Genomic DNA, 109,823 nt, shown 5'->3' on the forward strand with positions numbered 1-109,823 from the left:
GTGTCAGTCAACACAAATCAACTATGTGGCAGCAAAAGTAGATTCTACTTTTTCCTTGTTCAGAACCTGACAGACTTTACGGAAATATGTATCGGTCGAAGGTTTTAAAAACCTTTCTTGTGTACTGTGCTGAGACAACTGTCAAACAAATAACAACAGCTCTGTTGTAAACCCAGAGGGGAAGGAAAGCTTGTGTGACTAATATTGAGTCTATAGGGTATTGGGCTGTCTGAGTTGGACTACCAACAAAGTTAGTTGCTGCACGATAGTTTCTCCTGTGTCATTATTTCCTTGGACCAGTGGAAGTAGATGTGAACTTATTTGCTCCAAGATTGTAGAACCTCTGAGATGTTCCGGTTGGGAGGAACTGTCCACTTCATTTACTCCTTCCATTTGTTAAGTCATTTGTGAAAGTCACGCACCATCTGCATGGTGAGCAGAGAAACTTCTCTCAGGAGTGTGTTCGCCTCTGCAAAATGCTCACTGCCTAAGTTATTTAAATTAGTTTGGTGGTTTTGAGCTGTTTCCCTGACCTATGTTGGTTTGTACCTTGGTGGCTAAAGTTAAGTTATGTTCTGGGTCAAATCGAAATGCATGCAATAGTGACATTGGTATGTTGACATTCTATGCATTGTTTTTCTCAAAATTGCAATCACATACGTGATTCACTCCTGAAGTTTCTATTTGTATTTACAGAAAATATCTTTATTGTTCTGTTGTTTTTTGCTATTCTCCATTCATTGTGGACAGCCCTACCAAAACCGTATCCCTAAACTTAATCATGACCAAATCATACCTAACCCTAACCTTAACCTTACCACACTTCACATCTGACCTCTAACCTTATTCAGGACCTCAGAAATTATGTTCAGCCACATTAGGACTGAGCTTTGGTCCCAATGAGGTCGACTGGTCCTGACAAAGTCAGTGGTTATGCTGAAAAAGAGGTTATAAAAATGAGTACACGTACACGTGCACGCACACACACACACACATTCACACAGTCAAGTTTCCATGTGTTTAGAGGTCATTACATTCAATAGATTCAATGCCTTGAGGCTAACACCATTTTCAGACATGAACAACACAGCAGGAGATTCTCCTCTCAGGCGATAGAAATCTCCAGAGTGTTCAGCCGAGGAGAAGTGCAGCAGGCAGAGGCGGACGTAAACTATTTATTCCACTGCGATGATCACGTGTCTTTATGTACAGCACATTGACACATTGTCCCCAAAAACTCTCTTGACATCTTTGTCTGTGTCTTTTACGTGTATGACACCCAGGGGAGGATCTTTCATTGTACTGTTGGGGGGGGCACGATAAATAGACACATTTCTCAAGAGCAATTCCAGGAGGGTACACTAAAGTGGACCACTGAACCTACTGTCATACAGCCCCTCCAGGATCCCAGACACTGTTGTGCCAATAAGGAGGCTGAAAACATCTGAGCCACTTTCCTGCTTTTAAACATTCCCTCAATGAAACTGATCTCTGCCAGATAATGAACTTATAGAGGGACCGACTTTAAACATATGCAACATGGGAAAGGGAAATGTATTATATCCAGTTTATATCATTTATATTACATGTACTCAACACAATCAGGAATTACACAGTATTTGGACAGCTGACTTTTAACAGGGTAAAAAGAACACTGGGTCATCTGGGTGCTGAGCAGTGGGAAGTTCTGTCAGCATCTTGGACTACAACTCAGTGGAACCAGTGCAACAGTATGAAATGACTAACCTAGAAGTATCAGCAGTAAAAGTACTTAATGTAGTTACAGTTCCACAGTAACAGTACTTTTTAGTGCAGTAAAGTGCCTCCTGTGACTGATCTCTAAACAAATCAGTGATCCTGAGTCATCAATGCTTCAGCAGCATTTTACTGTTGTAGCTACTTTTCACTACTTCACATACACTTAGATAGTTCAGTCCACCGGTTCCCAACATATCAGTTTTAATCACCATCATAATAAAACGGTGAAAATGCATATCACGTGACCACTCACATACACTGAGCATGGCCGTGCCGGTGTAAACAGGGAGCATTTGGTTGTCAGTTTCTGAAAGAGCGAGGATAAAAAGGAGAAGCAGAAATTGGGCAAATCAAGAGGAGTTGTATCTTTATATAATGCAGAATATAACCGTTCAACAGCTGTTGCAAAGACGACAGGGTCCTCAAAGCTCTGTTTCCAAACATCTTTTTTTCCGCCGTCCAGATTAAAATGCTGCCCCATATTTTTCAAATTAAAATGTGTCCATCAGTGTTTCCGAACTCCTTTGTATTAGCGGATCTAAATCTGTAGACTACTGTGGACAGCAGACATATCGGTTGCAGAGTTGATTCGTTTTCGAATGAAATCGTAATGGTATGGATGTGGCCTTAGTCAACTTAACCTAAACCTAAAACAAAATAGGTTGGTGCTCAGTCACAGACATCAATTTAGTCTGATTATCTGTCCTGTTCAATGATGAGTGTGCTTTAACTCAACCAAACCTCTTGTGTAACTTTTATTGTGTAATTGTTTGTTGAGGCATCTCCAAAGACAAAAACATTTTTTACAAAGGGAATGTGGGTAAAAGACAAACATGAGTCTGAGTGTTTTCCCTGATTAGATTTGACCGTCCACACGTCTTTTACTGTGTCATTATCTTCATCTTACTTTTTCTCTGCTGTTATCAGACTTATGTATGATGAGCGCAGGTGAAAGCTGCTACTTTGTTCATAGGTGCGAAGCAGCAGGGGCTGCTGGAAAAAATCCTAGAGGAAAAACCGAAAAACAATAAAATAAGTACTTTTAGCTCCCGGGTGTAATTAAACCCCTGAATGCAGACATTTCAGGGAATGCCATTTTCATACAGTAGATGCTGAGGGGCCAAGGCGGTCGGGGCCTTGATACTATGGCACTGGGACAAAGAAAAATATTGTATTAACAGCTCACATAGGGACTGATCTCACAAACAAAGGATCCAAACAGTGAACTATACAAAGCCTACCAGCTACAGCTTTGAGATTGAATGCATCAAAATATTCAAGGGAAGCTTTTGCCATAAGTGAACAATGAAGATTGGTGTTCTTTCGTGCTGAGCAGTTAAATGGTTACTCCCCCCTGGCACTGAAATTGGTGCTTCAATCAAAAACCTTATATTTCTTTTACTTGTGTTTAAAAAAGAGGGAATGTAGCAGTGATGGGAATCACGGCTCTTTGAAGGGAGCTGGATCTTCTTTTCAACAGCTCATCGTTCTTTTCTTCCTTTTTTTTAAGGAGACAGGGATACTAGGTTTATCTGCAGATTAACCACTAGGATAATGATGGTATAATAGATTTGGATCAGATTCAAACTCTGCCATTTAAACAGTTTAAGGTCATTTAAAAGTTTCCTTACAGCAACTAGGCAGGCTCTCAGAAAAGAACGGCTCTCAGACAAGTACGACTCGGCTTCCTTCGTTCATACCAAAGAGCCGTTGAAAAGAATCCGATCGTTCGCCAACACTCAACTGGATCAGCACAAAATGACCCATTACTCTCAACCTGTGTGGTAATTTTGCACCATGTCGGTTACCATGCCCCATCATTTGTATTGTCCAAACAGTAATGGCCAACCAAGCAGAGGAGAGAAATCATCCTTAAATACTCGAGCTTAGGGAATGGAGGAGACCACTGAGCAGCAAAGCGGCCATGCTGCGAATTAAAAAGCTGCTCCCCTCGCTCATTAAAGCCTTCAGTCCTCCCGGCCTCAGAGAAACGCTATGTTCCTGGACTGAGCAGGCCATAGTCAGAGGTTAGGTCTAGGACAAACCAAGGCTGCTTTGTGGGGGATGACATCCAAACCCAAATTAAGTTAATTTGATACTCTGCAGCGGGTGTATCAAGTCCTCACAGCGTCAGGACTGAGGCAGAAGAAGAGCTAATAGGCAGCAGAGCTCTGTGGATGAAACAGTGGGAGCTGCAGTCAGTGTCTTTTCCTCTCTTCTTCTTTACTGAGCCTGAACATCCCTGACATTTTTGGGAAGGAAATGTAAGTGCATCTGGATTGCATGAAGATTTCTGTAACAACATTTGTGAAATTGTGGGGATATATATACGTCATTATCTTTATCACTATGGTATATTCTCATTAGGAAAATACATTGATCCATTGAATTTCAGTTAGGCAATTGCCATATCAAGAAAAACTGTTAGAGATCAACAGGGCATTTTTTGATTTATATTCAAATGAGCTGCATCATCACCCGAAGCATTTTTATGTAAATATTACAACACTTGGAAATAAAGGTGATTCCTATTTTTGCAACTTCATCTGATAAACGATCAACACTGGCTTATATTTAGAAATTAACATAACAATCCATGTGGAAGCCCACCTTTGCTTTTTATTCATGGTTTTCTAAACCACCTGGCCCTTATTAACTTTACACATGAAAGACACTTTTTATGTATTTGTTATTACTTTTTGGAGGGTCAAACAAATCTGCAGTTCAAAAAACACATTTCCCAACACATCTTAGAGAGAGAATCTAAAGCTTTAAATGATGAAAAATGTATTTCCCATTATAAGATGTTCATCACAGATGTTAGTGATGAATTCAAAAAGAAGTCAGGAAATAACGTCATGAATAAAATACCTTTTTCGAGCTATCTCTGCATCCTATTGGAGCAAAGACATGATATAAAGCTTACATCGATGGCAAAATCTTTTATGATCATATGGTAGAAAAATGACATGATATAGTAATGCTCTACCTTTTTCTAACCAATAACATTAGAGAGGCAGTTTGAAGATTATTTGGATTAACTGGTCATCATATTTTATACGGGATGTCATGACATCATAATAATATTGTATTACGATATACAGTTAAAATTCCCTGATGTGTATACATGTGTCGCCCCTGTGATGCCTTAAACCAAACAGTTTTAAACATGAAACTTCAAAGCAGTATAGGTGGATGAGCGATGCTTCACAGAGCAAAACCTCTAGTAGAGATGTACATTAATGAGCTATGACTTGAGTTATGAGCGTGATGGATATCTAACTGGACACATTGGTGGCCACAGAGTTTCCACAGTTATTCATTCAAATAGCAACATAAGAGTCTAATGTAATTAAGATTTATCCCCAGAAACTCCAGCTGAGACGCTGTAGTCATTTTATACCGTGTCCCCATAATGAATTCTTCTAAAGCTGAACTATTGTTGGAACTCTCTGGAACAGCCTTCAGGAGCCCCAGAGGTCTTTAGAGCCCAGTCAGGAAACAAGTATTTTCTGCTATTCTAATGTAAAACTATACAAGTTGGATGAGCATAACAGTAATGTGTCAGGTGTCCCTGTACAAGATACAACTCCTGGATCAGTGGATTGTACACTGTGTAGCCTTAGATGATTTTATATGGAGTAACAACACCATCTAAATGCAAGCAGATAAAAAGTTTGTATTTTCCTGCCATCTTTTGGACCAACATACTTTATATACCTACAACTCCAATATACACTATACTATCTATACAGTGTGATGTTGACACACCTTTCTTTTCTGGATTGTTATGAAATTCAGCTTGGACAAACGGAGTAAATACAACATAATGCTGAATAGGGTTATGTTAAAAAGTGTTAGTTTTAGTTATAAATGCATGATCGAGGTTTTCTGACAACTGGATCAGAACCCCGGAAGGGTTAACTCTGGCTCACTCAGCTGTTGTAAGAAGTCATGAGAAATGGAATAAACTTGCTGAGTAGCATCTAGAATGGAGTAAGCATCACGATTTATGATTTCAGTGAAGCAGCATTCAAGGATGATATTTTTTCCTTTTTTGGCAAAAATATGTCATCAGGCCTTTCTTCCATTCAGCTGCTCGCTATTTTCTATCCTTTGTGCACATGCTATACAAATCGAGTGTTGGCAAACGCTTGTGCGAACCTTCCCTCCATCATCTCCATGTTCAGTCCTCAAGGTGAAAAGACACCTGAGTGGCTCGTCCATGGACGTAATACAGATGTGAGGCTATGATGAGAAATCTCAATGACAACATGAAATGGTAATTTTTAATTGAATGGTGACCTCAGCTGTTCTTTAGGAAGTAAAACACACATATTTCTATGCAAATGAGAAGACAAACACAAACAAATATGCTAGTCTCATGGATCACCACATATCACACAGGACCAGGTGCCCACACTATGCTACAGACTGAACAAATATGTATCATCTCTTCTTTATTCATTGCTTTTGTGTTTAGTGTGTTGCCTTGTTTGTTTGTGCAGAGTATTATTCTGCTCCAACAGTTATCCCGCCCATTGTCAGACAGCGGACAGTTCAATGCTCACACAGCGGTGGAGACTAATGTGTTTTAATTCAAAAACAATGAGGCTAATGTGCAATAAATCTAAAACCACAAAGAAAACTAAACAGATCTATTCAGCACAAAAATGTGCTTTAGAAGGGAAGATTAGCTTGACTGGTGCAATGACACACCGTTTACCATCAGGGGATCAGTGTTGATACATCTCGTTGACGATTAGCCATGATTAGCTGATGACTGATAAGCAAAGGCTTATTTGTTATTGCATTTGTTGATTAGAACAGTTCAGAACTTTGAGTTGTATTATTATTATTATTATTATAATTATCAAAACATTCTAAGACACTATTTTAGCCCTCAGCAATTCTACGTGTGTATACGGTATATTTCTTGGTCTGGTCTATACAGTCACAGATACACATCTCCCGTTTAACACACTGTCAGCAGCACATCAGTACTTTTCTGCAGCTGTCAGACTTTCAGCTGCAGACAGAACATTGAATAAATTACTTTTTCTGTGTTTTCTACCGTTTGCCTGGGCAGGAAACCTTTCACTTGTATAACCACAAACCAGACCGAACTATGCAAGCCAACTTAATGGATTCCAAAAGGGATGCTGAGGAATGAAGTGTTTAAATGTTGCAAGTCATCACTGGTGAGCACCAAGGCCTTGTTATGTTTATGCTATTTGGAAAAAGTATAAATTGATATAGCTCAGATTCATTTTTCTGCCGCCTCTCTTACGCACCCCCTCTCTCTCTCTAAAGACAAGTGTTCAAGGTATCAGAGACCTACCTGATAAGAGGCCATGGAATCTTTACGGTCCCAGAACACGAATATTACAATTTCAATTAATTATAAGTCTGATTTAGTGTGAGAAAAATCAATCGACGACTTCTGGTTTTCAAAATAAAAATGTTAACAGGGTAAAGACAAAATACATAATATGAAAACAAGATTGGATTATATTCACATGACATGTGGAAAATGTTACCAGTGTCTCAAATAAAAAAGATCGAACTAAACTTGAACAGTTTATCAATTTAGAGAAATATCAACTTGAAGAGATTTAGGAATTCTTGTATTATACTCTGATGCTACCTGTTCTTCAATAGGCTTGATTTTTGCAGCGACTTGTACAAATAATATGAAGTATTTTTACTGTGTAGTTTTGGACCAGTATCTACTCAACAACTATTTTCAGCATATTTGTCTAATTTTGATGTGGCATTAATACAATTCCATAAGTAGTTTATGGGCATTATATCTTTTCAGTTAGTGCTTCTTATCCTACTCATATATACAAAATGCTAATACTATCTTTATTTACATTTTTTTGTTTAAAGAGGCTATTTAATTTATATAATATTTCATTTACATGGTGACATATTATGCAGCAGTAAAAGGAAAAGGACATCAGTGTGTTCTAGGGAAGTTCTTGTCATAACTCACATGTGATTTTGACCTACAATTGAACATTTTGTACTAGATAATATCGATAAATCTTGTATTGCCACTCAGCCAAAATGACTGAGTTATGATTTCTGGCGCAAAGGCCCAGCCCTTAGTAGAGATCAGCCAAACTAGTCCGATTCCATGTTACATTTGTCGGATACCATGACATTTACCTTTTTTATTTCACGGTAGGTTACCAGACGGTTGTGGGAGGTCGAAGAGGACTTGTTACGTATCAACGACCATCCTGTGATTTATGTGAAGATAAATATGCATGACTATGAAGTCCTGCCTTACTTCAGTGGACAAAATATTACAATGACCACAATACACAACGAAATGCTTAAAACAAAACAAATATTGGTTAAATTGTTTTTGAGTACAGTATTGTATTGTTTTTTTGTTTTTCTATCAGCAGATGGTGTGCCGACTAATTTACTCTGATCCACACTGTCCTTCTACAGTCAAAAAAATAACATGACAAGTAATGAGTTGTCATCTGTGATGATAAATCTAATTTCAGGATTTACACAATCCATATAAAACAATTAGAGACACACCATACATTTTGACTGACCCTTGGTTAAACAGTGAAGAAAATCTAGCGATGACCTCCTCGTTGTCGGGACACTCATACGCAGTGAGGTCCTCAACACTGCATCTATGTGTACAGGGCCAGGTACCATTCTCCTGAACGCCATATCTCAATTTCTTCAGACTCGGTGTGTGTATGAATCTGGAAAAAAAAACTGATGTAGAAATATGTACATGGAAACTGCACTAGGTGGCCGAGGCAAACAACCGCAGAGCGGTAATTCTAGTTCATGTTATGATTGTGATGTTGTGAATTAATCAGTCATACATTGTCAGGAACAATCCGTGTGCAATGATCCGGTACCTTTATATTCTAAATTATATATATATATATATATATATATATATATATATATATATATATATATATATACATATTCCATCTACATCATGTATATAAAGTATCCTGTGACAATCTTTCCCATATTTATTCTAGCATCTCTGCACTCTGCATCATTGCACTATTTCTCCATTTCATTGTCATTGTTGTTGTGTTTTATGTTTATATATATACAGTACATACTGTACTTTTGCATATATATTTATATTCATACTTGTACATACTAGTTAAATGTTTGCTTCACCTTGTTCTGCTTTGCTGTCCTTGTTCTTTTTGTTTATTTGTCTCTTTCTGTACGTTGAGAGCAATGGAAAAACCGGAGTCAAATTCCTTGTATGTGTACGCATACATGGCCAATAAAGCTGATTCTGATTCTTATTGAATTTCATTAAATAACAGCAAATTCTTAGAACGCTGATGTTTGCCTGGCCATAACCTTGCATTTAGCTGCTGGAATCACATCTCTTGTATGTGACTGCATGGTCAGTGATGAGAAAACTACACCGGGTATATAACGAGTACATTCTTCCTTCCTGGTACTCATTGGCAGACAACAGAGGATTATAGCCGTACGCGGCACCTCTCTGTAGTGAATTTTGTGTAAAGGCAGAGCTTGCGGAGCTGAAAAAAACAACAGCGTGCAGCACACTGAGAAAACGTCCCTGGATAAATAGACGTTCTGAAATGTGTGAGAAAGGTCACTGGCTTCTCAAGGGTAGAGCAAAGGAGTGTTTTATTCATATTTTCTGTGTTCTCTGAGGGTCGCGGACACATGCACATAGTGGCAGGTTTAAGCTGAACCTTGTATAATTGGCTAGTGTAGGAAGGTGCAAAGCATGACGCCATAATGTTGATGCTGCTTTAGCAAAGATAATTAAATTGCTATGAGCTTCAGTTATGGCCAGTTCTCTGTAAGTGAAGCTTTAGCAAAGATAATTAAATTGCTATGAGCTTCAGTTATGGCCAGTTCTCTGTAAGTGAAGCTTTAGCAAAGATAATTAAATTGCTATGAGCTTCAGTTATGGCCAGTTCTCTGTAAGTGTATTCCTACTGTTTGATGGCTTTCAATGAACAATTAAGAAAGGCACTTTTTTGTGCAGAGAACTGTCATATCTTCCTTATCTCTTGTTTGCCTTTGCAGCATTGACAGATCTGTTAACTCAAGCTGGTTTCCCCAAGAAATGGAAGAAAAAAGAAACTCGTGCTTTAGCTGTTACTGAGCAATGAATGCAGGTGGACAAGGTCATAATGGTAGTTTTTGTAGGCACCAGATCTAGTTGCTGCTTCTTTGACAGTGCCGTTATTTAAAATGCTCAAATCCATTTAAGAGAAACACATAAAAGTAAAGTTTGACGCTTACAGTGAGCGACAGTTTTACTTAAGACTGAAGAGATGACCCCATTCATCTGCGTTTAACTTGCATGCATATTTTACTTCCTTGTAAATCATTAGCTCAGCCAGTGGCCTTTATTTATGGCAGCAGAAGCCTCTGTGTAATGACAGCAAATGTTCTTAAATAGGATGAACTGTAAAAAAGAATGATAGCTGACATGTCTGTGCATAATGCTTAAGCCTCCTCGCGCAGCAGAAACACTACATCGTGTACAGGGCAGAGAGTTGTTCTCGTGTATTTATAAATGTTGTCAATATAAGTATTACAAGTGAATTCAGATAAGCGGATAGATCTCAAAGTGGACTTAATTCTTGCTCATTTATTTCTCACTGCCACACTAAAGCTCAAGTTACACATTCCAAAATGTATGATCACTTAGACTAAATGGTAAATGGTCTGTATTTACACGGCACATTTCTAGTGATGACCACTCAAAGTGCTTTACTGTACCACTACTGTGCCCATTCACACACAGTTATACAGTGCATAGATGTGCAGCACTTTCTCTATCACACGTCACTCATGCACTGCAGGCACTGCATCCGTCAGGGGCCAATTGTTGTTCAGTGTCTTGCCCGAGAAATCTGTGGCACACGGAAAGGAGAAGCCGGGGATCGAACAACTGACCATCTGGTTATTGGACGACCGTCTGCACACACAATGGAGTTGTTGTTGTTTGTCTTCGTACAGCAGAGTAGGTTTTTGTTATTTTCTGCAGTTGTCTGAGAAACGTCAGAGTAAAGTACTGAGGTATTAAAGAAAGATACATAAAACACAGAATAGACGATGATGGAGAGCTGAAAATAACAAGGGAAGAGAGAAAAGAGAGAATTTTTCTCAGGTGACTGAATGAAAATTACCTGAAAACGCCACGTTTTAATTTATCTGCTTATTGTGGACGTGGGCAAGATAACTGCAGCCCAACCTTTGTTTCATTTCCCCTGCAGTTATCATTGCACAGCGAAAGCCTCTGACTTCAAGCTGTGCACACATATCAGTATGTAATGGAAGCAAGGTCCTGAGATAATTAAATCTGTTATCACTTGTAGAAACACAAAAAGGGGGTTGGGGGTTAGGTTGGTATGAGGGTGAGCTGGTGGTTTGAATGGGGGCCAGTGAACTGTTGGGTCAGAGATCTTTATCCTCATAAAGCAATAAGAAGGGGCGACTGCAGACCTGCATGCAAGTTTTCCTGGAGGAGGCAGAAGTGGAGAGCAATGAAGATCGAGGTGAGGAGAGAAAGAGGTTAGAGAGAACAACATGATATCGCCCACAGGTGCTTAGTTTTGTCAGCGGGGTTTGACGTCAGTGGCTGATGGGGAAAGGAAATAGGATTCAGGAGCGATCTGGACGGAGTGTGCATCCTAATGAAGGACAGAGCGACAGAGTCCATGACCACTTTTGATGTCTCTCATCTCAACTGGAGGACTTATTCTGCCATCTAGTGGGACACTGAAGGAAATGCATATAAATGCAATTTTCATAACCAATAGCACATCACTTTTAAAAACCATGTGTCTATCATTTTGATGGTCTGGTCATATTTCTTTCCCCTTTGTTCGTTTTACTGCTACCATTCACAAGACTCAGCTCACATCATAACTTCCACTGAATAATAATATGGCCGTTTTATTTGAGATGCAATTTCTTTAAGGTGAAAAATAAATCCTCTGTGGTATTTTCCTCATTTTAATTTTCTCCAGAGTCCTAAACTGGCACTGGTAAACTACAGATTCTTCCGGACTTCAGTGATTAGATTCAATTCCACAATAGCAATCCCTCATTCACTTAGTGTGTGTGTCTGGACCTTTTCCAGCATTTAAACACTGACCTTGTCAGGACTAGTTGACCTTATGGTGACCAATGATCGATCCTGCTGGAGCAAAACATCCTTTCTGAGGTGCTGGTTAAGGTTGGGGGTAGGATGTGAATTGTGGTTAAGTTTAGTAGTGCTGTTCATCTAGTTTTTTCTTTCACTTGTACAACCTATCTAGTCGGCCTGTTTGTTTGCACTGTCAAAGGTCATCTCTCAAGGGTTCTTTCAATCAAACATGACAGCAGCTCAGCTCATCTCACCTTAAGACAGGGGGAGACTAATCACTGAAATTGGCTGCTGTACTGTTGGTTTGGAGAGAGAACCTGCAAACATCCTTGGGAGGTTAGAGCTGTCCAGTGTGATGTTTCAGGGTTAAATATAGAGTATTGTGTTTAGATGTTTCCAGAAAACCACTTTATTTCTCATTTCTTGTCCTGTTGTGAGTTGGTGTTTTCTTAGCAGCAGTGGTAAAGGAGAGGTGGGGAGGTGGAGGGTTGATTAACTGAAAGTGCCACAGGGAGTCTTGGGTTGTCCAGGGTGATGGAGGTCCCCAATTATTTCCCCAGCTACATTGAGACGAGGAGGTGATGACCCCACGCCCCACGTCCTCAGCACACAGAGGGATGAGTGGCAGTTTGCCCTCAGCCTGGGCTGATGCTGCTCCAAACCTGCCAGTTGTAGATGAAGTGAAAGTGAAGTACGTTTTAACTGTTCAGGAGTGGACTGTGATTGACAATGGACAGTAGAGTTTGGTCAGCAGCTGCGATACATCAGCACAGGGTGGATGAACTCAGAGGGTTATGGATTCAAGCTCCCCAAAAAACTATAAATATAAAAAAACATTCCAAAGTCTCACTAAACGATCTGGTAACCTGAACCCTGAAATGTTAAGCATCTACTTAATACTTTTCTGACAATTATCAATCCCTCAGAATTAACATACATACATACATACATACATACATACATACATACATACATACATACATACATACATACATACATACATACATAATCAGGAACCTTTCATAAAGAGTTTGTTGAAAATCTACAACTTTTTAAAAACTCGTTATTTTGAAATCTACCTGCTTAAACCAAATTGAAAAAGCAATTCATTCCAGTGTAACATTTGAATTAGTAGTTCAACCTCACATTGGAAATAGAGACCTTACCTTGAGAACAGCATTTTTCCTATTGTGTTGGCGATCAAAATAACAGTTTTAGCTTTTCATTACAACATATGTAAACGCAACATATAGCCTGGCCTGTCATGTTAAACATGTAAGGTTGAACATCTAAGTAACCATCCAGGACACCACAAGGCATTCAGAAAGGGTCTTTCTCAATTGTTTGAGGTACTCCACATGAAAGATGTGAAAGAATAAAAAGGCAGCAGCCAGGTCAAGGGAGATGTCCACGCTGCCATCATCAAGAAGCATCTAAACGCCATCCATCTTCACAGTGATGGGCTGCTCCGCTGGAGGGAATTGGTTCATGCAGTCACTCAGAACACATGTTGGTGTCAGATATACTGGATCCTGTAAAATACAATAATAATAAAAAGTCTGACACACTCAGTGTTTCCCCTAGGTTTACAGCTTTGGGGGACACGGACACAAAAACTTAAAGGAATCATGATGTTCATGCTCACCTGTGTGTGCGCGCACGTGTCAGTGGGTGCCGTTGGGGGGGCAGGGCACCCCCCTAATATAATGGTAGGGGAAACACTGCACACTGCATTGTCTGAAAATGCGATGGGTTGTTAAAATGAAAATGCACTCATCATCTACTCACCACTATGCTGATGGGGGTGAAGTGTTTGAGTCCACAAAACACTTCTGGAGTCTCAGGGGTAAACACTGTAGCGGCCAAATCCGATATAATTGAAGTCAATGGCGACTTACACTTTAGTAATAAAACAACAGAAAAAACCTAACAAGCCTCCATACTGCTCGTGTGGTGTCACCCAGGTGTCCGCAAGCCCCGACATTCATTTTCAACTCGAAACGAGGTAATTTACACTGTATTTTAAGCCTAAATGTCCACTGGAAGTGGCTCAACTAGTGGACGTAGTGTGTCCAAGGGTCCGTAAGTGCATATATATAAATAAATGATAAGATAAGATACAACTTTATTGATCCACACACCGGGGGAAATTCAGTTGTTACAGCAGCAGGCAATTCAGAATGAGGTAGACAAGAGAATTGAAGAAATATAAAAAGACAATAGAATAAAATAAAAAATGTTATAAAAAAATGTATGTATGACTCGGGCCCCTCTAGTACAGGACGTCTGAATTTGTTGACCAGTTCAGTTTGTTGTTGAGGTGAACACCCAAGTATCTGTAGTCCCCCACGATCTCAATGTCCACATCCTGGATGTTCTGGGGTGACTTCCTATGAAGGTCTATCACTATCTCCTTTGATGTGAGACAGAAAACATTGGTAAAAGTGTGTGAAATGCAATCATGGTTAACTAAGACTCCACCACAGATAAATAATTTCATCACATTGTTTGACTGAATTTACCATGAATGTACTTTTCCAGCGCCAGACCAGAGGGCGGCAACATACGTGTTGACGAAATGAGCCTCTTCTTCTTTGAGATTTTATATCACCTGGCGTCCATGGAGTTGCATTTCTGCCACCTAATATAATTATTTACATCTTCTTTTAAAAAACACATGTTTTTCCATTATTATTTTAGAGGCTTTGTCCCACATGTGCAGTTACTGGTTGAGAATTATTGTATCCGTGATCTCTCTCTTTTCACTGTTGTCCCCTCCCTTAGTTCAACACACACACTTTTTTCATTTCGTTCATTCCTTGAGAAAAAAATATTAAAATAACATGCAGTGTTTTAAATTACAATCACAATAATTTCTCTTAGGCTGACTTAAGGAATCCTTTTGAATTCACAAGTCTAAGGAGTTGTCAACAAAAAAAGATGATTTAACATGAAAATGTTCTTCAAAGCACCAAAAGTGCTGTACAGTGTGTTTTGAAGAACTCTTCTTTTGAATCCAGTTCCCCAAAGCACCATAAACAGCAAGAAAAAAGGTTCTTTAGCAAGAAAAGGTTCCCCAGAGCCCTTGTGGAGAACCAGTTTTTCTTAGAGTGTAGGGATTGTTGGACTTTTTTAATGTTAACTCATTTAAATATGTTTCTATTTATTTAATTATAAAAATGATGATTTTATAATACATCAAATGTAAGTAAGATGTCCAAATATTTCTGAGGCTGTATAAAAAAAAATCATGGTGGTTTTATTGGCAGCTCAATCAAGGAGGCTGGTTAGCACTGTTGCCTCGTTCAAATCCCACTTCTGTGTGGAGTTTGCATGTTCTCCTCGTGTCTTTGTGGGTTTTCTCTGGGTACTCCAGGTACCCACCAATGTCCAAAACATGCAGATTGGGGTTGGGTTAGTTGGTGACTGTAAATTGACGGCAAGTGTGAATGTTATTGTGAATTGTTGGTTGTCTTTGTATGTCGGCCCTTCGATTCGCTGGTGACCTGGACGTACCCTGCCTCCCTCCCAAGGTCAGCTCGGATTGGCTCCAGCTACCCCTGTGGCCCTAAAAAGGGTAAGCTGTATAGATAATGGATGGATGGGTTCAAACTCTAATTCTAAATCAAATTTTTGCCTTGTTTAGATACTCACATACTTTTTTAATCGTACATAAATATGCACTCACAGAGTACTTTATTAGGTTCAACTGCAAACCTGCGAATTTCAAGTCAGTCATATGGAAGCAGTATTACAGATACAATCCTGCAGATATAGATCAGGATCAGGAGATAAAAAAATAGGATCTCTAGGACTTTGACTGTGTTTTTCTGAAATCTCCTGGGTTTTTAACACTCAACTGTCTCTAGTGAGGCAAAAAACAGAAAACTAAGGTTAGAGCTGCCGATGGAAATGCCTGGTTGAAGAGAGGGGGCAGAGCAGAGTGGCCAGACTGATTGGGGCTGTCAGAAAACTCACGTAATCACACTAAAACTGTTCAAAGCGATTGAGAATTCTCAGCTTGAGGTGGATGGTCTGCAACAGCAGAGACCACATCAGGTTCCACTCCTGACAGCCAAGAATAGAAATGTGAGGCTGCAGTACTTGGTCTGGCCTGATGAATGTGGATTTCTGCTGAGGCTGCTGATGGTAGAGACAGAATTTGGCCTCAGCTGCATGAACCCATAAACCCAATCTGCCTTGTGTTAAAGGTCCAGGCTGCTGGTGGTGGTGTAATGGTGTGGGGAATGTGTTCTTGTTTAAAGCCACAGTTTACCCTCTACTATAATGACTACTCCAACATGATAATGAACCATGTCACAAAGCAGAAGTTGTCTCAAGCTGGTGGAGTACAGTGAACTTCAGTGGCCTCCCCAGTCACCAGATGTGGATCTGGTAGAACACCTGAGGGGTGTGAACAGAACAGGAGATGTGTATTTGACAGATCCGCTGAGATGATGTGATGCATTGATGACAACATATGGAGCAGGATCTCAGAGGAACGTTTTTAGCATCTTGTGGAATCAATGCCACAAACAACTGGGGCTATCTTTTGAAGCAGATGGATGGATGCAGGCACGTGCACAGACATTTTGGGGGGCAGGTGCTCAAACCCCCAAAAAACGGCACCCATCGCCAAAATTATTTATGAAATTAAAAATAATAATAATAAATAAATAAAAAACACAGTAGGATATTTTCAACTTATATATTTATTTTTGTTAACAAACTAACTCAAATTATCAAATTGAATAAATAAATGAATAACAGGCAAAAACAGACAAAACAAGGCCATATTGTATTACCAAATAATATGTTAAATAATCAAAAAATATTCTAACTTAAAACTTATCAAAACTCTGCTCTGAATAAATTAAAGGATCTTCACAGGAGCATCCTCCTTGGTGCCATCTCTTGGAAGATTTTTATTACTTCACTGTGATTTATTTCAATGTCTTGCTCAATGGCAAGCAGGAGAAGGTCGGAGAGTCTTTCTTCCCCACAGAGACTCCTGAGCCTGTTCTTTATTATCTTCAGTTTTGAAAAGGATCTTTCCACTGAAGCTGTTGTCACTGGCAGTGTTGCATAGATCCTTACCATCTTCACAAATGTTGGAAAGATGAGCTGGCCAGTGTTCTCTCCACAATGGCAAGGATTTCTTGCAGGTTCTTCGAGGGAAAGCTGGAGTGGAACACCTTTAGCTCTGTCTTCAGCTGGTCCTCATTTTCCTCATAGAAGTCGCAAAGAACATGGACAGCTTCCTCTGCCTCTGGGTTTGGGGTGCTTGTCCAGTTGGCACACACTGTTAGAGAGTGGAAGGACCGTATGATTGTGCCAGTTGGACTTCCAGTGATGCTCCCCTGGAATCTCCTGTTGAGCTCCGCAGTCAAGGTATCAATAAATGTGTAGTACACATTCGACCTGTAGTATGACTCCACAGAGTCAATCTCATCACTCACTTGCGATGCAGTTGTGCTGTGTTGGAAACGCACTGGCACTTTCCGTTTCCTCTCCTGACCAGGCACAACAGTAGGTAAAGGAATGTTGAGAGCCTCTGCCTTCTCTGACGCACCTTGAAATATCTCGGCAAACTTCTCCTCAGACCTCAATGCTTGTATTGTGTGAATTACACCATCAATTAGCTTGTAGGCTGTGGAGTGGTCCAGGCTTTCTTCTTGCAGAGCGTTTGATGCAAGAGCAGTGACTTCAAATGCTGGGGTGGTGATTTCCATGCAGAGGATGAATCTGAGGTTAATCGCATTTTTGTACATTTTTGCATCCCCTAGGGCCAGGTCAGGTGGATTTCTTTCACAGATCTCATTGAAGAGCATCATTATAGCTTCCAGATTTCTCTGAAGGGCCTTCAGTGCTTGTTCCCTGCAAGCCCAACGGGTATCTGACAGCCTCTTGAGCTCCACAATGTGTCCCTCTGGATGCAGTGACTGCTGCAATCTAACTAAAGCAGCATGGCGCTTTGAGGAGCCACTGCAAAAGGCATACAGCTTCTCCACGAGGTTGAAGAAGGTCACAAAGTGCTTATTTGACTTTGAGGCTTCCACCAGGACCAAGTTCAGGCAGTGTGCTTTGCAGTGCACATAGAGGGCCTTCTCATTGAGTGTGCGTATTCTGGCTTGAAGACCTTTGTACATGCCACTCATGTTGGCTGCTCCATCGTAGCCCTGGAACATACATGTTTTTCAGCTCCAGACCATTCTTCTGTAGAAGGGAGACTACAGTATTCTCCAGCTCCTGGCCTGTTGTTGAATCAATGTTGCAAACTTCGATAAATCTCTCCTTTATTTGCTTTTGATGTAGATATCGCACTACAAATGACACCTGTTCTTTGTGGGAAACATCGGTGGTCTCATCCAAGAGAATAGAGTACATTTCAGCTTCTTGGATTTCTCTTTGGATCTCCCTCCTGATGTAAGTACCCAGTGCTGTGATCAGGTCCTTTTGGCTTCTGTTTGACAGCAGTGACACCTGGGGCCTTTTCTTGGTGACTTTCACTCTTCCAATATTTTCTGTATGCATCTTCAGCACACTGTCATAGCGGGAAAATAGATTCACGTGTTCCAGAAAGTTACCACGGTTGTTACTTGAGTTACTCTCATTATCACCTCGGAATGCTAGTCCCTGCCTTGCGAGATACACTGTGAGATCTATTAACCTGGTCAGTATCTCTCTGTTTGTCTGCCTCTCTCGCTCTCTGGCTTCCACTCCCTTTACATCTGATACATCAAATGAAGTCTGGAGTGCCTTTTTGTAATTGGTCCACCTCACCATGCTTGTCATGTGGACCTCTGTGACAGAGTGCTGCTTGATTTTTGTATTCAGGTAGAAAAAGCCGACAACTGAAACAATGCATTGAATCAGAACTTGGGGAATACTCCAGCCACACATTTCCAGAAAACCAATGCTTTTGGAATGACTGCCCTTCAGCATTTTTGGGAAAAAACATTTCTGGTTGACAGGGCCCTACACTGCAGCACATAGCAGTGTAGCTCTCATTGCACCTGATGTGAAATGCTTCAACATGGGACGGATCTGTAGGATATGGCATGGTGGCTATTTTTGAAATTGCATCCTCACTTTCATCAACAGCTCTTTCCTCCACATGCCCTTGCTGTGATGTAAAGGGAGCTGCTGTCACTTCACCCTCTTCTTGACTCATCTCCTCGGGCAACACTGTTTCTGTTGCTGCCCCTGAACATAACTCAGTCCTACACTCTGTCTGTCCTTCCTCATCTGTGATGGGCTCCTCTGGACCAGGTAGGGTTACTGTAATATGTAGGTAACCCCTACCTGAATATGAACCCAACTACAAACACTAAAGAGCACTAGGCTGCTTTTTAATCATAATCACTTGACAGTAAGACAATTGAACAATTCAAAAAAATTGGGAAATGAAATTTGATGTCTCTGTACTTACCGTGAAAACTAATTACATAGTTTTACACAGTAGACTGTGCCTCCACATCTAAATTATATTGTGTCACTTACACAGTGCCCCCATTAAATTAATTTAGAAGTTAAACAATCAAATAATATGATGCAAACAAGCTTCAAGAGCAAAATAAAAGGTCAATGAAAGACGCACAATTCTCCTTTTTCAGGAAATTTGCTAATCTTACATTTTTTGCATGAAACAACAAATATTCACAGATGTTTTTCAATGCATCCTTAATTCATTACTGTTCACACTTCTTTACTAAGCATGTGTATTTTCCTTTCGGGGTCGGGCTTTGTACTTACTAAGGATTCATTTAGATCCTGTAGCTCCATTAATCTGAGCTGATGAGCAATGTCTTCTCCTGCACTGCAGATATTAAATAGCATGTCAATCAACTAAAGGAGGCGGCCTCTTTTGTTCCACCGTGTCTCTCATTGGATGAAATGTGCCACCGGTGCTGCCTTGAAGACAGTTCTTCTTTGCGATTGGCCAGAATCGACGTGGCAACAAAGTACGTGACCAATGCAAATGGTTGACTTCTCGTCCCCCGTGAGGCAGCAGCTCTCCCTCAGCCCGCGACCGCAGACAAGCCCGGCTGCGAGGAGTGTGTTGGTGTGTGTGTGTGTGTCCGTGCGCTCAACTCTCAACTCTCAGCGTCCAGCTTCCTCACGTCCCTCACAAAACTCGCGTTCCCTCCTCAACTGTCTCATTTCTTCTTTGGAAGTCACACTAAAATACAAAACTGAAGTTGCTTTGGTAAAGGTAAGGCCGATTTTCTCCCTTGCAAAACCGCACCGGTTCATCCAAAATGGCTTCTGCTAGCTAGCAAGCAAAGATGCTAACGTCAAACAGCAGAATCTTGCTTTAGCTAACTGTAGCATATTAGCTTCTGAGCCGGGGTGTCGTGCCAAAAAAAAGACCCTCTGTCCGAAACTGATCGCGGTCCGCGGGAGCGCGCGCAGTCACAGCGGCGTAAGGTCAAGATACAGAGTTTCCCCAGCAGCTACTAACGGACTGAGCCTTCGGGGCTGACATTTACCACCAAAGAAGAGAGACACGGTCGTGGAAGATATCAGGGCATTTTGAAGCAGAATAACTTCTATAAACGAATAAACCACAGAAGAAGCAGCTGCCTTCACTTTGTCGAGAGGAAGAGGGTGTTGTTTGATTTCGACCCGTTTTCTTGGGCCCAGAACAGGTGGAAATAATGCAGTCATAAGGATGATGGCTAAAAGACTTTAATATGTAACTCATCAACAAATACTGGTAGTTGTAGTGTAGTTTCCAAATGTCGCTCGAACATGGACATCAGACGGCAAATAAATTAAAGTAAATCAAAGACAATACTTCATCACTATACTGTCATGGCCTCAACTGGGATCATTCGGTTACGATAAACATATCATGTTTAAACTTGTGTATTTGCACGTGGTAACAGTTTTCAGTCAGATAACAGCAGCTCAAAACAAACTGGGAGATACAACTTTAACGGACTGCGCGCGCGCTCCCGCGTACGGCCATCAGTTTCTGGCAGATGATCCTTTTTGGCACGACACCGGCAGATAGCCTAGCTTACGAATGGCTCAGCTGATTTACTTTGAAGAAGAAAATGGCGTCGTCGCCTAGCCCACCCTAACAAGTATTTGCAGAAAAAACTAATGTGTGTCATGTTATAGGACTAGTCATAGGCACGAGCTTCTGGCCTGGATCACTTCTAAACAGTAAATCCTGAATGTCAGGCCCATGATGGGTGGCGATACAAGCCCAGTCGAGTGGGGACGTTAGCGGCTAACCACGCTGCCCTGCCCCGTTTCTCTGCATTATGATCATGTCAGGTTTGCAGGCTCGTCCCCACCATCGATCAGAACAACAGACCAACAAAGAGCATCTCAGACCCAGACAGCAGCATTTCCCCAGTGCAACACCCACACACTCGTCCTGAGGTTAAAACACACTGCATGTCAAATCCTGCATAGACGACACGAATAACGGCACGTGTGTGTGTCAAACACATCGACGTGACGTAGCTAACTGGGGACTTAGCAGCCTAGCGGACTAATTATCAACTGTTAGCGGGTGGCGTTAGCCCGTTAGCTGCACATCTGCTTTGTTGTAGCCCAGAAGAGGCGAGCAGACATTTCGACGTGTACCCCTTGATGTTGTTGAGCAAGGACGTCGGTACTTAACTTATACATGAGCCAGATCATGTTTCTATTTTTTATAGTCAAGTATTTACTATGGTGATTTTTGTGTTTGTCCCGAGGCTTGGCCTCTAACAAAGACCTTGCTACTGAACATCAGTATCAAGCTAAGCTGGCTAACTGACATTGTCATTAGAAATAGTCTCACATCTAATAGTACTCCTTTAAATGCCTGGTAATGTTATAGTTGCTCCCCATGTCAGGTCTAGGTAATGCCTTGTTTTCCCTCATGCAGTCACTAATTGCATTCCCTCTTTTCTCTCCTCAGCACCGTTTTCCCCATCCCTTCCTATTATTCTTATTCTTTTGAGTATTCTTCATTGTCAAGCCGCCAAAGTGGAGAGTGTGATTGCAGAAGGGGGTGCTTCTCGTTTCAGGTAACACACCAGCGCTTGTGCAGGAAATATGCCATGGTTACTTCTCTGTTAGCTGTCTGCTTGCATTTTGGGCAGGAACTTCCGGCCTTTAGAACAAAGCAGGATGTGGGGAGGTTCAAAATGGCTGTCAGACTCCTCTTTGTAAAAAGAAAGGGGGATTGGATAGATATTGTGTCTTGGGAGGATGCCGGTTTCAGTGGATTGTGTTGAGGTGATGACTGCACACACCCAGTTCAGTGTACAGGGTTATTGGCAGGATGTCTCACAACCAGTACAAAGTATTAATATGTCTAAACTACTTCAAATGCTCCGCTTCTCTTTATCTCACTGTGTGTGTCGCTCTGTGAGTGGAAACACCACCTCGCTCCCAGTCTGAGGAGTCTCGGAACACACACATTTTCGCTCGCTTCCAGTATACCACGTGATGGCCTATATATTGATGATTTTCTTTTAAACGGTGTTGTAAATGTGAGCAGCGTTTCCTCTCGTGGGAGTAAACGCTGCTCACATTTGTCATTTGTAAACTGATTCGTTCAGTACAGCGCTCACAAATTTTTTTTATTTGCTCATGCACATCACTGGTTCCAGGTTAATCAATAATTTGAAAAATGAAACGGACGAAAGTAACAAAGGCAGACTTTTGCAGAGTCACGCCAAAATAAAAAAAGTAGTTAAACGGAGCCTTGTTCGAACTCAAAGTAGTTGAAAAGGAAAATTAAATCTCACCAGGAGTAATTGCAACACTGCTTATTAGCAGATGGAGCTTGCAAAACTTGTGAGATTATTGAAAACCAAATTAATGCTAAATGGATTGATAATGCGGGCAGTTACCCAGCGTAAACCACCTAAGAAGAATGCAAGGAAGGAGGTATGCCTTACCTCTGCCAAGTCTCGCCATGTAAAAGAACAAAAATTACAAACAATCTGCTTCCTGTTTACACCAGCACACGCAGGCCCCAGTGAACGGTCATGGGATTTGTGATGCAGAGCTTAAAGGCTCTCCTGGAAGGGTATTGTTTTAAACTAAAGTGTAATAATAAAAAGGACACACGCATTTCAATATACAACATGTATTGAAGACACCCATCTTAATGGCTTAATGTATTCTTGTAGATATGTTGTGGGGGTTTTCAAGAAGTTTATTTATCTCCTATCTATGTGAGGGCACTTGGTCCTCAGTGTCTTTCCAGTTTAAATGAACATTACAGATAATCCTGTTTCGTATGAGAGCGATATAAAGGAGCACTACATTTTGTGCAGTGATGCATGTACCTAATGTGTTCCAAACTTTGTGTTTGTCTCTGCAGTGCTTCTTCGGGGGGAGGAGGTGGTAGGGGTGCACCTCAGCACTATCCCAAGACTGTCGGCAACAGGTTTGTGGTTTTCTTTCTTTTTTTTTTTCTGCATATGTAATGTATTATTGATTTAATTAATGACGCCATGGCACCAGTAACTATTGTTAGCAGTTTCCTGCACTGCAGAAATACACTACACAAGTTTGAGTAAGAGGGGCTGAATTCCAGGAAACTCTGATTTGAATCTCAGATAGTTCACATACTGTATGTTTAACGACCTGGGCAGTCAGGTCATTTCACAACAAACAGCTGTAAGAAAGAATTAAAGGCTTGTACTGGCAACATAAACATGTTAATCACAATTAAGTGAAACATAGAGAATAAATATACTTTCTAGTGCTTGTGCTAAGATAATTATCTATACCTAAAACCTGGATTTTATTTTATGTAAATAAGATGATTATGGGGGGGTGTTCTTCTCTATAGACTAGGCAGTACAGACATTAAAATAAGCATTGGACGTGTAAGGTTTTATGCTTGAGCATCAGCCAGATGTCATCAGTTTGTGTGAGGCTCTTCATTCAGTTTCCTATCTTGTGCTCCTGCAGCGAGTTCCTGGGGAAAACCCCAGGGCAAAGCGTTCAGAGATGGGTTCCTTCACGAAGCACTAGACGAGATGCCAACTCCAGCAACGAAAAAGAGCGACATGATGCAATCTTCAGGAAAGTGAGGGGGTAAGGTTCAAAGCTATATGCATTTTTGAGGACTCATCTAATAAGACAAATTAGATTAATCTATCCCGAAGGACGACATTTTTTTTTTCTCTTGTGGCTCAAGGATTGTTGGTACTCAAACCATTTCAGTTGTGCAGAATCCAATTCTCACAATATGTACAAAACCTATTGCATCAACAGATTAGTATTGTTTGGTGACCACTGGTATATTCTAATCCCATCACTATCCCATCATATACATAATGCAACTCTCTGTAAAAGACGAGAGTTACGCTGGCACTCTCTCAATGCACAAACAATCTGTTGTAATGAATGACCACTTCAATGTTAAACCACGAAAAAAAATTGCATCTGTCCTATAGGGCCAGAACAGGATCAATTCACTCCAGAGCAGTAGAGAACTCTGGGAATAGTTGAGGTGTTGGCCTGATGTTTTACATTGTTCAAGAAATCTTGCGCAAAGACTATTTGTGAAAGCAGCCTGGTATAAGCGGGCCAAGTGTCAGAAGTAATTATTCTATGGAAGTAGTATAACGTGGTAAATGTAACTATCTTGATCTTCTTTGCGGCTTCTCATTTCCCTCTTGATTTTATTTCTCTAGCATACTCAACAAACTCACGCCTGAGAAGTTTGACAAGCTATGCCTTGAGCTCCTGAATGTGGGCGTAGATTCAAAACTCGTCCTTAAAGGAATCATCTTGCTGGTAAGCGTATATTTTTTTGTCAATGTCAATCTTATTTATGTAGCACATTTAAAACAACTTGGTTGTGCTTCACAAGGTCAATGGTACGCTTTTGTTCTTTGCTAAATGGATGTGAATTTATCGATGCTTGGCAGGCTACTCTGTGACTCATACCCATACACTGCTTGTTTAAATGACCTTGAGTGGTCTGTCTCTGGTCCCCTCCCTCTCTTCCTCTGTGGTTCAGATTGTAGACAAAGCCCTAGAAGAGCCAAAGTATAGCTCGCTCTATGCTCAGCTATGTCTGCGCTTGGCAGAGGACGCACCAAACTTTGATGGCCCTTCATCCGAGATCCAAACATCCCAAAAGCAGAGCACAGTAAGTGTGACTGTATCTTTCTACGGTAAAAACCCTTTAAACCTCTAGTATATTTATTTTACCTCTATAACAGGAGTCCCTGTCATGTTCTGGCTTTTGATAAAAGCTAATAAGGATTTTCCTCATGATATATTGTATTTTAAACCCATGTGTAACTAAAAAATGTAAAATACAAATGGTTTCAATGTATTCTTCGAATCCTAGCCTTTAATGTTACTTGCTGTATGGTTAACCAATGGTTGTGATGCTGCTGTTGTAGACCTTCAGAAGACTGCTGATTTCCAAGCTTCAAGATGAATTTGAAAACCGCACCAGAAATGTTGAAAGTAAGTCTCCATCTTTGTGCACTTTGTCACACAATCAGAAGCTCATCTTATCATAGCCTGTTTACTCACTGCCTCTCCTCCCCTCTTATTCCAGTCTATGACAAACATGACAACCCTCTTACTTCTGAGGAGGAAGAGCAGCGTTCCATTGCCAAGGTCAAGATGCTTGGCAACATTAAATTCATCGGGGAACTTGGCAAACTCGACCTCATCCACGAATCTATCCTTCATAGGTGCATCAAAACAGTACGTGCACACTTGTTTTTTTGTGCATGTGTTGGAAGTTCACATCTTATTTTTCCTTTTTGTAATCCATGTTTTCATTTGAAAGACTGCACAAGGCAGTACAGGTTAGAATTTAGAGAAATGCTGCATGCCATCATGAAATCAGAGTAGAGTACCTTGTGTGACCCCCTGCTTGCCTTCTCTCCTTAATCTGTTCTGAAGCTTCTGGAAAAGAAGAAGAGAGTCCAGCTCAAGGATATGGGGGAGGATCTGGAGTGCCTCTGTCAGATAATGAGAACAGTGGGGCCGAGACTCGACCATGAGAAAGCAAAGGTAACCAGCCCTTCATGGCTGCCTAAAAGAGGTGCAATTCCCATCGCTACTGCTGTTTCTCACTCCTACCCTCCTCATTTCTTTCTCCAGTCTTTAATGGATCAGTACTTTGGCCGTATGCAATCCTTAATGAACAACAAGGAGTTGCCCGCTAGGATCCGCTTCCTGTTGCAAGATAGAGTGGAACTGCGAGAAAACAACTGGGTCCCCCGCAAGGCTTTCATTGACAACGGACCAAAGATGATTAACCAGATCCGTCAAGAAGCAGTGAAAGTGAGTTTCAGTTAAATAAAGAGGCTCATTGTGTAGATCACCCACATTTTGGTATGATTAATAGTTAATGTCCTACACGAAAAGCTGAGGATACCACATGCATGGCTTAAAGGCCTCCATAAATAAGAGTATAACATTGTTGTTATCATGCCTTGCTCACAAATGTCTGCACAGCAACCAAGCATGTTGTTGTGAGGAATGACTCAGCAGCACAATGACCTGAAAATAAAATGTGCGCAGCAGGATGTAATTAGGTTTTCTGGTTTGATAACAACCATGTACTTTAGTCTTGCACACTTGAAAACTTGAGTTAATGGTAGAAATTCAAGTTGAGTCCTAGGTTTTACTTTTAATGTCAGACAATTTAATGACACTGTCTGTGTTCTGTGTGCTCCCTTAGGATTTGGGTGTTTTCATCCCAGCATCCATGTCTCAGGGGATGAGGATGGACTTCTTCCTGGAAAGCCCCTTCTTGCCCAATAGAATGAAACTGGACAGGGAGACTCTTGGGGGATTGGCCGACATGTTTGGACAGATGCCAGGTACAGACTGTCCTGTGGGACCTTTTGTAGCCACATCCCATTCTTTTAATCTTCACTTTCATCTTGTCAGTGTTAATACTTGACTCACTTTTTATACTGGATGGTGTTATAACTCTTTATAATGTTTAATTCATTTAACCCATTAATGCCAAATAAAGACACTATAAAACTTGAGCATTTTTTTAAACCAACCAACTCAAACCTGAGGGTTTTCTTAAGAGCTGACAGAATTGCCAACATTTACAAAACTTCTCAGCCTCTGAAGCAGATATAGACATGAAATAAAAATCATTTGATAGCTTAAACATTTGGCTTTCATTGTTAACCATAGCCTTTTTGTGAGAAAAAAAAAGCTGGCAAACTAGCAGAGATCCCCCTTCTTTGTCTTCCTCATTAAACATGTCTCTTACTGAATGATCCTTGGTCAACAGGAACATCTGAGGTGGTGAATCCTCATCACTGTTATTTTCATATCTGCTGTCATCTGCTTCAGTATCACTCCCGTCACTTAGATTGTCAGCCATTGTCTGAGATGCTATTTAAGTACTTAAATGCAGGCTAAGATCGCTAAGAAACAAACTATATTGCCCATAATGCACTTAACCTTTCCCGTTATGGTGACTCAAAATGTATTTGATCAATTACATGATGATGCAAACGTCTCATCCGGCTCGAAAGGGAGACGCATGCAAACGTGGCACCCAGTCTTAAAGGTATATCCATGCATATGTCACTTCAGGTCTTAATAGGTTCAGAAAAAAATATTTTAAAACCCTTTTGGTTCACATAATAATGTGGTAGGAATGAACAATACCATAAGCTTTTTACTTTTTTTTTAACTTAATTTTTTATCACTTATAGCCAACCATTTCACGTACTTGTACGTCTCTCCTGCTTGGACTCGCTCCTGGGTAAAATCTGTACTAACGTGGTCTTTGTACTTGGGTTTCTCAGGCAGTGGGATTGGAACAGGCCCTGGGGTTATTCAGGATAGGTACTCGCCCACGATGGGACGCCATCGCACCAACCCGCTCTTCAACGGCCACGGCAGCCACATCGCCCCTCCACCACAGTCACAGTTCGACACGGGGCCCAAGTCTTTTGTTAAGTCCAACCAGGTAATCTGGGGATGTAATATTATACTGCAAATAGTGAATGATATTTCTCGGCAAATCCTGAGATCAGCTTTCTAAATATAATCATTCATGACTTTTGACAGGTTCAGAACCAACATTTCCTCAACCAGAACCAGAACCACATGGCCCAGCAGCAGGTCCAGTCCAAGGACATGCCTCCACGATTCAGCAAGAAAGGACAGCTCAATGCTGATGAGGTAATGAGACATGTACAACACTGAATAATGTATAAAGTATGTAGCCTGCATGTATGTAGCCTGCATGCCCGCTGATTATGAAAAGACGCGTTATTCTGAGGAATAAAAACCTGCTACTGGTCTTCTATCTTTTTCTCTATCACCGTCTCCTTTATCTTTCCTCTCCATCCTCCTCTTCTCTTTAAACTGGTGGCTGGTCTGCTGATTGGGATTATGAGATATGAGGGCATGGATTACTAGCGCATTCGATAAAATGATTCATGATCTTTACAAAATTCATAACCTGCATATTTCTGTGTCCATTATGCCTCATGGTCCCACAGATCAGCCTCAGGCCTGCTCAGTCATTCCTCCTCAACAAGAACCAGGTACCCAAGCTCCAGCCGCAGATCCCCACCATGATGCCACCCAGCACTCAGCCCCCACGCACTCAAACTCCCCCTCTGGGTCAGGTAAGAGATAATCACTCCTCACAATTGACCACTACATTAGTTAACTTAGATTACATTTAAAACATTCATAAATGCTTAAATAAATGGTAATAAAAATAATAATGTTCCCCCGGCAGGGCTGTATGTAAGGATACAAATGTGCGAGTGACAAAGTCTGTACTTTCTACGGCCACTCCCCGAGTAAAATCTCTGGATAATGTCCCAATGAGCTTCTGTGAACACATTGCAGGAGTTTCTCTGGAGGATTCACCACGAGTCAGAGATTCATGATGTTTCTAACAAGCGACAGACGCAAACCTGAAAAAAATATATAAACAAATTCAAATATCTCAGGACCATAACATGTAAAAGACATTGACAAAGATTCAATAGAGCTGTTGGTGCTGTGCCACCCCTCACCTGAATGCTCTTCAGATTTCTTGTGAACGCATCTGAGTGGAGAATCTTATACCGAGTTGCTCATATGTGAAAGGCAAACTCCAGAGGAAGTCTGGACCCAACTGTGTGGACATTCTCCTGTTTGAACGCGGCTTATGTATTAATCCCAAACACTTTGACCTCAGCCTCCACAGCTTGGCCTGAAGACCAACCCTCCGCCCATCCAAGAGAAACCTCAGAAAACGAACAAGAAACCACCTCCTGCCAAGGAGGAACTGCTCAAGATGACGGTAAGAAAAATAATTTGGTGTGTATCCACATTTGATGACCACAGTAACTCTGTATGTTTATGACACAACATATTTCTATTGAAGCAAAAGTAATTGTGATACCAGAAAATGAAATCATAGAAATAGTGGAAAACATGGCTAAGTCCACTGTTTCCTTTGTGGCTCACCTGTTTGCCGCTTGGTAAAACTTCTAGTTACTTTTATTGCAAGCCATCAAGGTAAGCAGCGTGTTTATAGGTTTGTAGAAATGAGGCATAGTGCCAGAGCCGTTTGGGACATAAACAAATAAATCTATAAGGCTGAGGTATTAATGAGAAGAACAGTTTTCCTTTGCTCACATTGAATCTTCTCTTTAGGAGGCAATCGTGACTGAGTATTTGAACAGTAAGAACCTGGCTGAGGCTGTGAGTGGCGTCCGAGAGATGAGGGCTCCCAAGCATTTCCTGCCGGAGATGCTCAGTAAGTTCATCGTGTGCTCCCTCGACCGTCCCGATGAGGACAAGGAGCACGCCAGCACTCTGATCCACATGCTCCGCACTGAGGGCCTCATCACTGGAGAGAACTTCATGCAGGTGCGCACGTTCAGCATCAATTTAAGATAAAAAATAATTGCCAGTCAGTGGTAATGCAGTCACAGCACAGAAGTTAAAAATGAATGTGAAAAAATTGGACTGATGAGTCACTCCTAAATATTACCTGAATAAATAGCCAGCACAAAATATTTCTGGTATTTTCAGAAAAATGGATGAAACAAAACCAATTTGTTACTTGATTTTCAAAATTATAATGAATTGCCCATGTTGTTAATCATTGATTACATGTTTTACACAGATGAGCCCAGAGGGCAGCTACAACATTATTCATGCTCTGGTATTTTCCCTGTATTTCTCCTGCAGGCTTTCCTCAATGTCCTGGACCAGTGCCCTAAGATCGAGGTGGACGTGCCCCTGGTGAAATCCTACCTGGCCCAGTTTGCAGCCCGGGCTATCATCGCCGAGCTGGTGAGCGTGGCAGAGCTAGCTCACCCCCTGGAGAATGGCACCCACTTCCCCCTCTTCCTGCTCTGCCTGCAACAGACAGCCAGGCTGAAGGACAGGGAGTGGCTCACCGATCTCTTCCAGCAGAGCAAGGTCAACATGCAGAAGATGCTCCCAGGTATTTCCCTCCTTCTCACATTACCCTCCTCTTTCCTGTCGAAAATGGTCGTTGCCTTCATCACATTACCTCCCATTATCCCTTTGACTGATATCTCATCAGTTCTACTTTAGAGAACGCTTAGGGATCACATCAGAAACAAACATCCCAATAACTCCTTTCCGTATAACTGACTACTTGGCAGAAATCGATCAGAACAAGGACCGTATGCTGGAGATCCTGGAGGGGAAGGGCCTGAGCTTCCTGTTCCCGCTGCTGAAACTGGAAAAGGAGCTGCTGAAGCAGATAAAGGCAGACCCCTCTCCACAGTCCATCTACAAGTGGATTAAAGACAACATCTCGCCCAAGCTCCACATTGATAAAGGTTTTGTCAACATTCTCATGACCAGGTAATTATACCCCCGAAGGCTGAGGCTCAGTGCGCAAAACCTCCAGTATGTGTACCTCAAATATTTCATTTTAAAAGGTGACCTGACTAAATTCAAGATTATGAGTCTGTATGAGAAGGCCTGTAGTATGACTTACCAGTATCCTCATCTGTTACCAGTTTCCTCCAGTACATCTCCCAGGAGCTGTGCATGGCGGAGAGTGACGAGCAGCTAGCAGCCCCCTCCAAAGAGCAGCTGGAGCAGGAGAAACAGCTGCTGCTGGCCTTCAAGCCTGTCATGCAGAAGTTCCTGCACGACCACACCGAGCTGCAGATCAGCGCCCTCTATGCCCTGCAGGTGCACTGCAACGCCAGCGGGCTCCCTAAAGGTACAGTACCCCAATGGTCTGCTAGAGTCAGACCCATAAATCAGCCAGGCAGATATAAACCTATTCCAAGTATATTGGTTATGCTGCATGTGGTGACTGGTTAGCAACAAACCAGTCAAGGAAAGTGTTTGGAATCAGTGTTGCAGTTGCGTAGTTTGTCCACCAGAGAGCAGTGTCAAGTTTGTTTCAGCAGAAGGTTTCTGCTTTGTAACAGTTCTCGTCATGATTCTTGTTCAAATGTGTGTGTTGTTTTTTGTTTTTATTGAATAGAATCAGCCTGTGTCTGTTTGAGTAAATTTAGAGCAGCACTGACTAAAGCAATGATATGGATACACTGAATACTTGTGCTCATCAAAGACACAAATGGCACGTTCTGACTCAAGTAACTAAGGTTGACGTAGAAGTTTTTTATTTGAAACAACTCTTTTCCCTGTGCTTAAAGGCATGCTGCTGCGCTACTTTGTCAACTTCTACGACATGGAGATCATTGAGGAAGAAGCCTTCCTTGCATGGAAAGAAGACATTACCCAAGAATTCCCTGGAAAAGGAAAAGCTTTATTCCAGGTACAGTGATGTCAGCACATTGGGTTTCATTATTTTATTTATTTAATGTCTGCATTTGTTTTAATAAACATCAGAGGAAACGGGTCAATGTCAGAACCAGAGGGATTTTGTTGGGTAAAAGAATGACCAGAAGTTGCGCTTACCATGTTCATCCCTCTCCAGGTCAACCAGTGGCTCACCTGGCTGGAGACGGCTGAGGAGGAGGAGTCTGAGGACGAAGCAGATTGAGAAACCCAAGCAGAAGCATCATGGCGTCGAAGATCGACCTTTACCTTATTACTACACTCACCTTTTCCTTTATTAAACTGCATGCTTAATTGAACCACTACCGCGTGGCACTCAGCTGCTTCTGTCTTGCAACTGTTAACGAAGGCTTGTACCTGTAGGGCCTCGTGTGTTACCACCCACACTGTGACAAAAGGCTGAGACGCATCATTTGAGCTTTTGCCTGATGGTTGTTTGATTTTGGAGCTGTGTCCTGATCAGCTACATGAAATCTGGAGTGGCTGAGTCATGTTAATTTTTTTGTCTTTTTTGCTTTGACTTTATTAGGGGTGAAACCTATTTTTCACTATTAGGTGATTTTCATTTCCACTCATTTTCCTTTCAGATTTGAAACTTCCCCAATAGGAAACGTCTTTATTTAAGAATGTGAAGGATGCCCCCTTAAATAAGTCAGATTAGTGGTGATCTTCACTAATGTTAGTTACAATTAGAAGACCAGGTAAGAAAAGGTTTTGTCAGCGATCTGCTCAGTGACCTTGAGTAAAGGCCCAGCCTGGATTCCCTTTCATCACACACACGGTGATTTTAATTCACTGCACAGCCTGCAGAATCCTCAACAGTAAAATGTACGGGCCCTCTGAAGTGGTAGTGAAGCATAAGTTGGCAAAACATTTCATAAAAAATTAGTTACACGTTTGGTTAACCCTTTCTTACTCAACCTTTCTTTAATATAGAAGTGTCTTTATAGTCACTGATGAGTATCTTCCTTTTGTTTCCCCCTCATCAGGAGTTTCCCCTCTTTTTGATATCTGTCCTTCATTGTCTTTAATTTCATGAGTGGTTGCAATACTTAACCTCCAAATGTAACAATAAGTTAGAAAAACAAACTAATCATTTGTGTGCCGCCGTAAACGTTTCAGAGTTGCCTGTGTTTCTACCTCTTAGTTAGATGGGCTTCTGTTTGTTTTTTGTGCTGGAATAATGAGATCTATTAAGAACCTAGAGCCCAAGCAGAAGATGAAGTATTTGATTTAGTCCTGGCCCGATTGCACAATAAATTCATGGAAGCAATCGCTTCCCTTTGAAGCTTCACACGGTTTACAAGTGTTGATATTTAAGAATGAAAGAAAAGGCTTGTTTTTCAAGAATTAGTGTACCTGTTTTGGTTTTCACACTTAAGTCTCACCCAGAATTTGGAGTCACACTGCTTATAACGTTGAATATGGAATACGAAACCAAAGGTGAATTTATGTTTTAGTAAAATTGGCAAAGTAAAAACTGTTACATTGGTTGAAATCTCCCCATCACCTCCCCCAACAGCTACACATGAAAAATCCTGCTCACAAGCCATGTTAATGTATAAGGTAATGGATTTGGATCATATTGTAAGATATAAAAAATGTATTGTATTGCACCTCTATTGCTTTAATGCCAATAAAGTCCAGGACATGAGCACCAACAGTACTTTTCACTTTTATTTCTACAATTTCTCCTTAAATATTTGAACAGTCTGACCAGCTGCACTCAACCATCTGAACTTCTGCTGCCTTGCTTAAGAGCACATGGGAAGTGGCAGATGTGGTGTAATTCCTGATCACTCCTGGTCAGTAGGGATCCAGAAGTAGTCCACCACCTTCCTGCTCCTGCGAGCGGGTGCGGAGTCCGGTCGCTCTCCTCCGAAGGCGGGCAGCTCGTCGAAGTGGCTCGGACCCAGACCCCTTCCCGTGTGTGGGGCGGAGACCCTCAACATGGTTCTGAGAAAATAAAGTTGTATACAGAATGCGACAACTGCTCTGGAAGGAAAGAACATATATATTTGCCTTTAAATTGACCTTGATTCACTGTCACTTTTTTTTCCTTTTTTTTTTTTAAATTATGGTTTTCTTTCCTGTGGTAGCTTCCCAGTCTATTAGCAGAAGTTTAGTTCAATAAACACATTTCTGTGTCACATGAGCACAAAGCTACTACACCCAGTGTTTGTGGTGCCCACAGGACCCACAGCAGCTGCTGCTTTGACCCTTTGTTTACCTGGATGAACTCCTCTCTGGCTCCTCTGGACTGGACTCCGGAGTAGAGATGTACACGGGGTCTCCCTCCTGAACAAAACCATGTTACAAATTACATTAGACTAACTGATTTCACAATGCTACTGTCAAATTCAATGCCTGTTCCTGCTGGCACCAATTCAAGATGTGCAATTTTCTCCATATTATCATATATTGTTAGATCTACTTAAGGAAAGGAAGATGTAGAATCATCTCACTGTGAAATTTCTCGGGGAGCCATCTTGATTTTTCAGGATTCTAACCCTCTGGTCGCTCTCTGTCATGCAGAGGAAGAAGCTCTTGATGCTGGCTTGACACTGCAGAGGAAAACACATACTCAACATTTACCTTAAAATTCTATTCAACACCAGACCCAGAAATACCTTCTGAGAGTTTACAATAAAAATGTGCATTCATGCAGTGTTTTTAACGACTATAAAGCACTGAAGCAAACAGATGACGACTGTTAAAACTTGTGTTATGTGCTGATGTTTTCTCACTGCTTTGTTCTGCCTCAGAGCCTTTAGGTCCTCTTGAGCTCTGAACTGTTCGGCCAACCCCTGGTGCCTCTCCCTCCAGCTGAGGCACTCGGCCGTTCTCTCCTGCCTCTCCTTCTCGGCCAGACGCCTCTCAGCCTCGGCCTCCCGCTGAGCCTGGTCGGCCTTTTTGCTCTCCTCCTCAGAGGCAGTGGCTCTGCGCCGCGTGTTCGTCTCACTGTAAACAGAGCACTAGAAATGACGTCGCAGAATATTCCATATTTGCAACCAGGTAGCAGAGAAATATTTCAGATTCCATTTGTTTCCTTTGGTGTTGTTACTATATTCATTTTCTTTGAGTTATGTTTCACAATCAGCTTCATTTGCCATGTATGTGTACAACAAACTAGGGATTTCACTCCGGTGAAATTGTGTTCAGTGTCCCTACACAGATGGACAGACAATTAACAACTGAATACAAGAAACTAGCAAAATAAACATTTATCTACTATTAACTAATACTATTACTAATACTACTAATTGTGACCAGAGGACAACAGTGCAGTGGAGCAGAGTGCAAAGATGCTTCAACAAAGCAGGTTACTTATATAAATGAGGGTGAATCATTTGGTTCATTGTGCAAATTTGTTGGAAACTGGATATTAATGTTCAGAGTAGCAGTAAAGGATAACAAATGATTGTGGCTTGTGGTGGATGACCAATGTAGAGGTATATTGTCCTGACACTGTATGATTGGTTAGGTGTTCAACAGACTGATGGCCTGTGGGAAGAAGCTGCTTTTGAGTCTGCCTGTCTCCTGACTCTGGACGAGTATTAGTCCTTGATGGAGGGCAGGTTGCCCCCAATGAGTTCAAAGTACTCTGCCGAGGAGGTCATGTTTTCACCCCGGTCCGTTTGTTTGACAGCAACATTGTAAAAAAACAGCTGCAGATCTGGATCAGGGGGAGGATCAAGGAATCTGTTCATACTTTTTTCTTACACGTCGTGAGATAGGGTGTTTTTCAACAAATTGGTTGAATTCTCTGAGAATAATTCATGGATCTTGAGATAAATAAAATCTGACTGGGGACTGATATTTATGAATGTGTGATATTTGGTGAATGTCCGAAAAGTAAAAATCTAGATTCTAGTAAATTTAAATGTGGATTCATGAGGGCGCTGTTGGGCCTTGCTTGAATTATGCGCTCTACAGAGTACAATTATAGTTAGTCATGTTTTTGGCCAGGCAGTTTGTTTGTTTTCTCGTCAGCGGGATTAAACACCAACTACTGAACAGCTCTCCATGAAACTTGGTGGGAGAATGGGACAAAGAAGAACCCAATACATTTTGATGCAGATCACAACTAAGGGGCAATTGCAGGGATTGTTTTTTTTTGGACAATCTCAATAGTTTCTTAGGGAATTATTCATGGCCCTTGAAAATCAGACATATTTAGGAACTGATATTTATGAGTGTATGCTCTACTGATGGACATGCTAATTCTCCCTGTTTTGCAAAAAACAGGGAGATGCAAACATGCAAACATGCAAACTGAAAATCATTCCTTCAACTTTAATGCAGATACAACATTATGAGCAAGTAATCAGACCCTGTGGGGTCCCTGTGTTACCACATCCATGTGGTGTGCTTGCTTAAACCTGTTCTTACTGAGAACATCTGTTTTCGGGAATTTTACCCCACCGCTCCCCTGTGAAGAATAACCCAGCTTCACTGGCAATTGACAGGGACCACCTTTGTGGTGGGTGGGGTGGTGGGGGGGATGTGATTTATAAGGCTGGGGTGATTGTAGCTTTTATAGAAAAACCTCCAAGAGCCTTGTGAAATGTGTTTTAGTATCAAACTGTCCTTCCCTTCTCTGACTTTCATTCTTGTTTTGTCTTGTTTCTACAGTTTTTTTTCTCCGACGGCTCCTTTCAGTTCTTCTCTCTTTCATCTTCTCTGCTTTCCTTTCAGCTCTCCCATCCTTACGCAACCTGTTGGGCTCTGACTATGCTCAAAGAGCTGTTATGTGACATGTCGTAACTGTGACAATTGCCCAGTGACTGACCTCCAGGATGCCTTTAATCATTCAAGCAGCAATGTTTCTCAGTTACAGCTGATTTTAAAAAGATGTCTTAAGCACAGAATGTTTAGCACGGTCTGTCAGAAGATGGACAAAATCAGTGTGTTGAGTATTTAGCATTTTAAAGGGTTTTGAATACTCTTTTAGTTCAAACAGAAACTGCTGAATACTGTATGTTGCTGCTGCATTGCAGCAAATATTACATTTATTGTTGTTTATTTTAATGTATTATTTTTACTGACTACTCTGTTAATTTTTGTGGATTTTAACATGCATGCACATCTGACTCTGCCCTGCTGAAATGGTGTGCACACCAGGGCTCTATCCTTGGTCCTCTTTACTTTTCTTTAGCCAATACATGTTTACCCTCTACAGTGTCTAGTGGGTTAACAATTATTTCTTACCCTTGTTATCTGACCACCTGTGACCAGAAGAGGTAAAGGACTCCCTGTGACTGTGAGGCAGGTTATGTATGGCTCCAAATGAGAAACTAGCAATAAAATGAGGTAGATCTATAATATCTCGATCAGAAGGGAGGGGATTTCTCTAATCTTCTGTTGTGTTCCATACTTTACTTTGGTTTCATTGCCAGATGCCATTGAAATGCACTGACCTCTCTTTAAGCTGGACATTTTCTTGTGTGACCTGTCTCAGCTTGGTTCGGAAGTCGTCTCTCTCTCCCTCCAGGCTCTTGTTCTCCTGCAGCAGGGCCTGTTTCTCCCCAGACACCCGGTCCAACTTCAACTTGGTTTCAAAATAGGTCTTTTCTTTTTGTGCCAGTAAAAGCTGTAGATCGGTGTGCTACAAAAAAAGAGCAGATGCCAAATGAATCAATAGATTCAGTCCACTGATATTGTTATTTCCTTTGTATGTTCTCAGGAAAAAGAGAGGGTACTGTCTCTATCAGAAAACTGCACTGAAATGTCCTTTACCTCTTCTGGTTAAAAAATATGCCATCTGCTGTTCGTTGCACTGCGAGAATGTCATGTGTTTCTAAGTAGCACCATAAAGACATCACCACTCTACTGGTCTCGCTCTCTAAATCAAAATGTTACTGTTTGTTATTATAGCAACTGGTGGCCTGGAAACCTTGTACGTCTCAGGCCATTAAAATCTTCTGAAATGATCTGAGGTCTCCTGACCTTAACTGTTGAGTCAAAATACCTCAATATGAAAAATGGTAGGGATCAAGCCTTTTTCTATGGACCCTAGATTATGGAGTGCTTTCACAATTAAAACCTTGTAGGTACCTTTATGTCCCTGTCTGTGTTTTACATTAGAACTTGCTTTGAAAATTGTATAACGCTTTGATCAACTTAAGAATGGTCCGTGTTTCTCTGCATCGAGCCAATTCACGACAACTGAAGACTCTCAAGAATATGTGGATATAGGTTTAATTCCCGAATGGACTGGACACTGTAGTTTTACAAATGGAATAATTTAACTTTCATTTAATTTTATTTAATGAACTTCTGTGTGTCTCTCTATATGTGGAATGCATATCTCTAAAACCTTTCATCTTATCGGCTTCACACTTGGTATGCCTATTATTAATGGCCCAGGAAAGGGCGGTGCTGAGTTTGGTGCAATTTGGACATGCTGTTCCTTCAATATTAATAGAATTTGAAGAAACAGGCAACGAGCAGACAGCCGGTCGGGGCAGTGTGCCTTAAGTCTGTGGACCGAGTTGAACAAGTCTTCTTCTATGTCCTCAAATAAACTACAGCAGTGGTCAGCAACTGGCAGCCTACAGCCAATACTATCTATTCCGCCAGCTCATTTACATAATTTTTATTATTTTTATTTCACCATATCGGACTGACGCAGACATTCAAGAGGGTTGATGGTGCTGTTCGCCTTCATAGCAACAGCATTCAAAGCATCATTTCCTCTTTAGCAAATTGTAAAAGCACAACGTTTGTTTTGTTGCAGCGATGCTTTATACCCAGCTGAAATGCAAAGCTTTTACTTTGAAAAGTTGTGAACTTTGGTCCGAAGATTGTGCTTAACACACCTCTGAAATAGCCAACATGCTATTAATTATAGAGTATAGTAGATCTAGTTATATACTAATACTGTTATACACAGACACAGGTGCTTTGCTTACAGTCGCGTAACAGGTGCTTAACCCAACATGCTTTTCTGGTTTAAAAACACTAACTGCTGAAATTCTGGTTGAAGTTGCATTGTGTGTTACGTCCCACCCTGATGGAGTCATGATGGAGCATATAAGCAGTGTATACATTACAAGTTGCACTAGGATTACACCAACTGCTGTCTCTAGTTATCTCTGGTCTGTTGCTAACAAGTCGTTTGTGGGTGAGTGTGCAGGTCAGGTGATGATGTTTGTGTCGTGTTTGTGTGCGTACATCTTTTTTAAGCTGCCGCAGCTCCTCGCTCAGGCGGCTCCTGTCAGCCTCGGCGGCCTCTTTGTCCCGCTGACACCCGAGGGCCCGGGCCTCGGCCAGGGCCCTGCTCTTCTCTGCCTCCCCCCTGGACTCCTCCGCTTCATCTGCAGCACGGGAGCACAATGTCGCCCTCTGCTGATTCTGATACAGCTTCTGCTTCAGCTGATGGGGGTCAGAGCGAGGTAGAGAGGTGGGTGTATGTAGTGACTTGGTCAGGAAACAGTAGAAGCCGGCATTTGTTTCTAGATGTAACACAACACCAAGCGCTCAGCGGAAGAATAACACACGACTACATGACAGAAATGGATATGGGTTAATGGTACTGGATGGAACTCCTTATGAACTTTTTATGTCAAATGCAGGCTTATTCTAGCTTGAGCTACAAATGTAAATACAATTCTTGGCACCTCACACACTGTAAATCTGTTTTTGAAGGGTAAAATTTGACCTTTATTTCAGGCTGTCAATAATATGTATGACTTACAGTAAACAGCATTATATTGCAGCTGATGTGAGGACAGAGGATGTACTTTATGTTGACACTGATGTTGATACTTTCTTTTTACCAGTGCTTTGAAGTGGCCGGCCTTATTTTCTTATCTCTTGAGTGATGCGCTGCCTGAGACTTTGTTGGGTGCTTGGGTGTACCTCTTTGACTTGGGCCTGCAGCTCCTGGTTCAGGTTCCTGAGGTTTCTCATGGCCAGCTCATTCTCCGTGCGCATCATGATCCGCTCCATGTGGATCTCATTTGATAAGTACTTGTTTTCTTTCTTCAGATCCTCACATTCCTGAGGAAAGTTTACATCATCGCAGGTATATGATATGGAGAAAAAAAACAGACTCCTTAAATGATGGATTACACATAATTAGGACTAATTATGACCTTTCATCAGAAATAATGGTTCACTTCTCTGGATGTACAGTGCTTTGAACTACACCTGATTGGTTGGAGAGAAACAATCTCACCACAAGGTCTATTTGTTACTGAACCTTTTATTCTATCGAATAGATGAATTGAATTGTCATGGAACGTTCACATTTCCACTTTCCTCCTCACTTCTTGGACATACTCCAGTTGGTGATGAAGATTATGTATTTGGCAGAAAGCCCCAGAATAGATACTAGATGGAATTTGTGGTGAAAATGTGTTTGAGTGTTACTTTAAACCAGGTTTTTTTCCTTAGTTTAGCATCCTTCAGAATATTGTATTCATCATTTTCACAATAAACACCAACAAACAAGCTGATCACACAGACCCGCCCACCACACACACTAACATCAGTCCAGCTTTTAGCCAAACACAAACACAATACTATCATTAAATCATACAGTTTTTTTAATGGATCGATTTTTTTAGATTTGTAGATCAGAGTTTAAAATGGACTATGAGACTACAATAGCTTTTTGTCCTCCACACTCTTATTAAAGCAAACTCAATTTCTCATGATCTCCCTGATCCAACACACTTCCACACTCATCCCTCTTCCCCCTCACCTTCCTCTTTCTGACCAGCTCTCCCTGCAGGTGGTTGATCTGGAGGAAGGAGCCGTTGGAGTTGATGGCGCTGACGGGCCTGACCGCCCGTACAGGCCTCCTGGTTGGCCTGGGGAGATCCTTGATTTCTTCAGTTACCCCGTTCCCGAAACGACTGCCCCTGTTGAAATTGCTACTGCTCATGGAGAAGGACTTATACAAACTGCCGTCCAGCGAGGATGTCCCAGCTGTCTGCAGGTCCGTGTGAGATTTGGCTCTGAGCGACATTTTAAAGCCGGTTCGAGGTCGTGCACTTCACCGTCACTGCGATGCTGCTGAGGGAAGATGGGGCTGGTTTGTGCTCAGAACATAGGACAACAACTTGAATGAAGTTCTCAGTTTCATGTCGAGTTCATGGGGTGATCCAATCACCACCTGAGCATTATTCATTATTCATTAGGTAATGTGATAGGACAAACCTGTGTAGGATGGAGGCAAACAGTCTCTGTGTTTTGGTATGACACCTTTTGTCTTTGATGACTTTCAAGGAGGATTTTCACAGGAAATCTTCCAATAGATGAACTATAGTGATACATTCAACCCTGCAAAAAAGGTATTTGTTAAGAGGCAGGGACAAATATTTGATGGACTCCTCGGGTAGACAGAGCAGTGAGGACAAAGAGGTGCGGGGCCAGGTCAGCTGTTACTGAGACTCAATAGGAAATTACTGTAGGATGTCTTTTGTTGCACCTAAAAGACAACATCAGTATCACTGTGCATTCAAATAATCCTCTGCAGGTCGTTGTTCCGACTTTGGTGTGTTCATGTGCAAGTCGGAATGTGGAAAAAACATGGATGCTGTGAACAAGATGTTTTGTATTTAGAGCATTTGCATTGTAACAAGGAGCATAGGAAAAGGATCAGGTGTGAAACGCATATAAATCCTATGTAAATCGTATACACGTAAATCATGAAATGTCTGTATTGGCTAAACATTTTGCTTGTTGGGCACTGATGGACAAACACTTTGCAAGTTACAAGAGTGCAACATATGACAAGTTCACATGAAAAGCTTCTGTTAAGAGCTGATTGTCAAAATGTGAATTGGTTCATAATGAACAACATTTCTTTTGACCATGACCACAATCGTAGCTAAGTATCTTTGTGCTTTAGCCTAACCACATCTTTATTGTACATGGGATCATACAAATCAATTTGTAATGGTTGTTGTATGTAAGAAATGACTGATGATGTCAATAGAAGCAGCAGATTATAAAATGCAAATGCTGGGTTGTACTTCAAATGACACATACAATGCTGATTTTAAAGTTCCTTATTTTAATTCGCCCTGATGTTCAGAAAACACACCACTCTCTGTCCACTGCTGCAGCTCCTCTTTTCAGCCTTTGTCTGAAACACTTTTAGTCTCTTTAAGCCCCTCCTCCTGCACAATCCCAGTCTGCTCTGATTGGCCATCTGGACCACTCTGTTGTGATTGGTTCCAGCATTTGTAGGAAAGGTTTTTATGTGGTGCGCTAGATTAGAAAGTACTGGACAAGCCTTATGCAAAGGTAGAGCACTGTGATGCCATTAGTGATGTCACGTCATGATACCCTGGAAGTATTGGTCAGAGTAATGAGTTGTTTCCGAGGCGTCAGGTTTCAGCGTTTTCTTTGGAGCAGAGGAGCTCCCTTTATCACAGACTATGGCCTTTTTCATTTTTGCAGAGGTTCGACATACACAAAAACCTATATAACAAAACAGGAGAGAAAAACTCAAAGCATAAGTCTCCTTTAAAGAATCCAAATGATCTGCTCACATACCAGGCAAGCTGGTGCACAGAACAGCTTTTAAACCTGGAGCGAGGCATTCTGTTAAAGTATCTCTCCAGAGGTTGACAACAGTTAAGATGACATGACGTGAACAATAACAACAGTATTCTTTGTTCAGTGCATGTGTATTTCTTTAAAACATTGTTACAATAAGGAGAAACAGCGCAAACATTTGGATACAGAAAAGTCTGGAAAACAATTTCAATTACAATCTGCTTTTGTCCCCGAAGGCAACATTCTGCAATGATGCGGAAGGAAATTGCTGCACTTTCATCACTCAGTTATACGTTTCCCTCCCGTTGGGTGATGTGAGACTTGTACTCCTCTTGACCAGGGAACTCTGACCATTTAGCCTCTCCTCCATGCTCTCTCTCTCTCTCTTTAACAGCCCGACCCCAGTTATCCACGCTGGAGCCAGAAGCATGCAGGAAGCCCCATTGTTCACATGACATTTACTGAGTCAGGAAAAGAGGGATTTGTTGAACTCCCTCACCTTCTGCACCACTGTATATCAAAACATCCTCGCTGTCAGCAAGTGATGATTAAGTGAACATCAATACTTCAGAGTGACAGGGAAGAGCAGCTGTCCTGCTGACTGGCCTCTATTTTCTCCAAATGTAGGTTTTCCTAATGCTGGGTTGCAGAGATTAGAGAGGCATGCAGGCTTTTGAGAGAAAAAAGAGGCTGGTTTGAATACCTAGAATGAAAAAAATGTGAAATGTTAAGCAATTCAGTGAGCTAAGAATATTGAGGTTTGATCTTAATTTATTGCTTATTTCATCTGACGAAAACTTCAAAGTCCATGAATAAAACCATTTTAGAGCCTTTTAATTGATGGCTGGCTGTGACTTCAACTGACAGATATGGGAGTGGTATCAATCTTCTCCTCCAACCTTCGGCAGGAAAGTTACTTTAGTTTTTATGTCTACTAACAACTACTGATGTTAAACCCTTCAAAATTGAGTGGTGCATACTAACGTTTATTTAACTGAATTAGAAATGAATAAGATTCCTAAGCTGGAATGTGAAACTGTTGCCCACTTTGCCTGTTTGATGTCCCAGTTTCCTCATCCTGCCTGGTGAATGAGACTGACAGCAGAAGACAAAATACACGTGCTTTCACTTTGCCTGACTTTGCCAGCTGTTTTTACACTTTGATGTAATTCCCTCTCTCAGGTCTTTCCTCCACACACCTGGTTTATTTAAAGAGCAGACAAGACTAGTTTGGTTCATCTTAGTTTAAAGGTTATAGATACATTATTCGCTGCCACTAGGTGTCAGACTAGCACCAGCATCAAATCACCAAAACACTTGCTTCTATCGATGGCACCTTCACCCTTCAGATGTGGCTGAAATAACCATGTCTGAGGAGAGCGGTGGTCCTGAGCCGTTCTAACCGCTGGCACGGGCAGTCGTGGTCTTATCCGCTCGGAAACTCTGAAGGCAAGAAGCCCTCTACTTCACGCAGCAGTTCTGTTGCAGAAGAGTGTAAAACACACTGACAGCCGGGGCAAAGGAGGCCTGTCTGAGGACATAGGCCCTGCACACACCTGGTATTAACATGTGGTTTTGTGATCCAATCTCAGTACAGGTCTGAACGCACTCAGAGCAGATATAGATCCAACCACACAAGACAACATTTGGAAGTGTCCACATTCTCTGCCTCTCTTTTGCTTGCTCGTGCCGACACACACATACACACACAGTGACACAGTTCTCAGACTTGGTATAAACAACATAACTTGTGTTATGGAAGTTTTCTGGAAGCTGGTGAAAGGAGAACTCAGGCAGCAGCTGATGTCTTATGCAGAAGAATTTAATGTAGACTTGATGCCTAAAGGAGACCAGAAGGTGAAACAATATACAAACACTAACAGAGTAACGACTAACAAATGTCACCCACGATCAGAAGATGTACTCCCTAGCATCCCATTATATCTCCCTCTGCGCCCAGTCACCGTTCAACAGCACATCCATGACATGTCTAGAATAGCTGTCACTCTCTATGTTACATGTAGGTGTTTGCATCCTATTGGATAGTTAAGCCTAAAGTATGCATTCCTAGATCATCATTGTACTTATGTCTTGCCACTGGTGAAATTTAGTGAGTGGAAGTTGGTGTCTCTCTGTCTGGCTCACATCTGAAATAGATATGAAAGTCACTGAGTGTAGACACTACAATGTACTGTTGGTTGGTCCTTTATCTATAATCTGAACTTGGGCACTGCTTAGAGAGAGAAGGGAGTATGTGTGGAATAAGACAGGCACTCTTCTCTTAATGGTGTACAGATATAATATACACTATATACATAATATATAGTGGCATATACAGTAATGCGTGAGGATGGTCAAAAATCCATAAACAATGATCAGTGTTGATAATGTGGCGACAAACAAATCAACTTTTAAACTGTAGCGAGTCAGAGACGTCAGCAGAGAGAGAGAGAGAGAGAGAGAGAGAGAGAGAGAGAGAGAGAGGGCGTCTATGGTGCACCTTGATATCGCGGTGACGATATACGGATCATGCAGCCCTAGTAAAAATAATGATAGTGTTTCTCTGACACAACTGTGACTTATTTGTCACAATTACAACTGAGTTGCAGGATTCAAAATGGTGGAAAATGTGTTTTTCATTTCATATATAAAAATACAATCTACATACATAAAAGCCCCATGGTGGGCACGTGTGTTCACGGTGTTTTTCTGCTCTGACGTTACGTAATTACTTAATAAACAGTGGAACGACCTCATGCATGCACGAGCACACACACTTTATCTTCACATAGAAAGCAGTTGATGGCTCAGTTCGACCAAATACAAATAACATCACATTCTGGGACAGCAATACCCCACTGTACATTTCCTTTGTCTTTTTTCTTAAATAAGATGAATATCTACAGTATTTGATCATGCAGAGCACATACAACACATAGAACATAAACTATTTCCTTATTGTGTGTAACTCCAATGGCATTGTTAATGTGTTTTGTCACCTTTATCGAATGTAAAAAACTGAGTCAGGGAAAACAATATAATCATGTCAACAGTACCGCACTGGGTTTTGTGGGGCCTGTAGCAATGAATGAGTGGAAGCAATATCAACACAAGGGATTATAAGTGAATGTGCCCCACACAGTGTCAAGGTTCGAGGTCTGGTCCCCGAATGTGTCACTAACGCTGAACATGCAAACAGATCAAAGATGCTACGTCACTGACGCCATGTTGTTTCTGTTGGCTTCTTTGAGGACACGCTGTTCTGGTACAGTTTGAAGCAAAGTGAAGAGGCCTGAACTCTTTTTTTTTTTTTAAAACAAGGGGCTGCAGAAACATTATATGAAAGAAATATATTAAATTACCGCAGCGTAATAGAAGAGTTAGAAGTGATTATAGAGAAGAAGGGGGAAAGTGGTTATTTAAAAAAGAGACACTAAGAAGAAAAGACAGAAGCACAGGAACAGTGTGGCGGAAGTCCCCTTTCCGACAGGCCTGTCAGAGCAAACATCACTCAGCATGATAGATGCTGGCGAAACAGAAAACCACAGAAAACACAGAAAAAAACATCGGTTTGATAAAGACTCATGAAACGCTCTGAGCATCTCTGTTGAAGCGACACTTATTACAACGACTGTTTCCTGTCACCCTGCCTTAATATTTCCTGGAAATCCTCAATTTGTTTAAATTTTGAACTCAGTTGGTATTTAATGAGTTATAAGTATCATACCATATATCCATGATTGGATAACAGAACAACAAGGCTTGGATCAAACACAGCGAGATGAACTGTCAGGGTCTCTCCGATGTGGATGTGGGTGTTATCTCGTTACAGGGCATCAAGCAGATTTGACCTCCGCTTCCTGTTTCCGCTTCTCATCCACATCACATATGTTCAGGGGCTTTTTAACTGCATTTGAATTATTTGGCTCTTCACCTTCGCTCACTGCAGTTATACTTGTTTTTTAATACAAAACATGGCAAGACTTTGGAGTTTGACTCAGTTTTTACTTGTGTGTTTTGTAGCCTCTTTTCTTGCCTCTGAATCCAATGTAATGAGAGGTAAGTGTTTTTTTGGTTTTGACTAAACATCTTCATATTTATTTACTTGTGTATCTATTTATTTATTTGTGTATTTATTTATATTGCTGGGGTGTCACAATGAATGCATGCATGTGTCACGTTTAAACGTGTATTTTAGGACTGTGTTGTTGGATGGATATTTTCAGGACATTTTGGCTCTAAACGTCTGTGCTCTTTGTGCTTTTTCATCCATTTCATCAATCTGAGGTTAATTCTATTGTCACAGACAAATAAAAAACATCATATATGACATTTTTTTCAACCAACCGTACCAGGAATTAAGCTTTTGCACATGTTTACTTATATTTTGTTCCTATTTATTATTTATTACCCATACATATACTGTTTATATTACAGGATATAGTGATTTTACAGTGAGTTTACCACTGAAATTATAATACAAATTACAGTAGGCTACTTTTAAGAGCAGAGAAAGCAAATAACTTTGTATGTGTATGTATGTGATATTATCCAGAATTTACTCCAGAATTAAGTTTGTTCTTTGGATCAGAACATAACTGTAGAGGACATACTATATATGACATGTTAATGGTGCTGCATGCTTTTTGTGTTTGTGCATCTTCACATCATTTCAGCCGCTCCTCACAGTCCCAGAGTTGCCGGGGTCTTCATGCTCATCGAAGGAGGAAAGTACACGTTGAACTTCACGTCTGCCAGAGCTGCCTGCTTGTTACTGAACGTAACCATAGCGACCAAACACCAAATGGAGCGAGCGGTGCAGCAAGGACTGGAAATGTGCAAGTAGGCTGAAAACACATGGTGACTGCTGCGCTGATGCAGCTGTGCATACCTGCTAAGAGACTGGCTCATGTGCAGTGTTGAAGTTTTTATTGTGGTAAAATATTCCATCACTTTACCATTGTTCCGTTATTCAAAACCATATTGAAGCAAGTGCATTATGTCATAATAGCCAACAACACCAGCTGAAAAAAATACAAACACCCATTAATCCATCATCTATACCACTTATCCTGCTTGTACATTGCTGTGTAGTGCTGAATATGCCTGACTGGTTGAGTGCTCCAGTATTTTATATTAGCCGGTCAGTCTCTGCAATAATTTGTCAAATCTGTTTCCTGTAAGTCCAGCATTTTGGGTGTTTTGAATGTGCTTTGTTACGAGGGGTTGTACCTTCTTTTCCAGTGAAATCTGATAGGGTGAAGGAAAGATGTTTTTCTGGAGATGGATGATGTCTTAAGTGGAAGTATTTATGAACTGCCATCATCAAATCTGACCTGTCCTCACCTAACAAGTCTGGGTGGCCGGATACCATTAAGCCATATGTGGAATTGAACCAACAATGTCAGTCCATCCATCCATCCATTATCTATACTGCTTACTTTTAAAGGTTATTGGGGATTAGCTGGAGCCATAGGCTGGAGCCAATCCCAGCTGAGACTGGGGGAGAGGTGGGGTAGAGTCAGGTCACCAGCACAATGTATAGCCTGCTAAATTAAATACAACAAAACTAAATCAACAAAACAGATTTAAATCATAACAATATTCATAACAAACTCAAAGATCCTATTTCAAAACACAAAATCACAGCCAACAGCAGATTTTGAATTGGAATCTCCTCCATGTTTACTGTTGTTCAATTCATATGTCGTTATCGTTGTGATGGAGTCCTATTCATTGTCGCCACCTGGTGGACTGTGGGCAAAAGCAATTTGGCTGTGCTTAACAAGAATGCCCCTAGCATGCCGATCAGCTTTCAACAGTTCCATCATCATTTTGCAGTTTTCAGACCCAACCAAAGCTGCCAGTGACATCACCTGAGGCAATCCATCACATTTCACAGCTCAACCTGAAGCCACAAAAATCTTTGCTCAACTTTTTCACACATGCAGTTGTAGACTCCTGTGAGACCTTGTCTATAGACTTGGAGCTCCACCTTAAAGAATCATTCAGTCACCTTACAAGTCTATTCATTGGGTTATCAACCCTTTATTTACTGTTTTAACAGATATGGCTGGATTGCAGAACAGATTGGAGCCATCCCACGGATTATATCTGACCAGAACTGCGGAAAGGGCAAAACTGGGTTGGTGCTGTGGTGGGCAAGTCCAAATAAAACGTTTGGTGTTTTCTGCTTCAATGCCTCAGGTACGGTTTATTTTAACCTACACAATCAAAGGTTTTATTCAAGATTCATTCATTTATGAAACTTTGACGAAAGCTTCCATCTACTGTGTTATGTGAGCAAAATAGAAAACTCTGTAGCTGTGTCTATATTCAGGGGCCGCATCCTTTCGGAGGCTGCATTTAAAGACCGATTACATCACTGTCTAAAACATTTGTGTTGCGAAATAGGTGGCCCCTGAGTAGGGACACTGCCTGTTACATGATCATTCTACAGTCATAAAATAAACTCAGTTCATTATGGCTCTTACTATTTGCTTCCTTTCTAAAAAATGATAATCTATAGAAATCTACAGAAACATTAAAGTATTAATATAAACCTTTTATCCCACCACTTGCAGATTCAGAGGAAACTCTGAGTACGACAAAAGCCGTCCCCCAAACCTCCACATCTCCAACCATGCTGACTTCACTGACTCAAACCCCAACACCTACCACAACTACGGTTAAATCTACAACCAGGGCTCCATCTTCCAGAAAGCCCAAAACAACAAAATCCCCTGAGCCGACATCTGCTTCAACTCTCCTGGTCGAGACAACCCGTTCAACTAGGATTTCCTCCACCTACACTTCTCTCGATCCTTTCTCCACCCATATTCCTACATCTCTCATCTCTCACCTCATCAGCTCAAAACCAACAGTCGGCACTGTTGCCTTTTCTACTTCTGTCTCCGTCGTGCCTCAGTCTGAGAGCTCTGCAAAAACTTCTCTCGGAGGTACGGCCATGTCTTCTTTCATCTTTAGATTTTCATCTTTTGGTGCCTTTCAACAGATATACAGTGCTATTCTAAACTCGATCTTATTCCTGGGGAGAAGAAAGCCTTACAACTCTATTATATATGATGAATTACCATTTGATTATCATACAGATATGTTAAATAACACAAAAGGTTTTAGCAGTCATTGGTTCTATAGACTGTAATGGTAGGTAGTGGAACAACGGTGGTCAGCTGCAAAGTACTATGGTAACAAGCTGTACCGCGCTGTATTGTTTAAATAATGCTCATGCTCACTGACCACTCATGCCCCACATCATAGAAATCACAGAATAGAACCGAGCGGAGCAGAATTATTTCATGAACGTGTTTACATGAGCATCAGCATTCTGGTTTTGTTTTGAGCATGTAAACATTTCAGGAACCTGGATATCCCACCTGGAGTAGTCTCTGGATACCTCATCCAGGTTTTTGAAACCAAGAGAAATCAAGACCGCTGGTGGATAATCACCAACCTGGGTACTGTTACCAGAGAATATATACAAGGAAAATGAATAGCAAGTGTTATTCAAGTTCCATTGAAACACCATATATTGAATATAAACAGAGTATAAGGCTCAAAACCGTAATGCTAATGCACGTGTAAATGCATTAACTGTGGCGTGTAAACAGCAAATTCTGGAGTATGAATAAACACACATCGTGTCCCAAATGAGATCAAGGATACAACTCCTGCATGTAAACACCCTTTAATTTCTTCAGCTTGGACTTGAATCTGTGAATTTAGCTACATGATATGAATAATACAGTGTTTATGTCAGTTATTGATATTTTTCTGTTTATTTCCCAGTTGTGCGTACAGCCCTCATCATACTTGGCGTCATTCTCTTACTTCTGGCAGCAGCAGGTGCCATGTGGTACTACAAACTGTGAGTCATGTTTTCAGATGCCAGGAATCACTGTTTGAAGCATCTCTCCTTAAAACATGTGGAACAAGGATGTAGCAGACAATAAGCTTCTTTAGTTTGGGAAATAGAATAATAAATGTGGATCCAACCTGGAGAGAAAGTGTTTGAATTCACTTCTATCTTTAATTCTCATTAGGTCTGTTTTCTTTGCACACGTAAAACCAAGCGTTTATTACAAACTTTGTTGCAGGACGTAGTTCGAGGTTTCTACTGAATTTGATGTACTTTCAGTGCTCACATACAGTCTGTCATCTTTCTAATATGATTATTTATCCTCTCCTCTTTTCTCAAAGGAACCTATTTCGGTGTCTGGGGCAGCAGAAAGACGACATAGAGACAGAGATGTGGAAGCACACAGACAGTGAGATGGACCTGCACAGTCAACATGGAGCAGAGGAGGGGGATGAATGTGAAGAACCAGACAGGAAGTACTCCAGTGATATCACGCTGTGTGTGAATCCAGACATCAAAAATAACTGATCAGAGTAGCTTGACCATATTTCTGAAGGAGATTCTCTTAAGTCAAATGAATGGGCAATATGACCTAAATGTTTAAAAAAATGTTTTATACAGGCTCGAGGATGATTTCTTTCCTGAAGGGTTTGATTGGTTTCTTTGACTTTTCAATGTGATTGTAAATACTGTACATCTTATGTGAGCTTTTTCGTCTAAACTTACTTTTACTGAGATTGACGAGCTGCAGTAACTCAGTCTATCTGTCCCTAAAGAGCACGTTTATGATTTTGAAATAAATCTTTTCCATCTGAAATCGGGAGTGGCCACAGGTCAGCCATCATATTCCTAAAAAATGTGCACGTTTGGTTTGCAGGTGAAACTGCTTAGACACAATTATGGCAAGAACAAAACTATCAGTAATGAAAGACATTAAACAGGTAATTATATGTTTGAATAGGTTAATTACCCCAGAAAGAGGCATGCATATGGAATGATATAATTGGTATATAACAGATGAAATTACAAGTAATGACAGTAACGGACAAATTAATGAAAAACAAGAATAAATATTTGGAGAAACAGGATGACAGTTCCTCCAATCCGTTGGACACGAGGGCTTACTGAATGTTTTGATGATATGAAAATGATATGACTCATATGCTATGGCCTTCACAGTCACCACATCCCAACCCATGAAGAACTGAGTGATTTCCGCCCGAGGTGTTAGATATTGCCCTGCACCACCATCATCAGGAAACTAATTGAGGGAATATGTTTTTAAAAAACCTGTGTTTCATTTCTCCTGTGGAGTTCAGAGTGTTTTAGAATCGATGCCAGTTGCAGTGAAGCTGCTCTGGTAGTGTGTGGAGACTCAACACCTTACTTATACACGTTATGTAGGCTTTTCTTTCATTTGTCTCCTCTGATCCAGACGTATCGTGGAAACGTGTCCAGTGCACGTACACTCAGAAAGGATTTATCAGTGATGTATGGTATCTTAACTTTTACAGTGAACAATATTTTGTAGGGTCTGGGGTTTTTAATATTCCTTAATACCTCCACCAAAGCAGGTTATGTTTTCACCTCTTTCCATTGGTTTGTTGGGTGGTTTATAAACAGGATTACGCAAACATCTATTGGACAGATTATCCTTAAACGTGGTGGAAGGATGTGGTATGTATGGGTCAGGGAAGAACCCATTACATTTTGGTGTGGACCCAGGGATTTTTGAGATAGAACACATCTTTTAACATTTTCCTTGTGCTCTCAGAGAGTTATTAATGGATCTTGATTGATCAAATCTGTTATGATCAGAAGATTAATGTTCAAGTGTGTGTGCAAGATCCAAATAAAATCTGGATCTAGTGAATTTAAATGTGGAGGAGTAACTTATGATTTTTTTTATTATTATTAATTGATTGTTGAAACTTTTTATGTGGAAAAACATATCATAGCACAAGTTATTAGTCTAAACAGTAAAAAATGTCCATGCCTGTCCGGGGATCTTTCTCAATATGTTTGAAACTAAACACATATTTAACAGATAATCTATCAATCAATCAATTATATATATTTTATGTGTGTGTGTATTTTGTGTTAATATATAAAATATTCGAATCAGACTGAACTTGAGTCGTGAAAATGATCCCACCGCACGGTGGCGTGAACGAGTCCGTTTCACTTTTGGCAAACCGACATTAAAAAAGAAGAAGAAACGCACCACGTGACCAGATGTGGTCCATGATGCTGAAGCGTCGTTAGAAACGGATGTTTTTCTCATCGGTCCTTATCCCACTGACAGAGGGGGACACACGCACGCGCAGAAAGATGGGGCGCCTGGGCTCCGTGCAGCAGAAGATACCGTGTGTGTTCGTGACGGAGGTGAAGGAAGAACAGTCCAGGAAACGTGAGAGTCAGGTGAGTTCTGCTGGCCGCCATTTATTTACCAACACTGACACTAACCCGCCTGCAGCTGGTCACTCGACACTCAGTCTGAGGGCAGCAAGTACAGCTTCCCTCCCTCCGCCGTGAGAACAGGAAGTCAGGGGCCGACGGACCCTGCGGCTCTGCTCAGGGGCCGCGTCCTTCACAGGACCCCGACACGGCGGCTGAACCCAGATGAGAGATGAGGTGTGTCGAGATGAACCTGGCTTGACTGTGTCTGTGTTGATCCACCGACCTGACCCGCCGGCGGCTGCAGGGCTGGAGGAAGAAAAACACAGACGTCAAGTCGGACACGTTTTACTTCTCGTGTGAACATGTAATTCAACTATAGTGTAAAGTGGCCATGTGTAAATACACAGGATGTGAATTCCATCACATCCTCTTTGGAGAGAAATAAACAGAGAGAACGTTTTTCTTCTGTATAATCATCACAGTAGAAACACTAAATAAGGCACACATGAAATACCATAACAGAAACAAACGGAGACAATGCCAGTGGTTATATAGCTTCACACAAACGTATACATGTATGTTTGACTGTTAAAACCTTACATTTATGGAGACACGGAGCAGAGAACACATCTGAATTCTTAGAATAAGAATGTCCTGTGTGTCAGTGAAGCCGATCGGAGCAGAGTCCCCAAGGTGCTGCAGCTGGAACATCTGCACAGTCTGACTGCAGCTGCTTCGCTCCCGCTGTGTTTCAGGTCACGTGGCGTTTTTGCAGCGCTGGTTGAAGTCGGACTGAAATTCTAACCAGCATGCATTGTGTTAGGACCAGCATGCATCATGGGAAGTCAGCGCTTTATCCGGTCGAACGTACCTATGGTCCGGTCTTCTTATTGCGTTACCTGCTTGTCCCGCCTGTGAAGGACTACTTGACCATTCTCGCATATTACATCTGTACAGCACCATTATGAGAACAGAGCCTGTCTCATTCACATATGCTCCTTTCTCTCCAAGTCATAGAAAATGTCAGGTTATAGACAAAGGGCCAACTAGCAGTACATTGTCTACGCTCAGGGACTTTCAAATCTAATTTAGAGGCCCCCAGACAGAGAGGCACAGGGTGAGGAAGATGCACTGGGATGCTGTGGGAGACATCTTCAGACTTGGGGGTGACAATTGCTCATGCTACTCTGTTAGCGTTTGACTATTGTTTCATCTTCTGGTCTCCTTGAGGCATCAAGTCTACATTAAACTGTCTCGCATCTGCGCAAGACATCAGCTGCTGCCTGAGTTCTCCTTTCACCAGCTTCCAGAAAACTTGCATCATACTGACCTTACAACCGTCGCCTAGCAACAGAGCTTCTGGAGAAAAAAGTGATTTGGTTGATTCAAAACATTGAAAAGATGTTGTATTTCTTTTTACGTTCACCGTGAGCTGTTCGGTTGAGCACCAACATTTAAAAATCCATTTTTCTGTTTTTCTTGTCTTCATCTCTGGATAGTGGGAGGACGTGGATCAAATAAATAATTGGTTACTCTTTTATTTACAGACCAGGTTCAGATCAAAAACCTGATACTATATACAGAGTCTTCAACCTGCCGCAGGATCGGTTCCAACTTGGCCCTATGCTGCCTGTCTTCGCCGCTCACTGTCCTCATTTCACACTTAAGCTGCTTGAGTGAGGGCATCCGGATTAAAGTCAGCAGAAAGTCTGCTGAGTCCGATGTGGGAACACAGCAGGGCATCACCCGCTGGATTCACCTAACACATGACAGATGCAAAAATGAAAACAAATATCTCCTGGGGAAAAGGCGGTGTCATACACGTAGAAGACACCGACGAAGATCGGTGATTAGAGCCGACGCCGTTTTCGATGGGCTGTAAACGAAATCGTGTGATCTCCTCAGCGGAATTAATACGTTACATCCCTTGCCTGAAAAATATGGAGGATTTGTTGCTGTTGTGAACGCATCTGTGCAGAGAACCTCCTGCTGCGTTGTGCTTGTGTGAAAGGCAAATGTCTGAAAATGACTTTACTGTGTCCTACCAATAAAGGCAAAAATGCCCCCCAAAAATATCTAAAACAATAAACCACTATACTTTGACTTGTCAAACCTGGATGAAATTATCCCTGAAAGACTTAAAGGGATAGTTCACCCAGAAATGAAAATTCACTCATCTACTCACCAATATGGCGATGGAGGGGCGGGTGAAGTGTTTGAGTCCACGAAACACTCTAGGAGTTTTAGTAGTTTAACCCTCCAGAAGTGTTTTGTGGACTCAAACACTTCACCCACCCCTCCATCATAGTGGTGAGTAGATAATGTGTGAATTTTAATTTCTGGGTGAACTATCTCTTTAAGAGGATTTTAAACATTTTTAGATTTGTGAAAATGCAAAAAAAAGGGACATTACTGCTTTTTCACATCTAGACCACATTGCACCAGGTCTAGATCAAATAACACTTTACATAGACGTGTCAAATCTGGACTAAATTACCAACAAGAGGCAACAGCGTCTTTAAAACAATTTGTCAAACCGTTATTGCATATTTGTGTAAATGCAAAACAGATAACAGTTTTTTCGTACTGAGACCCCCATCAGACCAGGTCCAGATGAAAAACCACAACACTTAAGCACGTCATATCTGGACCAGATTATCCCTGAAAGGCAAAATATTCTTTAAAACAGTGTCAGATTTGTGAAAGCTAAATTCTATTTATGAAAATGCAATAAAGGGACATCTCACTTCTATATTGTTTTAACACCTAGACCACATCAGTTCAGATCAAAACCGTTATACTTTGACTTGTCAAATCTGGACCACATTATCTCGTCCCTCTTCGCTATGAGCTTCTTGTTCCTCTCCAGTTTGAAATGAGCATGTTCTGTGTCATACTTCTCTCTCCTCCATATTTGTTTGTGTTGTCCACATGCATATTACCCACTTGCATCTGTGCCATGTGGAGGAACGCAAAGCTTTGTCTTAAGTGATTTGTGACAAAATAAACGATGGAGCAAAGAAGACTCAAGTTCATACCACACAGTCCTAATGTCAAACAGAATGTTCTTCAGTCATTCTTCAACACACAGTATAACAATGGAGACGTCTGACTTTAAACATGCAGTTTGCTCCTGCAGTAAAACCACCCACAGACTAAACAAAAGCCAGAGCTCTAAACAGGTCGTTTGGGCAAATGACTAATTCTGCTCTCTGGTCTTACGAAGAATTTTCCTTCTTGGGATAATAACATTTTCACACTCATCAATTTCTGGATTCACACAGTTTTAGGCATAAGAACTTATTGATCTCCTCATTAGCTCTTAGTCCATTTTTGGCTGATTTCTGCCCCCTGTGTGTGCACACGTTTCCCTGACGACGTCATTCAGAAACCTGTCGGTCATTAGAAAGAAAATGTTATATCATAAATGTTTTGGCAAAAAGTGCATAATGATGAACGAACAATGAATGAAATTTGTTCTGGTTTTATAACATGTTAATAGGATGAGACTGGAATCAATATTCGTCCTGGCTCCGTGCAACGTGTGGATGATTCATTTAAGTACTAACTGCTCTCTTGGTTTTGTAAGTGAGGAAAGGTGTTTCGTAGAAGCTGAAACTTTGTTTTGCAGTTGTCTGTCCAACGTATCGTGGTTAAACATCGTCTCTCTTTCTGCCTGCAGCAATTTCAGGTTGTTGCTACTGAACACGTGAACCCCGTCGCTCTGGAGGCTGACATTAATTGTGCACTTGCCACAGAAAAACTGGATGGTACCTGCTGTTATGTTACACTCTACAAAGGTGAGTGTTTCTGTTTTCAATGAGAATTCTTTCATGTTGTGATTCTGTTTTAAGGTGGATACTCGTTGATGTCAACAGTAAGAGGTATACTGTACCTGTAGTAGCATTGATAGTGGTGTCATTGTTCTTCAAACCTGATCGATAAAGCTGACTTCTCCCGGTGTTCATATTTTTCTTGGAGTCTGATGGGAGGAACTAAACAGTTTTTTGTTTCCGTAGGGCAGCCTTACCTCTGGGCTCGACTGGACAGGAAACCCAACAAACAAGCAGAGAAGCAATTCAAGAAGTACCAGCACTCTCACAGGAGCTCCAAAGGTTTCTGGACGATATGTTTTCTTTTGCACATTACATGTCCCCATTTTTTGCAGGTGGGTTTAGACTGGTTCTGTCTCTTTTCAGGTTTCACGTGGAACGTAGAGGACGATTTTAAGATGGTGCCAGAGACGTGGATCCCAGCTCACCGGGTCAAACATCACAACGGCTATCCAGTGCCTGATGACCTCGGACACATTCCAGGTTATTCAAAAATTCTATTGTTAACTGTAAGGATTGTTGTTAAAAACCTAGTAGTAGTGCAAGGTAGCAAAGCTTTACAATGAATATACAGTCAAAGTATGACACTGTGACAGCTCCCTGGAGCTCAGGATGAAAGTGGATGTCTGTATGTGGCTCACATTTCTCGAGAACCGTTCATCTTATCAGCTTCACACTTGTTATGTGTATTGTTAAGGGCTCAATGAAATACAATGTTGATTGTGGTGGGATCTGGGCACATTATATGTTCAATATGAATAAACTTTGACTAAATAGGCGACCAGCGCTCTATAGCAGCAGCGGCGGCTGGGACTCGTCAATGTAAGTGACGATGTTGATCATGAGAACAACACGTTCACAACTACAACTGATTCTGCAGTTCAGGGTTCTGTGTACTGATTTGAGCTTCAGGTGAGCAGCTCAGTGCGCAGCAGCAGGGCTTCATGCTTCTGGGGACTGAGTCCTGCAGCAGGTCTTTGCGTGGCACAGCTCAACTTCAGTGTCTGAAAGAACAGGCCAAGCAAACAGCCCATTTCAAACAGGCAGGTTTACATCAGCCACTGCACTAGTGTCCAAAATGTAAAAAACTGTTACCTCTACCGGTCATTCCTGCTGATTTAGAGACCAGGTCTTAAAATTTAGGAATAATATTGCCCTGTACCTTATTTCTAAGAAACAATTTTACTGAGCAGCTGTATTCAAACCAGCCTGGTACAATTTCTCACATGGAAATGATCATCATCATGGTGTAAAGGCAACACTGATTTTGCTCTTGTGAATGTTCAGGCTGGGTTCCAGTGGAGAAGGACAACAAGCAGTACTGTTGGCACTCGTCTGTGCTGGATTACGAAGTCGGGGTGGCTCTTGTTCTCAGGCCCAAGGCTGACGATGAAGACATGTTAGAAATTGTAGCAGTTCCGCTTGCTGACCTCATGGAACAAACCCTGGAACTCATTGGAACCAACGTGAATGGGAACCCTTATGGTAATGTGATATATCCTTTCACGGGAATCTACGTCATTGTGTAGACAGCTTGTTGTTTCAAAACAGCCTGTGCTTTTTAATGTCAAATGTTTCTGCTTGCTTTAATAAGTCCGGTCACAGTTTTAATACAAAGCGACATCTTTATTTATTCAGCTCCTCATGAAATGAAAAACACATTTTTCACCATTTTAAATCCTGCAACTCTGTTTTAATTGTGACAAATAAGCCACAGTTGGGTCAGAGAAACAATATCATTATTTTTACTAGGGCTGCATGATGTATTGAAAATCTATCGTCATCGCATTATCAACGTGCACCATAGACGTATCGCAAAAGACGGCGAAAATTGCGATGAATGGTGTTTCATGCGCCACACATTCACACTTTGCATGTCAAAAATATTTGTCAGATGGAGCCCTGCTGCCCTGGATGTTAAATGAAAGACATTCAGATCATCGACGGGTTTTTCTGTCAATGAATAATTGTCGGAAGCAGAGAATAAGAAGAGTATAGAGCGAAAACAGAATTTGAAAACACATTTGACAGAGCGAGGCGGCCCCCCGTCAAATCTAGCTCTGCCTCCTCAAGACTAAATTCTACTGTGGAAACTTCTAGTGCTCACGTTTGTCCCGAGTTAAATTCATCACTGTGATTATATCAAATAATTGTGTAGCTTATATATGATCATAGAGCCTGAGGGAAGTAACAGCGCCACACTATGTCTCTCTCTCTCTCTCTCTCTCTCTCTCTCTCTCTCTCTCTCTCTCTCTCTCTCTCTGTCTCTCTGCTGACGTCTCTGACTCGCTACAGTTTAAAAGTTGATTTGTTTGTCGCCACATTATCAACACTGATCATTGTTGAGGGATTTTTGACCATCCTCACGCATTACTGTATATGCCACTATATATTATGTATATAGTGTATATTATATCTGTACACCATTAAGAGAAGAGTGCCTTCTCTTATTCCACAGATACTCCCTTCTCTCTCTAAGCAGAACCCAAGTTCAGATTATAGATAAAGGACCAACCAACAGTACATTGTAGTGTCTACACTCAGTGACTTTCATATCTAATTTAGATGTGACAGACAGAGAGGCACCAACTTCCACTCTTTTCTAAATGACACCAGTGACAAGACATAAGGACGATTTAGTTATACATACTTTAGGCTTAACTATCCAATAGGATGTGAACACCTACATGTAACATAGAGAGTGACAGCAGTTCTAACCATTCATGGATGTGCTGTTGGAACGGGTGATGCAAGTAGAGGGAGATATACTGGGATGCTGTGGGAGACATCTTGAGACCTGGGGGTGACACTTGCTCATGTTACTCTGTTAGCGTTTGTATATTGTTCCACCTTCTGGTCTCCTTGATGCATCAAGTCTACATTAAATTCTTCTGCATAAGACATCAGCTGCTGCCTGAGTTCTCCTTTCACCAGCTTCCAGAAAACGTCCATAACAATTATAACATAATGATCGATTATTTTATTAATGAGTAAAATCTTTATTCAGAGCAGCGCATTCATCAGCCGCTCGCTCGCTCGCTCCTTTCCTCTCTCTCTTACACCCCACACACTCACACACGTGATCAGACATATGTGTAAACTCAGTCCGAGTAAAAACAACAGACTTTATAACTTAGTAAATTAATGAAGAGCCGGAGGAGGTGGTGGCGCGCTTGGTTTGGTTTGACGCAGTTGGCGCAGCGGACAGCGCGAATGACTGAGAAACAACAAAGGATGTAAATTACTGACAGAGCTGCAAACAATGTAAAAAATAAATACTTTTCACGGTCAAAACATGTGAAAAATCCCAAATGAACACTATAAGTGGATTTAGTGGAGCTGTGCATGGTTCCCTGGTGTCTGCCCCAGACTTGGTGGCGCTGCGGCCGGGCTGTGGGCCTTCCCCCGACCGTGGAGCTGTCCGTGCTCTCTGCGTCAGTAGCCAGGGACGGTTTGTGTTTATTTATCACAAATCATCGCCTATCACATGTTTTCCTAATATCTTGCAGCCCTAATTTTTACATTTATATCTGACTTTCTCTTCTTGTAAAACGGTTCAACTGTTTGATGATGACTCATCCTGCACTCAGGGACGTTCTTCAGGACGCTTTTTTCATCTCCCACCCTTTGACGATAAACTCTGCCAGTTACCAACCAGCGTAGAGACCTTTACTATGTGATTCATCTGTTGTGTTCACTGGCGTAGGTCAGGGCAAGAAGTCCTCGACAATGGAGAGCAGGCTGTTGCCATGACTTTGCCTGTTGACCTACGAGTTACCGTCAACTCTGCTGCTCGGCCGTGACGCACATCCAGTGCTGTTGGCTACTGCAAGTGCCAATCAATATCTGCAACAGACCTCTCAATAGCTTTGTATTTTGACCAGGCACATGAATATACACATTTAAATGGGACTGTGACTTCTCCTAAAAGTGTTAAAATACTGACACTTGAATAATGAATAATATCTGATCATTCAGACCTCATCAAACAACATTGACAACATCACATATCACCACAAGGTCGACAGAGAGTGATGTGTGACAAAGTTCTGTGAATGGGTGAATAGCAGAAACTGTACTGGGAAGAGCTTTGAGTGGTCATCAAGACTAGAAAACCACCGACCATTTACTGTTTGGTCTCCGCAGCCACAAATGATGTATGTGACTATTGCATATTGAGTCGTGCTCACAGGAGGCACATTCAGAATTTGTGAACAAACCAACTTAGAGCTGAGCACTTATCCAGGGATGTTAATAACAGGTCTGTGACATCACAGGCAGATGTTTGCCTCTGGAACTGATGAACACGTGTATTAAATATGTTCACAAACTGGACATGGTGTATTTGATTAAACTAGAGTCTGACTTTTACCCGTCATAAGTGGAACAATTTCAATGACATCTAAACTTTTCAAAAATATATTTTAGGAAAAAAAACATTAAAAGTAGTTGGATATGAGAACGTTTACTAAATGAAATAAAGTAGAATGTTAATCTTAGGTGTGAGGATATTTGTTTGTGCTAAACTAAAGTTGAGTTTTTCTATCCTGACAGGACTGGGGAGTAAAAAGCAGCCGGTCCACTTCCTGGTGTCCCACGGGAGTGTTAAATTCAGAACGCCTCCACCGGTGGACTTCCAGCAGCTGCGCTCCTGGTTCCACGAGTGTCCAGAGAGCCGAGTCGAGGGCATCGTGTGGCACTGCAGCGACGGCACTCTCCTTAAGGTGGATGAGGCTCAGGAATTTCACTTTGAGTGTGAATAGTTTGGAGGGAAATGAAAGTGGACTTACTTATGTGATGATGCAGATGTGGAATTTTGAATGCAGTTTATTTTTAGACTTCCCACACATGAATGAACACATTAAATGTACTTAACTGGTTCTACTAGCTTTCAAGGATGTAGAGGATTATGCCTTTGCTGAAAGATGAGCGTGAAAAATTAGAATTAGATAAAATGATGAAATAAGAAATTATATATTAAGTGTACATAAGTTGTCTTCTGAAGGCAGACTGTATAATAAAATGTTGGCGTGCAGGTGTTGAGCTGTTCTTTGGTTGTTGGTAGGTTCATCGTCATCACCTGGGACTGAGGTGGCCAGACGGGGAGTCCTGCTTTGGGAACAGGTCGGTGGGGATTCACGTGGACGGGACAGTGGAGGACAACAACAGCAGAGACTTGTTCGCCTCTTTCTCTGCCCTGAATGGACGCAGCTTCAGCCGACTTCAGGACGTCCACTTTGACCCATAAACCCTCAGGCTGAGACGATGAAATATTCCCTCTCCTAAAGCTGCTGTGATCCTGTTAGGATTTACCACCTTGCTGATCGCTGGCTGATAGTTTGACCTGTCGGTAGCGATCAGTAATTTAACATGAACTATTTCAGGTTATTTTCACGTGAGACCCGTGAAGTACACCGAGGCTGAACAAGGCTTTTTTTGTGTCCCGCCACACATATGTGAATATTTCAGAGGTGAACCTTCACCTTCCGTTCACTCTGTGTGAGCGGGGGATCAAATATTAGCTGCCTGTGTCGAGGCAACAGCTACATTCCTGCACGTAGAGTTCAACATGGGTGAACTTTGACCTGCGATATTCCCTTCACATTTGCACGTGTGTGACCGGGGCCTCTATCAAAATTAGCTGAAGGTCTTAATCTGCGGTTTTCAGTGAGGCCGGGCTCACTGAAGCTGGATCAAACCTACAGCGCCAAACAGGAACAGTTGCTCTTCATGGATCACTACGTTTGAGCATTTCTGCTCAGTGCTGCAAATATGAAATGCACTTTTTTTTCAATCATCAGAGCACAGCTCGCATCAACATTCAACAGGCTTGGAACCTTTTAATCATGCATAAGCATTTTAGCGTTTTTAGTGTGAATATGCTTCCAGTATTTAAAAAAAGACTGACCAACTGGATGTTTTTAGCAAGAAGCTTGAATGTTCCATCTATATACAATAAATTCTGTGTCACAGTTATTTCAATGCTAAGTGAAGATCATCTGAGCATGTAAACAATCTGCTAAGTATCAAAACTGCTTTATTCACAAAGGACATTTACATTGAAGTTCAATATGTCAGAACTGTATAATATACAAATCTTATAAATATGCTACTACACCAGCCAGAGAACTAGTATATTAACATAGAAAGCTGCCTTATGGAAGAGGGTGGGGGAGCTGCGTCACATTAAAAGGTCAAACTTAATGATTTGGTTCCTACTCAATCATTCAAACACATTTCGCTCAGGACCATATTAAAGGGATAGTTCACAGAAAAATGAAAATTCCCTCATTATCCACTCACCACTATGCCGATGGAGGGGTGGGTGAAGTGTTTGAGTCTGTTTACCCCCCGAGACTCCTGAAGTGTTTTGTCGACTCTAACACTTCACCCATATACTTCATGGCATAGTGGTGAGTAGATAATGAGTGAATTTTCATTTTTGGGCGAACTATCCCTTTAAGGTTCAGCTGAGATCTAAACTGAAAATGAGCACTAAAGTTAAAGATAAATTCAAAGTTTAATGTTTAATTCTAACAGTGTTAAGTCCACTGAACGGCTCAGTTACCCTGTGTCAACTGATGGACACACTGGGCATGTCAGGTTTCACACCAAACCGGTCACACACTTTCCTCAGCTGCTCCTCCAGCAGAATGTTCTTCTTCACCTCCACATTGTAGTTATATTTCAAGTCCTCAATCTCCTCAAAAAATGTCGGGTCAAAGTTCTCCAGCTCTTTCTGCAGCTTGTTGACCTCAGCTTGAAGTTTGGTTTTCTCCATCTCTGCTGCCTGCAGACGACTTCTGAGCTTCCCGAGATCTACGAACACAAGACAAGAGGCAGCGGAGGTGACTGTTGTTCTTCATGACTGCTCACGTCACATACATTCAGATGTTTGAGTAGCTGATTAAACTGAGACCAGATTACTTGAACGCTCCACATGAAGCCAACATTTGCAGAAAACCAGCAGTTTATGATGATGTCGTGTTTAAGAGACCAGACATGTTTTGTGAGGCCACATTGACCTTGACCTTTGACCAGCAACATCGCATCAATTCAACTGAAGTTTGTATCAAATTTGAAAAAATTATCTCAAGGCAAGAAATATATTTTGTTCACAAGAATGGGAAAACAAAAACATCATGCCACCATCTTATTGCTATTGCTGGTGCGGAGGCATAAACACGTTTGATTGCAGCAGAGTAACTAGAAAACCCAAACACACGTCACACTGTTCCATCTCACTGCCTCCCAGCAGCAGCTGTGTGTTTGGAAGTCTCACCTGGTTTAGATGAAGTCTCACCATATCGCTGACTGTACTCACTGAGGCTGTGCTTCAGATCTCTGTTCTCCTGCTGCAGCTCAGTGTTGACCAACCTAACGACAAAACAAACATGGAGATTTTTGTAGAAATTAAACTTCCACAAGTTACTTAAACCAAACAAATATACTTGATCGGGATAGGAAAATACTGCTGTCGCTATATACTGTACATTGTGTTTGCATTCATTTGATGGTGCTTCAGACGACCTCAGCATTTTTTAGAGCCCTGACTGAGATAATTGTGTTTTTTCCACCAGTGAGTGACTTAAAAAGCCAAACTGAATGAGGCTTCAGCGCTGCTGGAACACAGACAGATGGTGTTTGTGGGTGAGATGGCAAATTGTGAGAGAAGTTACAGATGGAGGTGACGAGCCCTCACTGTCTCTGCGACACGCATCATAACATTGTGCCGGAAAAGGGCAGAAAATGTGCACGGTCACTCGGGTGTTCTGTTTACATCACTGCCCACCAGAGCTGCAGCTGATTAACACCCATGACTACTGCAGTCACTTGGTGATGAGAGTCCTGTTTCCCACTGAAGACAAACCAAATCAAAAAGCCAGATGTTAGTGGGTGTCGTTGGGTTTTGTGTCCAGTGTGAAAGAGGCTTCACGGTATTGTGATATGATCATAGTATTTTCCAGATGTTCAGTCATGGTGATTCAAACAAACTCTCTTAAAGATGTAATTATAAGTAAAGTCATTATTCACTGAAGTGTCTGTTTGCTTGAAGTTCTGCCACAACGTAACACACTCATTCAACACCAATCTGGTTATATGTCACTCTGCATATATTAGCACTATGGGGACAAATGTGATTATGATCAAAATGATATTAACTATATGGTTCATCCCTAATATTACTACATTATTACCAATACTCAACAGTGCACATAGCTTTGCATACCTCATTGCCCTGAACTCCTTGGTGAGTCCAGCATCAGTCTTTGCAGCAGTGGGGCAGTTTTTAAACATGTCAACCTGAGAAATGACGAACAAATAACAATTTAAACCTCTTTATATGACACAATGGGTCTGATCGCTCAGCTCACTCACACTGACAGACAGGGATTGAAGATGAGAGGAGAACTCTAACGTGAACCAGGCGGTTTGTCAAAATAAATGTAAGAAGAGTGGCAACACAAATAGTGAATACAGGTTTTCCACCAATTATTAAATGATCAGCACTGCTGCTTCAAGAGAGCAGAACTGGTCGGTTTGTACCGTGTGAGTGTCTCTGTCTGAGTGTCCTCCCTCCACACTCCTGCTGACCTGTGCTCACTTTACTCTTTAACAAGAAACAGCAACACTCATCACAAGTTACTAGGACCTGAACTGTACTGAAGTTTACTTTGTGTTAGTTTGATTCACTCCAGAGTTTATGAGACACACACACACACACAATCCTAGAGGAAACACTGCAATACAATTCAAAGCTAAAAGCTCATGTAAATCAAATCATTCCCATCCTGTTTACTGGGCTGTAACATATATCTGGACCCAAATGTATAATATTTATTTAAGAGCAAATTTTGTTAACAGTTAGAGAGTCCATCTTATTTATTGTTTTAGTTATGTGGTTTATTATATTAATGTTATTTATTTAGGATATTTAAATAATTTTTCAATTCTAATTTAAATGTCAGACTGAATATTCTTAAGAATTTAGTTCATTGCTCTTTTTAAAGGGGTGTACTTGCATGATTATGCTATTACATTATCAGTAGTAGTGGTATACAATGGTTTAAAATGACAATATCATTTATCACAAGGTTTTCTGGGACAATATATCGTCCAACAAAATTTGTTACCGTGACAGGCCTACTTTAATATTTTTAATAATGCACTGAGTTAAGAGGTTTCACATATCCCAGCAAAATTGGTATTGTACAATGAAATATCCTAAACTGAATCGATATTGAGCAGGTTTGTGAATAAGCATATAGTTAACCAACCAGTTAGCTTAGCTATTTCTTTACACCAGGCAGACACAGCGACAAGTGTCTATGGTCTATGAGCTGTGAGTGAGGTTTCTTATCACGTTAGGACATGTCTATGAGATGGGTCGAGCCGAGGAGACTTTGACTTTCAGGGGACTAAAAATCATGACATCTGCTTATTCAAAATGTTTTCTTGTGCAATACTTAATTGCTGGATCTCTTAAAATCACCTCTTACTGCAAAGACTAATCAAACAATTATTACCTCCACCAAGCTGGTTTTATTCTCATTTAGTAGTTATGCACCCAACTCCAACTGAAATGAGGTCTGACTGTCTGCATGGACGGGAACAACTTAATGCAGGCTGCAAATAGTGCTGCACACAGCTATACAATGCAGCAACCGAGCAATACACCGAGTTAGAGATCTCATATGTTACTATGAGAAGTGTAAAAACGTTTGGTTAATTATGAAGCTGTGACAGGACCAATTAGAATATGGAGGGCCGCCACAGTCTGGATAATTAATGACAAACGCTGCTTTAACATAGTGAGATAGGGAATTAACCTTGGCAGATGTATGCAGTCTCAGAGCACCCTTGTAGCTTAGCATGTACCTGATCTTCAAGCTGTCGGATGCTGGTCTGTGCTCTTTCCTCGCGCTCGTTCGCCTCCTTCAGCTGCTGTTTGACTTCAGACAGCCTGGAGGTCTTCTGGGAGATCTCCTTCTCCAGTTCCTTCATCTTGTTCTCAAACATTCTGCAGAGAGGAAGACAAACAACCGCTGTCTCACACTCTGCTCTCTACTGTTAACTCTTCATTAAAGCTGTGAAAGCTTTTGAATTAGACTCAAATGGACGGCACAGGGAGCAGTTTGCTGACCTTGTTACCACAGAAGCCTTCCAGGTCTTTGCGTCTGCTCCCTCTGTGACTGGTTTGGACAGAGCTGCACGAAGCCGCTGTTTGGTTTCCTCCAGCTCCGCCTCCAGCTTCTCGTTGTTTACCTCCAGACTCGTTTTGGTGACTCTCAGCCTCTCTGCGGCCTCAATTTCCTGTTAACAATACCAATCATGCACAATCAGGTGAGACAATGACGGTGGGTTTTACTACAGATGAGAAAGCCATGTTTATGCTCCACACAGCTCCTGTCCTTACATTACCAAGTGCTGTAATTGAAAACTACATTAAATATGACCAGAATTAATTACTTATTCAAACTCAGTCATAATAAGTTTCTCTCTGACTGGGACAAATATTTCCATTAGCCATTGACAGGGAGGAACACTGTTTGCTCACATTTACACGTAGTTACACAAACTAAATTGAGACCTTGAATCACTAAATAAAAACACACCCACTTTTAAAAAAGGAAAATATAATTCAACTTTCCTTCTGAAAGTACTTTTGAAGGTGTAGCATATTGTAGAAGTAAAATGTATTCACCCTCTTGATCTCCTTGCGTAGACGTTCATTTTCAATCACTATTTTCTCCAGTCCTTTGGTCCTAGATTCAAGTTTGGATCTCAGCTCAGCTTCACTTTGGCTCTTGAGCTTCTCATATTCAGCCTAAAAGAAAATAATAGATGGATGGTTTATCGATCCCGAAAGAAATGTAGGTATAAGTGTGTTTCTATCGGGGATGTGCAATATTCACTCAGTTGTAATAACTGAAAAAGAAGTTGATATACTTATAGAATAAATATGTACGACACAAAACATAAAGTGGTGAACAACCTTTAGGTTTTGGTTTTCTTGCTCCAAGGCAGAGACCTTGTCTTGACTTGCCAGTGCACTGGACTTCTTCAGCGTGTCATTCTCCCTCTGCACCCTCTCCACCACCTTCTTCATCAACCCAATGGTTTTCTCAAGTTCAGGTACTGTTTTACCACTGTGGCCAGTCTGGTGAGGAACATGTGAAAAATCATGATCATGATAAACAGGACATTGGTGAATATCTGCACACATCACACATACCAACATGACGTCCCCACCTATGGGTACTCAGTAGTAGTTGATACTAATTATTTCTAAACCTAATCTTCCTTTACACACCTGCGTTTTATGAAAACCTTGCATGTTTGTCATGCTATTGTTTTGTCTAAACCATTAAATCTAAACTGTCTGTCTGTCATAACATTATCCATGACAAATTCATACCTAACCCCAACCTAACCACAACTCAACATCTTACCCATACCCTAACCAGGACCTCATTAGTTTTGCCTCATTAGGCCTGAGCTTTGGTCCCAATGAGGACGACTATTTAGGCTGAAAAAGGTTCTTTGGAGGTAACAACAATTTTTACACACACACACACACACACAGACACACACACACACACACACACACACACACAGTTGTTACAGCTGGTAATTATGTGACTTTAACTTACTCCACTTATATGAGCCAGTGTTTTCTTCACCTCTGCCTTTTCCTTTTTCAAAGCGATGCACATCTCCTTGAGGTCTGCAACTTGGTTCTGTGAGAAAACAGAAAAAAGGTGTATAAAGTCAAATAAAACACATGTTTCCCTTCAGTTTATGTTGGGGTTGAATCGTGGGGTTCAAAACACTGGCAAAACTGAAATAAATGCTGTTGAAGATGAATTTATGATGTAATGAACAAACTCTCTATTCACTAAAGTGAGATTCAACACATTGGGTGAGAAAACACAACATTTCATTAAGACAAACATCTTCAATCATGAGAAAAAGCTGCCAGCTCTTAGTGATGTCTGTACGGTAAATATGAAGCTAGCAGCTGGTTAGAACATTTCACTGAACAGCCTGCTCTCAGTCCCTGTTCTGCGTACCTTGAGTCTCGGTAAGTCTTTGTCGCTCTGCTCCAGCTGAAAGCGCAGCTCCAGGTTCTCAGAGGCAAGCTTGAGGTTTTCTTTTTGAAGGTCTTGATCTCTCTGTGAGGGAGTGCCAGTGCCTCTACCTGAAGTCTGGAGGGAAGCAAAGATACAACCTGAGCCAGAGAAAATGATTTAAATTGTGTGGTGATTACAACTACTACGGTGGAAGAGATTGCATCCTCAAAAACAAAAGCACTAAGGGAGTGTAACAAACCAGCATCATTTTTAAATCCATGCCCTTGTTCTCGGGGTCACGAAACTGAAACACACAACCACATCCACGAAGGACAATGCAGGGGAGCCAAACACAAACAAGCCACTTCTACTGTTAGTGCCTTGACTTCTACTCTGCCACATATACTGCCATGCTACCACAGCACTATCACTTAAGCTTGGGTGACTATAGAAGCCTGGAGTACCTTTTGATATCTAAGACATCTGCTTTCTCGTTTTCGAATGCACTCATCCCTTCTTCTTCTAATGAACCCCAGGTGTTTGTTCTGTGTGGTGCTGGATTCCACATCTGGTTCTGCTGAGCATGACTGTTCTGAATTATCTTCCTCTGTTGCCTCCTTTGTAGTCTCAACTGCTTCATCTTTCAGCTCAATCTGCTTATTATCCTCTTGTGTCTTCTCTGCCCTGATTCTCACATCATCATCATCATCATCATCAGTGTCTCGATCCTCTCGTTCAGCAGCACTCTCTCTAGTCATAGTTTCACTTGTTTCATGGCCTGTTGCTGCTGCCCTTGGCTTAGAGGATGACATTACTGATCTAGGTCTTTCTAACAGATCATCAGACTTGGCCTCAGTTTCTTTTGTGATCTGTGGTTGAGAGAGCAAGGTGCTTTCTTCTTTTTCTTCAAGCACATCACGATCAGAACCAAATGGGATGTTTGTGCTTTCCACATGATCTGCTTCTGTTTGTGTCGCATCATCTTTAACATGATCAGCTTCATCATCTACTTTTGTTTTGTCAGCTGCTGTGTTTTCTTCTACATCGGGGCTCGGTTGCTCGTGGTCAAGGCCAACATCCTCTTCCCCAACCAAGCTGGTTTGAGTTTCTCGGTCTGTCTGACTCTGCTTTGGCGCCCTCTGATGGTCAGCGGGCTCTTTGACAGCTTCAGGGCTGACGGAGCAGCTGGAGGATTCAGCTAGATGGGGTGTAACATTCCTTTCGAAAGACCCATCCGCAACATCAAAAGTGACAGAACAAATCCCTCTCAAAGCCTGGGAGGAGGAGCTTTTTACCTTCAAAGGCAATGAATTAGATTGAATCCAGTGTCAATGGAGATACATGAAGAAAGAGAATAAAGAATAATGAATATTGGAATACAATGAAAGAAAAACCTCTTTTAATCCTGTGTCCTTGTGGTTGTGTTTTACAGGTGTTTAATGGAGGGTTATCAGCTATATGAGCTTTACCTGGGCCCAGCATGCTCTCCTCAGCACATCAGACGACAGCTGTGGTTTTCCTCTTTCTTTGTTTGATCTTTTCTTTTCTTACATTGGTCTTAGTAAATTATAATAATAATAACTTTAATTATATGACACTTTTCAAAACAAAGTTACAAAGTGCATAAAACAGAGCAAAACAATGAAACACAAATAAAATCTGATTGTGTGTTTTATATTTGAAATTAAGATCAGTTTTACTATTATTTGTTGTAATACTATCACATTACATCTACAATGATTGAATATAGTGAACGTTGTAAAGTTAAAATGGAGTGTATAATGCCAAACAACAGAGAAATAGCAAATTCCCCTTTAGAATGTCAAATGACGTTAATGAATGTTTAGCATCTTTGCTAACTAACTTTCTTCATGACCAATTAAATTGCGTGGTAATATTTTTGTGAGAAATTATAATAGGCCATTTTCAGACATGAACTCTGGATAATTTGCAGACATTGGGGTATGGAGTTTTCAGGAGTTGCCTTTCACATATGTGGACCGCAGCAGGAGATTTTCTAGTCAGACAGCGTTCAGGTGAAGGTTGGCTCAGCAGATAGGATGTGATATATTACTTTCGCTGCAGAGATCATCTGTTTTCGTTTATAGCACATAGACACTGGCATCAGCCCTCATCCCAAAAAGTCTCTTGACATCTTTGTTCCACGTCTCCTACCTCTTTTTCATTTTGAGATATTAGTATTGTTATTTTTTATTTGAGGTTTTGCATTGATTGCATGTTAGAAATGTCATCAACACGCCCACATGCTTGCGGTTAATCCCCCGGAGGATCTCCTGCTGTGCTCTCACATGAGCTCATTCGGACAAGCTCCAGAGTTTTTAGTAGTTGGCAGGAGAAACTCCGGAGAATGTCTTTAGCCTCTCACTTGGACATTTGTGGCACCTCTAGAGAATGTCAAGAGATTATCCTGAGTTCAGTTTATGTCTGAAAGCAGATTAATTGTTTCACCACATTAGGTTTTCAAGCACACATGTGTTTTACTGTTTTTGTGTATGTTGATGAGCACTTACAGAGGGTCTTGACGAAGGCTCTTTGGACATCTGACTCTCTAAAATGTGGATTCTGTCCTCTAGATAGTGGTTCTTCAGCATCAGACTCTCCATGGCATCATCACGAGGTAAAGCCTGTTGTTGTCTGCGCGTTCAAACAAAATATAAAGGTGGATTATATGGACCAATAATGAGCCTCAGCAACAAAAACTTTGTTTAAAAAATGTTTAATGTTTTTTAATACTCCCCTACCTCCCCCTAAAGCCCCTACCAAAAAAATCTTGATGTGGTTCTAGGCTATGATTTTTATTTTGAATCTCATGTCAGTAATATAACTAAAAGTGCTTTCAATCCTCTTAGATACATTGCTTAAGTGCAACCATTTATCTCCCAGGCAGATACTGAGAGCATCCTTTTATCACTAGCAGACTTGACTACTATAATGCTGTCTTTTCTGGTGAGTCTAAGAAAGCAATAAATGAGCTATAAATCTTAAACAGATGAACTAAGGAAGACCAAAAGCAGAACACACATTTTCGCCTGTCTTCATTGGTTGCCTGTCCATTTTATAATGTAAAATCCTTTCTAAGTGTTCAAATTCCTCAATGGACTAGCCCGTATACTTCTCAGACATGGTTTTAATCTATACTCCCCCAAGACCACTCAGGTCGTTTGACACTGGCCTTATAATTGTTCCAGTGTTGAGAACAATTTAATTCAGGGAAGTGGTATTTAGAGTATTTTGTACTTCTATGGAATATCCTTGGAGCTGTGGGAAAGACAGTGATCAGGAGATGGCATATCCCCCTCGGCAAACGCAAAATACCAAAAGGAACTTCCTGATTAACATAACTGTGAAGTTTCATGAAAAACAATCCTCTGCTTCACTGGTCTCTCTATTCTACCATGTCTCTTATTATCATTTCCTTATGTATTTTCTTATTATTGCCCTATTTATTGTACTGTAAAGCCCTATGTCTTCCACAAAGGGCACTACATAAATGAAGAATGAATTAATTTTAATCGCTTTCTCAGAATCTATTTGTAATATTTATAAAGAACCTGTTTGGCTTATCACAGACACAGTTTATGATTACTGGCATATTTGGTTGCTTAGGTGAAACAAAATTGTGGTACACACATGTTTGATAGCAGTAGTACATAAATTCAAGGGGTTACTTACAAAGACTGTTGACCTGACCATTAACCGAATTCATACATGTAAGGTAATTTACCAATCTCTCTATCCATAACATTGTATCCAACAATAATAACACAATATGATTTCAAATAATTACTTTGGAGAATTCCATGAAATTTAGATATAAGATAAAAAAATTATAGTCATTAATTTCCGCTCTCGTAGCTCAGATTGGAGTGATATCCAGTTACTTGATGGATTTTGATAGGGCCTTTAGACTCAGGGTTGCAACCAGCTTCTTGTTTAGAAACACAAGAAGCTTAATTTATATTTTGTGAAGTGCATTGTCTTGTGTATTTTTGTAAGAGATGTGTTAAATTAATCTAATTTGATAGTACTTATGCAAACTCAGCAAAGTAAAAAAGGATTCCTGTCCATCCATCCATCCGTCCATCCATCATCCACTCATCCTTTGAGGGTTGCAGGGAGAGGAGCCAATTGCAGCTAATATTGAGTGAGATGCAGGGTACAACACGGTGTATCAAACGACCATTCACGCTCACATTCGCATTTTTAGGCAATTTAGAGAGGCCAGTTAACTTAACCTGCTCGTTTTTTGGATTGTGGGAGGAAGCTGGAGTACAAGGAGGAAAACCCATATAGAGATGGGTTAGGAACCCAGAACCCATAATCCCCGTCCACTGGAAATATCTCCAGAACAACAAACTAAAATCAGGGCAATGACGAGAATTTGTAAAGACTGATAAATACTTTATGGTGAGGATCTGCGTCTCCAGGTCTACGTTCTTCTTCTTCAGCTCCTCTAGTTCCTTCTCCATTTCAGTGGCTCTCACACCCACTACCTGGTCAGCAGTCACACCTCGAGCCTTGAGCTTTTTCTGCAGTGCACCCTTCTCCTGCTCCAGTCTGACCGCACACGCACACACACACACACACACACACACACACACACACACACAGTAGAACAGAATGAAAACAGTGATGAACATTGATTGACATTTCAATCATGACCGTGGCAGTAGCTTTCATATAGTCAGACTGATATTCTCATATATCTTACATAATGTTTTCTAAATACCTTGGTCTTAAAAGTATTACACAACTAATCAATTGCTAAACATTTTCGGTTTCTAGCTTCTCAAATGTGACGCTTACCACATTTCTTTGTCTAGGATAAAAGGAACTTGAATCTTAGGGTTTTGGACTGTTAAAACAGGGAATTCAAAGACTTCTTTAGATTTGGAAAATTATAATATGTCATTTCTATGTGTTTTTTCTTTGCCTGCTAGGTTTCTCTACCCCCCTCCCAGTTGAAGTAATTCTGTCACGTACACAAAGGGTAAGATGAAGAGCTGTGGTATGATATTCACACTGACCTGGCGTAGAGGTCTTTCAGAGTGCTGAGCTGTTTGGACATGGACTCGTTCTCACGTTCCTTCTCCTTCACTGAATTCTTCACTTTTTCCATCTTGGCCTGCCATTTCTTACCCTCCTCCCACCGCACAATCTCTTCTTTAGACTGCAAGACAAGTATACACATATCGAATGACAATGCTACTATAAATACAATTCAGAACAGTTGGAATTTTTAATGTTGGTTTTTTTTCGGTCCAACCACTAAAGGAGTGACAGCTTAATTTGCAAGTTCGGTTTTGTGAAATGCCCCCCCAAGAAGTTGCCTTTACTAATCCCAGTGTCTTTTGTTTTATGATGTTGAATGGAGCTACTAGAAGTATGACAGCCACGAACGTGATAGAAAACAAGCTGAAATTGGACATGGCAGCTGATGACAACCCAGGAAGGGATGGCAACATTATCTGAATTTTTCTTTATCAGAAATCACATGTAGTGCTGAGTAATAAATTGTCTTACACAGATTTGAACTATTAGAAACTGACTAGGAAAACCTAACTTAATTTACAGATGGATACAAAAACCTGGTATTAAACAGGCTTCAGGGTAAAGACTTGCATAAGAATCCATACGTTCCACCATTGCTTTTTCTTAACCCCCTGTGGTCTGTGTGACTCACAGGTAGAAGTAGTTATGAGATATGTAGGCTATAATTTTAATGTGCAAAAAACTCAGGTGTGGACATTTCATTATACACCTCAAGGTGCCTCGGATGGATATTCCATCATATGAAGAGATAAATTATGGTCCTCTCATAACGAAATGGAATTCCATTTCTTTCTTCAGCCTCAGGGAGTTGACGATGTAAGAAATGAACATTCATCCTTGATATTTGTTATTTTAAGCACCTCCTGTAGAAATTCACCTAAAACTGTTTTCTGAATTGAACAAAATCATTTACAGATTTATTTGGCAGTGGACGAAACCTTAAAAGAATATTTAAAACAATGCAAACTCCAAAAGGATGAGGGGGGCGCTGAGTTTATCCAAAAATTAAGATTTCAATATTTTGCCCCTAGTTACTGTTTATTGTATTAATAAACTTATTGATAAAATAAACAAGCCTATTTTGAACATCCATGCATCGCAAAAGATATATGATTACTTCAGTTTATACTACATAATGTCACAAATACTTTAAATCTCAAATATTTCTTGTTTATTTCACAACATTTAAGTACTTGTACTTTAGTATTTCTTTCCACTTCTTGCGACTTCATACTTCTACTCTGATACATTTCAGAGAGAATTATTGAATTATTATTTTTCTCCGTTACAAGATTTCAAACAAAAGATAATTTAACAAGGTGTTAAAACGCATTGTTAAATACTAAACCAGTGGTTTAGAAAATCTTTTGCTTCTATAAAAGCAATTGAGTTTTTTCAAATGTCTGTGTTGTTAAAAGCTTTTTCCCTCTGAAGTTCTCAAATGGTCTAATGATCCAGTATCTCACCACAAATTAAAGAGAGAAACAAGCTCTAACTTCCGTGTAAATAAAACTGTTTAAAATGTATTTTGCTCTAGCTCCACCTGCTGCTTACACAACTGCTTCAGAAGTAATGATCTCATGATGTCATAGAGCATAATAAAATGTTAGAATAATCGGTCAAACAAGTACTTTTGATTTAAAACTTTAACTACAGTTAACTAGCCTATATCTGACGGTGTAGAGGGGGTGACATTTAAATATTTTAGCCCAGAAATGGCAGCAAAATGGAGCAAAAACGTTTTGAGATTGAACGTGCCCCCGAAAACAGAGAATAACATAATATAGACAACGCAGCAGGAGCTTCTCTGCCCAGACGCCTTCACAACAACAACAACACGCGACTCGCGCTGCTGATTCCATGTTCCCCATCCCAATGCACTGGTCACGCAGCCAGTGTGACCAGACACATTCACCGCTGGTTGAGGTTCAGTTGCTGTGACGTACCACTGAAAGTGGGGACTGAAAATGATTTAGGGCTAAAGAAAAAAGTCAGCCAATGCTAATAGTGGAAGGCAGTAGAAATTGCACTAATATAAACCATGCAATATCAGAGGCTGTCCATTGATAAAGACCTTAAAACAATGTTAAATGTTGACTAAATTAATGTTCAAACCTTTCCATGATCATCTTTGACATGTTTCATTTCTGCCCTTTTGTCCAAGTCAGACTCCAGCCTCCTGATCTTCTTCTGCAGATTCTCGACTGTCGGCCCCTTCCCATCTGGTTCTGGTTGATTCTAATCATAAATACAGAGAAGAGAATTTTCATTCATGCACCTCACAGTTCTCAGACAGGGTCGCACCACATGACATTATGTTAAAGATATAAGAGGGAGATTTAGCTCAAGTCCTGAGAAACTAAGGAGTCCAACTTTAATTGTACTGTACATGCTAGGTGACACTGATCCACAACAAATGTTAGACAAATGAGTCAATTCTTGATGCATTCCTCAATTAAAAAAAAAATGCTGTGGAAGAGCCTAGCAGGCTTTGCATGTCTTTATTATATTTTATCATATCTCAAGGTCTGAATGTCATGCCTGAGTCAGGGGATCCCGATCACTTGACAACATGATGTTATGCTGACGTCATGTGGCTGGTGAATCACAAGGGTGGTGTTGAGCATTCCACTGTATTATTACCAACAGCGACAACAATACGCTCCAGTCAAAATGAGTTGCATCTTACAAACACTAACCTGCAGAGCGCTGCTGAGCCTCTTGGTTTGTTGCTTGAGCTCCAGCATTTCCTGCTCCTTCTCTTCCCTCTCAGCCTGCAGACGTCTCTGGGTTTTATGACTCCTCTGGAGGTCCTGGTTCAAGCAGTCCACTTCCTCTTTCAGGGTGTTCTCCCGACCTCTCATTGCCTTGGCGGAGTCCTTTGCAGCTTGAAGCTCTTCAATGAGTTCTTGCACCCGCACCTTTGGAGAAGATGGATTTAAGGTATTTTCAGTACACAACTGAATACATGTCCCTAACATACAAGGGATATTCTCCATCTTGCCCTATGTTCTAAAATGGGAAAGTGTTTAATTTAAAAAGGCATAGATGTCATGATGTCTGATCTACTGGGCGGGCCACATGGCTTTCATAGTACTGCCATTCAAGCCAGTAGCCAGACAGATTTACCTTTAGCCTCAGTGTACCCTCAAGTTTAGCCTGTATCGTTGATTACAAGGCCAAAACACTTGATGACCCTAAGGTGCACAACTGAAGTTCTGTCCCCAACATCCGCTGGTGGCCGATAACACCTGCTAACATCTAACAGCAGTTGGTAACTTTTATTTTTCAGAAGATGTTCAAGGGATATTCAAAATCTCGTCATATAACTAAAACAAAAAAATTCTGCTAATCTTTTTCTTTACAACAAAGCCAATGAAAAACCCCAAACCATCCACATCAACAACATCAAGTATTATCTGTGTAACCAAAGCCTGGTGTTATCTTATTTCTGCCAAAGAGCTGTGTTATATTTGTAAAAAAAATTGTATTTTCTATTTGTGATTTGTCTTCAAAGGATTATGTCTTCAACAAAAACAGGAAATGGGCTTGATTGTGTGTCAAAAGGAAGTAGGCAAATACTGAGAGACCTGCAAACACTTTTTTTGTTAAAAATAACCAAAATAAAGAATATAACCAGATTTTAATGTTATTTGGTGGTTATGCTATCTGCTATATTTGTGTCTAGACTAATCAGTATGTGTTTTTTCAATTTAGACAAAATAAATCATGATAAAGTTTTAAATCTTTACATGTCTGACTGAACCCCAACTTTCCTATAAGATGTGATTAATGAAAAAAACTATTCATTATGTCAATAATTCTGTCTGTGCAATGAGGCTGGCCTGTGTCATGTGTTCACCAACCTAACCGGGGACATTGTGGCAGTAAATCAAAACAGACCTGTGTAAACCACCTGTAAACTTTCCATACATGTCGTCTCTGAAATGTAACACACATGAAAACCTCACCTTCAGGTCTTTGGTGTGCCTGTCAATCAGCATCTGCACATTGAGGCTCTCTTCTTTTTGTGCAGCATTAGCTATGACTTGCTGCTCAGCAGCAGACGTCATCTCTGCCCGCAGCTCCAACAGAGCTTTACTGAGAGCCTGAGAGAACAGGGAACAAAGAGATGCCCTTAATGATAAATATGATTATCTTTGAAGTGCAGTGGTAAAACTGTTGTACTGTGTGTATCATTAAAACTGATGTCCAGATCTACTTAGTTGTTACTTGTTATGAAGCTGAAAAGCCCTAAAAGCAACATTCATATGCTTCTTTCAAGTTTCCCAACAAGTAAATACTGGGTGAACAGCAAGAAAGCATCTAGACCAGGCAGCCACTCCATGACACTGACCAAACACAGACAAAAGCACTCATTTGTTGTTGTATGAAATACTTGGTGCAATGTGTCCACCTGGTATGCACATCTTTGGAAAGGGATGAAACATAAGCACTTTGGGGGAAAGACGCCAACAAAAGAAAGCATTTCCTCATTCCCAAAGATATCTGGGTACTTTTGTAAAGCAACAGGGGCAAACAATTTACCTTCATGAAACAGAAAAGTACTAGGGATGCACCGATATGGAAATTCTTGGCCGATACCGATATTTAAAACAACAATCTAGCCGATAGCCGATACCGATATTTGTTTATTACTTGAATAATATGAAAAACAGAAAAAGTGACAAGTGTAACTTTAGATGCCATGGATGGTTCACACCGGACCCGCATTTCTCCGCGCCGGTCAGCCCGCGATTCTCCGCTTGTTGTTGTATGTAACCCGTTCAATGTCGGTGTCGGGGGTAAATGACGTATTCTCCAAGCAAGCCTTTAGCCCCCCCTCTCTCTCTCTTTTTAATCTATATGACTGCTTGTGTGGCTGTAGTGGATGGGCAGAGGGGGACATTTAATTATGTGATTGGGAAAATTGGGAAAATTAAAACTCCAGGACAACAGAAGGGGAATACAAAGTATGGGATGCATATTTGATCATTTATATCATATAAAATATGTCATTTATATCATTTAAAATCATTTTTCAGTCTGTTTCCTGGCGCGATACGCTCGCTCGCACACCGAAACCATCGGTGAAGGGCGCTGGCGCGGCGCGGCGCATCGCAGCCCATGTGAACCGCACAAAGGTTTAACAGGGGGGTGGATGGGAGGCGCCTGGCTTTCCTTGGCGCTGCGCGGCGCTTCAGCGCCCGGTGTAAACCCGGCGTCAGCGTCAGTGTACCATAATCTGGATGCCAGATTGGCAGGCTGCAGAAAACATACCAATGAACATCGGCCAATGTTATCGGTGAAAGTCAAGTTTATTACCGATACACCGATGGCAGTAAACGAGGCGAATATCGGCCGCTACTGATATACGGCCAATACATCGGTGCACCACTAAAAAGTACATTAAAAAGTTATATGATCAAAGAACAACCTTGAGCTGTTTCTCTTTCTGAGTGAGCTGAGCTTTAAGTCGTTCAACCAGGTTTTTCATGGTGTTACTGGGGGAGCGGACGTTGGCCTCCTGCTGGGCCTCCAGCTCAGTTCGGAGGTAGTTCATCTCCTTCTCCTTCTGGGCCATTTGGTTTCCCTGATCCTCAGTCTCAGCAGTCAGACTCTTCACCTGGGAAGCATGATGCTCTTCCATCCTGCAACAAATCACCTCTGTTAGCTTTTTTTAACAACAGATTTATAGCATAATTACATAACTTTTAATCCCTGCAGAGGGTGTAGCCATGACTAAATAAAACACAGTTAAAATGTACATACTTACTCAAAAGATTGGCCTGCAGCAAACAGGGGGAAAATGATACAAGCCAATACAAGGCTACAAATGCACACGTACATAGATTGTATGTTTAATGTTATTAGTAAAATTTGAAACCGAGGCAAAGTATACTGGAAGTGAGGAGTTGACGGTTTTCTAAAACTCTTTACATTGTATCAAGAGCGGCTGCTTGTGTAGCAGATCACTATAAAACACAGTTCAGCTGCTGTCAGACAGAACAAATTATTTTGAGGCTAGAAGCCTTTTAGTTTGACCAATCACATTTGAGGTAAACAGTCCATGTGGAAAGCAAAACAGGGGGAATACATTGACCGAAATTAATTGGCTCGTAACTTTTTAATGGATCTGCATTTATAGGTAGCTGTTAATAGAAATGAGCCAAAATGCCATCTGGACCTACACATGTACAAAAGATATTGGTGTTTGTGTTCGACTCGTGAGTAAAGAAACTGGTCAGACTGTAAACAGTGTACAGTGAATGGAAGACTAAGTCTTGGCCTGGATATCCATTTTCGACCATGGAAGCCCCAAATATTGGCCATTGCTTCCAGAGGCTCTGAAATTGAGGCCAAGTTGACAAGTTATTTTGCAAATGCTATATTGACTATTGACAAAGACTATATTTCTACCAAGCAGGGATATATTTGGGCATGCAGGTTTATTCTGCATGGCTGGTAGATCTGCATGGCTTCTGCACCACATCTTTCTCACATGGCAAGTAAGAGTTATTATCAGTTTGTGTTGCCATAAGCAGCGTGATTTCTCTACCAGACAAACAGATTCAACCTGGTCGGCTTTAAAACCATAACATTTTGTTTGCCCCTGTCGGTGCCATGGGTTGCGTTCTCATAGAGCTGAATGGCCTTGTGTCCCAATGGTCCAAATGAACAAAGGACATCTCGAATGCTCTCTTTAATCTGCTTTGCTTTAGCTGCTTCATAATGAAACTTCTAAACCCTTAACATCAGGTGATCTTGAGTATCCCATCAATAGCTTTAAGGTTGTATAAATCCTCTTATTCCACACTGCCTGACATGATGACCTTGTTCTAAGCTGTTCTTTAGGCTGGTCAATACCCTGAGTGGAATATATGTGGAATAAATATCCATAACAAAAGCATAAAATATGGAATCTTGTAATACTAAACCTGTTCTATGTTTATTGATTTAAAAGCAATGATGTTTTCCACAGTAAAAGCCCTATTTACTATTTAATACTATATTTAAGTCCTTCGATTAACAACATTTTAGAGTGAACTTTTGTGTGTATTGATTTTACATTACTGTAGTCATTAAAACAATGAAGATAAAGGTAATATACAGGATTCCGATTCTAATATAATTTAACCTTCAGACTTGACCACTGACTCAAACTCAGAAAAAGCTTCAGGGATAATTACTTTGACATCTGATCAGCGTGTTTCTTAGCCTGTGCTTCCATGATGGTCCTCTGTCGCTGCAGCTCATCGGTGGTCAGCTTCAGCTTTTCTGTAGCAGACGAGAGTGAGAGGTCCTGCTCAGCCACGGTCTGCTCCAGCTCAGCCAGGTGCTCCAGATGCTTGGAGGTCGGCACCTTGATCGTGGGCTTCTTCATGAGCTCCTGGAAAAGGATTAAGGGAGCATTGAACAAAACACTTCCAACAGTGCTCCAAGACTCTGGGACATCTTCTGAATTACATAATTTTCCATGAAACAATGACATTATACAGACAGTATCCTTAGAAATACAATATAGGACCTGCTTGTATTCAAATGAGGCGTCTCTGGATTTATATATGAATGTGATGTCACCAACTACATGTTGTAGTGTATCAAAATTGTGACAGCTGGCGTTTCAGACCTGTTTTCTAATTTTGTTGTCTCCTGTGCATCAGAACAGATATTCATCTATTTAAAATGATCCCGCTGTCTACACAGTAAATTTCACTATGAGAGTGGATTACCTCTGCCAAGGAAGTTATGTTTTCATGGGCATTACCGCTGTTCATTTGTCTTCGTGTTAGTTAGCAGGATTACACATAAACGACTGGAAGGATTACCAAAAAACTTGGAAGAAGAAAATAATTTATGGATCTTGATGAAAAATATCCAGCATGTTCAAGGGACTTTTAAATGTGGTTTAACAAGGAGACTGTTTGGCCGGGGCTGAGGTACGCGCTCTCTGAGTGCCAGTTACTCTTAAAGTTTATTTTCTTCCATTTCCTGTGTGTAACTGCAGGGACTGTGTATTGGTCTCTGAGAGTGGCCAAAATGTGGGAGATCTACACTCAATCCTGCGTAGACTGCGTAGAGTTAATCCCGAAAATAAATAAATAAATAAATAAAACAAGAAGAGATAGAAATGCTTACCATTGCTGTCTGTTTGAAGCGGTCCAATGACGTGTCAGAGTGCAAGTCAAGCTTCTGATGCAGAATCCTGAGCTCCTCCTGATGTCTCTTTATCATCTCCTCTTGATCCTGGGATCAACAAGGTGTAGTTGGAGTGAAATATACATTTTTAAGTCTTTCCATCCATTATCTAGCCTGCTTATCTTATTTGAGGGTTGCGATTGGAGCTGGAGCCATTCCCAGCTGACATTGGGAAAAAGGCGGGGTGCACCCCCGTCAGGTCACCAGCATATCACAAGGCCAACATACAGAGACTCGCAGACAGGGGAATAATGCAGAAAGACCCTCCCGAACTGGGAATCAAACTAGGAATCAAACCAGGAACCTTCCTTCTGTGGCTAAACACCACTCTACCGTGCCACCGTCAATTTAAAGTTTTTCTTCTCCATTTATTTAAGTGACAGACTGACAGTTCACACACCACACCTACCCAGTCAAATGGTCATTAACATGGGTACTACCCCTCTCATACCTGCTGCTGGCTCCCCTCATCATCTCATTCAGACCATAATTACAGAGCACAAGCATCCTGTCCACATTATGACAGAAACGAATGCAACCTAGTGAATACTGAAAAAAATGTCGGTGCTAGTGAGCCCCGAACCAGAGCCATTAACGCTTGCACTGAGCATAAGCTAAATGTTTTAAATCAATGAATTCATTTCAACTGAAGCCTGGTTTACACTGACTACTTCAGTCCCGCTGTGAGTCTTCTCTAATTTCTCTTCTCTTAAACATAGCTTTTTTATTCCAGGGAACAAAATAAAAGTGTGTGACGTAGCCACTATTTTCTCCTGTAGTTTCATTTGCTTTTAATGTCAATGGCAGTAACATTTAATGTGGGGTTTATCTACTATTGACCAAAGGACCGTGGATTTCCTGGGATCACCACCACAGTCCTAACATGTTTGTGGAAATAGACTGCACTTGGTTATTACGTGTACTAGAGTTCTGTTTCTGATCCTCTCTGTGTCATTTTTTCAGCACTCCTGTTTGTATACCAAAGTACTGTCCAGAGACTGCTGTCGTGAAGCAGAACATAAACAATGAAGCTGTTTGCAAATTGGATGAAAACCTTTCCTCCAGCAACCACTGGTTTAATCAATTACATAGTTGATGATGTTATTGTGAAATTTAAGATCCTCATTAGATAAAGTTGCTCCTCCAAAAAAAATATCAATCACTATGGAAAACTGCTCATTCATCCTTTATTAGTCATCTAGGCGTTGTAACTCCATTTTAACTGGATTACCTGAGAAGTCTATAAGAAAACTGTCTGTAATTCCGCAGCCGGAGTCTTAACTAGAACAAAGAGAACGGATCACATTACCCTGCAGCTTAAGACACTGCAGCGGCTACCTGTACTTTTTAGAGACAATTTTTAAGTTCTTTAACTAGTCTATAAAACTTTAAATGGCCTTGCTCCTCCATACATCAGAGATTTTCTTTCATTTTATGTCCTAGCCAAATCACCAAGATCCTCCACAGCTTTCTTTTAAATGTTCCTTATGTGTCCCATAAAAGTACCGCTGAGGCTGCCTTCTGTTTTTTAGCCCTTACTCTGCGGAGCATGTTACCGCTGGTATTTCAAAAGAGAAATTAAAGACATTTTTTTCATCTGGCTTTTCATTTGGATTATTGTTAAATCTTTTGCTTTAGTTTTACTATCTACTCCTCTTCTAATACCTATCTACTACCAAAGTACTTTTGACTAAATTCTATGACTATAAAGATTAAGCTGGTGTTTCCCCTTATAAAAAAAACTGGTGTGGACATCTTTGAGGTCACTGAGTTCTGAGAATTTCTCCCTCTAAACATCTCACATGGTTTCATTTAAATCATTTTACAAGGCTTAAAGAGGTACGCCTGTGTATGGCAGGGTTGACATAAATTCACACTCACATTCACACCTACGAGAAATTAGGGGTCCCCTATTAACCTAAGCTGTATGTCTTTGGACTGTAGGAGGAAGCCGGAGTATCTTCATGCTGTGAAGTGACAGTACTAACCACTGCAACACACTGCGGACACTTTTAAACACCACACAGGAGTCACTTGAGGATTAATAGAGGGGATTTGTTGAATTAAGAATCACTGCACGCCCGGCACTTCTACTTGCATCACTGTACCTCTCTGGCTTGAGCCAACTGGTTCTGGTATTTCTTTAATACGTCCTCCTTCTTGTCAAGTCGACCCTGGAGGTCTTTAATGGCCTGCTGAGCCAGCTTGAGGGCAGGCTGACAGTCCGACTGGCCCTCCTCGTGCTTGGCGAGGTCAGCAAGGAGGCGTTCTCTGTTGGCAGCAGCCGGGAGCCGAAGACGCAGCTCATTGATGACTTTATCCCTGGACACAATGTTCTGTTCTGCCTTCCACAGTGCCTCTGCTTTCTCTTTCAACTTCTGCATGTGAAGGATAATTCAAACAATATACGATGGGCTTGACATGGAAGGAATACTTATGAGGAGGGATGGAGTACTATACCTCATCCAAACTTTTGCAGGTGGCCTGTGTGTCCAAGATGGTGCGGACATGCTCTCGGATTTTACCCAGAGCAAAGTCTAACTGATGAGCAAGAGGTAGACTGGGGTCTGGTAGGGAGCCGGTACCTTCATCAAACTGCAAACAACCAAAACAAATGTCATTACATTATTTGTAAATATAATTAATTTATCACTAGACTAAATCCAAGCTTTATGACTTATTAAAAAAACTGAGAAAGAGCTGGAAAACCAGTCCATCTCTGAATAATCATGTATTGTATTTGCCATTATTTTTTTACCTATTTCTTTGTCAACCGCCGTAAACAGTAGCTTACCTTTTTCACACTGCTCACAATTTCATCTTGGTGTTTCTCATACTGATCCACTTGGCGCTGCAGCTCCACCTCTCGCTGATCCCACATGAGCTGCTGTTCTTCTTGAAGCTTGAGATGAAAAAGAGTTTTCTACTTCACCTTGACATCAGCCTTGTATACTACATTACTGCTGATACACATATGTACTGAAAAGCTCCTTAACAAGTGTGGTTTCAATGGCGACACTTTTGCCCAATCTTTGTAATTGAGTCATGCCACATTCATCCAACTGAAAAAACCTGATTATAACTCATTATGAAAATAATAACAGACAGATTTGTCTATTTCTAGGTATTACATTTTTAAGCGTGTGTAAAAATAGTCACAGTTGTTTTTCCTCTCACCGTGTTTTGCTGCACATTATCCTCTTCCAGAGTCCGGACGTTTCGCTCCTGCTGCTCCACAAGGTTCTTCAGGTACCTGATCTCCTCCTTCTGGACCATCAGTTCTCTACCTTTGCGCAGCTCCTGCAGACGAGCTTCCTCCATCTTCTTGTGCCATTCAGTTATCTGTTTGAATGAAGTTGTGGGTAAGAAGTCCCAAATGTTATTCTTCCAATTTCAAGTAATTGTATTATTATGCTATAACATAATTTGTTAGTATTAATATTTGTAAATGGTCTCTATTTATATAGCACTTTTCTAGTCTTTATGACCACTCAAAGCTCTTTACAGTAGATTTTTTTCTCCATTCTCCCATTCACACACACATTTATACAGTACATTGAATCTATAGGCAGCACTTTTTTTTCTATGAGGGTCAATTTGGGGTTCAGTATCTTGCCCAAGGTCCCTTAGGCATGCAGATTAGGAAGACTTGGATCGAACCGCTGACCTTCTGGTTAGAGGACGACCGCTTTGTGTCTACACATACAACATTTTTCTAAACTGACCTTCTGGGCTCCTTTCACATCCTTCAGTGTGGAGATGAGCTCCTCCAGCCCTCGAATCCTCAGTTCCAGCTCCTCAGCCCTGCCCTCTGCTCTTCTCCTCTCCTTCTCCGCCTTCCTCTTTTCCTCCTGGGCTTTCGCTCTGTCCTCTTGGAGGTTCATCATGGTCACAGAGAACTTTTCCTGCTGGGGGAGCGGCAGCGCTCCGGCAAACTGCCTCCGTAGCGATTGGATGGTCTGCCGCAGGTGCTTGGAGCGATTTCTGCCCTCCTGGCGGGCGAGGAACAGAGTGCGCTCACTGGCATCCAGCCGCTGTTCAGAACGCAGCTTGTAGGCCTCCAACTTCTGAATGTGAGAGGTGGTAGCCTCCAGTTTGGCAAAGGCGGCTGACTCACTCAGCTGCAGAGCCACAATGTGCTGGTGGAGCTTCGCAATGAGGGCTTTCTCATCTGACTGTGACTGAGGGACAGAGACAACACTGAAGACCAAGGTTTTCACACAACTCACAAATACTAATGTACAGTATTTACAGTTTGCTACACAAACAGGTTTGTGTGTGTTTGGATTCCTTAAGTATACAAATATACCTATATTCTCACACATTCTTAAGTACCTAAAATACTCAAACTGAAGTCAATTAATTTAAAGTAGATTAGAGATTTTACATAAACTTAATCCAAGCTGCTGACTTGACCGGCAAGAGTAAACACTTTGTTTGAATAATTTTTTTTTTTTTTTAAAACAATTACCTGGAAGTCCATTATTTGTCTCCTCAGAACTTCTACCTCCCTCTGATTGGACTGTTGTCTGGCTTGCAGAGCAGACGCCTGCATCACAGCCACTTCAGACACCTCTTGAAGCCTGTGCAAAAAAAGAGAAAAAAAACAAAACACACATATTACATACTAACGAAATGTAAAATTAGCCCTAATGTCTTTACTGGCACTTAAACTGGCACACAACACTTACAGGAGTGCAAAGGCAAGTGTCACAGCTTCCAACCATACAATTAAATTAAATTAGAAGAATGGTGACATATAAATCAAATCAAATTTGTATAGCCCATATTCACAATTTGTCTCATAGGGCTTTAACAGGGTGTGACATCCTCTTCCCTTAAGCCTCAACAAAAAAACCCTTTTAACAGGGTAAAGAGAACGTAGAAACCTCAGAGAGAACCACATGTGAGGGATCCCTCTCCCAGGCCGGACAGAAGTGCAATACATGCCATGTGTAATGGAGAACATCAGAAAGATAAGGGTATTTGCAGCATATATTTGAATAAACACGTTGTAGCATAATGGAAGGTAAATGAATTGATGGATTATTGTCAGGAATGGTAGAGTATCTGAGGAGAAATATTGTATATCAAGCAGTGTTGTAATCATATAACATAGAGGCACAAATGTGTCCTGCACCACACTGAAGAACCATCTACTCAGCTGACGTCCTCTGGATTCATAATGAACACTACAGTGTTTCACATCCATTGATTTCATTGTGCCCACAAAACAACTCTCTCACAAACGCAGACACACAAGTGCACGCAGAGACCCACCAACACATACAAACACATTAACAATATACCCATCTTTAGATTTCATCAAGATTCCCTCATAATTCTCTGAAACAACTTTCCATCTCGCATTGTTAAAGAAAGTAAAATATTGGATTCTGCCCCCAACCTCCTTGGCAGATGTAATAATTCCATTTCATGATGATGTCATCATGATGTAATTATACCATATGATGACAATAGAGCATTTAATCTAAATAAGATATACATTGTGTCTCTATCTATATTAAAAAGTTAATACATTACTCCAATAAATGGCATTTTCTGACTTCATTGTGATAACATGATATCTTATCTACCATGTTGTCATAAATTATTTTCTGATCTAGATAACATTAAGGTCATGTCTTTAAGTCCTAAAGAATGCAGAGGTATGATCAATATCTGATAAACTTTATATTGTCTTTATTATCTATGGAGATATCTTTAAAAAAGTTTGTGGACCATGCTCTAGTTTTTTACCGATCAGTTTCAAAAGTTGGAGATATCCCCCAAAGGAGTAAACCCGCTAAGTTAGGTAAAAGAATATGTCCATACACATACACACATGCAGGGTAATGACAGGTGAGATCAAGTGGTCACTTGAGACACATTGGAGATATTCTCCTGATGTGACCTGGACAAGCTCATCTTTTACAGCCCGTTTCATTAACACACCAATTCTTCATTCCCCTGCCATGACCTTACAAAACATCTATGCTCATACCATTCACATATTTCCAACATTATTCTACCACTGCCACTTCAATCTCATGAGAACATTTATCTCATTTATCTCAGGCCTGCAGATTCTTAAACTTACTTAGAAACCTCGATGTGGAGCTCGGCCTCGGCCTTCTCCAGCTCTGTGATCCTTGCTCTGTCAGCATCGCTCACAGCTTTACTGATGCTGTCTGACAGCTCATCTCTCAGCTCCCGCTCGATCCTCTGGGCGTCTACGTTCATGCGGGTCAACTGAGGAAAAAAATATATTATTATTGCTTGATAAGATTCTTGGAATTACAAATTCTTGGAAAACATGCTCTTAGCGAATAAGAATTTGGCACAGACACTGTCGAAGCAGAGTAGCATTGTTGTTTTTGGAATTTATAAACCAAAATGATGAAATAATTAAATAAATTCTTCCCATCACACTATCGCATAAAAATTACTCTTCATTTGTACAAACCAAAACAAATGATATCTTTATCATAAGACTGTGTTTCTGGGAGTATGCGGGAACTTTGTGGCCTTTAACATCAAGCACAATTTATTGAAAAAACAATCACATTGACCCCCTTGCGTGTGAGAGAAAGTCATCAGTCTTCTTTCTTGAATCCCCTTACCTCTGCAAACTTGGACTCCAGCTCTAAGTTGCGCTCTTCCATTTGTCTGAGGGAACTCCTCACATGTTCAAACATTTTGTGGGCATGCTCCGCTCTCTGCCTCTCGTTCAGCTCCTTCATCTCAAGAGTGGTGATTCGTCTGGCAGTAGATACCATTTCATTGTTGGCCAATGCCTTGCTTGCCTTATCCATACCATTTTCACCTCCTGATATTAAGTAGAAAACATCATTAGAGATATCATGGCTGGGAGTTGAGCTAAACAATTCTTATATTGCATCAAAGCAATTAAGACCTATTCTTAGTCCAAATTAAACGCTGCTGATGCAGCCGATGCTGACCAAATTATATTTGTAGGAGTTCTGATGGACATATTTGTTTATGACGACATTTTACTGAATATACTTTTTTAAAGACAGGAATATTGAAATTTTATCCGACTGTATGTTGATAAGAATAATGGCCAGAACGTCGTTTTGTAAAAGACTACACATTTTCCTCTGAAACCCACAGGAAGGAAATGATGTAGCCATGCTGCAGATTTGCTGCAGACACAGCAAGAAAATGTTATATTCTCCTCTTCGCTCACACATTACACACAGCGCATTTGCGTCAGCGCTCTAATGCTGTGTTGATTTTCACTAAACGACATTTAAAAAAACACAAAATAAAGACATTCAATTAAATAAAAATGGCTGAACTTAATATAATGAGCACTATCCTCCTTTTACCAGTTGAACTGATGTTCTCCCATGCTTGCTCCAACGTATTCATTTTCTCCTTAGTGATCTCCAGCTCTTTATTCATGGCAGAGATTTGCTCCCGGAGAGACTCATTCTCACTCTGAGGCAGGAAAAAAAGAGAAATATCTTTACTATTATTCAACTACAAATGTAAGTATATTGAATATGTAATGACTGCCATGTTTTAATACCTCCAAATGTTCGAGATTGGTGGTTCTCTGTATGAGGCAGCTGTCCCTCTGCAGCATGTCTCTGTACTTGACTGTGAGTTCTGTGTACTGTTTGTTAGCCTTCTCCAGGTTTGATGAGGGCACACTATCATCCAAGGCCTTTTGCAGTGCAGCTATCTGATATGAAGCCATTTCCTATGGACAAAACAAAGAGCAGTGTATGTTGGTAATAATGGCTGATGCCAAATGCAACCTTTGCTTGTGATGTTTAAAAGGAGTGTTACTTCTACATTCCTTTTAAAAATTGACAATATTTACCACAAAATCTACAAAGATTGTCAGCAGCCTTTGGTCTGTGACAGGTCATTGAAATTAGAGCCGACTAATATGGATACTGGGGCAGATGCCGATGCCAGTATTAGGGAGTGAAACATTTAAATTTAAATTTTAATATATCAGCCAAAATATAAAAAAATTATGATTCCTATGATGTCTTACTCAAAAACTTTTATAGGAATGTAACTGAGGCTAGATATTTTACAGTTAAACCATGAACTTAAATAACAATAAATAAAAAACAAATACAACAAAATATTTATAACGTGAATTAAGAAAATAAACATAATATTTGTACGTAAAATGTAAATGCTCATCTTTTCTGCATAGTTTATTCTGTAAGATAAAAGTTTTTGTATTGGGAAACATAAATGCCAATACCAATATGTCTGGTTCGTATCAGCTGATGTTATCTGTAAACTAATTATTGATCGGGCTCTAATTGAAATGTTCTCGGCTTAACTTGATTTGTGGTCACCCTAAATTAGAGTCTAAATTTTCCAAATCTCTAAAGCCAAGGTGGTAACTCAAAGTTTATCATGACCAATAGTTCTAATGGCCCCAAGTTGACCAATATTATAATTTCTGTATAACAGAAGTCGTTTACATTTTATTATCCAGTATGAAAATAATATAAGGCTCAGTCAACTATGATAAATGCAGTTTTTTTCCACTGGCCTTTTATTCATCTTTTGCACCTGCACATTTTTTTTATTCAATAAGTTATCTGTCATTAGAGGAAGTTATTTAAGACAAAACACCACATACTTTCACTTAACACATTATCTTTGGATAAAACTGGCTGCTTCACTTTAAAAAAAATAGAGAAAATTGTTCTTCAACTCTGGATAGATTATGTGACAATTGGTTTCAGTATTAGGTCAATTTGTTTGGTTATGAGATTGTTTTTTCTTGATTCTCTGTACCTTGTATCTCTGCAGGTAGCCTATCCTCTGAGTGACAGAAGCCTGCATGTGGATGCTGTCATCCTGTAGCTTGTTGTTCTCCTTGCGCAAGTGCTGTTCCTGCTCCAGCAGGGTGGTGTAGCGCCGTGTCAGTTTCTTCTCATTCACCTTCAGCACAGTCAACTTTCGCAACGCTTCGCTTAATTGTCTCCGGACTTCCTCTGGATCCTTTTCAAGCGTGTCTAACAACTCCTGATGGTTGAAATAGATACATGCACCAATGAAACGGTTTGATCCACCGTGAAATTTCAATGGGGGAGTCAACACGAGGTAAGATAAGCAAAGTGAGGCACAGCAGTATATCTTTCACTGCTTTTACAAAGGCTTTAAAAAAAACCATATGTAGACACCAAAGGTCAAAACTCAAATCATTCTTCTCGAAAGGTATTCTGTGCCGTCCTAGATTATCAGGGGTCTCGTCATATTTTAACTGGAAGACAGGTCACTGGTTTGTTCCCGCTATACGTTTTTCATGTTCAGCAAGTTAGAAAAAAACATCCGACGGACACACAACAACATGGACATAAGAGAATGGGAGAGATTTATCTGTAATACATTCAGTTCCATATTGCAGGTTTTTAAGTGTTTTCATATGTGTATGTGTGTGCGTGTGAATATTTCAGACTGTAAAGCACTTTATGTGTAAGAGACACATAAATGCAGTTCACCTTGCAGCCTTTAAGTGTCATTAAAGGGGACATAGCATGCAAATTCCACTTTGTTAGTGCTTCTACACGTTAATGTGGGTATCTGGCATGTCTACCAACCCAAAAACTCTGGGAAAAAAACACTCGCGCGTTTTGTTATGGTTCCTCTAAGTCAGAAACGTCATGCTTGAGCGACTCGATTGAGCTTCCTGGGTTTTGTGTCGTAACAAGGTACTGGAAGTCTCCCTACATGGTCTTGGCCCACCCCCCACCTCATCCCCCTGTCCCCCTGTCCCCCACACTCATTACGCCGGGTTTACACCGGAGGCAGCGCGGCAGCGGCACCACGGGTAACACGGACGCGGGCGCGCTGCGAGGCAGCGCAGCGCCGTTCTCGCGCGCAGCCGCCTGGCTGTTCACACGGGACGTGCATTTCTCCGCTGGTCAGCCCCATAGACTGTATATATAAGGTCAGCCCGCGATTCTGCTTTCTCCGCTTGTTGTTGTACCCGTTGAATGTCGGGGTTCGGGGGTAAATGATGGTCTTCATAGCCCCCCACCCCTCTCTTTCTCTCTCTGTCTGTCTGCTTGTGTGCTTGTAGTGAGGGGCAGAGGGGACATTTAATTATGTGATTGGGAAAATTAAAACTCCAGGACAACAGAAGGGAATACAAAGTATGGGATGCATATTTGATAATTTATATCATATAAAATATGTAATTTATATCGTTTAAAATCATGGGGGGAGAGGGGGGAGGGGGGAGCTGGCTCATTAGCATTTAAAGGAACAGGCACTCAAAACAGGTCGCTCTGTGGAGGGCTGTTTTATACAGGGTAAAAAGGGTGCTGTTTTAAATGATCCTTGTGGTATTTTGACCAAAGTATGTTACAGACATTTCATTAAGACCCCAAGGAACCATATCAACTTGTGGTAAAATGGGCATGCTATGTCCCCTTTAAAATTGTTTTGGTCTGACTTACGTTGAACTCTTGGATTTTAACAGCGTCCACCTGCTTCTGTTCCTCTAGTTTGTCCTTCACATCTTCAAATGTCTGTTTTTCCTTCTGCCACTCAGCCTTTTCACTGAGTGATAAAAACACACAATAAAAACACTGATAAAAAGGGACTGGCAGCACAGCCGCCTGGCCCCTAATAAAAGACTATTTCAAATTTTGCACTTCAGGTCACAAACCTCATTAACTTGTGAGAAACTTTCTTGTAACCCACCTCAGGTATTCTTTATAGAGGAGTCCCTGTTGGTGGCTGATAACAGCAAATTTCTCTTTGTATTCCTCCAATGTTGCTTCAAGTTTCTTGCTTTGTTCCTCCTTGTTGTTGAGCTCCTGATTCATTGAAATATTATTATTTAATTGAGAGTTGAGAGATGTAGTTGATTTATATTTTAGGTATTTTTCGTGCAGGTCTTCAGAAGATGGCAACACTGACCTGAAGAATTCGAACAACATACTCATTTAAGGAACTGATGACCTCAGTGCTACTGGGCTCCAGGTCCTCAGGGAGGTTCAGAGGTCGGAGAACTAGTCCACTGCATCCTGACTTCCTAAGCAGCTCCAATTCACCTTCCAGTTGTCTCACCTGAGAAGCACAGATTATTTTTTTTACCTTAATACCCATTTCTGTTAATGTAATTTGTACATAACAGCAGTTACATAATAAGTTAATTACTCCAAACTGCTAAGCATGAGTCATTGTCAACCACCTGATGCCTATAATACTGTTTGTCCTTCAAACAAAGACAAACAGTATTGTAGGCATCAGGTGGTTGTCATAAAAATGCAAGTTCCATTCAAATAAATTTATGTGAAACATAAATCACTAAAGCCAAGCAAACTAATAAACCGAGAAATGAGAATAAAATGTAAAACAGTATCCAAGAGCAAGCGAGGAGCAAGGAGATATGGGGGCAGACAAAAGACACACAAAAAACGCAAAGTAGTATAACAGAATAAGAACTTCAAGATGAGCTTGATAGCTGCCTAAATGAAACCCTTTGATACATGACAAGGCTTTCAGATTCTAAGAGAAGAGATCCAACAAACATTTGGCTGATTTGTGGTCTGGATCAAAAAATACTCCTCAGTTGTGTTGCATTGAAACTGAATGCAAGATGAAAAGTTTGTTTACCCCATCTCTACTATTATAGGAAACAGAAGCAACACATGTAAAACACAGAGAACACTGACTCTCAAAAGAAATGTTCCAGCTATGCTAATTGCTCTCAGAGATTGTACACCGTCTCTATCAATCTTCACGCACCATGTGCGTGGTTAACTACTTTCATGTGAAATATTCATGCTTTGGATTTGGAAAAGAGAGTTGCGACACACAGTTGAAAGCATTTGGAGTTGGCTTTGAAAATGGCGGCTTGACTTTGAAAAACCTGTCAAATTATATTTATGGTGTGTTGCAAGAGAAACTTGAGCCACCACAATTCACGCATGTGAATCGAGCAGCAAGGCTATGTTTAGTGTCAGCTAACAATAGTGTTTGAAAGCCTCAACTTTGTTTGTGCCTGTTATGAAATGAAAAGCACCAGAGGGGCAATGCATACCCAGCACCCTGTCCTTATTGTACATGGGCTACTATATAGAAACTTAATGTAGAAATAGAGAATGCATATTTTTTGTGTGAACTAATAATTTTGTAGTACTCTGTTGAATATTAAACATCCTGTTTATATGGGTACTTGAATTAATAAATGTGTAGTTAAAAGATGCGCTACTGTGTATAACTTTATTTAAATAAATAATTATGATCAGGGTGCCCTTTTTTCCCCAATTGAGCACCTGCCCCTCCCCCTAAAATGTCTGTGTGTGGCCCTGGATGTACCTTTTCTTTTGCTCTGGCGAGCTGACCAAAGCTGCTTGTGGCCTCCTCCCGGGCCAATTTCAGTTCCCGCCTCAGTTCTACGTTTCTTCCTAAGAGCTGATGTATTTGGGGCTTGAGGTGCAGGGTTGACTCAGACTGCCCACTCATGTTGACATCTATTGCCTGTGGAAGAAGATGACAGTTGAATCTCAATTGAAACAAACGTAAATATTGGATGATAAATAAATCCCGTTTGTGAAATAGAAAGGATCATTTGAAGTGTCCGCATCACAGCTCCTCCACTATCATATTCACTTACTGTTTACACCACTGACAGCAAATATCACATTAATATCACTAGTTGTGATTGTGGGTATTTCTCGCTACTTCCTCTTGTGCTAAACAGGTCTGATGCTGTTCCCAGGAGGGTGAAATAAATGTCAAAAAGATACTGTACTTGTACTTTCACAGTGCACCATGATCCACCAAAAGTCACACAGCTCTCAACTTTTTTCTGCCTTACCAAATTTGTTGTTTAGTTGCTATGTGACCAGCCCTCTGCCTCACCAAGAAACTGAAATACTTGGGAGGGGAGTATGCCCATTGTTTTCAACGCAGCAAATCTAACTGTAAAAGCACTGTATTGAAGCGTAATACTCCCCCACTGCCACTGCGAACAATAACAAAACAAATTAGAATTTTACAATTAACTTTATAACAAATATAAATCACAAGTTTAATATTAAGTTTAAAGTTAGGGCAAGCTGATTATTCTGTAAATATTACACATCACACCTATGGTCTCCAGCACTGGGTAACGACCGAAAGAACAAGATCAAGAATGCAAGTGGCGGTAATGAGTAATGAGTCTGTCAGGTGTCTGGGCTCAGCCTTAGAAATAGGGTGAGGAGGTTAGACATCCGGAGTAGCTCTGAGTAGAACCGCTGCTCCTTCACCTTGAAAGGGGACAGTTGAAGTGGTTCGGGCATCAAGTCCGGATGCCTGCTCTGTGCCTGGAAAGTATGGCTTGGGAGAGGGACGTCTGGGATACCATACTTGGACCACATAAGTGGAGGACAATAGATGGATACACATTACACAGATTTGATTGTTTTCTAACTGCATGTGTAATGTGACTGTACTAGTTCAATCAGGCCTAGGATAGAAGTTAAACTAGTTTAATTAGCTCAAGATGGGTGATACTGATATCCTTGAGATTGCAGACCCCTTGACACATTCAAGTCGGCAATGTGGGAACATTTTCATCAGCCCCCAACTGTGGCTCAAAAAAAAAGGGCTGAATGAAACTGTGGATTTGTAAATCCATAATAATTTCCCCATTCTGCTTTAATAAGGCAGACTAATGGCTTATTGGATAAAGAGGCTAGATATGTGTCATACGACTGGTACGCTCCGAATTTTTCATGGGGATGAGGATTGTGTATCTCTTTTTTCATCTCATTACAATAATATCCTTGAGGTAAATTTTTAATTGCACAAACATGCATTTAAATGATATGCCATTATGTCAAAATGTCAACTGCCAAAACTTTAAGCTGGATAGAGAACCTGTGGAAGTTTAGTGTCACGGTTGAATATATAAACACATACTGAATGACCTGATTTTGTGTTACAGCCTAACAGTGAAAACACATTTACTGACGCTGAACAAGCTGAATAAAATAATGGGATATATACATTGTTATTAAATAAAAATAAATATCAACACTTGATGTGATGTTTTTACTAGTGTGTAATCATCTAAATTGTACCAATTGTTGTTTTTTTTTACCCTAGAATGGGCCCTTTATATTTAAATACTTAAATACACGGGAGCGGGTTCTCTCTACTGAGGACACCATTTTTTTACAGTAGTCAAAACTGGACAAACTAAACACCTTTTGTCAAATAAAGGTTACCACAGGTTCTCTTTCATGTTTTGAAGGGGAGGGTGAAGTGAGGGGTATTCAGCTGCAATATGACACTTCACCACTAGATGTCACTACATTCTACACACTGAACCTTTAAAAGTCAAAGTTAAAATCAGATAATAGTCGTGCACTGGGTTGGGTACCACAGATATATGACACTTATCTTAGCAAAATGATGTGTGAGATGTATAAAAATATGTTTAAATTAATTCAGAGCACTAATTTCAGACTTACTTGAGATGAACATGTCAATGAAAAGAAATAAAGCAGAAAACAGTAAAAGGGCATTTTAATTTATCAAGTCTGATTAGTTGCCATAATAATTTTTTATTGTTTATCCCACAGTTTCATTCGCAATCTGAGAATCGATGCATCTGTCCATTCATCCATCCATCTATTTTCTTCCTCTTATCAAGGGCCAGGTCATGGCAGCAGACTAAGCAGTATTCCAGATGTCCCTTTCCCCAGCAAACTTTTTCAGGTCCTCGTATGGAATCCTGAGGCGTATTTATTATCCCTCCAGTGAGTTCTTGAGTGGGGTACCTGGTTTCTATTCGGCTATACTCCAACTTGCCCTGACACTTTTATGGAGGAAACTAATTTCCACCGCTTGTATTAAGGATCTTATTCTTTTGGTCAGTTTCAAAAGCTCATGACCATAAGGGAGAGTGGGAACAAAGGTTTCCTCCTAAATTGAAAGATTTGCTTTCTGGCTAAGCTCCCTATTTCCACTATTGGTCCAGTACAATGTCTGCTGATGGTGCACTCAGCTGCCTGTCTATCTCCCATTTCACCCTCCCCTGACTCGTTGACAAGACCTAGAGATTCCTTCTCATTTGGGTGTGCGGACTCTCATCCCTACTACACTTGGCTGAAAACCTAAAGGTCATGCTTTGATCAAGCCAACAAAACCACCACATAATCTGCATTGAGCAGAGATGTAATTCAGAGGTTCCTCAAAACTTTGTGTCACGTTGCATGACCTCAACAGTGGGTCCAAGTACTTCGCACATCTTAATGGGACAGTGCATCATACAAAATGGCAGATAAGGTGAGACCAGACATCATGCTAGCTCTACATAAAAACAGTCTGTATGAGTGTTTAAGGACTGGGCTGCTGTGTTTGATTACCATTATGAATAGTCGCAGGACTAGACAGGTTGGGTCAAGTCCAGTTTTGAATGAGAGATAATAGCAGGTAACAGGCTTGCAAATAGAATCTGTGGTTGACTCTGCTAGAAAAGTCCAAGGAAAATATCTAAAATGGATAAATGTGATATTTAGCATTAGATGTAGTGCAAGGGACATACTTACATTAGCTACCCTTTCCAGATTGGCAATATCGATGGCACCATCAGATGGAGCTGACTCTTGATTAATCCTCATGGCTTGGAGGACGTCTTTTAGCACAGCCTCAAGATCTTGTTTCACTCTCGACAGTTCTTCCACTATAAGTTCGTACATGAATGAACAATATCAGCCACACTGTGGCCACTAGGGTATTTAATCTACCTACACATTTTTACTTTCAAAAAAGATACCCTCGAAACATATTCAAGGGTAATGTTATTACACAGACACAGTCATTGAACTGACTCAACTTTCAAAATAACCTTTTCAACTTCAGATGCATAGCAGGCCTGTACTTACATTTGACTTGAAACTGGGACTTATTGATTCCCAGCTCTTGCTCCTTTTTGCTCAGTTCTTTTTCTAGGTACTCATTCTGCAAACAAAAGTGAAATCATTAAAAATGTTAAAATTGTGATGCTCAAACATTTATAGGTCTGTTTCATATACAAGTGTACTTTGGGGGTAAAAAACTTGTTTAAGTAAGAGTAAACTCTGATGTAGCTGATTTAATATCTGATTCATTGATTGTCAAATTGCTTGTCAGTTAGTTTTATTTAAAAACTGAGATGCTCTATATCTTTTAATAAATGTCTGAGAAGCTCCCTGTTTTTCAAACCCTTAAATGTATGCAACACAGGACACTCTACTGTTTTCCTTAAAATGTAAGTGAGTTGTAAACATTATGTAATTTACAATATGTTCTGCAAAAATCGATGTCAAATTGATCACTATAAGCGGTTGATAACTATAACCAAATTGTGTAACTTCTGTATGATAGTCCCAGAACTTGAGGGAAAGGTAACGGTGTTTTTTAAGATAATGGTGACATCACATTGTGCACTGACACAATGACTCGGTTTTGCTTAAACATTGATTTGCTTGAAATGACGCCACAGCATCAACACTGATCACCACATTATGATCAGTACTTTTCTTAAATAAGTAAAATCTTTCTTCATAGCTGCTCTTTCATAATTCAGCTCGCTTTCTTCCCCTCTCTCGCGCGTTGACACACACATGCACTCAAACACACAAACAGTGTCATCGGACACATCAGACTGGGAAACAACAGAATTTGCTAACTTAGGCAATGTAAAGAGAGCCGGAGGAGATGGCAGATCGCGCTCGGTTTGGCTCGATTTGGTTGGCAGTGTGCAGACACAGACAGAAGCAGTAAATTACTGACAGAGCTGGTAAAAACTGTAAAAAAATATAAACTTTTTTTACGGTCCAAACATGTATGAAAAGACCCGAAATGAACACTGTAAGCGTATTACTTGATCACTCTAAGTGAATTATTTAAACAGCATTTGTATATGACAATTCTGTCCTAAGCAATTTAATCCATATAAACGGTTGATCCCTATATCAGGTTTCCACTATATAAATAAAAGTAAAAGAGTAAAAACAATTGTCGATCTAATGCCCTCTGAAGTCATGGAGACACGACTATGCATGTGTGTGTGTGTTTGGAGTCAGGAGCTTACCTTGCGTCTGATCTCTTCATCTGTGTGGGAGCTGCTTTGTGGTGCCCTTCTGCTGGGCCTGATGTCTTCCTCCAGAAGTGACTTTGATGGTGCGATCCCTGCAGAAACAACAGATTGTGACTAACATATAAGAAGCAGGAAAATATTAATATGGACTAATAGTATGTCTGTTAAACCCTTCTAAAACAACTAGAAGGGCACTCAGCAAAGCAAATACCATAAGTAAGACCCAAGGTTCCTCATATGAGGCCAAATCTAATTCACTAGATCTAGATTTTTATTCGGATCTGCATCAAATTGCCAGATTTTTTTTCATCTAGATGTAGGAATTATTCTCTGAGAAATCAAGAAGAAAGTTGAAAAATGCCCTATTTCGCAATGTTAACAAAAGTGATTAAGTGATATATCAAAATACACTCAAATAAAACTATTGATAGTAAAAATCTTGATCTCTTTTTTATTTTAGGGTAAAATTAAGGCAAAACGATGTGTTGTTTTGTTCCATGATTTGTGCATCACCTCCATCCTTCACCATGCGTCTAACTTGTTTCTTGAGTTCCAGTCTTTCCTCTTCAAGCCGTTCAATCTAGAGGTAAAAAAAAAAAATCAAGCAGTGACATTAAGGGATCTAAGAAAAAAATTGTGGTTTTCTAACTACTGTAGTTCCACTTTACCTCTTTGGTTAGGACTTGGTTTTCTGCTTTGTACTGACGTCGCCTGAGATCTTTGGCTCTCCTGAATTCTGTCAGATCCACTTCCTGCATTGGTCCAAGACCTTTAGAGTTACGAAAAAGACACAAATAAACTAAAGAACTATATATTTCACTAATCTAGGTCCATCAGTGTTGTATAAATAGATAGAAAGATGGGAACAGAAAAAGAAAGAACAAAATTCTCACCAAGTCTTTCTCTGAGATCCTCATTTTCATCAATGAGGTCATTGATTCTCATTTCAAGCTGGTTGATCTCTTTGGTCATGGCCTCTGCATCACAATCTCTCACTCTAATTTGATTCTTACACTCTTTGATCTCCGCAATGGCAGATTCCAGGCCATAAGTGCCCTGTAATACAGATATGGAGCTGTGGTTACTCATCCTTCAAAAAGCTTGCTTGGCCTTACTTCCTTTATTTCCTTGTTTACCGACTCATACGCTTTTTGGTAATGTGATTGGACATGGTGAAAGACAAACACTTAGCTTGTACACCCAAAAAGCATGTTGATCACACCATGGTCACATAGTGATTTCAATGTTAAAAGTGAGAATGGACAAGGGGGGGAAAAAACATAAACTTTGCTTCTGGGAATTTAAGTATTAAGTAATTTGATTTGGACTAAAAACATCTTTGATGTAAGCTAAGGGGAAGGATGGGGTATCAATAGACTTACAGATTCATACTGGCTCAAGCGGTTTGAGGCCTCAATGAGTGCTTTGTCTTTTTCCTCAGCATGATCTTCTGCCAGCTTTACGGCAAGCTCTGCTTCCACTGCTCTGGTGTCTGCGGCTTCTAGCTTAGACTTCAGCTCCTCCATCTTCCTCTGCTGTGTGGTTGAGGGTAAGCCTGGAACAAGAAAAATAAATGATTCCTTTAACTGCAGACAACAGTGACCATCTGGTGATGGCAGAATATTTTCCAATTGATCTAATTTACCTAATTACAAGCACAAGCAACGTTACAGACTCAGGCAAGCTTTAGTGCTGTTAACAGCTGCCTGCTGCAAGTGGACACTATGCCGATTAACAGTGACACTGTGCCAGACAGTGAAGTTGCGGGGCCGTAAAACCAAAAGAATAAACTGAAATATGCTAAAATGCTCAGTGGAGGTCAGGAAAATGCAAAGTTGGGCAATAACGCCATGACACACGTCCCTAGGAGTTATCCCTTCCTCATCACAGTCATTTAAGCTTGTTAATAGAAAAACACAGATTTCTGCAGAGAACAGAATCACAATAAGTACTCATATTGATATTGTGTTATATTATTTCTATCCATGTGTATACATATAAAAACAGATTTATGAGGAAAGACACACATTACCATAGAGAAATTGTTAAATTATGCTTGTAAATTCTTTATCAAGTGAAACTGTAATTACTCTTTTACCTCATTATAAATCATAAAGTATCAACAATTTATCTGTTAACATTAAAATGAAATATATATATATATATATACACACACACAAGTATTATTAGAAAATATTTAATAAAATGTTCATGAGAATTCCCAAGTTTTGTATAAAACCAAAGATATTGACTCAACGACAGCATAAAACAGAGAAGAGCATTCCATTTGAGAAGCTGAGAACAGAGAATATTTGGCAGTGTTCTCGGCTAATTCAACTGGGCAGCTCAGGATGTGGAGTGGGTCGTTCACTAACCAGGATGTCAGCGGTTCGATCCTAGTCTCCCCCCATTCTGCGTGGGCAAGACACTGAGCCCCAAATTGCCCCTTTGTGCTGTGAATTATGAATCATGAGTGATAAAGAAAGTGCTGTACATAAATGCACTGTAAGAATGTCTGCGTGAATGGGTAAAAAAAAGCTGCACTGTAAAGCGCTTTGAATGGTCATGAATACTAGACTATGGCTATATTTATATGTAAATATTTATATGTATTTATATACTGTAAATACAAACTATTTGTTTATCTATTTATATTTTTTCTCTGTGTGACATAATTACAAATTACTGGACTTGTTCTTATTTACATTAATAGAACCAGGGGACAGAAAATTAAGTCAACAGGAGTTTAATTCTTAGACTTTCAATTCTCTCTACAAATTTGTTTGCAGTCCAAAATTGAGAAAGGACAGTCCTTAGTCAAATAATGAGTGTTATTATCATTTCAGACAGAACATTGGCTGACTTCATTACAGCTGTTTTTGGTTTAGAATGTTTTTCGGGCTGGAATATTAAGCAGGAATCCACCCACCTCTGTCTCTCTTTGTGGACGTCTTCAGGTCTTCAATGAGCAGGGTATGCTTCTCCATGTCCCCTGTGTACTGCTCCACCTGCTCGCTCAGCATCTTGATTTGGTTATCTCGCTCTTGAACAGCCTTTAGGGCAACAATTTAAAATCATGAGACTTTATGTGCGTGACTGAGCGTGGCTGTGGCACACTGAATTATTGGCACTTTCATCATTAAGGACGTTTATGAAATGGAAAAAAGGGGGGAGGCTGGAGATAAGAGACAGATGACAAATGAAACTTACAGCACAGAGTTCATATATGACCTGGCCCAGGGCAGCAGAAGGAAGGACAGGTTCATAAAATATAACAAGGCACAAAGAGAAATCAAAGAGAGTAGGAAAAAAAGACAGAGCTGGAAGATGTCATGCAGCTTTTCTTTATATGTTCAACTGTGTCATTAAAACCACTTCCTGTGATGACGCCAAGAAATAGGTCAAATAACAGGTTTTTTTTACCCATATATATGATTGGTATGTTTTATGTCAATGTCCAACTACAGCTGTTTCAAGCCCTTCAAGATTATCAGGATATGTACAATCAATATACAGTATATATGTATACACTCTATACACACTTCTACATCATTAACTATCTATCTATCTATCTATCTATCTATCTATCTATCTATCTATCTATCTATCTATACAAAAAAAATATATATATATATATATATATCTTTATAAAATATATATACATCTATCTATCTATTTTTATAAAAAATGATAATAAATAAAATAAAAAACACATGCATATATATATATACATATACATGTATATCTTATGTATATATATATTTGTATGTATGTACTTATGTAGGGAGAAAGAAAGGGGAGAGAGGTAGAAAGAGAGAGAGCAAGAGATACAAACAAACCAGACCTGCTGCAGGGCTATAATGTTGCTTTTGTCCAAGTCCAGTTGGGCTGAACGCAGCTTTTCCCTGAGATCCCGGATCATCTGCTGGTACGCGAGAATTTCTTCATCCTTCCCAGAGAGCACCCTCTGAGGAAGAGATCAGCAGAATTGAAGGTCAACAAAAGAGCCAAACTCACTTGTGACAGTTCAAGGGCCTCAGTTATAACCGTTACGTACGCACAAAACGGGCCTGCAACATGCGCACGCCACTTCTCATGCAAACGTTGGGATTTATAAAATATAAAATTTGCGCATTTCAGAGCCAAGTCATTAATAGTTTTTAATAATATCTTCTAACACTGTGCGTGTATAATTACGGATGAGTGTGTGTAAAGTTGATGCAGTGAATGTGACTGTGCCATCAGGTCCACAGAGTGCACAGAGCGCACTGGAGATTACTCACAAAAATAAAGAAGAACTATTCACTTTCAAACTTCTGTTTCAAAATCCTACCCGAGTGGAGGTTAGGATCCACTGATGTGTGACGTAACCGGTCCGATTGCTCTAAATATATAAATACTGCGGTGACACTGCACGATGGATGCACGCACATGGAAGAATGAGGAGGAAACAAGGGTTCGATGACTGATCAGCTGATATACAATCTATAGATCTATGATCTTGGATCTTTGTGCTGAGCTGAGTCCAGTATTAGATCGACCGACGGAACCGAATCATCCCAGTACAAACACAAGCATATAAATAAAATCCTGTTAAATTTGATAGATTTAGGACATCACAGCTGTCTCTGAATTTAATAATCCTTCAGTTTTGGATGATTAAAATATGAACAGCCGATACAACAAGTTCCCTCACATTCTGACAGTGTGAAGCGATTCTTTTTTTGCCTCTACCTTTGAATTAGATCTTTTTATATTTCAGGCTCCGTTCTTTCTATCGCATTGAGTGAGCATTCAATGAATGAATGGATATATATAACTCAATAGAAAATATCATGAGTGCCAGTTCGTGGGTTCATTTATAAAGTTGAAGTGTCGAGACGTCAACAGTCATGTATATGGTGACGCAATGTCGTGGCTCTACAGTGGCTCTAGTCCATGGAAAAGCAAACTGGTTCTTAAAAGGTTTGCAGGTTGAACCAGCATTAGCACCAGCCCAGCACTAGCACTGTGTTCACTTTAGTAAAAAGGGATATGTGTGAAGGTGACGTTTGAACGGATATTGCAAAGGAAACACACAGAGATGGAAAAGTACAAAGTGTCCTCTCCCTTATCTTAGTATCCAAAGTAGTATCTTTCTGGTTTACACCGTGACTGCATTGACACAATTGCAGGCAGTGTTTGCTCACTCTGAATCTGTATACACAATGTATTGGCCTTAGGGGACTTCACTCACTAGGGAAAAACCATCACCCAGATAGTTCCTTAAGCTTCAGAAAACCCCTTCCCAGTGAGGTTTGTTACACAGGAACTACAGTAAGACCCTGATTTCCTGGTTGAAAAGCATAAAATGTTGATTAAAAGATCTCTGGGATTCTTTCATGAGTTCCTGCCATCCGGCCTTTTTAATATACTTAGCTCCTCTGTTATAACATGTATGGTTTACGTACACCTGGCTTAAAGAGATTGTTTTCTATAATATTGTAAGGGCTCTACAGTGTGTTGTGATAATGTATGTTGTGATCTGGTGCTACATAAGTAAAAGTGAATTGAATTAGAAAAACATAAAAGATGTGCGATATTGGGAGCTGTAGACATTTCTTAATGACACCCACCTTCCACTCTTCCACTTTGGCATTAACTGCAGCCATAATTGGGTCATCCTCCTCAGTCATGGCATGGATCTTATCTGTTAACTCCCTGACCTGCATAGGAAACACACAAAAAGATGGGATTCCCACACACACATACACACCCACAGATTTAGGGTGGTCACCTAATACAGAACAAAAAAAGTAATTTATTGAAAAGGGTCTTTACTTGAAGCTTTGCATGATCCCTCTCTTTCCTGAGCTGGTCCACGATGGAGTCGGTCTGCTGCACAACAATCTTCATCTTGTTGTACTCGTCTGTCATCGTCTCCATCTCCCTCACCGACTCTTCCAGACTTTTCTGCATCTGCTCATTCTGTGTCTTTAGGTACAAGTTTTCATCCTCTACTCGCTAATGGACACAAAGAATAAGATAAAGGATAACTTGATTTGTAGATGCATAACTTTGCATACTGAAAATCAGTCGCACAAAGAGCATGTCTTGAAAACAGATGAACGCCAAATAGACTGAAAAAAACAGTATTAAAATGTATTATTATTCATTGATTTATTATTAAAATAAAATAGACCTATCTTGCATGTTTTTGGAACTACACCGATTCTGGATTCCACAAAGACTCAAGCATAGTAATATTACAAGACCGGACTCATCCACCACTTGTTATAGTAGAAAAATTGATATCCAAGTACCTGAAGGTCTTCTAAGCACTGGTAGAGCTGGCGATTGGCAGAGTTGAGCTTTCTCTGAGTCTCAGCGCTCTCGTCTCTGGAAGGGACAGACTCTTTCTGCTCCAGCTCTCCACGATAGAAGTCCACATCCTGGTGGAGCTGCTCGTTCTGTGTGGTGGTACAGTAAGGACACGATTACTCTCAGACAAGAAACTGGATCCAATGCCCCTGTGGTCGTACAGTAATCTAAACATACTATGATTTAGATATTGGTATGCAACAAAATGCAAAATTCTGAATATCTTGGAGTTTTGGACCATTCATTTGACAAAACAAGCTATTTTTTGAAGATGCCATCTTGGCCTTCGTCATCTTATCAGAAGCTATTAGTCTATTAATCAAGGAAATATTAGCCGGACTGAAATATGATAGGAATAATAATTTGTTTCAGCTCTCATTATATTCAATCTATTAGATACTACACACTTAAATTAATATCCATCAGTCAAAAAATCTGGTTTTAGATTTACTGTGTACCTGCCCAAGGAGTGCAGATAGAAAATTAGCTGATAGCTAAATCAGGCCAGTGGCCTTTGGATGAGAACAGTGAAATGTCTCACTTGTACAGTATTTGTATTTTTTGACAAACCTTCAATTCAAATGTTTCTATACATTTCAAATGGACTAACTATGAAATCTACTGTCACTGTAAACTGGGGCATGAGGAAACTACACACAACTACAACTACATTCATGTTACTCTTAATACATGCACACTGGCATAGAATTTTATAAAACATCTACTGCATATAAGTGAAACACTGACCTATTTTCTGTTTGTCTTATGTTCATACTTAACTCTATGCTTTGAATCTAATCTTATCTCATTTGACACATGTTTTCAACCTGTCTGACAGTCTCCCCTGGTCCCCTTAAACTCTCCCTGACCTTTTCCAGAGGGCTATAGAATTCTGTGGCTTGTGAATAACTGAAACCAAGTACTATGTAACGACACCACCTATATTTCTTACCTTCTTCTTAAGCCTTTTAATCTACCCCAATGGAATAGAAAGAGATGAGAAAAGATGATGGATTTTGAGAAGGCATTAACGTGAACAAACAATGGTAGGTAAAGAATGAATAGGTTACACTATGTATTGAGTGAGGCTGAGATGATGAATGGAGAGATTGTTTCAGAAAGATTTAAGATGTGTATGATGCAGTGCCAGCTAACATACCTCTCTTTTCAGCTTCCTGGCCTCGTCCTCAGCCTCCTCTGCTCGCACGAGCAACTGGAACAAATAAGAAAAAGGGTAAAAAAATACATCAACACATCAGAATGTCACCACACTAGATGCATATTTAACAGCTGTTGCACCCATTTGAACTGGGAGTATTAACCTAATCATTGGAAACTCACAATAATGAACAATGTCTAGTAAGATTAGTGCACTTATTAGTCAAAGAACTGCAATGTTATAAATACATGAGCCTCTAATTTTATTAAAATCAATATCTTATCAAAAATATATTCTAAAAATATATAAGTAATACAATTATGTTCAGTTGAATGTAACCCAATGGCACTAACTCTTTCTACAAACACCACAAAGCAACAACAACAAAAATCGAATTCACAGATGTAGGTCACCCAAGGACTCAGCAACAAATCCATGGTCTAACACTAAACAAGGGACTTGTGGGTAACATGCTCATACCTCCTCGCTGGTTTTCTTCTCTTTGACCATTTCTTTATTCAACTGGATCAAGTCGTTCTCCTTTTGTGCCAGCTGGGTCTCGAGCTGCCGAATCTCATCTCTCAGAAAGCGGGTGTCTGGCCCGGTGCCGGAGTGCTGAGCCGTATGGACGGGAGACAAGACATTATAAACACCCAAACAACCCCCCCCAAGAAACCTCTTAGTCTCACCTCCATCTGTTTACCATGATACCACATGCAAACACTATCATTTGCAGTGTCTTTAACGAGAATTAACTTTTTTCGTTGCAAAGCAAATCAAATCACGGAAAGGCAAATTCTGATGATATACAAACCTTAATTACCAAGCTGAAACTAGAAGTAATGGCTGTGAGCACACAAGGAATTAGCTATAATCTTCTTATGTGCTGTCTTATAGTCACCACAACCAATCCCATTGAGGCCAGGGTTACACAATATGACTGGCTAAAAGATTTGGCACTGTTGCCGGAAGTAAAGCAGCACGAAGTGTGATTACAAATTAATGTGTTCTCTTTTCAAATGTATAATGGGGGGTGGCATTCATCCTCAGTGGCTCAATGAATAACGTAGATTGTGTAACATGCTAAATGCAAACATACATTTTACAGAGAAACAAAACCGGCAGGCAGAAAGACATGTGTGGTGTGTTACCTTGCGCTCTTTTTCCAGCCTGAACACCTTGGCATGGAGTTCAGTTACTATAGTGCAGAAGTCACAGTCAATAATGTACATGGTAATGTATCTTAGCTAAATTAAACATATGAAACATTTTGACTTTCTGTGTGCACTGACCAGTTTTAGCATGGTCTACCCCGGCGTCTTCGAGGAATTGGACAGAAACGGCAAGTTCCCCATTCTTCATCTTAACAGGCAGAGTGAGAGAAAGTCACTGGGTCAAACTTATACTATTGCTTCTTGAGATACATACGCATGCAAGGATGGTTGTTGATATACATGGTGTAGATCGATATATAGCAATAACCAAATTAAACACCTTGAGTATGGCCTGAAACATTTGAAGGAGATGAAGAATGGTCTCAGGACTTTTATTCTTCAGCTGCCAGTCTTGTGTCTGTGAAGGAAAACATTTGTTAGATTTTTTTAATTGATTGATTTGTTGTTATTATTGTGTGATGCACATTATGTGCCCAGCCTAAAACAGACACCATTATCCAGGAAAAGAAAAAGGGAAATATAGAAGAAAAAAAAAAGAAACCAGAGAATCAGCATCTAAGATTTAGAGAAAAAGGGAGCAAACTTTTAAGCATTTCAATTAAACAACCATTCCATTCATCATCAGTGCACCAGATCATATCTGGATAGTCAAATGTAAAGAGCTTAGACCAAAACGTGACAGTGTTTCATGGACTCATTGAAGTTTAGATGACAGACAGCACTCACATTTTTCATATGCAATAACTTCATGGATGGCTTTATGCAGATGTAAGGCTGCTGTGTGACACAGTGACCACAGATGGAGGGGACAGGTCAAACCCAAACTACCTGATGGATCTATCTTGCCAGGAGGAATGAGATATGACCCCCTGAACAGTGATATGGGGTTGGCAGGATCGTGGTCTTTATTTGAGCAACAGGTCATAGCATGTTTGAGAAGCATGTGCAGTTTAGGGTTAATCCGAGGAGAAGTGTGATGTGAAATTACAACTCGTGTGGAAGTGTGGACTGTTACCATAATGAACATGTCGAAGACCTCGTCCACCTGGTCTTTACCACAGTCAAGGAGGGTCGCGGGGTCAATTCCCGTCACTTTGTCCCACTCAAGAGCAGCTGACATCTTGGTCCCAGCGTGTTTGTACAGATTTAACCCAACAAGTGAGCACACAGCTCGGAGCTAACTACAAGATGTAGCTGTTAGCTGGTTAGCTAGTAAGGGCACATAGACCGTCTGCGTCTGGGAGCTGAGGCTCCACATAAATGTGGGACGATGTTCAACGTTAAACACATTGTTCCAGAACATGTCACGAGAAGTTCAGCGATAAAGCAACTCCGCTCGTTTCCATAAATAACCTAAATAACATTTAAACGTTACAACCCGAGCGCCTAATGTACTGTATGCTGGCTCTGTAAGATAAGGTTAACACAACCGACGGAGGCTTGAGGCTACAGATAGAAAAAACATTTTAAAAAAAAACTACTGTAAACATCCATCCCGACTCTTCCAGGCAGTGAGGGGAAAGCTCAAACCGTGGTAGCGGTAGCTCGTAGAGGCACTTCCGGTGTCAACAGAAGCTGCCACTGATCCGTAAAAGCGGCTGCATTTGATGCCACACTGTTTAAAGGCAGCTGCCGTTATTGTCACACTGTGTGGGGGCAGCTGTCACTGCCGCCACACTGTCTGAGAGCAACTAAAGCTGTTTGTGATTTATTCAATGAGATATAGACTGGTTCGTGAAAGTGTATTAGCTCTCAGGGGGTTGGACTCCAAATGAATCAAGACAAGCTCCACATCTATCAGATCCATATGCATGACCTTGGTGTCTATGGATAGATAGGAACTCGAAGGCTGTGTTCCCAGTGTCAGTTACAGTGTGACTGATACTGTGCCAGAGTAAACTGTTATAAACCAAAGGAAAAATGTACATTTTTTAAACTTGCCTTAAATTCTACATAAGATGGTGAATAACTCCATGATAGCAATGATGCACAGAGATGCCACTGCTCATGTAGACATGCATTGACTACAACTGTAGCAAAGTAGAAGGAAATACCACAAAGACACAAAGTTTTTAGTAACACTCTCCGTTTATATGTATTCTCTCTAGGCTGAATACATGTATTCAGTGTTTTGTGTTACAAGACAGCAAAGAGAGACTCACAACATTTTACTTTCCAATTGCATATAAACCATTTACAGTTGTATTTACTATCAGAAGTTGACTTTGGCCCAAATGTTTTCCTTATGACGGGATCTCATAGACATTCTCCAAGGACTCTTAGTTAAATACACTAACACCCATAAGAACATTTAAAATAAACTTATTGTTACTCCTTCAACTTTAATATATTTTTTATGAGTTATTAACTTTTTGGTTGAAACGCA

At 40.6% G+C, this 109,823-nt stretch overlaps 4 protein-coding genes, 1 long non-coding RNA gene and 1 other non-coding gene across 6 annotated transcripts; 4 read left to right on the forward strand and 2 right to left on the reverse strand.

Annotated features, from left to right (window-relative positions):
- Positions 1 to 21,517: 21,517 nt before the first annotated feature.
- On the forward strand, positions 21,518 to 33,344 carry eif4g2b (eukaryotic translation initiation factor 4, gamma 2b). Its single transcript, XM_035156441.2, has 21 exons — positions 21,518 to 21,539; positions 21,831 to 21,939; positions 23,247 to 23,312; positions 23,843 to 23,968; positions 24,571 to 24,673; positions 24,900 to 25,031; positions 25,291 to 25,357; positions 25,452 to 25,603; positions 25,805 to 25,915; positions 26,006 to 26,188; positions 26,589 to 26,730; positions 27,685 to 27,848; positions 27,950 to 28,063; positions 28,387 to 28,515; positions 29,079 to 29,183; positions 29,540 to 29,755; positions 30,080 to 30,338; positions 30,523 to 30,727; positions 30,886 to 31,094; positions 31,537 to 31,658; positions 31,821 to 33,344. The coding sequence occupies exons 1-21, from the start codon at positions 21,518 to 21,520 to the stop codon at positions 31,884 to 31,886; spliced, it is 2,802 nt and encodes a 933-aa protein (XP_035012332.1). The 3' UTR covers positions 31,887 to 33,344.
- On the forward strand, positions 28,128 to 28,293 carry LOC118110287. The gene has a single exon (XR_004696909.2). It is a non-coding gene; the product is annotated as a small nucleolar RNA SNORD97 (small nucleolar RNA).
- Positions 33,345 to 42,315: 8,971 nt separating the features above from the next.
- LOC118109347 lies at positions 42,316 to 46,044 on the reverse strand. The gene is made up of 2 exons (XR_004696810.2): positions 45,924 to 46,044; positions 42,316 to 42,899 (listed from the first exon to the last, which is right to left on the reverse strand). It is a non-coding gene; the product is annotated as an uncharacterized LOC118109347 (long non-coding RNA).
- Positions 46,045 to 46,075: 31 nt separating this feature from the next.
- On the forward strand, positions 46,076 to 52,201 carry lyve1b (lymphatic vessel endothelial hyaluronic receptor 1b). Its single transcript, XM_035156395.2, has 6 exons — positions 46,076 to 46,255; positions 46,873 to 47,038; positions 48,264 to 48,403; positions 48,781 to 49,155; positions 50,006 to 50,084; positions 50,417 to 52,201. Exons 1-6 carry the CDS (start codon positions 46,171 to 46,173, stop codon positions 50,601 to 50,603), a joined length of 1,032 nt encoding a protein of 343 aa, XP_035012286.2. The 5' UTR covers positions 46,076 to 46,170; the 3' UTR covers positions 50,604 to 52,201.
- A 70-nt stretch (positions 52,202 to 52,271) lies between these two features.
- c5h12orf29 (chromosome 5 C12orf29 homolog) lies at positions 52,272 to 64,777 on the forward strand. The gene is made up of 7 exons (XM_035156394.2): positions 52,272 to 52,496; positions 56,158 to 56,275; positions 56,495 to 56,590; positions 56,675 to 56,791; positions 57,596 to 57,793; positions 60,863 to 61,032; positions 61,374 to 64,777. Exons 1-7 carry the CDS (start codon positions 52,347 to 52,349, stop codon positions 61,554 to 61,556), a joined length of 1,032 nt encoding a protein of 343 aa, XP_035012285.2. The 5' UTR covers positions 52,272 to 52,346; the 3' UTR covers positions 61,557 to 64,777.
- On the reverse strand, positions 62,329 to 108,994 carry cep290 (centrosomal protein 290). The gene is made up of 52 exons (XM_035156442.2): positions 108,453 to 108,994; positions 107,757 to 107,834; positions 107,555 to 107,624; positions 107,414 to 107,460; positions 106,743 to 106,877; positions 106,263 to 106,316; positions 106,056 to 106,076; positions 105,046 to 105,192; positions 104,564 to 104,746; positions 104,359 to 104,448; positions 102,588 to 102,710; positions 101,673 to 101,796; positions 100,126 to 100,298; positions 99,637 to 99,799; positions 99,412 to 99,512; positions 99,257 to 99,323; positions 98,738 to 98,835; positions 97,548 to 97,623; positions 97,212 to 97,345; positions 93,988 to 94,149; positions 92,584 to 92,733; positions 92,365 to 92,480; positions 92,118 to 92,220; positions 90,451 to 90,681; positions 89,210 to 89,383; positions 89,007 to 89,118; positions 88,278 to 88,483; positions 87,755 to 87,906; positions 86,126 to 86,237; positions 85,380 to 85,835; positions 84,832 to 84,996; positions 84,449 to 84,556; positions 84,115 to 84,249; positions 83,763 to 84,032; positions 81,595 to 81,702; positions 80,646 to 80,845; positions 78,893 to 79,106; positions 77,427 to 77,564; positions 76,155 to 76,376; positions 75,571 to 75,693; positions 73,431 to 73,573; positions 72,805 to 72,960; positions 70,914 to 71,037; positions 68,383 to 68,517; positions 67,963 to 68,049; positions 67,305 to 67,469; positions 67,014 to 67,136; positions 66,453 to 66,622; positions 66,188 to 66,329; positions 64,539 to 64,612; positions 63,591 to 63,847; positions 62,329 to 63,127 (listed from the first exon to the last, which is right to left on the reverse strand). The coding sequence occupies exons 1-52, from the start codon at positions 108,555 to 108,557 to the stop codon at positions 62,883 to 62,885; spliced, it is 7,467 nt and encodes a 2,488-aa protein (XP_035012333.2). The 5' UTR covers positions 108,558 to 108,994; the 3' UTR covers positions 62,329 to 62,882.
- Positions 108,995 to 109,823: the final 829 nt, after the last annotated feature.

The sequence above is a fragment of the Hippoglossus stenolepis genome, chromosome 5, assembly GCF_022539355.2.
Source record: "Hippoglossus stenolepis isolate QCI-W04-F060 chromosome 5, HSTE1.2, whole genome shotgun sequence".
Lineage (NCBI taxonomy): Eukaryota > Metazoa > Chordata > Actinopteri > Pleuronectiformes > Pleuronectidae > Hippoglossus > Hippoglossus stenolepis.

What these genes read in the sequence shown, in the direction of transcription:
- c5h12orf29 (XM_035156394.2), top strand. Translation starts at nt 52,347, where the DNA reads ATGTTTTTCTCATCGGTCCTTATCCCACTGACAGAGGGGGACACACGC. An exon ending in TGACCTCGGACACATTCCAG is followed by an intron (nt 56,792 to 57,595) that starts GTTATTCAAAAA and finishes GTGAATGTTCAG; the next exon opens with GCTGGGTTCCAGTGGAGAAG. An exon ending in GCGACGGCACTCTCCTTAAG is followed by an intron (nt 61,033 to 61,373) that starts GTGGATGAGGCT and finishes GGTTGTTGGTAG; the next exon opens with GTTCATCGTCATCACCTGGG.
- eif4g2b (XM_035156441.2), top strand. Translation starts at nt 21,518, where the DNA reads ATGTTGTTGAGCAAGGACGTCG. An exon ending in CTTTTGTTAAGTCCAACCAG is followed by an intron (nt 27,849 to 27,949) that starts GTAATCTGGGGA and finishes GACTTTTGACAG; the next exon opens with GTTCAGAACCAACATTTCCT. An exon ending in GACAGCTCAATGCTGATGAG is followed by an intron (nt 28,064 to 28,386) that starts GTAATGAGACAT and finishes ATGGTCCCACAG; the next exon opens with ATCAGCCTCAGGCCTGCTCA.
- lyve1b (XM_035156395.2), top strand. Translation starts at nt 46,171, where the DNA reads ATGGCAAGACTTTGGAGTTTGACTCAGTTTTTACTTGTGTGTTTTGTA. An exon ending in CAAGGACTGGAAATGTGCAA is followed by an intron (nt 47,039 to 48,263) that starts GTAGGCTGAAAA and finishes CTGTTTTAACAG; the next exon opens with ATATGGCTGGATTGCAGAAC. An exon ending in TGCAAAAACTTCTCTCGGAG is followed by an intron (nt 49,156 to 50,005) that starts GTACGGCCATGT and finishes TTTATTTCCCAG; the next exon opens with TTGTGCGTACAGCCCTCATC.
- cep290 (XM_035156442.2), bottom strand. Translation starts at nt 108,557, where the DNA reads ATGTCAGCTGCTCTTGAGTGGGACAAAGTGACGGGAATTGACCCCGCG. An exon ending in GGATCTCAGAGAAAGACTTG is followed by an intron (nt 99,513 to 99,636) that starts GTGAGAATTTTG and finishes GTAACTCTAAAG; the next exon opens with GTCTTGGACCAATGCAGGAA. An exon ending in GGCTCAGCAGCGCTCTGCAG is followed by an intron (nt 75,694 to 76,154) that starts GTTAGTGTTTGT and finishes ATTTATGATTAG; the next exon opens with AATCAACCAGAACCAGATGG.